General features: G+C 43.7%; 1 protein-coding gene across 3 annotated transcripts; it reads right to left on the bottom strand.

Moving 5' to 3' along the window:
- Nucleotides 1-10,830: 10,830 nt before the first annotated feature.
- Nucleotides 10,831-89,556, bottom strand: meis2a (Meis homeobox 2a). 3 transcript variants are annotated; one of them, XM_070842081.1, is made up of 13 exons: nt 88,853-89,556; nt 88,141-88,367; nt 86,423-86,564; nt 86,080-86,130; nt 85,592-85,642; nt 84,943-85,092; nt 76,114-76,228; nt 55,459-55,604; nt 34,255-34,331; nt 16,636-16,694; nt 14,737-14,847; nt 14,151-14,249; nt 10,831-10,921 (listed from the first exon to the last, which is right to left on the bottom strand). In XM_070842081.1, the coding sequence occupies exons 1-12, from the start codon at nt 88,862-88,864 to the stop codon at nt 14,191-14,193; spliced, it is 1,200 nt and encodes a 399-aa protein (XP_070698182.1). In that variant the 5' UTR covers nt 88,865-89,556; the 3' UTR covers nt 10,831-10,921; nt 14,151-14,190. The 3 variants fall into 3 exon arrangements, with proteins under 3 accessions (XP_070698182.1, XP_070698183.1, XP_070698184.1); XM_070842082.1 differs by having other exon boundaries at nt 55,459-55,601; XM_070842083.1 differs by having other exon boundaries at nt 14,737-14,826; nt 88,853-89,555.
- Between the last annotated feature and the right edge of the window lie 31,772 nt (nt 89,557-121,328).

Here is a 121,328-nt window from a genome sequence, read left to right as displayed (position 1 = left end):
GGCTACTGTACACGGGTGGCGGCGACCATGGAGACGAGCGTAGCTATTATGGGATGCATCGACCACAGGCTTTGATTGGTGCTGAGAGCAAAGCTCGAGTCCAGGGCATAATCAGAGCCACTAATCCGGTTGATAACAGTGGGTCTGGCCCTGCGCGCTGTGCCGGCCCCGCGTTCAATCAGAAGCACCCTTGCATTTGTCAAAACAAGCCTTATGATCATTTATCACTCCGCAATAAATCTTGGCTTGAAATCCTAATGCACAGATGAGACGAGTCCTCTTTTATGTACAGACTCAGCTTAATTTTAGAAATATTTGAAACACCAGATGTGATTGGTTATTTTATTGAATTGTTGCCCCTGGCAACATAATATTTTTGTGCTGGGGAAATTGTGAAGGGCAGGGATGAAAGCAGCCGTTTAGCAGGAGGAGTCGAGAAAAGGAGGAAGCATAGAGGGAGAGGAGAGGAAGAGGTTGACTGGAGTAAACTTCTTCTTGTGATGCTTTATGAGTATTTTGTTGGGCCTTCACAGTGCTGAGCAATTAACTGTTTGGCTGAAAGCAGGGTGCCAGCTCCACTGCTCCTGAGCTAGAGAAATGTGGGCCATTTATCACTTTTACAACTCATTTTCACCCCAAAACACTCCACTCCTGGGCTGGATACAACCCTGCCGCTGCCATGTCCTTGAGTTCCCAGTGACAGGTAAATATACACTTCCATCCCAACACATGTCCCAAATCGTCTACATGTGACTTATGGGAGGTCAGCCTGCAAGGGATCGATGTTGCAGTTCATTTATTAGAGACATGATGATGTCACGTTGCAGTGCGCCATGGGTAACGGGTCCAGCAACTAACCTGTTGCTGCAAGAAAGGCAACAGCCACCCACAACCGTCTTGACTGAGTGAGCGACGAGCGGAGGGGGCGACACGTGTGAATTTTTACGCTCACTTTGAGGAAAAACTTGAATGAGCTGAATCTTGCAGCCTCTCTACTGTAACTCCAGCACATCACTCCACTGACAACATCCCAGTCCCACAGGGATCATCGTCAGGTCACACAAGAGGGAAGAATGAATGGAGCGATGTGATGTTGTCATTCAAATGCAATGGATCACTTGAACTCCATTGCCCTGTTGTAATGACCCTGTGTAAGGACCTGTAATGTGGTTTTCCCATTGGGTTTGAGAGAAACCCTATGCCAGGCCATTCAGGTGCGCAATAAAGTGCTTTTCACTTTCTGAGGACTTCCTGTCTCCAGTGGCGTTCTCCATTAACTCCTCACAGACAGACAAGAGCCTTTCTATTGGCCCAGACGCTCTTTATCGCAGCAGTTATTCCCCCCAGGTACGGCGCTACCTGGCCCACAGATAAGATAGGAAGCCGGCTGCCTGTCATTATTGGCAGATGAAGGCTATCTGAATATTGACAACAGTTTACACTCCTTGTTGAGAAACAAAGTTGGACTTGTGAGACAGTCGCACACAGAGCTTTTATTGTGTCCAGGAGATATGAAAACCCTGGTTCCCTGTGGTCACACACCCAAATAGCCTTATGTCACAGCCCACCTCCCTCCTCTTCCTCCTCCCCCTGCTCCTCTTCAGTTGGCTACTATTTATTCCCACCAGCTGTAGTGATGTGCTAAAAAAGTTCTTGACACCAGCTATTGCTTTTCATCACTGCAGCTTCCGTTTGCTAACAGGGGCCGTGCTTGTTTTGTTTTTTTTTTCCCCCTGCCTCTCTCAAATACTGGAGGAAACACTCTCATATCAAATAGGAACACAAGAGTTATCACAGAGAAATTATAGGATGGCAGGTATAACATGCGTTCCTTACGGATCCTCACAGCACCAGTTATTGAGGCGCAGACTGACCTGTGTGGACCAGTTTCTTTTCCTTTAAAACAGTTTACATTCTTTGATACAGTTTGTTTGGAAACGTGATCCGATGGGAAATTCACCTCCACAATTCCCAGTCGTTTCGCGTCTTCTTGAACGTTTCATCTAAATTTATTTTTGCCCCTTTGATATCACCACGTTTATGTCTGCAAAATGACACGACATCAGCTTCTGCCTGCAACAATGAGGAGAAATGCGTTTTTTTTGTTGTTTTTTTTTTTTTTAAGACTAATTTTAGATGACTACTTTCTGCTTTCGGGTCAATACATTTAAAGTAATAACCCCCCCCCCCGAAGTTCCTACATGCAAATATTGACAGAGCCGTTTCTACTTTCAGATGAACAGAGGCACAGATATTTTCTTTATTTCTCCTCTTTTAATTCAAATCGAGACGTCGACAGCCTTTTTGTGTTTATACTTTAATGCCAAGAAAAAACGCGTTTAATTTCGTCTTCAAACGAAATGATTGTAATTCGTTTTTTTAAAATATTTTAGCAGAATTTTTGCAATGTAAACACGTTATAAAAAAAATAAACAAATAGGGATGATCAGTCTGGAGAATCAGAATGAAATAATGAACAATAACGGTGTATTATTATTATTATTATTATTATCTTTATTATAAGTGTTATTCAGTGACATGGTCGCCGATTGTTGTTTGTTTTCTAGAATAATTCGCCTATTATTGTTACTGTAATCATTATTAAAGCAGTCTAGGCTTCCTAATGAAGTGGGCCACCTCTGTGTCTCCTTCATGGTACCTCCAGAGGACACGCCAGTCTGTAACTCCATCCCAGTGACACCACTCTCCCCCCCCCCCCCCCCCCCCTGTCTGTGCCCCCTTCTCTCTCTCTTTTCTCCTTCTCCTTCTTCTTCTTTGCATGGACCTCTACGCCATTACATTGTTTTGAAAAATAAGGAGAGGTTTTAACTGCCATCCGAGACGATAATGGTTACCGATTCTATACTTTCAGTCATAATCTTCAAGTGGGTCGTGATTAATGATGTCAGTGATCGGCGGGTCCTTCAGGCCTCTGGCTGGATGACTTCAGCCCCGCTGTCCTGCTCTTCAAGCTTTAAACACACACACGCTCTCCGCCGTGCGCAGCTCTTACAGAGATGTTGCGGTCGCATATTATGAATTGCTCATTGCGCTCTCTCTCTCTCTCTCTCTCTCTCTCTCTCTCTCTCTCTCTCTCTCTCTCTCTCTCTCTCTCTCTCTCTCTCTCTCTCTCTCTCTCTCTCTCACACACACACACACACTCACTCACTCACACTCACACATGCATACACACACTCAGGAAGGGGAGCCGGGCAACAAGTCCCCAGGTGCGAGGCATAATATTGACCCTACAATCCATCTTTATTGATTTTACCATCAACGTGGCCGCCTAATACATGCATAAGGAGCTTTGTACCTGTGAGTAAATATGAGATGAGAGTCTTTGGAGGTCACATTTACTGCAGCAGGTCAGGGGCTCGTCGTCCTGAAAGACGAAGGAGGATGAAAACGGCGGGAGGCCTTGTTTTTTTGTGCGCGCATGATTTCATGGGGTGGTGGAGGAGGGAGGAGGAGGGAGGGGGGAGACATGTGCAGGCAGAGCTGATCAGTGTTCTCGATATTTAAATCCAGAAATGTGAATGAAGGCTTCTCGAGAGCTGGTGTCACAACAGAGGCGGACAGGCTGTTGCTTCTTCTTCTCTTTCTATAAACACATTTACTTTGGCCTCCAGAAGGGGTCGCCATCATGTAATAACAGTGCGCCCAGGGGTGCGGTGGGGAGGGGGTCTCCAGTCTGTCCCTCTCTCACCAACGAACGTCTATTATAATGGAGTTAATAATTAATTGATCTGAAACGTGCACTGTGCCTATAGAAATGTGCACATTAATCAATAACCTGGAGAAATTTCATATTTTAGGAAATGCTCTCTCTCTCTCTCTCTCTCTCTCTCTCCCCTCTCTCTCTCTCTCTCTCTCTCTCTCTCTCTCTCTCAGCCCTCTTCTGTTATTTACAGTTCTTGTGAAATGTCTCACTTTGCTGCCCTCGGCTACCCGCAAGATATTTCTAACCTTTTTTTAAGCTCTCAAAATCACCAAAGGAAATTAAGAATAGAAAAAAAAAATCAACGCAGGACAACAACCCATAAATTAAGGCAATCGATATTTTCGCCGCTCACTGTTAAGACTTCCGTCTCATAATGGAATAATGCCAGATTTATTTGCGAATCTTATGGGTTTTCAAGCCATAAACTGTGGTTATTTCACTGGAAAAACCGGTCAAATGTTGACAACCTTGGGGCCATTGTAGCACAGCGCTCGAGAAGGCAACATAATGAGAAAAAAGAGACGGTCGGGCCTGAGGCTTGCCTAATTAAATCTTAACTGATTGAAATAAAGGTTTGAGTACCTCTAGGCTTGACTAAACTCCGGCTATTTCCCTTTTTATTGCGCTTTATTTATTCTGCACTCACATGCCCTCTTTTTCCAGCTTCTTCACAACTGGCCACTGCAGTTTCCACTTTGTGCTCATCCCAAACCCCTATAGCTATATTATTTGACTAATTATAATTTTCACATCATTAAGATTTCTTTTTTTTTTTTTGCGGGGTGAGTGTGTGCTAGGGGGGGGGAGAGGAGGGGTAAGGGGGCGACTGTCACTCATTTTTAAGAGGACAAGCACCGCTGAAGTGTGAAAAAAAAAAAATCGCCTCTAATTCAAGTAGTCGCGGCCAAGCGCAGAAAGTCTTGAACACCCATCTAGTTACAGATTAGTTTTCAACATTTCCCCTTAAAACACACTTTGATTTTCTCCAGTCTGTCAGGAATGGAGACTACTGAAGCACGTTTTCTCTGTTTGATTATTTTTTTCCCCCCCATGATTTGTCATTTTTTAGAATAAAAATGCATAATTAAAAAAAATCTGAAAAATAAAATAAATCGTCTTCAGGTTTCATTTTTGACCCTAATTACGCCCATTTAGATTCCAAAATGTCGAGGCTTTATTTTGAAGATAAAATCCTAATTTTGTTTATCAAAATGCCATCGGATAAATACGGAGCTGCGCGTTTGTAAAAGGGCAGCGAGGAGCCATCAGAGGGACTATCTGCAGGCGCGCTTCTTCCTCTATTGTCTGAGGAAATACTATCATAAATGATAAATAGATAATGGAGCTGTCTCCTGCAGACACGTTCATCAGCGGTAAATGGGAGCTGGCGCGGAGCACCACGGAGAATTAAGGCGAAAGAGTTTGCAACATTCCTGCAGGGGATAAGTTGTTGACAATTAAAGAACACACACACACACACACACACGGAGAGAGAGAGAGAGAGAGAGGGGTCAGAAATGCATTTCCTGGACATCTTTCTGAGCTCTTTTGTTTATTTCTGTGCAGTATTTGTTCTAGCTGACCAGAAAAACAAAACTAGACTATTTTTATTTACTCTTCATTTTACGGCTTTTTCCTTCCAGGCCAGCTTGATTTTTTTTTTTTTTTTACACTGCATCTTATGTTGCTGTGTAACAAAACCGTCGTTTTTTGCCACCAAGATGCAGACAAAATAAATGAGTAAAAGGTTATTTGTGTATGAGGAGTGTAAGCTGGCTGGCCACCTTAAGGAGCTCTACGTCTGACTTAAAAAAAAAATCAAACGAGACTAGACGACAGGAGGCTTCACGTGTCTTATTTGACTTTAAAAGCCCAGCTGTAATATTTCTATCCCGAAAAGATTATTCCCTCATGTGGTAAAGACGCATGCAAATAGTGTATTTAAAGAAAAAAAAAAGAAAAACTGTGATTCACTTCGAGCAGTAAACAAGAAGAAAACATAACCTTAAAAAACAATAACAGTCAGGCTCAGAATCAACATAAAATCTGCATCCAGATGAAGTTTTGCTTCTCACTCGATTATCTCTCCGGACTTTGGACTCAGCACATCAACCCTGCCTTTTATTTATTTTTTTAAAAAGAAAAAGCAGCCAGTCCTCTTAAAGAAAGCCTTTTCGGTGGTGCTATAATAAACCATTTTCCCTGGGCTTTATTGATCAGTCACTCTGAGCTAATGTAATTATCCTCATCAATAGGGGGACTGCAGGGAGAATCATTATGCGGTTGACATTGATAAATGATCAGCCAAATGCGGCCCTTTTCTCCCAGGGACCCCCGCCTCTGACCCGCTCCTCACACAGGCCTACATAACGTAGTCATAGAAACACCTTATGGCAAGAGGAGAGAAAACTGCTGAAATGTTTAAAAAAAGGAGGGCAACACACACACACACACACACACACACACACACACACACACAAAACTTAAAAACTGTCCCCCAGAGCAAGCCATTTTGGGGAGAGCCAGCTGCAAAGCGAAGGACACTCAGCCCCTGCGTGCGCGTCCATTTTTATGACCACTATCCAAATCAGCAATTTGAAAGAAAAACAAAGCAGAAAACTTTTTTAATGCGGTTCTCCCTCGGCTGCCAGCAGATGCACTTGTGCATCTAAAAATACACATTTGCGGTCCTCTCTCCCAGATCAGACACCCCACTTTAGTAGATGCTCTGCAGAGAAAAGCCAATAACATGCGCATTATTAACATGTTGCCTCTGTAACACACACACACACACACACACACACACACACACACACACACGTGCGCGCACGGTGTTTCTGGCAGGGAGGGACTGTGTGTGGACTTTTAATATTGTTGCACGGGCAAACTGAGTGTCTTCCACAGGACCGGGCTGCATTGTGCAGCAGTGCAGAGGGAATATATTCCTTATTTTATTCGTGCAGCAGCAGCCCGGACTGGCTTTGACAGGGAGGAGATGAAGGGGAGGAGTTGTTTAGCTCGGCTGGATCATCCATCATCCCTGTCACACCGAATCGGCAAAAGGAAAGCAGCAGAGGCAATCTACCTTCTGTCTCATCGGGGAGGAGGGGGAGGAGGAGGAGGAGGAGGAGGAGGAGGGAAGAGGAGGGAGGGATAGGGGGGGGCAGAAAAGAAAAAAAAACTATTAATATTAAAATCCTCTCCATCCACAGTAATCCTCACGTTTTCTCTCTTTTTCATCTGATAATCTCCGCACAAAACGGAGGGCTTCTTCCTTCCGTTTTATCCTCGGAATAATAGAGCACCACAAAAACAAAAGGGACTTTTAGGTTTTGAATAGTTGAGAGGAGAAGATGCATCATTAACCAGACTCTGGTGTAACACCCAGTAAATATCTACATCGTTACCCCGACCTGGTTAAGGCCCAACATCCCTCTGCGTGTGGAGAGAAGCTGTTAAACAACACTGTGCAGCTATTCGGGCCGAAAATTCAGTAAAAACAACCTGCGCAACAGTCACACCAAAAATAAACCAAAATGAAATAATGCAGTAGGCTGATCACCAGCGTGTTCAACAGATACAGTTTAGAATAAACACAAAAATAAACTGTTGATGTTAGTTTGAAGATTTAAAAAAGAGCTCTCTGTGCGGGAAACAGCACTGGAAATATTTAGGGTGAAAAGTGATTTAAACCACAAATAGGTGTCACTGTAATTTCCATCACTTTTTTTTGTTGTTTGTTTTCTTTTTCTTTTTTTAAACAGGTACATAGAAAACCTCACAGTTAAATATATACATTAAAAGGACTTCAGAGCTGCTGCAAAAACAAATAGGCCTATGTGCTTGCAATTTTTTATTTTTTTTATTTTTTAGAATTAATACTAGTTTACGACCATTAAGATCAATTGCAAATTAGTATATAATAAAATAAAGAATCAGGTCGTGTTCAAGTCAACGTTGATTTTTTTTTTAAAAACAAATTGGTGGGAAAGAAAACCCCAAAAACCTTGAGAAGGCCACATGAAATAATAGAAATAAGACTGAATTTATAAATGAAAAACCCCAGCAGGCCAGTTTGTTTTAGTGCACTAAATAGAAATAATAAACATTATATCATTGCTATTATTATTGTTATTATATTTTGTGCCACGGATTATATTTGTTGGTTCACACGTAGGACTAAGTCAGTGATAAGCAGTGGTCATAATAAAAAAGAAAAGAAAAAAAATTGTATGGCCTTGAATTTGACACAGCGGATGTTTAAACTTCTGTGTGAAGGACAGAAAAATATTTCAGCCGAAGTGATGTTGTCATCTCTGGTTTAAGGCTATGACTTGGATGGCCGCGGGCAAACACAGCCACAGAGACAGAAGAGAGAGGAGATAGCCTATCAAAGCCCATCTGTAGTCCTGAACGGCGCTGCCGCAGCAGGCCGACAGGCGGCGCTGCAAAACGGCAGAAATGAGCAAACAACAGAGAAAGAGAGAGAGAGAGAGAGAGAGAGAGAGAGAGAGAGAGAGAGAGAGAGAGAGAGAGAGAGAGAGAGGGCCAGCCATGGTTCTCAGTGCAGGAGCAATTAACACTGGGGACAACTCCTTGTTCTATTGTTTGAGCGCCAGGAAAAGAGTGAAGGGTGAATCCATCTAAAATAAATGAACTTCTTTTTTTTTCTTATCCCAAATGAAGGCTTTCCTACTTTTTAGAGATATCTCAAATATCATTTCATCTACTTTTTATTAATTTGTATGCATTTCTGTAAACTGCGAATTTCAAGACAATTAAGTATACAATAAAAGTTCTTCAGAAATTGTTTATTCTACTATTTTTGTGCTTTATGTTTAAGAACTGAAGGCCACTGTTGACCTTTTTTTTAAAAATTACATTTACCACCACATCACTGCCGACAGTTTGTCTTTTAGTCTAAAACTAAGAAGGGTTGGTGGTGAATTTGCTGTGTAATTTGCACCCTTCATTTGCATCCATCACCTATTTATAATTTCTGGGACATTCTTGTGCGCCTAAATAAATTGCCACGGCGAGATATATTTCAGCCATCATTTGTTATTGTCATTTTAAGAGAGCATTCAATAACCAAATGAGCAAACTGGTTTAAAACAAGCTCATGCAAATAGAGAGCTCGAAGTGGGAAACTGAAAGTTCTATTTAGTTTGGGGCTTTTTTTCTGTTTGTTGCAAAAATAAAATTAAAAGTGAAGACTTTGTTGACAGGCAACAATGTACCCAAATACATTTTCCTAATAACGGTAATAATAATAATCCAAAAACAAATTAATCATATTACTGTTAAAATGGAAGTGTGGATAAAGACTGTTTATAACACAGTTAATCACACAAAAATCTAACAAAAATCAAAAATGAAATATTTATTACAGCATTTGTGACTGAACACCTTTTAAACATTACGTCACAGTCCTCATACAAGTATTTAATGTATTCTTGACAAAGCTTAAGGGAGACGGCATCTTATCATCTAGTGAGGAACACGTGCTGAAAAAGGAAGGAATTCATGGACATACAATATCAATGCCACAGCAGATCTGAAACTAGCAAAAACATTCTTTTTCAATTGAGGTAAACACATAGAATATCTAACATGAAACAATTAATAGACTGAACTCTGTACGAAGTTTGTTACAATATTCTCTCAGCTTTTTTCCCCCCCAAAAGCATTGAGTTCATAATTTAAGTTTTTTTTTCTTTTTTTTTTTTTTTTAGTTATAGGTTTTTTGGTGCATCAACCATCAAATGCTTCTCCAGCGCCACAGAATCAACGTTTGTGTCAGTATTGTCCTTTATGGCAAGAATGTTGATCCGCAGATAAAGAAGCGCCGTAGGATGTTGCTTTTCCACTATTAAGCTTCCTTCAAGAGGCTCTTACCAACGAGAGTCCAGGGTACAAAAAAATAAAATAATATTAAAATAAAAATGTATAAAACCAACACAATCCAGTGCTTGGGCAATTCAAACAAAGAACTTTTTTCCTTTAAAACCTACAGGGCAACATTCATTCATGAACCAAAAAAAGAGGGGCATGACAAATGTTCAAACTGAATCTTCTGGAGAGATCCGGTGTCATTTAGCAGCCTTTTCCCATCATGCCCTGTTCTTACGGGGGACAGGACCTGATTGCCCTCTATGGTTTGGAGCCTTTTTGAGATGTTCCATCTTCTTATCGTTTTTTTTTTCTTTTATAGTGCTGTGCTGCGAGACAGTTTCTCCTCCAGGAAGGAGCACACACAGTGTGAGAGAGAAAAGGTTAACCTTTAATTCTAAAACTAGCTCAGGAAACATAAACCATGTGATCAACGAAAAATGCACAAGTTTTAACTTATTTATCTATACTTTTTATACTACAGTAGTTATAACTCTTGGAGTCTTTCTGTTGTTTCTTTTTTAAATCTTCCAGAGTGATTTTATTTTAGAAGTGTTTGAGCGCGTCACATGAAAGTGTACTGAACATGTTTATGATGGTGTGTGAGTGAGTGTGCGAAAAAGTGTGTGTTTTTCAGTGTGTGCATCTGTCCGTTCTTAGCACACGTGTACGTCAAAACATCCTCTGTTGATCTTTACCAAAAGCCCAAGACTTTACAAAGTGTTCTTGTCAGCTTGGTCCTCCGTTTGGATGAAAGTAACAAAATTGACAAGTCTTAAAAAAAAAAAAGAAGAAAAAAAAAAAAAGAATTATCACAGCTCATCTGGAATTCTGTTTCTTTAGTGTCAAATTCTGGTCAAAAGGGTTCGTTTTTTATTCTTAAAAATAGTCTCAAAATAGGATTTGTTGTGGGCTGCTGCTTTCTTTTTTTTTTTTTTAAACTGTTTTCTCGTAGTAGCTGCTGTTGTCGTGGTTGCAAAGTTCCCTTATACTATTGGGCATGGATGTCCAGGCCTTGTCCTCCAGTACTGGGGTCAATGGGAGTGAGCAAAGGGGGTCTCTGTGCAGACATGGTCATTCCTGGGTGCGACGAGGGTCCTCCATGCATCAGCATGGCGTGGTGGGGGTGGTGGTGAGGGTGGTGGGCGTGTGGGTGGTCGGGCAGGTATGCGTGGAGAGGGGGTCCGTGTCGGAGCTGGGAGGGGTGAGAGGTCATCTGATGAGGGTTGGTGTAAGTAGGCGGGGCCATGCTCATGCCCATAGGACCGCTCTGAGGTACGTACTCCCCTGGCATGCCTGGCAGACCTGAGAGACAGAGGGAAAGAGAAATGAATTCACACAGTCAATAAAACTGTTTTCTCCCTGCAGCTTTGACATGCTCCTTCTCCATTAACGGGCCTTAATTCAATTTAAACGCAACTTCAACAATAAAGGGCCTAGCAGATTTTATGACACTGCGTCTGTGACTACAGCGCTTTTAGCTCCGACAAGTAAAGGGAGACATTATTGCGCTGGGCTATTTTAGGCTATGGTGAGTGGTTTACAATGCCCAATAGCGTTGTGGTCAGGTCTCAGGTTGGAAAATGATCCTCAGTCATCCACAGACACTGTAGTCCTGGAGGATGTGAGGAAAACCAACCAGCGATATTGATGCGGAGAAGTGCTAATACTTTTACAAGTGGAACAGTCGATTCCCCAGCTGACTTTAGTGACAAACCGAACAGGCTCTCTCTCGTGGGGACGTGCCTCTGTGAACATATTTGATTTAGAATCCCTTAAAGAAGTTATTAAATAATTTAGGACTCCGTTAGCTGTATCACCGAGACAGAAAGCATTAAAGGCTCGGTTCCACCCCTGAATGAAAGCATTTTACGCAAAACAAAGTACTGCTTTTAGATGCATAGTGTTTGGGTTTTGTAGGTAAAAGAAGACTAAGAAACAGCAGCAAGACAGAGGAGAAAAGATAAAAGTACAAAGGGAAGAGAAAGGAAGAGCAGGTGGGGTATATTGATGTCCCTTCTGATGGACTCCACTTCTTATGTGTAGAGACCTCAGCATGCTGGCATCTCTCATACTGTGACAGGACCCAGGACACAGAGCTGGCTCAGCAGTGCCACTGTTTGGCTTTTCACACGGCTGTTTGTTGTAATCAGAAAGAAAAAAGTAAGATGTGGGGGGTTCTTCCTGGAGCCAGGGGCTGGAGTATGGGAACACGGCTGGCCTAGAGGCCTGGACCTTGGGGAGAGGCAAGTGAGAGCAGGGGGTCCCGCTGGAGCCAGGGGGCCTGGGTCTGGGATTGGGTCTGGGCCGACCTGCTTTGTAATGTGAACCCCTGGGGGATTAGAAGCTGTAATAGGAGGGGAGAGGTCGCTGCAAGGTCACTAGGCATGCTCACTCTCTGCATTCCTCCACCTTAGTACACTGCAATTAAGAAATTACACTGGAGGGCCCCGGTGAGGGGAAGAGGAGGAGGAGGACAGAAAGGAGAGAGGAAAAAAAAAAAAGGGACAGCAAAGGCCAAGATTAATGACCAGTCTCATTGGTTGAAAGCTGTGCCATTTTCTAATACTCCCCTTCCATGTCAGTTCATTTGAAATGCACATGTTTGTCAGAGCAGGTCTCTTAAAACCTCACTACTGGGGTCATAAAATAAATAAATCATTCAGGGTGTTGGGGTATGATGGGTGCCCTCACCTCCATATAACCTAGACCAGCTCCTGTTAAAAGGCCCAGCAGATGTTTTTGACACTGTAAGCTGGTAATCTCCAGTCTTGTAAGCTGCAGTCATTCCGTTAAGTAGATCTGAGACCCCCCTCCTTTATTAACAAGAGTGGTAAAACCATCTGAAGACAATAACTGGGGACAGACTGGGCCTCTCTCTCCATCTCTGCATGCCTGCCTCCCTTGCTGGCTGTGCTGCACTTCTGTTATGCCACAGCAGTCCTGCTCAATGACTGGCCATAATTAAGTACCAAATATACCATATTGTGTGGCTGTGTAATCAAATCACGAGAGGATAATATTCCTCTGTATTAAGCTATTAATGTAATTGGTCATGAAGCATAAAGTATGTTACGTAATTAAATAGTCTCAAAAATTATATAGCCCTATATTAAGAATTAGCCAACCTGAGCAAATGTTGTCTCTGTGTGGCTGTTTTAGGGAACATTGCTTCCTGAAATTTTTTTTCTGTAGCCATTAGCAAAGACAGGAGGGGATGAGAGACAGAGGGAAACAGAAGAGGAGAGAGAGAGAGGAAGCAAGGACTAGAGGGGTGAAATGATCTCTGTCGGCAGAACTGCCGCTGTGACCCTTTGGAAAATCCAGTCTCCATTTACATATAAAGGGTTCTTTTAATCAACGTAAGTGTTATTATATTGTGCCTCATTGGGCAAGGGAGTTTAGGTGTTAAAATAAAATCTCCTCTGCCCTGCCGCCTTTGGGATGTGATATGTCTTGATTTTTCAAATGTCAGCACTGTGGCACTGGCGGGAGGTGAAATGGCCAGCTTAATCAGGCTGCAGCCATTTAGCTGTATGGGGAGTGAGTGTGAGTGTGTGTGTGTGTGTGTGTGTGTGTGTGTGTGTGTGTGTGTGTGTGTGTGTGTGTGTGTGTGTGTGTGTGCAGATAGACAGAGACACAGAAAGACTGTATCTGTACGTGTGAAAGAGATCCCCTCCTTTAAGATGCAGTCATGCTTGTGTCTACAACCTTATAAATGCATCTCAATGTCTCCCTGCTCTTGTCTGTGAGTCTCAGGTCAGGCTAGTCACTGGCCCCCGCCCCCCCTTAAATCGTCTCCCTCCAGTAAAAAAATAATCAAAACACACAGCCTCCCCACACTCATTCCTCCCTTTACACAGCTCAAACCAAACCCCCAGTGAAGGATCGGCCATGTCACCCACGGCCCGTATATCTCGCTCGGGGACCGTAATGTACTGCGGTGTTCCCGTCTTTGCATATAAGATAATTTGGGCATCAATCCTTCCCCAGACAGATTTATGTCACTCGGAGGACAGTTTCACTTCTCCTTCTTTATCGCTTCACTGGAGCCTGCTTAATTTCTCCCCGTCAGCCCCTTCCCCAGGAGATGTTATTTTTTCCCTAAATGTCCAACATTTGCATTGGCTGTCCGGGATGGGGAGAGCGATGGTGCTGTTGTGATAAATAAATTTGTGCATGCCATGCCAGGTTGTTTCTTCCCCTCCTTTTTCTGTTGTTGTTCCTGTTGTCTGGCGCCACAAGTCGGGTCCTCTCTGTCCCAGGACGGTTCCCCTTTTTCCCAAGTCTTCAATTCATCGTCAGCAACTGGCCCCCACCCATCCCACCCCTTAAAGCATTTTGCTAAAACACCCATGCATGCTAGCTCATAGTTGTTAATGCTAGGGATTAGGGGGTCAGAGCTTACTGCAAAAATATGACCAGGGTAAGAGGGGGTGCTGCTGGTGAAGTGAAAGGGAATTGTGGGTGAAGAAAATATAACCCACAGCCCAAAAGTATTAAAAAAAAATAAAGAAAAGAGCCCAGTACTTACTTCCCCCTTTTTCTTTGCGTTTTGCTTTACAAGATGGAGGTTACATGTAGTGCCATTGCCCATCCATGCCCATATTCATCCCCATTCCACTCATAGGTCCTAGAAAGAGGAGATAAACGCCAGAAAAGTGTCAGCAGGAGTTTGAATTACAGAGAGGTCAGAAGAGACCCACTGATAGTGAAGATGAGGTTGGTTAGCTTTAGATGGAAAATGACAAGGGACAGGGAAGAGAAAGATGTAGCATACGTGTTTTTATTTTGCATTGCATCCCACAAGTCTGTTTTTTATGATCATTTGTGAGGAATTTTCCCAGATGCATTAGATTAGAGCCAAAAAAAACAAGCAAGACAGACAGCCGGCGAGGAGACTTTTAAAGAGAAGTGTTATTTTGGCTGTGCAGCACTTGTTAGTATTAGGTGTACGTAACTTTGGGACCTGCTCCGTGCTGAGGTCACTAAATCTCATGCTAAAGACAAGAGGATCAGTGTTGATCAGCTCTGTGATAACTGCAGGTGAAACTGGTGTCTGGTAAAGCGGGTATGACGGAGGGAAGCGGGGGCGAAGGAAAAGAGGTGGACGGATTTACCAGCTGGTCGGATGCCCATGTGTTGCTGACCATCCAGCACGAAGCTGCCCATTGGCTGGCCCTCTGGACTGTATGCTGCTCCTTGGCTCACTGAAGGATCAAGAAGAAAACCTGATTGTAGTCAAAACGTGGACATGAAAAAGGGAGGGGGAAGAAGAAGAGAAAACACACCAGACAATCAGCAATTGTCCCAGCTCCAGCCCAAACATACTGAAAGACATTGTGCTCATGTTTGTGGACCGCATTGACTGACGCGTGGCATGCAAACACGCATACAGTAGGTCCTCGTACATGCAAGCGCACTCACACTCTCGCACGCACACACACACACACTTCGCCAGTGTCATTCAAAACCACACTCACAGGAGATACATTGTTCTCTAACCGAGAGAAGAAAGCATGCAGTTTGACAGGATGAGAAGAATTTCTGCCAAGGCAGGCAATTCCCCCAGTCAGTGCTCAAATCAGTAGTCCTATACACAGCATATGTATTTCAACTCTTAAAACATAATACTAAACGTAATCCTAAACATGTAGATAATCCCAAAGCTGTCAAATCATTCAATATTATGAATAACATTCAGTATTATGAATGGTTTACCTGATTATCTGTCAAGATATAGAAGACAGAGTAGCAATCAATTTTGCTCAGTTGTATCTTCTTTAGCCCTAATGAACTAATGCTCATTGGAGAATGTAAAAAACAGTGTATTCCAGGACTATGACTGTATTATCTTGGATAATCTTTAATTCCTAAAGATTAGGGAGAGCTGTTAGTCATGCTGTTTTTGTAGAGGTTGTTGATTGGCACTCAGTGGTTGCATGCTGACAAATATTCCACACAGCAGCAGCACAGTTATTGCAGTAGGAGTCACCCACATTTTTAAGTGCATTTCATTTTAATCATAGCTTATGTTCGTTTGAACATTCACCACCTGGGTGTGTAGGGACTTTTTTTTAAGACAAGGAGCTTGCTAATCAACAAAAACAGCTTTTCCCTCCCTGAGACAAATTAATTGGCTTCTTTTTGGTAATGCCATAATCAATGAAGCTTAGGGTGACTGAATCATTCCACAGGATCACAGAGTGGCGTGTTTACTACTCAGTTTGTGCTATTTGTATTTTGGCCACAATAGATATGGAAAATAAACGGGTTATCAATTAACAATATGAAGCTTTCCATAATCTGTGCTAAAGAAATGGAAATCCCTCCCTGCACTGGCTTGAGATCAAAACATCAGATCTGATTTAATCAAAGCATTACATGAAGCTCATTCTCCCTCCCACGGGCAGTTTTCATGACTGAAAATACATTAATTGACACTATTAAACCAAAAATTTGCCTAAGTAGCTATGTAGCCATCTTGACATTTGAAATGTGCTGAGTGAATACTTGAGATCAAAAGTCAGAAGGGTGATTCTTGGGGGAATAAAATAAAAATACAGCAGAAAAACTGAGGGGAAGCCCCCTAACCCTGGATTGGAAAAAAAATGTAAAACAAAACCGCCTAAAAAAAGGAGATAACTCATAAAATGCTGCTAGCGCTCCTGGCGCTCCTCTTGTGTCCAATTAGTGATTCACAGAGAGAGTGCTAATATACCTCTCTCTCCACTTAGACTGGGAAATCTCCAATTAGAGTCAATCAGCAAACGGCCTGCACCACTGCTGAACACATCTCATAGAGCAAATGGAAAAGGGGATGAAGGGAGAGAGAGAGAGAGAAAGACGACGGAGAAGAGCAGATTTTAGGAGGGAGTAGATATAGGTTGCCCCTTTAAAAAAATGTGGGCTCCAGGCATGATGTGCATGCCAGTAAAGGATTTGGGAAGGGCATCTTCATGCAGGGGAAAGAAAGAGAGCGAAGTAGGACTCTGCTGTATGTCAGCTGGGTTGTTTACCTGCTCGATTTGACTGGTCAATCATGGGCTGTACTATTCTTCTCCTGGCGTTAATGAACCTGGCACAGAGAGAGAAAAAAAGAGAGAAGAGAAAAACAAACGTTAAATCACCCTGCATTCACACACAGAAAGATTCATCACAAGCCACCACAAAGACAAAACAGTTTTGCATGACTTAATGGCAACATTAGCCACCGAGTCCTTGAGAGAGACGCTCACAACAAAACAGCAACAAACAAAAGGGCAATTGTGTGCTGACTTGGGAACCCAGTGAGGGATACTGTTAATGTTCCTTATGATCTATTCCCCCCTCCTTTAATAAAGCTTTTGATTACGTTTGGTTGCTATGGGCACCAGGGAGACATTCCTCAAGTATTAAGTGCAGCTTGGGCACAGAAGAACACTCATCGTGGCACATCTTCTCCCCCTTTGTCGTTCTCAGTCACTTCTGCAGCCAGTTGCGCACAGCAACACACCAACTTTATATGTAGTGTACAGTATCCTGTCTACAGGTCCTTCTCCAAAACAACATTATTGCTGGAGTGTTATCACCCACTGGAATTTCAAAGTAAGCTTTAAGTTAGCAAAGTGCAGGATACAAATGGTTCCTTTCATTACTCCCCACCATTCCACCCCCACCTCCACCCTTTCCCTCTGTGGGACCCCCACTCTGGCTGCATTGTAGGGGGTTCTGCTCCCCTTCCAGCTGTCTAGAAATGAGGACCAGGCATGGGCCACTCCGTGCTTTCACAAGGTATTGTTATGTCAGCGAGCCCATCAATTAGGCTGTCTGAAGTTTTATCACCACCACAGCAGCGAATAAGTGCAGCTCCACAAAGCCTCCCCAGCCGGCCTTGCTCCTGTGGCTTTTCCAGTGTAGAGCCGGGGGTCATCTGGAGGTGACTGCCAGCCAGGGGCAACCTTTTTAACTTGGAGTGAGATGCCTTGGGCTGTGTCAAACGCAAGCTGGCCACTCAGGCTGAGCAAGTTCTTCACCTTTTTCTCCTTGTTCCTTTACTCCATTTTCTCTCTCCGTTTTCCTCTCATTCACTTTCACATACTGGAAAGGTAGTGTGGAGTTAGAACTACAGGTACCACCATGTGGTTGATATTAAAGAGGGGTTTCAAATCACGTTGGAGCTGTCCAGCATGAAGTTCGTTGCTAGCTCCAAAAAAACAGAGGAGAGAAAAAAAAAAGGCCCCACCGCCCTCTTCTAACGTATGGGCCACGGCACCATCAGTATGGCTAAAGAACTGGTCATTAGAAGGAAGGGAGAGCTGGAACCAATTTGGGCTCTTAATCCCCCATGAAGCCCTGATACCTGCCCTTACCTTCTCCAATGAACTTAAACGCCTGTAATCTGCCCAGCTCAAAGTGACATGGTTAAATGTACAAAATGCACGGTTGGGAAAAGAGAGACGCGGTGCTCATTTGCCAGGGGGCATCCAGAGTGCAGGTACGCAGGGGTGCTGCGGGCCCCTGAGAGAAAAAGATGAAACAGGTCCATATGAGAATAAGAGAGAGCGAAAGACGAGGAAAGAAGGTTGAGTACGCGAATGAGAGACCTGGATTGGAAATTATATGATTGTAATGCATGATTTGTGATTTAAAGGAGGAATGAGGATTAGGTTTTATTAACTGTGAAAGTATTTTTCGATAGAACAAAGGGGACAGAGCATTCTTACATAGCTATGCTGTCAGAATTGCCTGCAGTTCTTAGGAGAGAAAGACATTTCCAGCATCAAAACCAGCTGAGCAAGTAAACAGTAAGACATTCCTGGTATCGCACTCCCTCTTTAAGCTCAGAGCGCAAGGTCTGCCAAAATTTATGTCCTCCTTTCTCCCTTTCTGGACACACCAAGGGGTTCAAAATCACAACCACGTGCATTCTTACCTATTCTGGGATATAACCATAAACACATAATATTAGGAATGTTCTTCCCAGGTGCTAAATTTGCCTCTATAGTTTCCAGTGACTGCAGAGGAAATGCTCTATGTACTGGAGAATATGCTGTATGATCAAAGTGCTGTTTTCACGTTTCTTTTTTTCTCTCTGAATGTTCTTTTAAAACAGTGTACTTCCTCTAATGTTTTTTTTGACTTCTTACAGGAAATGTATGACATAAAGTACACAGGAAAATGCTTAGCTATCATCTCATTGAAATGGTAATTTCTGAGTATGAAAACAGCTCATAGCCGCGTATACAAACATATGGATATTCAAATATTTTCCCTACAAGCTGCTTCTGAGATGGACCTGCTTCCCGTCAACATTCCCTATTGGCCAACCACCACCATATCACACACGCACACACAAACGTACACACAAATGCACAAAGGCTCTGTTTTTGTACGCTAAACAAGTTGCCACAGTAACCAGGAGGCGATGCGGTGCACTAGAGGGAGTGGGGGTGACCAAGGGCCCCTCTCGTGGCCTTAGAGCACCTTTTATCAGTCTGAGTAAAGCCAATTGAGATTATCAGAGCCAGGGCTGATAACACTGTTTTCCCTCGACCCGTGAGCTCCTAATGGTGTGTGCTTAGAACAACACAACCAGGAATCCTCCGGAGATGAAGGCCAGTCAACTGGGATGGACAGATAGATGGATGGATCTGAGGACCCAAGGCCCTGAGAGAGACACAGAGGTTGACCACAGGGACTCAGAATTCCCAACCACTTGCTAAAACATACGTGTGCGCAGTAAATCCACACATCGACACCATGGACATGACCACAACCACCGCCAGTGTGTCTGTAGGCTAACCAGAACACAGGAGGCTCACAGGGGACACTAGCTAAAAACCTCCAACCCAAAGCCCATGTTTTATTATCTACATCTGGTGGTCTAGCTTATTATGGCCTGCCTCTGCTCAATGTTAGAGCACAGAAACACCAACACACAGTACCTCTCAGCATGGGAACTCCATGCTGTCTTCAAACAAATAATTAAAGGCAAGGTTAGTGGGTCATGTGGAGGTCATTCCTCGGGATACAGCTCAGAATGTGTACATTACCCCAGGAGAAAGCGAGCTGGTGGGGGCAACGGTCCACTGCTGTTAAATGCAGACAACTGGTTTCTCCTATCCAATAAGCCTTAAACACATTTTCAAGTTGCATATCAAAAACTCCTCTTGCAGTGCTAAGAATGCTTTGGAGCGTGCATGTGAATATGTAGGCATGTGTCAGTCAATACGTGTGTATGTGCATGTCAGCGCATTCTTCACACACTACTGCCAATTGGCCCACAGTAGCACTTCCCGCTGACATACCCTGAAATGGCGTGAGTGACACGTGTGTACAAACACACATGTGTACGTGCAGATGCAATATGCATCGCCACTGGAAGACTGAGAACCCTGCTCCATGTCAATATAGAGTGCTGAGTTCACTAGTGCTCTGAGTGTTGTGGCTGTGCAGGTCGCAAAGGAAAATACCAGGCAGATATGAATGATGGAGCCAGGGCAGCAGGAGTCCACTTGACACAGGGTCTCCGCTAGGCTGGATCAAAACAGCATCCCTGGTTACTAATACTTGTTCACACACACAGGGAGGGAGCTTCAGAGAGCATGTGCTTAGGTGTTAAATACCCTTGCTAGCATACAATGTTATGCTATACCCAGTGTGTGCATGAGAGTGGGGGGGACTGAGGGTAATCAGTGGTCAGAGGCAGAAGAAGAGACTTGGGCCTATTAGCAAACTTACATTATCCTAAAACATACCATGTGCTTCTATTTTATGAAGTAGAGTCCAACTCTATGAGACATTCCTTTAATGAAACAAACCAACAGCATCATCATCGTCGAAGAAAGGGCCTTATAGGTTGATAACTACTATAGAAGGTTACTGCAATTTTAAAGATGAAATCACACCGCCTGACTTAGCCCTCGTATACTTTTTTATTTTCTTGCTTCCCTTAATCTCAATCTGTCAGAAAGGCCTTGTTTCTGGTTAACTGACTTGCAGCCACACCTGGTAACTCGCTCCTGTTGTCAGCATTCCTTCTCTGAGAAATCGTCATGCCAAACCACCCTACCCTGGAGCACAGCCAACAGAGAGAGAGCGCGAGGGAGGGAGACGAGAGCGAGGGAGCCTTGCTGCTTGGCTGGCCAATTGCTGTGGAGATCGGAGGGAATGCAGCCAATCAGGAGTAGGGTCACTCGTTTGACGAGTTTGTGATGAAAGAAAGAAACCGAGCCAGAGCCAGAGTGAGACAGAAGAGAGAAATGGAGAAATACTAAACATGTCTTCTGCAAAAAATGAGCGCCAGACTGTTCCAAATGTAGCCCTGAAGTGCGTGCAAAGAGGGGAGGCAGCTTTGAAATTGTGACACAGAAATCGTTGACAGTTTATTGCCTTCATGGCTGACCTGCACAGGTTCATTTTTAGAGCTCATATGCCAGCGACAGTGGGGCAAGTTTCCGTTTGTCAGTCAAATTCCTGGGCCCCTGTCTGTCTTTGCAGGAAGATTAGATGCAACACAATCTGAACAAGAACGTGCTGAACTCAATCCCTGATCACTGCTTGCAAACATGACTGTCCTCTGGTTCCTATTAAAGCTCATTGCTTCCATACTTCTGCCTCAGACAGAAATAAAGATTCCAAACCCCCAGCGATTGAGTCACAACTCACTTGAATCAAAGGAGGAAGGCTTTAGTTTGATCCCCCCCCCCCCCCCCCCCACACTCCTCAAAAAAAAGACAGGCAGAAAAGGAGTAAAACATTCAGTGTCCTTTGACCAGGAAGTGCATGCAAATTAACCCCATGAGCAGGGTGTGTTTAGTATAAGCAAACACTAATTATGGTCCGGTCAGACAGTGAGGCAGTCTGGGGCTACTGAACTTCCAACACTGATCTACTGTAGTGTCAACAACACTGATTGAATCAGCTCACATGGTCCTAACAGGCCCCCTGTAACAGTTTATACAGTCTGCCATCAGACTGAACCTACACTATCTGCGGATTTATCATAAACTATAACAAAGGACCTTTTCACAGGCTCCACTCCTCCGGGATGCAGATAAAGGACAAAGAGATAGGGCAAGAACAAGGAAGCATCCTCAAGTTCATCCTATCAGAGACAGTTTTCCTTTTTCTATCCCTTCTTCCCGTCTTTAAGTTAAAACAGGAGTCAAGAGACATAAGCTGGGCGAACATTACCTCACCCCTGTGTTTGATTTAGTGCAGATGTGAAGCGGAGCGAGGCAGGATCGTTTTTTAGGAACGTCAGAGAGGGCCCACGTTTAGGGCAGCCACTGTGTTTACATAGTTTTACTTCTGTCTCTCTCTCCCTCTCTCCCTATTTCTCTCATCCACAGTGCCTCCATGCCCCCCTCCACACTCTTTTGTCTGCCTCTCAAAGGGGGACTGTTTCACCTCTCCTCCATGGACTTTCACTGACCTGTTTTTCTTTCCCTTTTTATTACTCCACTCATTGCCCTTTTGTGGCATCCCCCCTCAGCCCTATATGAGTAACATTTGCACTGCTCTGTCAGTCTAGCTGCAGAAGTCATTCCTCTCTGAAACCCGGGGAGTACAAGTCATTAAGACTCGAGTGGAAAATCAGACAAAGAATTATATATTTGTGTTGCAAACTGACACGATTTAACGAGCAGCTAATTAAAATAAATCAATAGCACTGCGGCATGCTCGCTCTCTGTCTGTCTCTCTTTTCTCGCTCTGATTTTCTGTCAGTACCAAAGCGGTGGAATACTGCAGTGTAGAGCGCAATGGTATTCTAGTGATGTTTTACCCTTAAAATCGGGCTTCAACTACCAACTTTGCATTATGATGAATAAGTGAGAACTCACTGGCTCATTACGAAACAAAAAATATCTTACAGTCCAATACAATTGAATTTGAATGATAGAGATACTGTACAGAGTAATAATCCCAGAAGTAACTCTCTAAACTACAACAGCAAGACAAACAACAAAGGAAACAAACATAGACATCTCTCCCTCTCTTTACCCTTCCATCTAACACCTTCTCCCCTCTTCCCCCTGTCCAGTTAGAGCATGTCACCCCTGGGCTTTGCAGTCCAGCAGCCTGACCCCTACATGGCGGGCTGTGCGGCCCCAGCTGCTGACTGTCCGTCAAACACCTCCAGAGCAGCGTTGGGCCAGGAAGACCACGCTTGTTGCCCCTTTGATCCGGCAAGCAGCAGCTGCTGCTCCACACAGCAGCACTTTGTTCCTCTGTCTCCTCACTACACTCTGTCCTACGGCACAAAAACCCTGAATCCAGCGCAAAAGTGGAAGGAGAGAAAGCAGAAGAGGAAAAAATCGGGGGTTATGAAGGGGTGGGGCGGGTGGGGGGTTTTTGAAAAAAACTAGCCAGTTTCTTCCTCACTACAACATCAACAAGCTCTGACAACGGCAGCGGGGGTTTTTCTTGGCCCCGACACAGCTCTCAGGCATCTCCTTCTTGACGCTTCACCCTCCCTTCTCTTTTAAGAGATATGATAGTTATTGTTCAAATCAGCCAGGGTGAATGGAATGGGCCGAGGCCAAGCCTGCCCCAGGCGTCAACACACCTGTATGAAAGAGACCTTATTGTAGCAACCCAGCATGGCTAACCTGCCCTAGCTCTACCAGTTTTCTGATGTTGGGAGGGAGGGTGGAATCAACTCTTCTTTCTCTTTCTCCCAGACAGTCCCCTAATATTTCCTGTCATTAACCTCCCTTTCCTCAGAGGCTCGCACCTCTGCCCTGGAATGTTTTTACTAACACTGTTATTTTTGAATATCACCACTAGACAGGGGGATTAAGGAAAGAGCTGATCCACATCTCCCTTGTTAGCAAGGCCCCTCTTCTCTTACTCTAGCAGTCCCTCCCTTAAGACAACACCTTATTAACGTGCATAGGTGCACAAAAGGTATTGTCTGCCTGCCCAGGAGCAGAGGGACCAACAGCTGTGTTTTCCGTTGTTTGAAGAGCATCTGAAAACATCCCCCATATGTCAATATTAGCCCCCGTCAAAGGTTCCAGCACATAGCGCATGACAGAGGTCGTCAGTGCTGGAAGGTAACACTCATACCTCATAAGCCAGCTTCTCACCTTTTGGGTGGGTGAGGGCTTCCTGCTTTCATGCAGGGCCAGCAAGAAATAGAACAGAGACATGCTGGCAGGCTGGCACACACACACACACAGATACTCAGACACACACAGAGTAGAGAGGGGGGAGAATAGAAAGAAAAGAATGAATCCAGCACTATCATTACCCCAGCCTACCTATCAGCCCTCCTGAGATGAGTGGGTGTGCTTACAAGCTCGCCCCATTTTCTCAGTTGTGAAGAGTGCCACCCCTCTTGCCCAGATTTCTCTTTTTCCCACAATGCCAGGCCTGTTGGACTGCTTTGTATGTCTCTGCAGGGAGGGCAGGTATATCCTCCCTTTCCATTCACTTCTCGCTGCTATCATACAAATGTGTGACTTTTTTAGCCTGTCTTCCTCCTGCACTGTCTTTCCATCTCTATTTCTTTCACCCTCTCTTTGTCTCATTCTCTCTCTTCTGCTTCCCTTTAATTCTAAACCCTTTTTTCCCTCTCTGCCTGGTAATCGAGTGAGAGATTCCACGACTCTGTGACTCCCCCTTATTGTCAGATATCAAACAGGGCGGCTTTGTGGATTACCAGGGGAAGCTGATAATGACATGATAGAGGCGTGATATTTCAAACAAAATTGAGTGTCAATTGCCTGCATCGTCTAGGCAACACAAGTGTCTGCGTTGCAGCAGCCAGGAAGAAAATAAGGCCAATCTATTTCCTTTGCTTCATATCAAACGTCTCTTCTTCTCTCTCCTTTATAAGACTATAATGGGTTCAGCTCAAAGGGAAGAAGAGGGGGCTGCCAAGTGGGGCTTCAACTGTTATGTCCTTATGCAACACACATACATGCTTGGGCACACTTGTGAGCATGCATGTGCTGTACATGTGCATACACATCGCTTACAGACATGAACTTATGCTCCTGAATCTCAAATGTATTAGCAGAAGCCAGAAAGCAGAGCAAATGGGAGGTTGTAGAGGGAAGGTGCCCCCATTTTACCACCCCACCCCCAAACATATATACACATGCACATGCTCTCTCTCCTCTTGCTCCTTACTTTTTTTCCCTCCTCACACTGCTGCACTAGTAACCATGAATTTAGGGCAGAGAAAATGAACAGCAGTTTGAGCAATTAAAAAGTGACACCTAAACCTGGTGGATAGACTGTCAAGATTCTCTAATGCCTGGGTTTAGGTGCCGTTGCACTTGGAGTCTTCAAGAGCCAGACTACTGGGGGAGTACAGGACACTTTATGTGTGTGTGTGTGTGCATGTGTTTGGAGAGGGATTCTCCCTCCCACTGGGATGTCATCATCTTCTCATCATCGTGTGAGTGAGTGTTTCCACCAAGCACGTTTCCATGATGTGTCTGAGTGAGTGTGTTTGCGTCTAGCACATATTAGTGACCACGAGAGTCATCGGTCAAATGTTGTCAGCTTGCCTCTGACTTCCCTATTGAATAATTAATCTGAGTTTCAATTGCACATAATCGCTTTGACATACATAAGCGTCAACACAGGCACACAAACACACATGTGCAGGCACGGTCAGAAGCAGAGTTTAGGGCTAAAAAGCCGAGCAGCAGGCTAGTGATATAAATAACTGTTGTTTGTGGAGGGTACTGCTGGCACAAGCAGCACTGACACTGGAGCGGACCACAGGGACTCTGATGTGCCTGGTGGCCTGAAGCGAGCCCTCTGCGAGCTCAGATCAGCTCTACCACTGACTGCGCACAGCTTTGACTGGCCTCCTTCATATGTGACAGCCTGAAACAAACAAAATCTCTGTGTCTCACAAAAGCTACATTCACTTCAGCCTACACTACAGAATATGATCCTTGAAAAATGAAGTCTTTGAGCTGTTGTGAATGATTCTTCCTATATTTGCAAAATGCAGATGACCCCATTCTGAAAGATGATTTCATTTTGTAGGTTAAGATTAAAATATCCCCAACAGAGACAAGTTTTAGATTGATATCCGCTATTATTACAGGATGGTGTAACTTTTTATTAAATGGCAGATGTCATTCTACCATTTCTTCACCTCATACCTGTGAGAAAGCATAAAAAAGTCCCCCATACAGTATAACAAGAAGATGATAAAGCAGATATGTCTTGGGGGGGGCTACAAGCAGACACCCTCTACCCCCGCTAGGGAAAAAGACCTTCCCACCGCCCTCCCTCCTTGCCGCACATGCTCACAGAGTCTCCCAATTGAAACATCATTGTCGGTAATGGGAGGAATAAATATTCATAAGGCTGGGAAGAGAGAAACCCTAGATTAGGATAATATGCTGCTCATTGTTCTCCCCCTTCCTTTCTCCAGCTCTTCCTCTGTATCTCTGCATCTTGTTATGCATGTAATAGTGTTGGCTAATAGTGGCTAATTCCTCCAGCTACCTCTGATAACTTCATCAAAGTGCATGCATATGTGTGTGTTGGTATGTGCATGGAGAGAATGTGTCAGCAAGCTACACCATTTATTTCTCACCTCTCCCAAATTGCAAATTACCAGGTTTGATATCTCCAAGATTTTGGGCCATATTCCAATTAAGATTGGATTGTTTTTGTGGAGAGGCCCTATGACTCCCTCCCTCGCGCCTCTCCCTCACATTTTCTGCTTGGCACAGACTCCACTGATATCTCATCCATAACAGGCCTGAACTGGGGCAGAGCATGGCTTAAACAAACAAAAGGCTATATTGATTTATAGGGTCTTCCATGATGGGCTTATTGGCCTGCACCTCAAAGCCACAGAGGGGCACCGGGCCATGAATCACAGCTTCAGAAAACACACACAAACACACACGCATGCACAACAGGTAAGAATAATACACTGGAGCATTGTTAAGGATGTGATTACAACCTTCTCTCCGTTTCATTTCCAAAAAACATTCACTTTCATTGTGTCTTAAAGGATAGAGGGGGGTGTCAGTAGAGGTTATTTTGAATGTGACACCGCACAAACAAAGCAAAGCTAAAAGAGCATGCTTATTTGCATGCTGTTACTATATATCCAAACACGGGGATAGAGGGAATGAAATGTGTGAAAGAGGAAGGTGAGGAGAAACAGAGGGAAAGGGTGAAAGAACGAGCATGCCTGGACAAAGAGAAAATACCTTGTAGAGGTTCACAGAGTTTAAAGAGCTCAGCCAAAGAAGGAGCTTCTGGCCTCTCTGGCTCCAACACACACACCCTCAAGGCCATTCTGTTACACCTGGTCACCTTTATCCTTTTTAGCCCCCCACACCCTCACCCCTCCCAAACACATTCACCACGCACCCAAAACACATACACAACATTCAGCTGCCCGAAACACATCACCAGTAGGATACACACAGCAGCACCCTGTGGCTAACACACTGCTCCTCTGGCTATCTCCCTCAGCAGATAAAACTAATTATTCCAAATCTACTCTGTCAGGTTGTCTGATCCTCTGGGGCCTCAGTTTAAATCTCTCTCTCTCTCTGTCTCGCTGCTTCTCTCTCTGTCATAAGCCACAAAAAGACAAGAATCTGTGTCAACTGACCTCCAGAGTAAAAACATAAACAGAGTGACTAGCCATAAAGACACATATAGCACCATAGCAGCTGAAGCACATGTCTCTCTCTGTGAAAACAGACTATTCCAAACAGCAACCAGGCTGACCTGAAGTCAGATTTTGTTTTAAATGCGTGACTATAACACTAAGTAAATCCATTTTAAAAAAGGAGTGATCGAGCCTGGTACTCTAAACAACTTTGAAAAATCACACATGCATGACATCATCTAGCATACAATCCAGAGGATTTATGCACCTATTCAGATGCCTAGTCCCACTGTTGGCACTTGCCGTTGGCACCCATGTTAGGCTTTAGAGCTAAATAACAGGCCAACATCCCAGGCTTTCCAGCTGCACGCCCTGAAAGCCCATGGAGAAACCATTCGTCCCAATGAGCTCTAAAGGCAAATGGAAGCTCATAAACAGAGACTTGACTGTATAGACTTTGCATTTTATCTTTCAGCAGTTTCCTCTTTTATGAGCCAGGGACCCCTATAACAGGGGGAGGACGGGAGGGATGAGCAAGATGGGAGGATGGCAGGGAGAGTAAGGATGACAGTAAGGATGTTAAGGAAGGAGACGATGGCAGAAAGAGCAGAAGAATAAGAATGAGGTACAGGTTGCCAGAATGAGACAGAGGAGAACTGGGGTCACAAATCTTGCTGCTATTCTAGTACGTGACATCTTCGCTCGTTTGCGGCTGCTCATTAACAAACAATACTGCTGTGAAATTGGTTTAATGACAAAGTAATAAAATTGCTATTCTGCTCACAGATGGCCTCAGGCACAGGGAGATTCTGGCAGGCTTACTGTGGCTGCCCGTGTGCATTAAGCTGCTTGTTCATGAAAACAGCACCCTACACTTTCTTTCTCACTATCACCAACCTTTTTTCTCCTTTTTAAGTTCTTTCTCTTCCTGCAAATGAAATAAATTAACCCACTTTCCTCCCTTGTATTCTCCTTGAATTCTCCCTCTCCCACACTCTCACCCTCTTGCTCTCCCTCTGAGTCTCTAGCTCTCTTTCTCCTCTCTCTCTCTCTCTCGTGTATTCTGTATCTTGTTCTCTCTCTCTATCTCATTCCAGTTCTCACCCCTAGTAAAGAAATTACCATCTTAAAATAAAAAAAAAATAAAAAAATCAGGCTCGCCCACGCAAACGCAGCTCGACTTCATTTCAGACGCAGAGCCCTTGTTATTAAACGACCCACCAATAAAACCAAGCCGTTGAGGAATAAAAGAGCCAAAAGGAGCAGAGAAGTACAAAGACCTCCCTCCTCCCATCTCTCTCCATCTCTCTCTAATGCTTTCACTGTAATGCCTCTTTTAGCTCTTTGCCGCTGTATCTTGCCTCGTCTGGCTTCGTTCTCCTTGCATGCCGTCTTTGCTGGGAGAATTCCACAGCCTTGGAGAGTCTTGAGCTTGTAATGGGAAAACAAGTAAAAAAAAAAAAGCATTCATTTTTGTGCATGATTGCCCGACAGTGCCAGTTTTATTAAAGCACCACCTGTTTTTCATAACTCTAGCCTCACACAGAGGTGGGCACTGGGCTGTTCCACGGCCACGGTGGGTGTCCATGCCACGCTATGACCCAATGTGCCCCCAGTGTCTGATAAAGTAGGAGTGGGCCCTGTTACTCACACTGCGCATTTCGACAGTGGCATGTGCTCATGCACTCACACACGGCACATATACTGTGAGTGCACACATAAACACAGTTGCGCACATTAGCATCAGCTATTCAACACTCCCATGGCTGAACCTGTGAGTACAGCATGTGTCTAGATTGCACCGCAAACAGATATTTGGAACGGTAACAACTGCTGAACAAAATGAAAAACAAAATGAAACCTACTACAGGGATTCTGCTCTATTTCACTCTGCCAATAATGAAAATATGTTTTTCCAAATGTGTTCCTCCCTCCAAAACAGATAAAATGGGATTATTATTACAGCATCAAGAAAGCAGCCAGATCAAATGAACTTAGCGAGTAGGGGGTGTTGGTAGGGGGGCTGGCACTTGGGATCTGACAACAGAGTCAATTCTGCTAATTAACTGCCAATTAGCGGTCCCTAAATGAGAGGGATCATGATGCCGGTGTTGGCAGCGCCCTGATAGTCTCTCTCTCTCTCTCAGTCGGACTCACATATACACTCATGCTCGCGCACACACACACAAACACAACCTTCTCCACACTCCAGCTGTATATTTAGAAAGCCAGGGGCATAAGATGGCCACTGCCGGGAGTCCCTGGTTGCAGCCAAAAAAAGGCCTGACATTTCCATCTGGGTCAAAGTTAGACAGATAACCAGCAACTTCAGTCAACTAGCCCACCAATGTAGCAGAGATGAAGAGACAGAAAAGTAAAGAGTAAGCTATGATATAGAGAAGATTTTAGAAAAGAGGGGAAAAGGACCTCAAAAGCCTCTGTATGAGATTCATAAGTCTTAAATACTTATAAAGAATGTGGAAAAAACACAGGCAGCTGGGCAAGTTTCATAGCTTTATGTTACATTTGGAAAATATTAGTTATTATTTTGCATTTCATAATGGGCTCGCTCGCCAAACCAGAGGATCATAAAAAATCATAAAAAAATCATAAAAGCCAGTGTTCCTAAGTGTCTCGTTGGACCAAAGAAGGGGGGTGGAAAATGCTTTGCTAAGTGGAGGAACAAATTTGGCTTTGATTTCTCTCTTTCTTGTTCTCAGATACTGCAAACAATATGTGCTTGACCGTTTCTAACACTCTGCATGTGAACCTGCAGTACAACTTCTATGCGTCTCTGCTGGGGGACCTGAACCGTGGAAGGGAGAGAGAGAGAACGAGAGGAAAATGAGGAACTGGTTGGGGGACATGCTGTGAAGAGAGCTCCAGAGGAGCAGTCAGTTTAGAGCTAGCTAAACTAGGTTTATTTGCATCCTGTGCTACAGCGGGATGCAGTCTGGGAGGAGAATCTGGATTCTACATAGATAGTTAAAAAAAGTTGTGAAGACATTTGAGTGTAGCAATTTTTGGACGTCTTTTTTTAACTGTGGTATCCTTTTGACTTCTCCTTTTAGCTCTTCTTTCGTTTATTTCGCCTGCACACCTGTCTGACACGACCGTTTACTGGACACAGACATACCACTGGTTGCATATAGTACAGTTTTGGTGATCAAGGTTTTTGAGCTTATTCTTACTCAGTCTTAAATCAATAGAATGAAATATCTAAATCTTAATGTAAACATACAGTACATTTGTATTGAGGGATATGATGACAAGTCATCATAGAGTTTGTCCTCCTAGTGAGTATGGATTCTCAGAAAAAAAAAACAAAAGTGCTGCATGTCCTATGCTGAATGGCTGGAGAGACTGAGCCTATTTCATCTCCTCAGTGGGCACAGGCCACTTGGCGCCGTTGTCTGGCGGATATCCTTCCCTTATCATGTGACCTGTGCTCCGACAGGGGGCAAAGGTTGGCTGCAATCCGCCCCTGTGTCTTAATAACTCACTCATTGTATTCTTTTCTGCCGCTAATTAGAGCCTGTGTGTGCCTGTGTGTGTCTCTGTCTGTGTGTGCCTGTGTGTGTATGTGTCTATGCATGTATTCCCCCCTGGGCTGTAGAGAGGAGGCAGAGAAGTAAAAATAGAGTGTGGCTTAGTGCCCTCTTTATTGTTATTAGTGCTCCAGTGGCACAGCAGTCAGTCATCATAGATGCCAAGAACTGACATATTCCCTCTCTGACTTGCTCTGCCTCACTCCCCTCTCTCTCTATGCTATGGAAATGACCAACCGGCTGCCTGTGAGATGAGGGAATAATGAGGGGACAATTTCCTTCCTTTTTTTACATGCTGTTTCTCTCAGTCATCTGTCATCGGCGTCATCTCTCAGGCCCATGTAATAATCCTGCGTATGTCGTATGTGTGTGTGTGTGTCTGTGTGTGTGTGTGTGTGTGTGTGTGTGTGTGTGTGCATTGCCGCAGTGGTAAATAACGGCAGGATAGTTGGTATGTGTGTTTATGGCAGTGAGTGAGGGCACGTCGTGCTGGGTCTGACGCTGAGACATGAAAGGATTCGGTCAGGCCCCATTTAGCCCAGACTGATAGCAGGACACCAGGAGCTGCTGAGGCAGGCAAATATACCGCTAGATACTGTAAACTGTAAACGCTTCTCTGGCGAATAGACACCTGAGTCTGCCGTTTCACCCACTTCATTATCCCAGAATGCCTTGTGTGACATGGCCCTCACCTTTTCCCACAATCTTAAACAAATGCAATTACACATCAGACCACTCCCAGTTCTGTTAGGACGACGCCAGTTGTCTCAAATGTAAGCAGAGCAAACACACTACCTAATGGTCAACTAATGGTGTCCTGGCACACTGTACACACATAACATCTCTGTCCATACTGAGAGGGCTTAGTGTTTGTAATAATGTGCATTATGTGCACACACACACACACGGGATACTATTAACAGAATAATCAAGTCATCCTCCTCATCTGCTTAACACCAGCACGGTGAAATTGTGGACTTTAACCTTTTCCTTTGTTCCTTATTAACACCAGACAGCTAATGGGGTGTGGGCTACAAACAGGTGAGGCTGCCAGCTAATGATATAGACTAACTATAGAACCAGGTGTCTCCTGTGGTACTCAGACAAAAGGTTTCAAACTAGCTGGAAGTATTCTTCCAGGGGTTTTATTTTCTGCATGTAAGAGTGGGCTGCAGGTAAACGTAAAGGGAGGTGTCAGTTGGAGGGTATGATTCAGGGAGGTTTGATGGGGTAAGCTGGGAGAGAGCGAGATACACTGTCTATTGACTATCACACAGAGCACCCTTGTGCCCTCGCTGGGCTACGATTGTGCCGGTGGACAAAGCCCTGATTCAGCACATCCTTTCCCCGAGGGAGAGCTCTGGAAACCGAAGACGGCGGCCATCCCCTCCTTTTCCCCCCACTCATCCTCTGCTTCTGTCTCTCCCTCCCTCTGTCTCTATCTCTCTATCCCTCTCTTTGGCCAGTAACGTGGCAGCCGCTATGCATCAAAGGCAACGACAGAACAATGCAAGGGGGCCAGCCAGGAATTTGAAGAGCTTTTTTTTTTTTTTTAAACAGGAATTTCGTATGGCAGAGTTTTGTCATATCCTGGGTGGACCGACTTAATATCCAAAAGATAAAGCAAGGGCACAGCTCAAACAAAGCGATATTTCACTGTAACTCACTGTCCTGTCTGGTTAAGTGTTACGAGAGGAAAGAAAACTTAAGCATCCTCTCTCTCCTCTCATCTCTCCCTTACTGTAAAATAGCCAAGAAGACAGCATCCACCAGGCGTGTTCACATCTCCCAGAATGTACCAGAGATAGACCAGCAGAGTCTAAGCCTCTCTAATGACTTTATTTGTGAAAATTGATTCCTAGTGTGTTTTTGTTAACACGGCTGGTGTAACATTAATACACAGCTCCACGACTACTATGTGCATGTGTACATGCCTGTATGTGAGTCCAGAGACAAGGTTCATGAGGATGTTACCCAGCACGGGATTCTTTCAGACCCCTTTATAAATGGATCTGAGGCATTTCAGCGCCAGGCTTGGATTTCATGGCCTCTGAGAAGGCAGGGACTCTTCCTACATCTATCTCTGTCTATGTCTATTTCTTTCTCTCTCTCTCTCTCCTCGCAGGTTTGCAGACTATTTCTGCATTAATCACCATGACACAGGCAAGGCAACTCAATTTTCTGCTCCTGTAGGTAAGGTGCGTGGCGTCCCGAAACGGTGGCACGAGGCATGAAACAGGCAAGCGGGGGCTAATCTTTGGTTACTGGTGTAATTGAAATGCTATCCACACTGTAGGGTGCATTAAAGTCTGATAACAGCGGTTCCTGTGGCCAATTTAAGTAGCTTGACTTCCTTTGGCTAGAAGGGAATAAAGAAAAGGGTGAGAAAGAGAGAGAGGGAGAGAGAAATAGAGAGAGACAGAAAGAGAGAGAGAGAGTATCTCAGGATGGAGGGGGGAGGATGAGGGAGGGGGCTGATAGATAAGGCAGACAAACCAGGCTAATTCTCCAGGCATGTTTCTCATTGTGATCCAGGAAAAATGAGAAAAAAATGTATCACAGAACCAAAAAATCAATTGACCCTCGGGTGGCTTGTCAGGCTGCGAGTCTGATAAACCTAAAAGCTTCGTTAATGTCGGCCTGCCTGTACCCAACAGATAGAGCACTTTGTAAATGAACCCGCTTTGATAAATATATTAAGGAAAGCTGTGAATAAAAGGCACAGACTTGTCATTTGTAAATAGAACCCCCGCTACATGGAATTAGAATGATAAAATGGGGTTCCATATAATTAAGTTTGTGTAAGACCTGAAATCCGTGCAAATACCTTGCCGGAAATTTGAAAGGAAGCTGTCAGTTCAATTAATCTGAACATCACCCTGAGAATGTACTGAACAAAATTAAGCCGCAGATAAAACCTGGGCTAGTATTTTGATAAGTAATTCCTGTATCATTTCTTTGCTTCTGTGATCATTTTATTTAATCCACCACCCCCAGTTATGTGCTAAGCCATCTACAAAGGCCCTGCTGGCCAGGCCACCAAAACCTTAATCCACCATATAGCTTGTGTAAAACGGGGAGGGGGTGGAAGGCAGTTTTGCCTTTTGTGGGGGCACCAGTGGCGGTACTAGGTATGGTTTTGGATGAAGGGGTGGGGTGGGTGTGGGGGCTGTAGGGGTAGCTTATGATCTCTGTCTTTCTCCCTTAAATATATCCCACTGAATACATGTGCATCAAACCACAAAGACCACTGACTTAGCCGCAGAACACTTTGCCGATAACACCGGAACATCCTGGTAGCTTACATATAATAATGTTACAAAGGTTGTCAGTGTGTATATCTACGCGTGCACCTCTGATCGTGTCTATATGTGATGGGGAGGGCTGTACATAAACGGTTTTCACACTTTGTGGAGAGAGGGAGGCGAAGGCTTTTGAAAATGAAAGGCAGAGCGATGCTGGTGGTGGAGATAGGGCGAGCGGAAATCTTGACTCACCAGTTGTTTACTTGTAAGATGGTGAGGCCTGTGTCTTGGGCTAGCTGCTTCTTCTGCTCTTCAGATGGGTATGGGTGCTGCAGGAGCAAACAGGGAGAGAAACACACACATGAGCCTCTTTGACATACAGATTAACATAAGTATTCACGCATGTAATCACTCATAAAGAGAAGCTCTGGGAGGGAACACGCGCTTCGAGTCAAGTTCCTGGCTGTTGCCTATTACTGTATGTATCCAATGCGTTCCCGTGTTTGTTGTATTGTGTAACCCAAGACGACTGCACCTTCTTGTGACCTCCAACCAACCCTTCCCCTCCCTTGCACGGTATAGACATTCGCAGCATACACGTGTCCACCCACACATGATTCTGTGCTAGACCTGTCAGAGCTGGCCGAACAAGTTTGTCAAAACTGTCAACTGTGATAACCCCCCCTCCCTATCCCCACCCCAAGCACACGCAAACAACATATAGTGTGCAGAAGGAACATACAAAGAACACACAAGAAAACACTAACAAGCACACACACAATGACAAACAAGACTTTCCAGCAGGCCTAATACAGATACTGTGGTGTCTAAGAATCCTTTTATAATACCAAGCAACAGAATGAGTGGGTGCAGATTTACAGTGAATACGTTTATCTTTCCTTGAATGTCTGACATGTATTCTGGTGGTGGCTCTTTCATAGAGAGCAGCTGAATACAGGCTAATGCTAAGAGAGCAGAATGCTGTGAAATCTCCTCCACAGCTTTGCCAAGATTTTTACCTGAAAATGTAATTCTGCGACCAGGGCTGCAATGATACTATTTGTGTCAGGTCCAATCTAGAGAACATGGGCTGATATAAATGGCAGACCTTGGGCTGCCTTGCTCCCCCTGGGCCTGCTATGAAGCATGACAAAACAACAGTGATCGCTGGTGACAGATGTCTTTAAGGGCCAGATTAGGAGTCGGGGCGCACGCAAACGAAACAAATGAGACACAATGTGTTTCATTCAGCCACTGTAGACAGAGAGCATGCATGTACACAGTTACACATTTGCACGCACACAAGCATGTGCAAACAGAAATGCACATAGACATAAACAAATATTCACTGACATGACACCTGCAAATCACAACACAAAAATTTGCTTTTTAAAAAGTGACACTTAAACCCCCCCCCCTCTCTATTTTTGGGTGCTTTCAAGCTCCATTAACACACATTTTTACGCTTCAAGGAAAACACCTTTAGCCTCACGACTTGTGCCCATTTTTTCAGCTCCTTTCCTCCTCCACACTCATTGAGGAAGCAAATTTCATAAAGCCGGTAATGTCTCCCTGGTTTGTTAATTGCATTCAGTTTTAACATGAAATGATAACAGTTGCTCAAGAACTATTTTCTCATTTACTGCTGAAATAATTGATGTAAGTGAGGTTTCATATCAGCAGTGAGGAGGATTTCTCCTTTCAGCTAGTACTGCCTGTCTAAATGTAGTCTGTTTTAATTAAAGGAGAGATGAAAAAATGGTTTGAGGAATGTGCTCAATTAATAACAAACAAGGCTGAGATTGGACAAATAATGAGTCCCGGCTGCAGAGAGGGATTAATCTGATTTGTACTTGTGTATGCAGTTCCTTTTAATATGCTAAAATCATTAACAAAGGAAAGATGATAATGCTTGCATAGAAATACATTTTTTGATTGCCAGGTGCTGACATTTCCTTGGCTAGGGGATACAGAGCAATTTCTATTGGTTACTGTGTGTGTATGTCCATCCACATACAGTATGTATGTATGTATGTGTGTGTGTGTGTGTGTGTGTGTGTGTGTGTGTGTAAACATGCTTAAGAAAATGCACACTGCATGCACTGTCCAATGAACAGATATACATATCTACTTCCTCATGTCCGTGTGTGTTTGTGTGTGTCTGCTCTGGACAACAACGTGTAATAAGAGCACAGCCTCTGCTTCCCTCCCCCTTACACTCCTGGGCTTCCTTGGCGTTTTCACATTAGCTATGACCTCGGTCACGATCAAAACACGCTCCCAAATATAACAGAACACACACTCCCTCCCACTCTTTTTTTATGTACTCATACTACACAAACATATAGACACATGCACAGACGCACACAAATTGAGACATAGCTAAAGATGATACGGTATGGAGGTGTGGGGAGAGGAGCAGCCTAAATTGGAAATGAGAGTGGGTCATCTACATTGTATTAAGGCTTCCTCAGCCTCTCAGGCCCATACCCGGTCATCAATCGCCTACTGTCAGCCAGAGCGCGCTTTAGCTCGGTGATAAATACACCAGCTAGCGGCATAGCTCGTCCAGCAGCCACCACGTAATGAATGGTTTGAACAAACAAGAAAGATGTCTCATCAAGGAGAGTGGGGACGTTAAAGCCCCCCTCTCACACAAAACCCCTGAGTAAGGAGATTTACTCTGACCACATAGACACGACACTAAAAAAAAATCCTATTTCGTTTAGCTCATACCCCTCCCAGCCTTTGCTCATTCCCCACTCCTTGCCTCCTTGTGTCAGACAAGATCGCTCCCCTGTAACCTCAAGACTTCAATGCGCTGGCATATATTCACTGCTAAGTCTACACACACACGAGCAAATTTACACACATTCTAATGCAAACATGCATACAGTATGCATGCATATAACCTTTCTTCATCATTTCCTTCATCTGTCCTCAACTCTCTCTTGCCTTTCTCGCTGAACACCCCTCCCAGACACACACACACACACGTTTTATGGCTGCAGGCCACCCACACTTTACGTTGTGGCAGCTTTGCTTTAAGCATGAAGCTCTGAAATCTCAGCTACAGAAAATGGTGTGTGGTGGCAATGGCAACACACACACACACACACAGACATGGACATGGAGAAGTAAGCCGGCATGGTGGGCCTTGTGGTTACAAGGCTGCAGCAGCCGTGAAATTGGAGAACTGCTATTCAGACCTCTGCGTAACCTCTTAATGTTAATTGCTTCAGTAAAAAAAATTACATGTTTGTAAATTATCCAATGAGCCCGAAAAAAATCTGATATGAAAAGTGACCATGAGATGAAAGAGTGAATTAAGATTTATTCACTAACAAAACTGTGCTAAATGTGTTCTAATGTGTTTCTTCCTGGACATGTCCTTCTGTACCCTCAGGAGACAGTATGACATGGTTATTTAATGGATGAAAAACAAACACAGAGCAAGATCAAAGATGGTATTGATAATCTCCCCACTAGCTTTGGATCCACTCAATATGTTCAGTTACAAACACCAAGGCCAATATCCTTAAAAGAGGATTGACCGCAAAATGTAAAACAGCCAATCTATAAGTAAGCCAGAAATTAGTGGCTTCAATTTGTTGTCCAGGCAGCGCCGGTTTCCAATCGAAACAACTTTGTTAATTATGCTTAAGCCTGTTAATGGGCACAAGCATGCACTATCCTAATGCACACATGTCCTATTCCTACAATCTGACCTGAAAAAGCACCGCCAAACATCAACACAAACACATGAACACAAACACAGGTGCATAAGCAGGTAAGCTGCCAGTCATTGGGAATCGTGGTGTAAGTGTGTGTGTGTGTGTGTGTGTGCGTGACCGACTGCTGGCTAAATTACAGGGTGTGATGTGTTCTGTGCTCTCTGATAGTGCTGGATGTAATGGCCCCTGTGGTTGCTGAGCATTACAAGCTGAGGTAGCTCCATCATCCGCTGTGCATGGTCTTGAACTCACCATATACAACAACCACATCTACTGCTGGGCCGCTCTTACTTCACACCACACCTTTCACCCACACCGACTCCTGTCTGCTCATTCAACATCCAGCTCGCTATATATCAGTTTCATACTCTCCTGACACCTATTTGCTGCCGTCGTCAAATCCCACAGCCCGATCATTATCCCAGCCGTTCCATTCAACCCCCACCGCTTTTCCCGCTCTGCCCCTTCCCCTCCACACACCGAACCTGCAGCCCCTTGCCTGAGAGGCTGGTGGACCCCATTGATGAATGACATCATCAGTGTGTGACATGAGTTATAGAGCCAGGTCGCAAGGTTGCAGTGGCTTGCAAACCTATTCCATGCTAATGACTCCCAGGAAATCGCAGGCCATTGGCTGTTTACTCCAGTGCCATGGCAACACAAAGGATTTGCTGATGATGATTGGTGTAATTTAGCTCCAGCTCTTTTGTCATTTGGATAGGATTATTAGATAATCTGCATATCTATTTTTCACTCTGTACGTGTTTGTTTATTTGTTCTAAAGTATTGGACTTAGCAGAAAATTGTCAATGACTAAACAGACATTATTCTACATAGCGTTTTCCATTGCAATACTTTCATGTGTCGGTAGCATTTGTTGGGCTTTATTGTGAGTTTGTGTCTAGATTTACAGCAATATTGTATTCCAGTATTTCGTTTCATATATGCCTTCCTCAAATTGATTGGAATCTTATTTGTTTTTAATCACAGTGACTGGAGGATGATAATAATATTCACTGTCAGAAATAAATGCAATCAAATATAGGAATGACATTTTAATATGGTTTCTGCATTGAGTTGGAGTAAGATTGGCACATTTTAAATATCAAGTTGCCATTGTTAATAATGTTACAACTGGCGTCTTTGACAAATGACAATGAGATTGAATGCATATCGGCATTACTGGGAGATCAAACAGATATGACAAATAAATCCAGTTGGAGTTTTTGAATCCATCATGAGTGTTTACTATGCACAGAGCAATATCTGGCATTTTAGCTCCAGTTTTCTGACAGATTTTGTGGTTTAAATTGAAAGATACAGTTAATTATGTCCATCTGTAAACATCAAATAGATTGACAATTTAAAAAGACCTTCATATTTCCATGACTATGACAGAATTGATTTTTCAAATGTATCAGTAAAGACTGCAAAACATTATCATTAATTATTATTATTGAGAAATGCAGTTTTGTTATTTCAAAGATCAGCTATGAACTGATTGATTCAAATTCTCCAAACGCAAATGGATTAAACTGGTTGAGTTAAAGCTCTGTCTGCAAACTAAAGTTACATTTAAAAAATGTTGCTCTCTTCCATCTCAATTTTATTCTCAGAGCTCAACTTCTCTGTCTCTCTTTGTCACCATCCATCTCTCACTCCTCTCTCATTGTGTGTTTTTGGGTGGGGGGGGACGTGGGAGGGAGGAGAGGGTTTTTTGGGTGTTTGTTTTATTTAACTGGGAACTACACTGCTTCCTGACAACAGCCTGAAAACAGGCAAGAATGCCACATGACTCAATGATTCAACCCTGCTGCTCTCCCTTTCTCTCCGTCTCCTGACTGCACACATACACACACAGGCAACTTATAAACAGAACTCACATGATGCCAACCTACAAACCACACGCACTGCATGCCAACCTCTGATAACAGCAAATGAAAGTACATCCATATCTACACTTCACACGATCTGCATTCAGAACATACCACTACACTTCTGCCTCACTCCAGACTCCAGAGCTTCCACAATAAGTGTAAAGGCTCTCAGCGGAGACAGTAAAACAGTGATGATTGCAAATACAAGACGGACTGGCGAGGCCCGCGGCATCTATTATAGAGCAAAAGGGCCCCCAGTCTGTCTGTCTGTCTCCCTGACTGGCTGGCTGGCTGGCTGGTTGGTTGGTTGGCAGTGCATCAGTACTACTACTGCTGTTGCTGCCATGGCCCGCCACAACAATCGCTGGCTGGGCTCCTAAAGCCAGCTCCTGGCCCCCAGCCAGCAGCCTGTTTGCTCTACACCATTAATTTATGTTCACTGGAGATGGTGCAAGGTTGTAGAGAAGCTCTACGGCATAACTGCCCTGCTTGCCTGCCAAACTACAGTAACAGTAAAGTGGGTGAGGGGAGTCGGAAGGAGAGAGGAATGAATGGAGGGAGAGGGTGAGGAAGGAGCCCTGGAGGATATGCGAGATATAGGCATCTGATTGTACCAAGCACTATGAGGCTAAATAGCAATCACTCCCACACAATCCCAATGCACCTCCAGACTTTGCGAATCGACCAACGAAAAGAGAGAGATGTTTTAGGGGAACATTTCCAAATGATATCATGAATAATGATAATAAGGTATCACTTTTATCCAATAAAGAAAATAAAACTGGAAAATAACTGTGCTTTATCTATGCACAATCTGCAAGACTCCCAAACGAGGATCAACTCAACTCAACCCATAAATCTATTGATGTTTGCCAACAGTTATGTACACAAACTGTGTGTGTGCTGTATTGTGGACCTGGTCTCGTTTGTGGCCTGCAGCCATAGAGATGTGCCTATTTAATCGTCAGATCGAGTTCATGGCTTCTTTTTCCACCACACGGCTGCCCCTCCGCTTTCAAGAGGAGGAATATGATCCCTCCATCCTTACAGTGGGGGCCTGGTCTCTCAGTCTCTCCCTCTCTCTCTCATTTCCGTCGATCTCTCCTTCTCCTGCCTTACTCCATAGGCCCCAGCAGCTATCCCTTTCTCGCTGCACGCTAACCCGTCTGGCCTCCTCTCGTATCCTCTTCACTCCACCTCTTCTCGTCTCTTCTCCTCTCATCTCGTCCCCCTCTTTCAAAGTTTTCGCTCAAGCTTTAAGCCAGGTCCTAGAGGGCAGGAATTTGGCCTGGTTTTTCAGACCAGTCTGTTGGCTTTGTTGTGGTAACTGCCTGCTCGGGGCACCCAGCTCTGTTCTGCTCTGCGTTCCTGCTCGCCTGATGTCAACACACAGCCACGCTCACTACTTGCTCTCAAGAAATCTTTAAAACATCTTGTTGCAATGAATACAGCTGAGCCAAAGGATCATCCTCTTACAAGGGCTTTTGCTCCTATTAGATTTCAATACATTTAAATCTAAGTCTTTGGCAGCTTTTTTTCCGAATAATACCCTTAAAATGAATCTCCAGTTCTTTTATTCTTTATGATGTTACTAGTGGGGAGTATGAGGTAACTGGTCTTTGCGAGGGACTTTTAGGGCCTATAAGCAGATCATTAGAGGCTTGGTGGGGCCTGTCAAAGCAGAAGACCCACCCACTTTGCTTGCATTGGACAACCTCATATCCACACCACTTGTCACCGTTACCAGTCATAAAGTCACTGGGAACACATGGTGTACGTAAAGAGTAGTGAACAGACTAAGCCTCTGAATAAACATCAGCACTGGTTTAATGACGTATGTACACATTGTAAAAAAAAACAATGATTTTCTAAACTGACTAACTGAGAGACTTGGCCTAAGAAAACCTCTAGCATGGGTTTTGAGGATTATTGCCATATAATTTTCCAAAAAATATTACCTACCTTTTTCAATTCCTGTTATTTCCAAAGAGGAATAAAAGTCTGTTTCTGTGATTCTAAAATGAATGACAAATGTTTTTCCTTAGTCTTCATAGTCTACGTAAATAATTACAAATGTTCTCCTTCAAATGGGTGTGGGTTATTAGACACTATTTAGGAATAATGCTGTGAAAGCAGGGGGGTTGGCGAAGACAAGACAGTAAAGCACTTACAATCTAGAGCCTGTTGGGAAAAGGACTTAATATTAACATACAGAGTCTCTTTAAGATTATCCTCTTTCGCTATTGTATTCTTTAGACTTTGTTTAACTTCCTAAGTCAAAGTAAAGTGGGGCTGATCTCCAATTGAAACAGAAACAGATTAATTTGTGAAGAGATGGACAGACCGAGGGAGAGAAAAGCGGGTGTGTTCGCTCTTCAAATAGAAGCTTCTGAGAGTTTCCACTTGACGGTTCTCCCTTTCATTGTGCATTAACTTAATGAGCATAAGTATTCAAATACACAACCAGGACCTCTTTTAGCTCTCTCCCTCTCTCTTTCTAGTCTCTCTCTCTGTCTCTTTAAGACTTCACATTCTCAAGAGAAAGGCCAGTACATTCTAATAGCGAGCCTCGGGACACAACAACAAGAGCACAACCACTTACAGAGGACAAACAAGAAACCCCCGGGGCCAGCTATGGAATGTCAAGCCAATTTGGAAGATATCATAGGACATTTGTAATGTCAATTTTTGTTTTCAGGTCAAAAATCAAAGGCAAACATGGTGTGCAACATTTGTCCATTACAGTGCGGGCAAGAACACCCCCTCCCCCACCAAAAAACAGCTGCAGGGGACACTTCCTGTTTGCTAATGATGCTAAATGTGTTCAAGTCAACCATGTCAAATTTTCTCTCCCTCTGAATGGACAGCTGGGGAGGAAAGAAAGATTTTCTCTCCTGTCCTCCACTGTCTCCCTTTTCCTATCCTCTGCCAGTGAGAGAAGCTCTTGGGCCCATGACAGACAGACACTTCAGATCATGTCCCTGTCAGTGAGACAGAGGAGCATAGCTGATGGTAACCATAGGTGCATTCATCTGAGATCACAAGTACTTCCATGGAACAAAGCCAGCCAAGCACTGATCAGTCACCACCCCGTCCCTACCTGTTGTGTCTGTTCTCTTTTACTGAATACCGTTTTTGCCTTTCAGAAATGCACGTCTTCTGAGCTCTCCTTTCATCTAGGAGTGTATGAGTCAAGGAGATATCTCCTGTCATTGCTCAACACCCAGGGGCGGCTGGCTGCATGGGGCTGTGTGGACTGACAAATGCCCTCAGGATCTTTCACTTTCTTAATGTTCCTCAAAGCAGAGTCGACATGTGACGGGAGTTAAAATGCCTTTGTGAAGTGCCGCTGAGAGAAGAGAAGAGAAGAGAAGAGAAGAGAAGAGAAGAGAAGAGAAGAGAAGAGAAGAGAAGAGAAGAGAAGAGAAGAGAAGAGAAGAGAAGAGAAGAGAAGGAGTGGTGAGGCAGGGATATAGCTTTTAGGCCTGGTTAATAGCAGCCAATCTTTAAGTGCATTCTTCCATCATCTCCCTCTCTCTCCTTGTAGTGCTCTTAGGCTCAATCCTGCCCGGGGGCCAAGGTGACCTTTGACCTGGCTGGCCTGCCTAGCTACAGCCCTCTCGTTTGTTAGGGGCTTTATCCACTGACAAAGCAGGCAGGAAGTTGGCAGCCACCCAGCAGCCCCATGGGAGGATGACCATCAGCTAGCTCAGCTTACCGCTTATTACAGGATGGTGGGGAGCATGTGTGTTTGTGTGTGTGCGTGTGTGTGTGTGTGTGTGTCTGTCTGTCTGTGCACTGGCATGTGTGTGTCATTGTGCTTGCATGCGTGCTTGCATATACTGTATATGCGCATGCATATTTGTTTGTAAATGTACTTGTGCATGTGAAACTACACGCATGTTCGAGTGTAGACAGGCGTGTTCGACTTGTGTCTGAGTGCACATGTGTAGAAGACAAAGTCAGAAATGTGGCTGACCTTTTTTTTTTGCGCCAGCAATTTTTACTATGCTAGCTAATGACACGCAAAGAATAAGCCTGGAAGCTACGAACGTCCCTGTCTCCAAGCTAACCCGATCAGCTACGCATGTTAGCAACAATCAGGCAACCTTCCAGCCACTGGACTCAGGGGACCCCAGCACACTCCGGTCTCTCCCTCTCCACTCTCTTTCTCCTTCTGCTCTCTGCAGCCTGCTCATCAGAGCGCTCAGAACAGCTCACTAAAACATTATATCATAAGACACTCCAGTTTCACTCTCGCCACTCCATAAAAGTCAGGTAATTCATACTTCATTTATATACCTTCCCATTAATAAAGCTGATGAACTTTTACTCCTTAAATCTAATGGGCCATTTTGCCATGACTGCCAGCGCTTGCCTTTTTCTCCGTCTCTCTCTGTCTGCCTCTCCTCTTCCTTCTACTCCACTAGTCCTTTGGAGGAAGCTAATCCACAGTGAATTAGCCACTGCTCACGTACAGTGTTTTATGGGTGAACAGAGAAAGAGAAGGATTTAGAGATTTTGGAGGCTTTTGACTGACCTCTGCCACAGACAAGCTGTGGCACGTACCGTGTGGTGATTTGCTTTAGCTTTTGGTGGCTCTCTTTCTGTCTCTCTCTGTTTTCCTCTACCTCTCTCTATCTGGGTGCAACTGAGGGTCATTGACCTCCGGGCCTAAAGCAAGGCATGATGGCTCCCCAGCTCGGTGGCTGTTGACAAGCGTCTGTGTTCTTTTCAACAACTCGTTGAACCACCCCCCTACCCCTTCCCTTCTCAGGAATGTAACACAACCGCTCGCTGAGGTAACCCAAGCCCCTCCCCTCTCCCATCCTTCATTTACAGAGAGAGAAAGAGATAGAGAGAGAGAGAAAGAGAGTGAAAGCAAGACCAACTAGGGGTGTTAGACAGCTGTCCCCCATCTCCCCATCTAACTCTTGCTCCCTCTCTATTTCTCTTCCTGTCTTTAGATTTGCTTCTAGCCCACTGCCTGCGGAATAATTAATGATGCAATTGAGCCGAGGAAAGGACTCTGACCAGCAGGGGCCGTTCCTGAATGCCTGGGTAGCCGTTTTATGGAGACTGGAAAATAGAAAGAGAGAAAGACAGGGAGAGACAGATAGGCAGAGGAAGCAAAAGACATAAAACAGTCAGGCAGTGAGAAAAAGAGATTGTTAATAGTCTGTTCCCCAACAAGCCTTAACCCAGTCTTCCTTTCTGTTTTCGTCCCCTCTAGTCTAATCCTCCTTCCCCATCCCCCTCTCCTCTCCTCCATCCTGATGGCGGGATCGGGGGGCCTGACCTGTCTGGTGATTGATGGTAATGTCTCAGGAAGTCATTTTCCCCGACAGCACCCCGCCGCCTTTCACCAGGCCTGGTGCAGAGGTGAGCCCATCACATGGATGCTTTTAACTCTTTGCTCACTCGCCACCCTGGTCTCTGACCCATCTATCTCACACATCCTCATCCCACCAACTTCTCCCTCCTCACTGCAGCCTATGCCAACCACAACCCTTGAGCCCCATACCTCTGACACCATGGCATGGGTGAGAAAGATGGTGATGCCACAGAACAATTCTGTCAGAAAAAGCAAGCTTAAGAAAGTTTAGAGAGAAAACAAGGGTATCTTGACAAAATAACACAGGCCATCTTGAAGTGGATCTGCCAAGTGGCCCCTAATTCAGGTTGCTGGGGATGGATCCCCACGACTCCATTACTGTCAGCGCTTACCACCTCCATTATGGCAATTAGAACGTGGTTCCAACACTAGGAATGCTTTGCTATGCTGTGGAATTGTTAACATCTGCCGTGTCTCCGCTCCATGTGTCAGAGTAGAGTTGTCTTTTCTTAAACACACATCTTTTTACAGTCACACTCTCGACTCTCTCCTCTTTTTCTTCCTGTTTCTTCAACACTGCTCTCCACATTTATTTTCTTAATTCGACTCAAACTGTGCCTTAAAGAGATCCCTCTCTGTTTGAGTCCAAATAACTTAAAATGATCCGTGAAGAGCCTCGTGGTTCCCGTTTTCAATAGGCTTCATTAGTTTTTAATATCTAGCCAAGGAAAGGAGGGGAAAATGGCATAGAGATAATCAATGGAAAGGGGCTGGTAGCCTATTAATCTCCCCCAAAGGATTGTGGGTTAATACACGCTCTTGCATAGGCAAACATGGCTGTGTGTTGAACACATCTGTCTGCCTGGATGGGCTACTTAATGAAACAGCCAGCGTTTGGCTGCTGAGATGGATGTCGTTCCCTTAGTGAAAAATGAGTTCTCTCTCCCACTACGCTGAGCCACACATGATAGGGCTCCATTCAATTCACTGGAGACCTGACTGTGTCCCGTGTGAGAGCAGCTTAAACAATGAGGGTGCCGGGCAGGACAGGCAACGCATGGCCACCAGAGCAAGTCTTCATGGAGATCATATCAGGGAATCCTAATGTGAACAAGAGTCTGACTGATCTGGGAATGAGAGAAGACAGAGAAAGACTAGAAGAGGAGTAGTACAGTAGAAAGATAAAGAAGAACAAGGGAGGAGAGAGATGAAGGCTGAGCCACCTGGGATAGATAAGCAGGCTCAATGTGTTTGAGTGACAATGTTTGTGTGTGAAAACTTTGGTGTGTGTTAGTGTATGTGCATGCATGTGCAAGCATTCTCGCCTATCTGGGAGGACTTGTGTGTATGTGTATGTGTGTGTGTATTCTGACAGTGTCGGAGGTGACCCCTGGTCAGGGAGTACTGTAACAGGAGCTCACCTCCGGTTCTGCGAGCTCTCCTCTCAGTGTGCTAAACAGCCACCTGAAGACAGGATTAGCCATTGTGACCTGGCCCCAGAGGTAACCGAGATACACCTCCGGGGACAGACATGAAACACACACTGTCACGTGTTGCTTAGACACGGCCAGGTGGGAGGAGACAGACACAGAGGAAGATAGAGGTTAAAAAAAGCTGTAAAATGGAGACAGGAAGGGACAGGTGGCGGCGGGGATTGTAAGAGCAAACAGGACACCTATAAGAGGATGAATGCAAGTAGGATACTGTATAATGTCGCGCAAGCTAAGGTGAATGGTTCAGTGGTGTTTGCTGTTATCTAGTGAAAACAAAGCATCAGAGCATAAGAGGATTGGCCGACCTAACTCAGTGCCTTGGGGTAACTGAGATTTGTGCCTGTATGGAAATTGATGCCTGTCAGCCTGTCTATGACTCAACTCTGACAGAATGCATGCATGTTTGTTACTGTGCTCACATACAAGCGTGCGTGCTGTGCTGTGACAAATGAGCTGTGCTTAATTTGCGACTGATTATGCGGGCTGCTGGTGCCCTAAACCCCTTTGAACTTGTAATTGCCCCTGGTTTCAGTAATGAACATTAAGGAGGATTCAGAAATGTGTGGCTAATTACACATTTGCTCCCCTTTTTTAATTTCTTCATCTTTATGCAGGATGAGAAAGAGGAAAAGGAGGAGCAGGAGTAGTAGTAGGAGGATGACAGTCAAGGAGGAGGTTCAGGGTTAGGAGGCATATACTGCTGTTGTTGCCCTCTTTATCTAAATAATTGTACAGGCTGGTTTATGGGCTTTAGAGAGGTGCTTTGTGTGTCAGACGCTGCAGCCCTGGGGATACGGGGGACTAGCTTTCCCTATGATCAATATTCAGAGAGATTCACATCTGGAGCCAAGGCCTGCTCTGCTCAGATTTGGATATATATATATATATATATATATATATATATATATATATATATATATATATATATATATATATATATATATATATATATATATATATATATATATATATATATATATATATATATATATATATATATATATATATATATATATATATATATATATATATAAAAACATATATTTGGTTCTCTTCTTTCTCTGTCCATCTGCTTTTTCTTATCAGTGTGTGGTACAGCTATTTCTTGATTCAGGGTTGCTATCTATCACACATGTTCATTTGTATAGCCTTACATGATCTTAGGGGGATGTGGCTGCACAGAAATTCAGCGGTCTGAAGTGAACGAGGTCTGCTCTATGTGGATAACAGACACTAACAACACATGGCTCAATATATATGCTAGACAGAACTGCTTGAGCAATGGAGCATTCTGGGTAAATGGCTGCGGTGCAGGGAGGGTCCACTGAGGGTAGTGGAGGGGGAAGAGTAGGGGAGGGGAGCAACAAATTGACCCGCTCAGCCTCAGTCTTTGATGTGGACTGGGTTCTCTCTTAAAAACCAGTCCATATGTTCAGAGAGGGAAAGAGAGAGGATATCAATGGGGAAAAAATGAAAAGGTGAGGAAGTGGGGGGAAGAGGTGAGAACAAGAGACATGGCTCCCAGTTATAAGGACCCCACTGTGCAGGAATCCCATTGCCTGCCCCTGGACTGAGCGCTGGGCAAAACAAAAGCATGCATTTGAGAGGAGTAGGAAGGGAGGGGAGAAAAATCACACAAAATGGCAGGAGTGGGATTTGGTGCAGCCAGGGTCCCATGACAAACCAAACAGTGAAACACAAGGTCTGTTTTTGATTTCTACACAGTGCCTCCATCCCTCAACCTTTTCTCTTTCCTTTCCTCCCTCCCTTCTTTAGCCTGGTTTGCTGTTTCCACGCTTGTGCTGCTCCTTTTCCCTTTTGCATTTTCTTCTCTTGGTGTGAGATGAATATCAAAGCACTGCTGGGGCAGCTTGGAGGCCTGCAGCAGAATCTCATTGGCCTCCATGGTCCCCAGCATGCAGCAGCCACCGTTCTAGCAGCTCTTGCCACAACCCCGCAATCAACTGTGGGGGGATGAGGCTAGCCTGCAGGGCGGTACCCCTGGAAGGGTAAGGGGTAATTTAAGGAAACTAGCTCTAAGATGTGAAACCAAAATCCTCTTATACATTTTGTTATGAGTAAGATAACCCCAAAAGTGTAGAAAAAGGAAAACAGCATGGAATCACCTACCACCATCTTAACAACCCTGGTTTTCCACCAGGGGCATGTACGGTATGCTATCACAGACTACCTCGCAGGGTCCCTTATTACGCATGACGTCATTCAGCCCTATTTCTTATAGAGTCAGCTCAGCCAGGTCCTAGCCAACAGATCAGTGTTATGACTACAGCAGCAGTGGATCGCGCTGCTGTGCTGAAGGCAGGGAAACGTTCCCGGGCTGGGGCCTATTCTCAGAGGAGCATAGGGCTTTTAAGAAGTCTCCTCAGCTTTGTGCATGTGTGTTCTTGGAGGAGTCTCTCACTGTTCAGAACTGTGAGTTTATAAATCTGACTGCCCTCCGCAGACTTAGCACCGTTTGTATTCTGCCACGGTCAGGGCATGTGCAGTCACCTCTGCAGGGGCCGGTCAAACTCATGCTGTGCTTCTGGTCTTCCATGAGAGCACCCCTGTTGTAAAAGCTCATCTAAAGAAATGCACGTTGCATCACATTTCAGGGAACATTCTCCTCCTTTGTTTTCCCCTTGCTGTTGTCTTACTGGAGGATATGTTGCGGGTTGCTCTTTTTTTTCATTGGCAAACACTGTGCAGTTTCACACATCTTAATCACCTCCATGCAGTGGCAACGTGTCGTAAACAGTCCCTTAGCGAAAGCACTCATTTCTGCTACTTCATTAAACAACCTGCATTAAGATGCAAACAGCGGGAATGAAAATTAACAGGAAGGGAGGGAAAAAGGAGAAAACATGAGGTAGAGGGAGGAGAAGTGTTGGGATGCACATGCACAATAACATGACGCTCATCTTATGGAAAAGCAAGCCTATTTGCATGAAAAGTTGAAAAAAAACCCCAAAAAAACATGTACACTCTTTTCACAAGCACACACACCACGTAGTGTAAGCAAGCTTAATGTGCCATGCTTTATATGTCAGTGGATTCCACGTGGGGTTTGTTGGCTTTGAAGTGGAACTATGACAGATCTGGATTAGGGGGCAAAGTGTAAAGGTCTGATGTCGGAGCATGAAACGAATTAGGTCTTATTACATTCTAATGCAGCATTAAACCTCTGGAACGGCTACCAACTATGCCAAAGCATAGTGTAAACAAGCCTTTTTGTCAGTCACAGAGCTGTGACACACTAACACTGGGAAATTACGGCAAAGCCACTCTGCAATGAGATAGCAAAGTTGATGCGGCCAGTCATATAATTATACAGCCTGTGAAAATGGGAAGTCACTGGATCTCCCTTCTAAACTTTCATTTCGTGCTCTGCTCTCTGCTTCTACAAAAAAGCATCTTGCTGACATGTAGAGGTAATTTGTTGATGAGTTCTTACAAGGAACATGAGATTCTTGTGTGGAATAAATGTTTTGAGCATCTTTTCACTGTAGTGTCAGAGTGTCTGCGTTTTAAGTGTCCCGTCCCTGTGAGGTCTGTCCATGCTGTGGTAGCCCCTCTGTAGTGGCCCGGCTGGGGAAGAACAGATGGCAGACTGAGGTGGCTTGTGTCTCTATTTTCTAGGGTCGCCAAGCCACCAACATTAGAACACAGCGACTAGACAATAGCTAAGCATTAAACCTCAACCCCCCCCAAAGATCCCCTCCACCGTCATTATCACTGACTTTCAATGACTCCCATAGTAAACATGACCAAACTATCTTGTCATATTGTCACTAATGTCTGTTTAGTAAACACACACATGAAGCAATGGGCATTGTCACAAAAGTAATGTGATGACTCTTTTTCCTGCATCTCACGCTGATAGTCACACATTTGGGCAGTGGCAGTGAACCAAACTGTCGCCAGGGTTGCTACGGGTGACTGGAGAGCTGACTTTTGGGCTGCGAAGCAAACAAGCACATGACAGATTAGTGTGTGGGCCTCCTCCAGGCTTCCACCTCTGTGACCCTTAGGAGCCCCCTCTTTACCCCCTCCTCACCCTTGCTCTTACCCCTAACTCCCCTCCCTCCTTCTCCTTTGTCTCTGCCTTCTCTTGATCCAACCTCACGCAACAACCTAAGGAGTTGAAAAGCAAACAGATTTGAACTGTGTATCTCTGGTTTGTAGCCTAAAGTTGCTCGTTTATGATGCTTCTGGCTTTAAAAAGTTAATTTCTGCTACATCTAATGTTATTAGTTATTACTAAATAGGTGTAAAATTCAAACAAATCAATAATGTAATTGCACTAAATGACAAGTAATTGAACTCACTGAGTAAATTAGATACTTATTATGCCATTTATACTACAAAGATAAAGCAGGTACCAGCAAATATGGAATAAACTGCTCTCAACAGTTCAATGTAAAAGGAGAAAGGGCTTAGGTATTTCAAACTGTTTGCAGATGTGTGTCTCCACCAGTTAAATGCTGCTTGCACTGGAACAACACACACGGATTAGAAGGACTAGGGGAGCTTAAACAAAACTGGGGATACTACAGAGCTGACTGTTTAGTCTACTCAAACAACATGCCCTCTCTTTTTGAGGGATGGACTTGTACACTTGTTTATCGTATGTGACAAACATCCGTTGCCAGGGTTTGGCCTTGCCTGGGCCCATGTCTCATGAATGACCCTAGCTGGCTCTTTTATGTGCATCTATAAAGGGCGGTCGAGAGAGCAGCTAGGAGGGCTCGACCTGACGATGACACCCTGTTGTCATGGAGACTAATGCTATGTTGGGCTGGGATTGGGAGTGGAGGGGGGGGGGGGGGGTGACCACTGTCACTAGCATCTAATGATATTTGCAGCACAGTGTACTCATCTCCTCACAAAGTGCCATGTATGGAGTGCCATGTAGCGTATGTATGGTTAACGGCTGTATTAACACAGCATCTTTCGGTTCAGTTAAAAAACAGATTATGAGTCAATACTCACACTGGTGTTACACTTATGATGATGTGTTACTAATCACTATATTTAAAAACCATCTTAACATACATAAGCATTTCTCGTCTGAACACACAGTTCTATTGCTCACACTCCAAGGACTTTCCAAATGACCAAGGGATATATCACTTCCCTTTCAAGGAGCCCAGGGGACCAATACACCTGGCTTAGCAGCTTAACAGAATTTCCCCCAAACACCCAGGCCAAAGGGTGGCCCGACACAAAACCTGAGACGCTTGATGCTTGAGAGGGCTACCTACTTACTCATCTGACTGACCACTCTCCCCCTCTCACTTCATCCCTCCCTCCCTTCTTCTAGCCAACACATACACACGTGTGCAAACTCTCAACTTGCCTGGTTTGCTCCTGAGGTCCCCTATTTATTTTCATAGGTGTTTGAGGGTTTACACTAGTCAAAAGACAAGGGCAGAGCCCAGAGTGGTATCTTTGGATTTGAGTGCTTCCTGTTTTCATTGCAAGACCGACCCTTGTCTTTACAAGGGTGAGTAGGGGCTAGCAGGGGGCAAGAGAGGGAAGGAAAGCCAGGGGCGCCAAGGGGCTAATTGTAGGTTTTAGAGTTTGCTTTTGCCAAACAAAAGGGCATCACCTTGTGCAACAACAAGAAAAATCCCCATAACTGCCTCTCTATTTCTCTGTCTGCCACTTGTCTTTCCACCTCCCTTCTTGTATCTAACATCTCTAGCCTCTATCTACCTATCCTTCTGCACCACCCCCTCTTTCTCTCTTGGATTTTGTAGTCCATGCTTTTGAAGTGCAGTAGAACATTTTACCCCTAACAGTGAAGTTTACCTTTCTGATAACATAATCTCCCTGTAGTATTGAAAAGCTTATACCAACAGTCTGGGATTTTCCTTCCTCTAATGTGGCTGGAAGACATCCAGAAACTCATGGGGAGGGGGGGGGGGGGGGGCATTATGGAGAGAGAGAGAGAGAAAGCGTGGGAGGGAGGATAGAAGGAGCGAGTGGAGACACGGTCTGACCCTCTTCTGCCAGCTAACACCAGCTGATCTGTCCAGCCGTTTGCCAATTACATATGGGGCATTTAAGGTTGCCAGCTCACGTGCTCTCTAGTGCATGTGAATATGGGCTCAACATAAAAGAGGTCAGGGTTATCACAGCTTCTCCATAGGCTAATTGTAGATTTTTATAACGCCAAAAACTGTATTTTCCCTGTAGCTGGAATATTGGCATGGTATGACTGATGGTAAATGTGACTTGAAATGTTCTATATGTGACTGTCGTGAAAAAATATCTTGTGATTTTCTCCCAAGAGAGTGTGAGGTCAGAGCGAAATCAAGGGAAGGTGGGAGGGGAGAGGGAGAGGGCAATTTTGTTATACTGAATCCAAAAGCCAACAGTTGTTACTATTGGCCTGTGTTGTTTTTCTGTGTGTGTGAAGGGGGGTCCTGTCCTTTTGAGCTTTTCAGAAGATCTGACAATGGCTGGATGTTGAGAACATATGTAGAGAGACCCCTGTGGCTCATGGAAGAGGAGCTCCATGCTGGCCCCGCAGTTTGAGAAAATACAAGGCCGCTCCTTTCACTCGTCACCCCTCAGTTAATGAATGCATGAATAGCAGAATGCCGCTATAGGCCATTCAGGGGCCAAAGTCCCCAAGAATTCACCCTTGCACAAACGCATCCAGCAATAGAAAATACATTTGCTTAACAAATTAAAAGAAAGGAGAATGGCTAATGGGTGTGAGTGTGTATGTGTGTGTGTGTGTGTGTGTGTGTGAGTGAGAGAGAGAGAGAGACAGGGAGAGAGAGTTTATGGGTGGGAGAATTGGATGGTGAGAAGAGAAGGGGGATAATTCAATTAGTCCTCTTCCTCAGTGGAGAAATGAAGGCAGGTTAAAAGGGAGGGATTATTATTTGTACAAGACTGGCCAGAATTTTACACAAAAGACACAAATAAAGATTGGAGAGAACATCTACAAGCAGGGGATGTGATAAAGGAGAGAGGGACAGAGAAAAAGAGGGCCTTGAAAGCTCTACTCTGTCTGAATTAACCAGCTCACTGAGAAATGTGCCTGTGCCCAACATTAGGCTTTCGCCCCTCCTTTCCTTTCCACTCTTTCAATTCAATTTTAAAACAATTCTAAAGAAAATTGTTGGCAACTCTTCCAATAGCTCTGTATGCGTCATTCTGTCTTTATCTCTGCGTCTTTCGCAGAGTGGACCACTGAAGCTGTGCGAGGCTTTCACCGGGAAAGATGCCAAATAATGAGAAAATACTCTAAACTCACATAAGGTGTGTTCATGTATTTTGTGCACGCGTATAAGAACATGCAGTAAATTCCACTTCAATTTATTTGTCCCCTTTATACACAAAGAAGACATTCCACTCCAAGCTTACAGGAGGAAAAAGACATCAAGCAGAAAAAGAATTTCTCCCAAATAATTAAAAAAAAAGTTTCGCCTCCCTCCCGCCCTCAGCCTCTGAATGAAGCCCGGTTTGTACGGTTTGGCGAGAGGTCTCCAGTCATGGAGCGATGGAGCTGTGAACAGCTGTGAAGTCATTTTGATAATGATGAGAATAATAAGCATGCAGACTGGCGTGGTGGAGCCGCTAAGGCCTGCGAGGCTCAGGGCTTTGCTGTTGCAGCTTCACTGCTCCTGAATAGATAAAAGTGATTAAAGCACTCCTGATTATCCCTGACCAATATGTAATGGATTTACAGCCCTTTCAATTAGGCCGTATTTGCTGGCCACACATTACTTGGGCTTTTGGTTAGGTAATCAGGGTACAGGCGCTTTGAGCAGGGAGTGGGCATTGGTAATGGGGGGTTGCAGGGTGCACAGGGGGCACCTGACCCTCTTAAATGTGTGGATGATCCAGAAGGCTAAAGCTCTAAACTAAGTCTCCTCTACTTTCTCTCTCTCTCTCCCTTCTATACTTCTCCCTTCCCCCTACATTGTCCTTCCATCTCTGGGACAGAGTCACATGCTCAGAGAGCAGCTTATATGTCCTGGCGTGGCCACCTCCCTCTGAAATGTGACCTGCGTTGCAAAATCAATACAGCCTGATGTTCTGATAATGTCCTGACATTAGTGAGGGGGGGGGGGACATGTGGTCCATCCCTTTACACTTGACAAACACAGGCAGAGGGACAGACAGACAGACTGACACATGCAGTAAACAGCTAAGCGAAGAGTACTTCATTATTTTACCAATTATGTGTAAATTACTCTGGCATTTGAATGTTTAATCCAAGCCGTGTAGCCTCATTGTGCTTAACGAAGTGAGTTGTCTGACTTAACTGTCAGGCAAACAAACAACTTCCTCTCAGCTATGGAGGAGAAATACATTAGCATGTAGCACCCCAGCCTCAAACGTAAGCTGTAAAATCAACAAGTCAACTGGACTTAAAATGTGAAACCGACCAAGAGTATAGAATAGATTGAAGTCATGGCATACATGTAGGTCTACATATTTGTACCTATAACCATATATACACAGACACAGGAGTAAAAGCACAAATAACAATAGCATGTGTGATTTAATGTGATCAGGTATAGATTTTTCAAAATTCTGTGTACTCAACCTCAATCTTTACCTAAAATAAATCTAACACCTTCACACTCACAATCATTCTCTAGCAACTACGATGCTTTTCTTAGTTTGCCCCAGAAAAAGTCTTCCTCAGGCCAAACAATCAGTGCATCTCGCATTGGAGTAAATGTTATGGAATGTCGGGCCGCCTCCGCCTTACTCAGAGTGTGCTGAGCAGAGTAAACAGTCCAAACTGATTAGATTGACCTGGTCACTGTGTCCTTCTGACAGGTGGCTGACAGGTGAGCATCACAGCACTGCTGTCACTCACTCACTCAATAACGACTATGTGACAGGTGTGTGGGTGTGTGTGTGTATGTGTGTGTGCTTGAGCATGCTTTTTTGAGTGTGTGTGTGTGTGTGTGTGTGTGTGTGTGTTGTTCTACCTGGGCTGTTTTCATACACGTGTATCTCCACAAAGTAACGGCTGTGCTTACCGTGAGATGCTGGAACAGCCACGCCCTCATGATGTTAGTGGCCACCTTGGGGAAAATGCCACGCTTTTTCTGCCTCTTCTTATCCTTGTCTGGATCATCGTCATCCCCCGTGCCAGGCGATGCAACGCTGTTGTCTAAGCCATCTCCTGGACAGAAACCAAACCCTGGGTTAAATAACATCCCAGACCACATCACTGACTCAGAATACAATAAAAAGATCCCGCTATAAAACATCTCAAAGCTGCAGCAGAGGCACAGACAGTAAAAGCTAAGTTAAAGGCTCACAAAAGATGGATAAATGGACAAATACCACAGATACCTATGAAGGAATTCAAAAGCACTGCGCTGAGGACTAGAGAATTACTGCAGCAAAGCCAGTGGTGTGTAGTGGAGATATGGAGGTGGGGGGATTTACGTGGCCTTAGACGAAGGCCTGTACAGAGAGTGAGGGGTTTACTCAGAGGCCTAGCAGAGTTGCTCTATACCCCAGAGCACGAGAAAGGGGAATAGGGGTTAATGACTCTAATGTTATGGTTGGACGCTGAAACACTAGGCTCCTCTTTCCAGTTCTACAGTAGGAGGAGGAGGAGGAAAGAAAAAAATGGAGCAAGATGACAAAAAAAAAGGACAAGGAGCCTTCACGTACAGGCTTGGACTCATGTCATTAATTCAATTAAATTTGCATGCTTGACATAATGTAGAGCATTTTTTTTCATCTTTTGAGCAGAGCCAAAGGGGACAGGAAGGAGTTATGCAGACATGTACAGTAACACGCAGACATTCGTGCATTCATGTTGCGTGCACAGTCACACACTCACACACAAACAGAACTCAAAGGCGTTGATAATTCACGGCATCCAGTTAAGAAGCATGAGTATGAAAGTAGGGATGTGATTTGGGGTGGTTCATTGTTGCACTTCAATGCACATAATGGACTCGTCTGCCTCCCCCACCCCACCCCAACCCCAACTCTCTTAGTCCTCCTCTCCCACTCCCTTCCCTCCCAGCAACCCCTCCCTATTCTGCCACAAGATTAGCATGACAGGCCAGCGGCGGCTTCGCCTGCATTAATGTCCGTCAGTGTTTGATTTCAAGAGGAAAACATGCACATACTCAGGCACGATTTCTCCTTTAAATCGAAGTTTCCATCTTTGTCCCGTGCCTTTTTCTTGTTCCTCTTCCCCGGCATTAATTGTGCATTAGCAAAAATGATTTACTTTTAACAGTCATAGTTATTTTTTCTTGCCCCCGGGCACAAATGCCTTGAAAGCCTTCCTTGAGGGCATCTAAATTATGTATCTGAAAAACTCCTCCACTAAGGCAGAGAAGGACCCTGACGTTCTCAAAATTCAGACTCGCATGTCCTCCTGTTTTTGGGGAGGCATCAATCACAACCACCTATACAAGCCTTAATCTCGCATAAATATTTGAACTAATAACATTAAAAAGGGGGAAAGAAAAAGGATCCGACTGGTGGCGTAATCAAATGCAAAATAAATGAAGAATACAAGGACAGCAGGGGCCCTCACTTCTAACTACTTTCCCCACTTTCTTTTTCCTCCCCCTTGTTTTTCCCTCTTTTTTGTTCTCTCTGTCTTTCTCTTCTTTCTGTGCAGTGTTTTCCTTCCACATCATTAGTGCAGAGCCACACGAAAGAGGAAAACAGAGAAGTGCCGACTTTGCGCTCCCTGTGTGAAGTTGGAGAAGCAACAGCCCCTCTGAAGGACATATGGGAATGGGGACACAGACTAGGGGTGTTGTAATTGTAGAATGGGCATTCATTAGTGGCAAATGCCGTAAATCCCAGGCTAAGTACGAATCCTTGTTCAGGAAAGCCTAAAACAATAAACTTTGGTCTGGCCATAGCCCTACCCTGACTGTGTGGGGCTTCCTGAGAAATGCGACCCAGACGGAAGTCAAGTCTAACTCCCTCCAAACTTCAATAACAACACAACTAGTGAGCTGTGAATTTTAACCACCCTCCTCTTGTTTCTTTGCTTTTGAGCTTCACTGAATAATGTTGATACACAGTTTGGTTGTTTGTTTGTGTGCCGCTAGGTTTTGTGTTGATTTTCGAGCAAGTCTCCAAATCCCTCTCCTGCTGTGAGCAGTCAGGCCCATCCAATGGAACCACACAGTGGCCAAAAGGCTGGCAGATTAATTTTATTGACGTTTCCATTTTCACTGCAATGCGATAGCCTCCCCCCTGGCCAGGGCCAGAGCGACCCATGCGTATTTACAGACTGACCTGTCACTTCATTACCCAGCATGCTCGCTGCCTCCTGCCCTCGCCCGCAAGGGTGAAACCAGACTCCAAGGCTTTCAGCTACTCTCTCCCTCTTTCCTCTCTCTCTCGCATGCGCATGTATACTGTCATGTGTGCACAGATGATACATATGGCATTTGAGAATGAATTTTGTGTAAAGTATTGACAGACTGTATATAACCAGACGTGTGTACTTAAAATAAAGAGTGAAGTAAAAACTAATGTGGACATAAGGTAAAAAGAAAGAAAGAACAAAGACAGAAAGAAGAACAAGAAGAGGCAGGAGGAAGAAAAGAAGGAGTACAAAAAGAATAAAGAAGAGCCAACTTGCACAACCTCATTACATCTAAAGGAGAGCTGGTGCTTTGCATCCACCCCCACTCCTTTCTTATGAGCGAGAGAAGGAACGCTGCAGGGCAAATTGTCCCAAACGCTAATGGCTTCTGACTGTTCCCTGGCAACTCTGCCATTCTAACCTGTGTGGATGTGCACTCTGAAAAAAAATGGGGAAAAGAAAAAAAAAGTGCAAGGCAGAGCACGGGGGAAGCGTCCCATCATCTGGCCATGTGACACAGATGGGGGTTGGCTATTAGGAGGCAGCCGAAAGGCCTAAGGGAGCCGAGGTGCTGGAGTTTAGCCTCAGGCACTTTTGGAAAAGCAGCGCCCTTGGAGACAGAAAAAAGACAGCCCCCCCCCCCTCTCTCTCCCACTCTCTTTCTGTCTTCCCTCACTCTTTCCTCCTCTCGCCTTCTCCCTCACCCACTCTATCAATATCTTGACTTAAAGTGCTTGCAATGAAAGTTTGTGCATATTTTCATATACACAGAAATCGAGGCAGTGTAATCAGCCAAGATGGAAGACAATGACCAGATGCAATGAGGGTGGGAGAGTGAATGAACACACAAGCAAACAAACAAGCACAAGTCCAAGAGCACATTACGCTCACATACATTCCCCCTCTCATCACCAGTGGGTGGTTATTAAAAATGCATTCAGATATATCTCCATGTGAGTAAATTGGTCTCAGGGCTGAGCTCATTAACGGGTTGGGAAAGGACTGTAAACACACTGCAACTCGGCTTATCTAATGTTGGCACATTCAGGGTCGCTTCAGGATTTCTTGCACAAAGAAATGGCTTAGCACAAAGTGTCCTACAGTCTCTGCCGAGATTAAGGGGGAATTCAGCAGAGTCCTAATGACTCTAGAGATACTGCTTTATGTCTAGGAGGCACCCTGACCCTCAGGGAGCCGCAAAGGTCTAGTCGGCCCTGGAAGCATTACTGATACGACCACAAGTAACACATATTGCGGCTCTACCAGTACATCAAGAATGCCCTCCCATTGCCGCTCTCCCATTCCAATATACCCATGCATGAATGAATAATGACTTGTCAATAGTTGGAAAACATTCAAACTCAGTCATGGTTAGTTATCAAACACTCCAGACTTATTGGTCCCAATATACTATTATTACACCTACTGAAAAGCCTGTAGACGAGCTTTAGAAGTTGTGTGTGTATTATTCTAAAGGCGGTGCAGTGATTTTGTACTGGGAGGCCCCAGCATTTGTCTCAGGGTAATGTAGTAAGAGTGTAGAGGCAGTGGCTTATGGAAGCTATGGTTAAAGTGACTAATTACAACAGACCCCCCCCATGCCCCCTGTCAGCCCAAACTAGTCAGGCCTGTTCACCCAAGCTCACCCAAAGACAGGGACATGAGGAGAGTTAGACAGACAGAGGAGCAGACAGAGAACAGAAGCTAAGAGGTTTTTTGTAGCGGGAGATCCTTTGGCCTTCTCTACCTTTGCACACCATAGTCGACCGGGCCCTCCAACCCTCCCTCCGACACCCTCCTATTACACCACCTCTAGCCCTGCAGGCTTGGCCACAGAGAATGAAGAGAAAAGAAGAGGGGGATTTAGAGCCTCCCTTTTCCCTCTTTTTCTCCTCAACTTTTCAGCCAACATAAGCGGCGTTTAGCACATTCAGTCCCCCAAATGGCAGCGAATGAGAGAAGCAGTGGGGGCTCCTCTTTTGTCCGTCTGGTTACCCCTTTTATTTACTCTGGATTTACGAAGGGGTCTTTGCCGGCTCTGAGACCACATGCTCTTGACGCACACACAGTTTCTCTCACATACACACATACACAAACACGTACAGGCTCTATTCACACTAGTGGAATGGCCGGCCCTCTGTTGCTCTGTGCTGACTGGGGATTACAGGTCTTCTGGCTATAACCGTATGCTAGCAATATGCTTTGCGCTTACCTAACATACAACACAGACGAGTGCTAACGAGTAGTACATAATCCCTTTAATGATAAAACACACACTTGAGCATCCAATTTCTAACGCTAAGTAACCCATCAGTGTGTTTGTGTGACTTTGTGTGACCACACCATATGGTTTACTGCACTCATTCAGATCCATACAGTAGATGAGGGCTCTAAACGGAACTGTTTTAGTGTGGCTGCACCACTGCAGCCAGTGTTTTACGCTGATTATTTCCTGATCTGTGCTTAAACAAGCAGCAGCCCCTTGCACTGGACCATAAAACAACAGCTTAGTAAACAGCAAGCATGCTGACAAATTGGTAGCGCTCAGGCCGGAGTCATTAACAGCCCTAAAACCTGTCAGAGCAATTACAACAAACTCTCTCCTTCAGCAAGTCTGCCTGCCAAACTCAGATGTCACTATCCGCCTCCCCTTAACCGCCCCCTCTAACCACCAGCACACTGGCTCAAGGTAAAGGAGAGTGGACTACCACACTTTCCTCTCTTCTCCAATAGCCATGACACCCCAGAGAAATGAGGACATACCTCCATCTCAAACAAAGCTGTATCTGCATCCTGAGTGCTACGACTGAGTGGTTCCTTTTGCATGAGAAGTAATGTGTAGTTGTCTCCCCCCAAAAACACATCATTAAGTGTTCCCTTAAATGAAGTGGAATAAGAGCTTCTAATTAGATGGTTTTTTTCTACGTGTGGAGAAGCGAGGCAGTCAGGCAGTAAGAGAGGCAGGGAGGGAAGGAAGGAGGGAGGTGTGGGGTTGATGGTGGTGGTGGTGGTGGTGGTGGTCGGGGGGAGGGGGGGGGGCAGTTGCTCAACAACTCCTGTACCTCCTCTCCTCCCTCCCTTCTCCGCCCCTTCTCTAAGCCCTCTAACCCTGCCATCAGGCAGATATCTCTCTGTCATCCCTGGAATGCTGGAGATAACTATCGCCTCTCCACCGATACAAGGCCTCTCTCCTCTCACAGGCACAGTGTTGACCCCACTGTGCACATCCCTACCATAGAGGGCGAGGTCGAAGTGGAGAGAGCTGAGAGAAAGAGAGGGGAGGGGTGAGGGTAGAGGGTTGGAGGTAAAACTTGTTTTTAACAGCCAGTTAGGCTATTTTACCTTTTAACCCAAAATAAGGGCTGGAGCAAAGCCACCCTCCCCTTTCAGCTTCTCCCCTGGAGCCAAAGAAGAGTGGTTCGTCCAGAAGGGAGAGGGAGGAAGGGGGTAGATTGCCTGGTTACTGCCTTTTCTCCAGAGTCAGTGCCTAAAACTCTCTTGATCTTTTCATAAGATTATCATCTGCCAAGAACCTAAAATTTAGCACTGGGTGCACAAAGTATACACATTATCCAAGGCTTTAAAATGAACTAACTATTGGTGCAATTAACCTTCTACCTGCAACAACAATTTTCTTATTACATCATATATTAGTACTGTAAGGATTGCATAATGACTGCTTATGCCTCCTAGGATCTTGATTGTTCTAATATTTTCCTCCATTTCCTCCATATGTGTGTATGAACACAGAAAAGTGCTCCTTTTACACAGATGTGGAATATGTATAAAAGGATGTATGTCAGCTAGGACTCCGCCATCGAAGGGGGGCTTTATTTGAGAGGGAAAAAGACCCAAAGAAAAGAGATGGAATAAAGATGTATAAAAGAAAGGAGGCAGGCTGTTGCAGATGTCAGGACCCAATTTGCATGAATGGCAAAGGGCTAAATTGCAGGGGATGGGGGAGCTACCCTCCACCCCCTCACCCCGCTCTTTTTGGGGGAACTAAAAGGGAGCTGTGATGCCCATGACTGCTCCTCACTCAACAGACAGGGATCAGTGGCTAATGAAGGGCTTTGGGTCTCCACCAGACATTTCACACTCTCTGCCTCCCTGACAACTCCACCCGCTCCCACTGCACTCCAACTCTGCCGCTGCTCTTCCCTTAGATTCCAAATCGAATAGGGCTAATTGGTCTCACAGGTAATTTCAGTCCAACCCTTGTTTCTTAATAAACAAATTTACAAACCTGCCAACACACCTGTCGGAACCTTGCTTCTGTCTACCCAGACTTTGTCCTTATTTCTTCCCTTACAAAGTGCGGTACAAAGGAGCTTTTTTTGACCTTAGAATTGCATATATTGATGATACCCCCTCTATAATTCATAATTGTTACAGTACAAAACAGGGCTAGGTGCACACAGAGAAGCATACCTAAATCCTCAGGTTTGATGATGCATTAAATATTAAAGAATAGGTATTTCCCAAAAGCAAGTGGGGCTATGTTGTATTGAAACAAGCACGATCATTAGTAAAACAAGCTGCTTCCACAAAATGGGTTGCTCTACTTTGGAATGATATAGAGCGAAAGCTGGGAATAAACAGACGAGACAGAGAAAAAGAAAACAAAGAGATGGAGAGCACGCAAATGCATCATATGGATCCATCTGCTAGCGAAGAAATGGCTTTGCAATCCCCGCTAGGAACTATTGTATATCAAAGTCTTTTAGCTAAACCACCAGAAAGAGCAGCTGTATGCACGTCGCCAGTTTTAACAGAGTGTGGTTTTGCGATTCGGAACAGCCTCCACTGTATGAAAACAGCAGTGATTCTCTACCCTCAATTACAATGAAAACCAAACAAACAAAGTCCTTGTTTTTATACTGAAAGGAGGACGACTTAGATTTATTGAAGACATCTTTGCCACACCTGATGGACAGTGGCATCAAAGTGAGAGTTTAACAGAGATGGGGCTTTCTACATAGAGCTGGGGGGGTTGGTAGAGTAAATGGATTAAAAGGTTTATAAATCAACAAGTCAACCATCAGATTGTAGCCTCTGCTCAGCAGCCCTCTCATCAGCCAAATGCCATGAAGTTTTTTTCCTCCTCGCTCTCTTTTTTTTTCACACAAATGTCCTGGAGGCAGGGAACAAAGCGAGCAGAACTGATTACTGCGCTGCTGCCCCGCTCCGCCAGTCTAAACTCTGTTTGGCTTCCTAATGAGCTCACTAAAAACCCAATTCATCACCCATAACCCCTTCTCAACCTGCCTTGAAATCCCCCATTATGGGGAGTCAAGGACAGTCCGTTTACGGGCTTCGGGCTGGGGTCAAGGGCTGTGAGGGGTGGATGGCACTGGTCGTGGCAACAGTGCGACAAGGTTATTTTGACACAAGGGATGCTTCCTATGTCACTTGTCTGTCCTCCAGTATCGAAATGTGCTCACCATACACCATTCATTTCCTTTCAACCAATTTTCTCCTTTGATTATCACATTCCATTGATTTTATACACAAAAATATATTTGTTTTTACTACTTGACTATGGTGGGTTGTTTTTTTACACCCTACACCAACCTCCCCCATCTCTTGTGCCCCCCTCTTTCGCAACACCAGCAGTGTCCCAGCCTGAGCGGAGGAATGTCCGGCTTGATGGCTGCAGCAGTGGGAATGTCCCGTTCCAGTCAGCATTCACACCAGAGATTTCAAGTTTAATACCCCTTCGTCCCATCCCCGCAAAGACAGGAATTTGGTGGGAAGGGAATGTAGCGGGATGGGGGGTGAGAGAGTGGAATAAAGTCAATGTATTAAGGATGGCACAAGAGGCAAGGGGAGAGGGAAAGTATAAAAAACACAGAATATCGTATGTGGATGACAAACAGCTGAGAGGGTAGGAAATGGGATGAAAAATAAGGATAGGGGAAGGAAAATATCTTGATGAGGAGGTGCATGATAGGAACTGGGTGTTGGTTGGAAGTGGGGGGGGGGTCAGAAACAGAGAAGCGGAGGAGGAGGACGGCAAAGGGTAAACTCCCACAGTTCCTCATTACATGGAGTTGAAATGATCCTCCTGACACCTGAGCTGTAACCAAGAGATTACAGAATTGATGAATCCTTGGTTTAAAATGCAGCTGTTTTATTCTGCTTTAGTAATTAATTCTTTTTCCGATAGTGTATTGATTAAGCGTAGCCCCTGATAAAGTTCAAACTGAGAGAAATCCCTCCAGGGCTTTGGCTTGGCCTGCTCTGGAGAGTCAATGAAAACTTCCTCCCTCCACCTGCATCTCTCTCTGTCAGCGCAGTTTACCCTCATAAATTAGTCAGATCTGTGAGGAGTGAGGCGCTTGTTTAGTTGATACTTGCTTTGTCCTCTTGCTGATACAATTCTCTGTTATTTCACACCTACATAAATGTAGATGCTCTTATTGATAGCCTTTGTTACACAACTCACCAAATCATTCAGTTTTTTTTTTTGTTTTTTTTTCTGGCATAACTGAGATACTACATGCAGCTCTTTCACCTAGCAGCTGATTCCTTCGCTCCCCTCTCCCTCACACTCACTCTCACCCTAACAGGGAATCATGGCATATAGAACAAGAGCGTCTCCTTTCACAAAACTACTCTTTCATTCTTTTTATTGCTGCGTTTTTCCATACAGCTGTGAGTGAGAGTCTGATCAACAGAGGGTAAAGCAGGTATCTCCAGGGAGCCAACTAGCAGAGAAATCAGATACAGCTTTACAAGAGAGTCAGCCGCTCATGTCTTGTCAAGACCCCTCACCTACCGGCTCCTTTACAAGTCAATAACCAGGCCCCAGTGTCCTCCACTGGGCCTTGGCACACATTCCCCTCTTTCTATAGGAAGCAGAGGCGGGGGGGAGCCCACAGTTTGGGATTCCATGGGGTAACCCTTAATGCTTCATTATTCTGTATGATACTATGGAAATAATGTTTTATTTGTGAGATAAAAGTGCCTCTAACACACAAGGAAATCTATTTCCGCAGTGCCAGCAGCTACATTTATCCACAAGATACAACATGGACTCCTCTGACATTCCTGTAATATATAGTGACAAATAATTGGTGACCCCATGTGGCCAGAAGAGACAGATAAAAGCCTTCTCCAATATTAAGAACTAATGAAAGAGTGAATGAATTATGAAGGGAGAAGCGAAAAACATAATTAGAAAGTGGAAGCAGTGCTTAATACATTTACTTGAGACTATTTCCTTTCGTTAATGGGACTGCAGCATGCAGAGAGAGGTTTTGACGTGGCTAGTATTGACTGTCCGCCCTGCTCCTTAAGGTAACTCCAGCAGGTCATTTCATTAACGCCCAATTCCATAGCACTAATTTTGATTTTAAGGGCTTGACAGCTGTTGGCGGTGGAAATTGCTATGGCAGGGACAGTGAGAGAAGAGCCTATTACTACTGTGAAACATACAAATTGCAAAGCCTTGGTTCAAATTACTGCCACTCTGCCCGCTGACACACCAAAATTTCTTATTTCAAGGACCATCCCTTACCTTAGCTGTATGAAAGGGGGAGTAAGAACACACAGCAATCTTTTTTGGAATAAGAGTACAATCTGACAAATGGAGAGAAACAATTGCCCACATGCCTACTGACAATAACATATACTAATTCTACAGTGATTGACCGAAATATACCAATAGACCAAAAGAAGGAGCACCTCTATAATGTAATGAAATGCAATGCAAATAGTTTACACTTAAAATGGTTCTGTTTTTTACTAAATAGTTGACTTATTTGTCAAGTTTTCAGTTTTCAGTGGACTTTGTAAAGCACTTTGTAAAGCACTATGAGACACTCTGTTGTGATATTGGGCTATACAAATAAAATTGAATTGAATTGAATTGAATTTGAGCGCTAATTCTGTTCTTTAGTGTACTGAGGCTCTACTTTGTGCCAGCGTTGCATTGAATTGCAGAGGTGTTCCATCTATCTAATTTACATATAGAACAGGAATAGAAACAGCTTAAAAAATAATGTAGCTTCATTTACATCATGAACAGCCTGAAAAATTAGCAGACTCAAATACCTCTATAGCACATTGATTGATGATTCAGTAGTTTGACAAAGGGAGGGTTGTATTACAATAGTGCTTTCTATTTTCCAATGTAATTTTTTGTTTGTTTTTTCGTTTTCTGAGTGAGACATTGCAAATCTTCTGTCATACAACATGGCCACTGTAGGTTGGTCTGGCAGTGAAATGGACCTGACTCACGACGTGAGCTCTTAATCGCCTTGCAAGTTAATATGCAGCATTAAAGTTCCAGAAGGAAAAAAAAAAAGGTCTTCCTCTGATGCTATTAATTAGCAGCGCTCTATAGCTCTCAGCTTTTTGAAGCTCTCCATCTCCTTTTGTTTCTCCCTCTCTTTTCTTTTTTTTGTACGGCCCTCGTTATTGACTTTTCAATTTTCCCCTCGCATCCACCCCCTGCACTAGCACTAGCACCAGTGTTTCTGCAGCGGTGCCCAGCCTAACAATACCCCCAAGCCCACTCTGCGAGACGCTGGCTGGGGAGCCCTGAGAGCTGGGCCAGACCTACAGCTCCCACCAGCCCACCACTCACTCCCCACGAGACCAAAATCAAAGAGAGAGGCCCTTAAAATATAACCATGGGTATAATGAGGGTGCTCCAAAGAACAATAAGCATATACACCAAAGGAGAAAGGAGAGTAGGAGTACAAAAGAAAGAGAGCGAAAACTATAGGAATGTTGGCCTGAAAGTGTTCTTGAGAAGTGAACAACGGCGGGATGAGAAAGAAACAGAATGATACTGTGATGTGGGAGGGAGGGCAAAGGGCCACAGCCAGTGGTGATGGTAGCCGGGGCCACGCATCTATCCAACCACGTATCTGAACCCAAAACAACAAGGGGGTCTGCCACATGCCTCTGGAGCCGAAGGGAGCCAAAGGGAGCACGACTAATTTCTGCACAACAATAGGCCTGGATGGGCGCCCACACAATGGCAGGTGCTTTGAATAGCAGCAGGGCCCTTGCAGCAGGGATCTTCTCCTCTCTCACTCCGAGGGCTTGGGCTCTGGCTTGTGTAACCTTTCATTTTCAACAGGGCTTCCTTTTGACTCATAAAGGATGAAAATGATCTCATGGGGGGCGCCAAAGGAGTAAGAGACAGCCAGGCCTGTGAGGCACAATTCAGATCAAGTCCAACTGTATTTCTTTGCATCTGCCTTCCTCTCCCACTTTTTCTCTATCTCAATTGCTTTTCCTTATCAATCTTTTTCTCTCTCTCATTACATTAGCAGTATCTCTCCTGCTTGTCTCACTCTAACTCCACATATTTTTTCACCTCATTCTAATTTTTTCCATCGACTGTTGGTCTGTTGTGTTGTTATTTTCTGTAGTGGTTGTATTTGTTGTGCGGCTGCTGGGCTATCCTGTAGGCCATGATGCAGTGGTAAAGGCAGTTTTCCCCCCACCTTAAGAGCATTCTTTCCGGGGTCACAAGGTCAGGCTTCACAGATGTCTCCTGCAGACACTCAGTTGTCTAAGGACTGCATCCCTGGGAGTAAGCATTCGTACTAAACAATGCAGCTTTCCACCTCACTGGAAAATGTTAAATGTTTTTTCTTTGTTTTGTCTCGCTTTTTTTTTCTACATCTCTGTTTTCATTGTTTTATGTTTGAATGAAACTATAGTGTGAGTGCAATTTTTCCAAGGTGGAGGTTTTTCTGTTTAGATAATGAAAGAAAGTCCTGGTTATCAAAAGATAGTGGTGTTTTCTGCCTGCATTCATTCTTTTAAACACTCCCCGTCTCCCTAAGTTTCCTCCAATTGTTCTAATGGGGCCTTAGTCATCCTTGCCTGATGGCAGAGGGAGAGATGCTTTTAAAGGTCTTTTTCTTCTCTTGATATGTGTTGCCAGGAGAGAAAAATGAAAACATGTAGTAACTGTCCTGAAATCCACACTGAGAGACAGATACAAGAAACCCTTGAGTAAGCAGGGTAGAAGCCAAACAAAGAACGGTCCTAAATGAACAGAAAGACAATATTTGAACTAGTACATCTATGTGTAGCCTCATTCTCAACAAAAATTGTGTAGAAGAGAATTCCTGGGCCAAGTGGCTTTCATTAAAGGGAAATCATCTTCTGCTTTTTTAGGGGGCGGAGCGTGACACTGGTAAAAGAGAAGAGATTGCAGCATTTAACATGCAAGTTCTGCCTCAGAACATGGAAAAGTGTGTAATTGGAACAACATTTTAAAAATCCAAGCACTGAGCTATCCTTGAATATCTTACTCCTTTTCATCTTGCTTTCCCTTGTTCCATTTTCTCTTCGTTTGTTTGATATGGTGTTCCTGCTTCCCCCTCCAAACATCTTCTCTGTATTCTGCAAATTGATAACCCTCTAAATGAATTATGGTAAATGCATAATGAAGGTTTTCTCAGCTTCAGCCCTGCAGCCAGCCAGGATGGAGCATCTCGTTTGGCATGTTTGATTCGTTTTGTTGCGCATTTAGCCCCAGTGTTCCTTCAGAGTGTTCACTGCTTGGGGCATGTAAATAAGAAATTATCCTTGCTGACTAACATGGCTAATACCTCCTCTGGGGTAATCAAAAATTATTAGACGCTTGCTTCCAATAAACATTAGGGCTCATGGCACTAACCACTGTCAAATTGCTCACCTCCGCCTGCTCCCCAATAGCCATAAAATGGGTGAACAAAAGTGATCAGGTGTGGAAAAAGCACTCTGGCTACGTGGAAACGGAGAGACCGCGGGACTGCTATTATGCCTAAAAAAGCAGCCCTTGGCTTTAAGAGTCATTAAAGCATGTACTAGAGTGGGAATCAGACTAGAAAATGAGCTTATCTTGCATAATGCCCTCAAAAGCTTTGCATAAACGTGAAAGATGTACGCGTGAAAATCAGCAGCAGAGAGGAAGAACTCGGATTGTAACACACTTCCTTTATCATCCACCCACTCTCTTGGACGATAGCAGCATGGTTAAAGCACTACCTGTAGGGTATAGCTGCTCTGCTCAGTTCCAAATATGCTTCAGTATATAAACCCTGGTTTACGCAAGAGAAAACCACACAGCAAGTGAACAAGCAATAGCTGGCCTTGCTAAACCACTCTACTCAACCGCTTGCTGTCTTTTGGGAGGGACCTTTGCTGTGATATGGGGTTCAGATATTAGGGGGAGGAGAATTGGGAGGGTGGGGGTGGTGGAAGAGATTAAAGAGCCAAGAGAGGCAGCAGAAAGGAAAGAAAGTAAAAGAGCACAAGGCCCATTGGTCAAACACAAAGGGGGAGAGAGGGAAAGGACATTTGAAGTCAGGGTTAAACTCCAAATAAGCACACCTTAAACGGGCCTGTGTAAGCTGGCAGTCAGGGTTTTTGGAGTTTCCCTGCAGGTGTGCCTTTGACAGACTTGGCCTCCATAACCTCTCTCTGATCTAGAGTGGGGCCCGGGGTTGGACACAGAAGAAACCGGTGGCATCTTGCTGCCTCTGCCTCCCATTCTATGTCTATTAGATTCACACACGCATGCTTACACTCTCTGTAAACACACACACAAACACACTGCCAGACAAGGGGAAAACAAATCTGGTGAGGACTAGAGCAATTGGATTATCACCTCTTAAGGGTGACTTCTTGGCTGACCCCCTTCAGGCTAGCCTGCTGAAACAAGACAGAAAATTTCCTGGGAAAACACTCTCCCTTTAAAGAACCAAAGCACTGTCATCCTTGTGAAAATACAGCGGCAGCAGCAGTAATGGACGTGGAAATGCCCTTTGGGGCATGCGCTCAAATCCCTTTTAGCCATATTACATCAGACCCCTGTGCACTCCTCATCATCACCGCATGAACTGGAGTAATCAGCAATAGAATATGGGTGTGTAAACCCACTGTATAATGAACTGATACAACACTGCACTATGTCTTTGAAAAAGACACTCCTCTCCTTATGTTATAGTTCAATCATGACTACTTGCCAGTAACATGCTGGTTTTCATCTACTACTAGAAAGAAAGAAAGAAAGAAAGATTTCCCCCAAGTTTTCCCTTAATGGAGCAAAGCAGACATTCTCCTGAGCTGCTGTCAGAATAATCTGTGTAATTTTTTCCCTATGTTCTGCAAACATTAGTTTGCACATTAGACTGACCCAGTTAATGTGCCTTTCCTCTCTGTGTAGGACCCAGTTCCTGGCCAAGCTAGGTCAGGCGGGGTTGGGCCAGGTGGTGCCGGGGGCCTGCTCATGATTACGGACCAGAGGGACCAGGCCCCAGCCAGAGGTGAGGCAGCGGGGAGAGGGAGAGTGGACAGAAGGAGATGATAAGAGGTACAGGGGGAAAAGGGAGGATGTAGGGTAGTGGTGGTGTTGTGGGTAGAGGACTATGTTACTGGAAGTGGAGTTGACTCTTCTGGCAGTCTTCATCCTTTAACAGTTCCTCTGCTTTCCCTGTTTTCATGTGTTTTTTTTTCCTCTCATGAACTCTAGAGTGTAAGAACGTAACACAGGGTCAGAAGAAAGACAGAGAGACATAAAAAAGGAAGAGAGAGAGCGGAAGGGAGGAAGGAAGGAGGGAGCTGAGGGAGCTGATCATTCTCTTTAATCACATTTTGGATGAGGGCCAGGTAGTCTGCGGTACCGAGAGCGAGACATAGAGGGGTGAGTGAGGAGGGGAGTGTGAGGGAGACGGTGAGAGAGGGAGGGGGTGGGAGAAACAGAGGTAGCGAGGGAGAGAGACGGAGGAATAAATGGAAAGAGAAGGAGAGGGAGGATGAGAGAGGGACTTATGGAGAGAGGGGAGAGAGGGGATGAGCCTGAGAGCAGAGCCCCTTGAAACAGCTTGAAGTGCAGGAGCGCTTAGGAAAGAGTGCACATATGCCCACACATACTATGTCTATGTGTGTGTATGAGACGGAGAGTGACAGCAGTTCCCGTAAATGCCCGCGAATGCTGAATCCAGCAAGATTCTGGTGTTAGAGCAGAGGCAGGGAGAGATCCATTTTAAAACTATGTGCATTAACTATACTTTTCCCCATAGATTAAGCACTGCACATGAATAATTTAGCCTCTCTTATGCTAATGGGATCATGAAAGTATCCCCTCCGTACCGTGTTTTCTCCCCCTCCGCAGCAACTCTTCTCAGCTTTCAACAATGGTCCTGCCCCTTCCCAACAAACCATCAGACAGACATACTACACTGTTTTCACGACAGACACCTGACTAACATGGGGTTGACATGTAGTGACAAGGCTAAAATTACACACAGTTGCTTATTATTATAGTGGAGAAGCACTGTGGCATTGTTGTTCTCAATGAGCATCTTTAGCTTGTTTTCTGTTTGTGTGCAGTTCTCTTCTACTTGCTGCCACTGATATTGCAAGTTATAGGTTGAATGCATATCATGGCTGCACTTGCTTTAATGTTATGTGATTGTTGTTGCCATTTAAGGTTTTTTTTGAAGGGGCTTCTGAGGTAGGTGACTCCTCTTGCACGTTGTGATTCACTGTGTTTTCTTTCAAGAAAGGGAAGTGGACATATCCTGTGTATTTATGTTTGGCCTTTTTTGTTCAGCCTCTGCCATCCCGCACTAAAATGTACCCAAGCACACATTTACAACACATACGCACCCTTGTTGCTTCAGCAGCATTGTGTTGTGGTAAGGTGGGGGCACTGTGTAAAAATTATCAGTGCACCAACAGCTGGGAGTGAGAGCCATGAAACAGCAGGGCTTGGATCTGCTTTATTGTTTATCTGTTGTTTATGGGCCAGTGTTCAGCTTTAATTACTACACTAAATTAAACTCTAACAGGCACTTAGAGAGAACCAGCTAACACACGCACATGCATGCCCACAAACACACACACACTGTATATTTTATATACACAGACACACCTCACTGATCACTCCAGAGCTGGGGTATAGGCTACTAAAACGCAACAAGGCTTCCATCTTGCGTTTAGCACAGACTGTGCTGTTCTTTCTGTTGAGGGTATATATATTTTTTCTTTCTTTCTCCTCCCTCGCTTTTGGGTCTTCTTGAGCCCTAAGTGTAGCTGTAAAAAAAAACAAAAAAAAACAAAGCCAAAGGTCTGGAAAATGCCAGATTCAACAGGCCTTGTTCATGCTGGGACTGTCTGGGCGGACACAGGGAATCGTGTCCCCACCAGAAATGACCCCCCTCTAGTGAGCTCAACCACAAAGACCTTGCTGAGTGGGGCCCCTGGCCAGGGCCAAGGGAGCTCACCATACTCCCCATGCACACACACACAGACACACACAAATGTACCACAATACCATCAAGCGCAGCATGCTCCCTTGGAGCCGAACACTCAAGCTCTCCCTCTCTTCCTCCCTTTCTCTCCATCTCTGCCTCTCTCAGTCTCTCTGGGGAGTCTGTCTATCCGCAGAGCGTGGGGATTGTTCAATTGCTGAGAAAATGTACAAAATGCTTTCTCCTCTCTTCTGTTGAGCCTTTTCCATCTACCGTAGAATCGGGGAATTGTACAGAAAGCCCCTTTGCTCACCACTCAAGATGTCAACGTGGATTTGGTCTTCATGCATAGCTAATAATTACAAGTGTGGACTGGAGCTGAGGCTTGCACACACACGCACACACACACACACTCACACATGTACATATACAGCAAGAGGGGAAAAAACGTTACCTACCAGGCTGAATCAGTGTTGAGGATTTACAGTTCATGACTGAGTGCATTCGGTTCTACTGTGTTTGGAATGGGCAAATGTGCAGCATATTTCATCACACTGCTCCATCTCACCTTGGGTGTTTAACATATTACGGACACCGGCTTGGAAACAAGTGCTATCTTAAGGCAGGCACATTCATCAACTTTAACTCCCTGCAACTGATGTCTCTGATGTTTCTAGATAAGCTTGGAGGACTTCCAAACGACTGTTAATCAAAATGATGTGCAAGCAGAGGCAATGAAGTTATTGTGCGTTACCTTCTGAACCATCTCCTGTTAACCGCTGATATTTGTTTATATTGCCAGAACATAGGGAGTCATTCTCTAAGAATCAGTAAGTGAGAGTGCAGAATTTGCCCTAAGGGTGATAATTCATATTTTCTTTTTTGGAGGGAAACTCTGAGAAAAAATTCTGTTAGGAGCACAGGGTGGGGAGAGGTTGCAGATCTGAGTATTGTACTGAAGCCTTTTTCATATGTGTCAGAACCTTAACTGGCAATCTTTATTGACAGCTATGAGCATGCTTCACCTTTACAGCTTGACAGTAAATTATTCCACAAGAGGGGCAATACATATTTGCCCACTTGTTAAATTGTTTTTTGGCACAGGTTCAGAGCAATGCTCAATGCTGAGATACAAGCCGGAGATTGAGGAAGTGAATTCTGCTCACAGTAAAACATCAGGACCTCAGTATAGTGTACACTATGTACACTGTACATACAGTACTTTTGGGGGGAAAAAAAGTATATGAGTGATGCCGAGCTTTATTGTACTGTGCATCCCCTAACATCAGCTGAAGGAAAAGGTAAAAACTTTTCACCCATCAAAGCAGTTGGACTTGAAATGGAGTGGAGTCACATAGACAACACAGGGATGCCTCTTGATTAATTTTTGAGGTAAATGTTTTTCAAGCCACAGGCACACATACAACACACCTTTCAAGATGGAATATGGTGGACGAAAGTTGATGTTTTTCTTGGTAGCTGAGACCGTAAAGCAGCGTGGGTCTTACGCACACTCACTCCCTTTCCTCCCCTCTCTCACTCTCACCCACCTATTCTGTCTTCCTCAACTGATCCACATCGTCACCCCTTTTAACAGGGGCCAAGCTGTTAAAGACCCCATTACTGAAGTGAAGCACACATTTCACATTTTCTCTGTGGACTTGAGAGTGTGGACTACAAATTTTATGTGGAAATGTATTGAGATAGGAGGCGAGTTCATGCGCGGAGTGGGGTGGAGTGGAGGAGAGGAGGGAAAGGTGGAGAGGTTGGGGAGGGAAGGCTCTGTCAGAATGGAAGGGCCAGAGTCGGGAGTCAGCGAGCGCTTCAAGCGTTAACGTAATTGCAAGAATGTGAAAAATGAGGCGGCGGGGCTCCCGAGCGGAGCGAAAGGTCAGAGCATGCCTCACACAAAACAACTGGCTGGAGGACGGCCTCATTAGACCATTAAATCAGCTGCCCTCTCTCGCTTTCTTTTTTTTCCTTTTTCTCACTCTCCCTACTTTTTCACCTTCTCTTTCACCTCTGTACTTCAATGGCTCTTCATTCACCTTCTTTTATATCTCTGCCTTTATATGCTATGCTGCTTACTTTTTTTGTTTTACTAAGAATGGCTGTAAGCTGGTGGATCTAGCATTTAGCACTCTTCAGTGCAGGTCAGGCTCTGGCCCTGATCTAGTCCAGGCCTATCTTGGCCCAGAGCACGGTGCTGTACCGTAACTGTCTTTGGCCCGTATTGATCCGCTGTTACTGGATACGGTGGGGAGAGGAGTCGATAAGTGCTCTGCGGATTACAGGTCACTTGTACTTATGTGTGTAAGATAATCAATAGGCAGTGCATTTCTTTCTCTCCTCCCCCCCTCCTCCCTCTGTTGTTCCTGCAGTCTTCATCTCCCATGCTAGTTGCAATTGCAAAGATGAGCACAAAAACTCTATACACTGTCTGACCCACAATCATTCAGTGTTTAGAACTAATATTATTACTTAAATGCCAACAATCTAAATCTAATTCACTTTAATTTCTCTCTTGTCTCTCTTTATTTTTTGTTAAAAGGTGAGATGCTTGTTTGCTCTAAAAGCCCATCTACTGATGAGAACGTGCCGTATACAGATTATATGAGAGTAAGCCCAGTGTGAGTGGGCATTTGCCCTGCTGAGTGTCCTTGAGCTGGAGACTGTTCTCACCATGGAGGGAGCAAGCAAAAGGAGAATTATCCATATCAGGATCAATTTAGTGTCATATTATTGTAACCTATTCCTTCATTATGCTTATACTGTCCATCAGACATATCCTGTTTCTTAGCCAAGGCTTAGCTATCATCAACTAGCCTATCAACAGTTTGTGATCCAACTAGTCCTGACACAGCCAACCATAGAGGTCTGCTTCGGCCCTCAGTTTGTGGTCAGTAATGGTTCAGAGGCTGCAACTGCCACTTCTATCTGACGAGGAGATGATTTAAACAGCCCCACCACAGACACATAACCCATCGATACATTTGATCGCTTATTGGCAAAACGATAGCCTTGAACGGACACAACAAGCGGCTTCACTCTGTGAGTGAGCTGTTCTAAGTGTGTATCTGAGTGTCTGAGTGTGTTTGTGTGTAGATGGTGTGATGAAATTTCATGCAAAACCATGGATACTGCCAGAGGGCACACACGGATACAGAAAGAGATCCACAACACACACACTCTGCCGCCAGTGAAAGGAGATCTTGGTAAATTCAAAACAAGGGGAAGACAAGAAAGGAAAGGCCAAGAGCTCATCATCTGTTCTCTTAGTGCAGGCAGCAGTTACATTTAATAAACAATTTTAAGCTCACAATTTATTGATGCTTGGCCTCACCTCTAAATTTAACTAGTAGCATATGCTTTTGATAATTTACATGTCAGAATTGATACAAACCGTGACATAAATACAAGACAGATAACTGTGACTTGCACACGCTGTCTGTAATAAATTCAAATACATTTGTTTTGAAATGCATTATGACTGTTTGGCAGGTCACGTACTAGATAACACAAGGCTCACTGAGACATAATTAGGGGCTGTTGTGCGAGCAAAGTTAATATGGTTTAAATGCAAGCAAGAACTGGCAGAAATACACTATTAATCACCAGCTTTTGTTCAGCTCTCTAAATAGCAACATGTTGGAAAGCCCTTTACTAGGTTGGTGTATTACAGTGGCTGCTGCTTGTATTTGCGTGTGAGTGTAACAGTGGATAAGCGTGTTCATTTTTAGGTGTGACTATGTGTTTACATGGACGCCAGTCAAAATGCAGGATAATCCAGTGTGCAAAAGGAAGGACGGGGATGTATGTGTATAGAGAGATGTGCCATCTATTCACTGTAGATCTCACATTAGACAGGGTTAAAGTGAAGTGTTGGCAACTCTATCCATGCATGATGATTAATATGTCCCGCATGGATCTGTGCCTGTATCTGTGTATGTTTATGTGTTGGTGCTTGAGTGCACAAGTGCATGCATATATGCAAGTGTGTGTGTGTGTGTGTGTGTGTGTGTGTGTGTGTGTGTGTGTGTGTGTGTGTGTGTGTGTGTGTGTGTGTGTGTGTGTGTGTGTGTGCGCGTGCGTGCGTGTGCATGCCCATTTCTGTGCTGGCTCACCTTGTTCGCTGCTGTTGTCACCGCTCTGTGAAGCGTGTCCCCCGCTGGAGGGCCCCGGTGTGCCGGCTGAGTGTGTGGAGGTGGCGTCATCATGGTCTCTCCAGGAAGCTGGGTTCTGAGGTTTGAAAAGAGAGAAAGCGAGCGTGGGATCCATCCATCCATCCGTGCATCCATCCACATTCCCCGTCCAAACCGCAAACCAGGAGCAGAGAGAGCAGGAGGGGGGAGAATGGGAGGAGGGGAAGGGAGAGAGGGAGAGACAGAGAAGGAGAGAGAGAGAGAGACCACATGAGCATGCTGGAATAGTGAGAGTGACATCTGTAAGAGTCTACAGGCACTGTGAGGGTCCTTGGCCTGCTTACATTCTGTTGGCAAGCCGGAGAGCCCCACTGCCTGTTTCCCAGCTAGCAGACAATCAGAGATGCCACGAAATCATAGATGAATAGAAAGAAACAAATGCACTAAAGCATCTGGCAATAAGTCAAAACACTGTAATCAAAGTGTTTCATTAATGCATGAGAGCAAAACGCAGCACTGTTAATGTGGCGTTTGATTTTGAACATTGCAAGTGGAGCACTTGTGAGTAATTGTCTAAACACATATGGCAGAGCCCAGTGGAGTTCGTTTATACCATAACCAATTGAGACTTCCGTGTCAAGTGAGAAATATAGAGGTAAAAAGTCCAAACACACCACAGCCGCCATTAATCATTACCACTGTCAGAAATGAAAATAAGATATGACAGTGATTCTCCAGCTAATCTGCCAAAAATGTGTACACACCCACATTGACATATACACACGCCCACAGAGGCTTGCAGAAATACACTTATGCACACATGCTAATGACATAATAGAGCAAGAAGTATAAACACACATGTACACACACTCACTTTTGTATACACAAACACATGCTAAAAAAAGTGTTAAATCTTTGCTGGCTAACTTCAAAGAAATGTCCATAAACAAATTCATGGCTTTAAGGGTGACTTTCTTTTCTCCTTCACTCCCTCTGCAGCTCTTTTCTTTTTCCTCCTACTCCTCCTGCTCTCCTTCCTGGTCATTCCCAGTGCCCTGTCAGTGCACACAGGGAAACAGGATTTTCTACTGTACAGGAAAGGCTTTATCAGTGCCACATGAAGGCAGGCTGGAGGTGGAATTTCCTCTGCCATTCAGGCAATAGAGGGACAGGCTGATCACGTCATTTACTACACTGGCGTCCACAAACACACAGGCTCAATCAAATCCACACACCAAACAGCCTCTCACGCAGAGTTGATACAGCTTCATAGCTCACAAAACCCTGGCTAGTCTTTCCCAATTTAACCTGTCACCTGAGCACGATGACAAAATGTTGGCGAACGTAAGCCCAACGTTGTCTGGGGCCGGAGAGAAGCAGCCCCTTGAGCAGAGCCCAAGCCAAACAAACACAGGCCTGCACCAAGGCTTCCCACAAACCTCAGCCCACTTCTCAGTTCCCGCTATGGGTTTTTTTTCTCCCTCAAACACACATAAACACATATACATACATAGGAAAGCAGAAGGAAAATGTACACGCCACAGTATATTCCAAGAAAGAGACCGTTTTTACCATTTTGTCTAATTTCAGTACAGTTCCTGATGAGCTTCTTTTCCCTCAGCTCCTGCCAGAGAGGAGCCTGCCTGCCTGCTTTGGTGCCCCAGTCAGAGTGAGCTGTACTGGTGGAGGACAGACAGGACAGAGCCTGGAGACTAGTGGAGGTTTGCAGGGAAACAGAGGCTATAAGACAAGCGGCTGCCGAGTTCCCCTGGGTGCACAGTCCTGATGTGCTGCTGCTTGTTCTGCTGCGGAGGCGAGGCTGATGCTATGCCTGTGAGCGAGGCCCTTTTATCTGCTAAGTTTTTTGGGGAAGGAGGGCTGTTTTCTCAAACAGCTCGAAGCTGAAAACAGCAGACAGAAACACACAAGGCCCTTCAGACCCTCCGCTCCACTCAAGGCCCTTTCAGCGTCAGCTGTTCACCGGATGGCAATCAGATAAAGAGCTCGGAGAATTGCTCAGAAGAGGGGTAAGAAGACAGGGGGAACAATAGCCTATGCGTGGGTTTTAGCCCTTCAGAGGAAGCGGGGGGAAAAGTGTCCCTGCTCTGAGAGGGATGCATGATTGTAACGTGTTCACTCTCTGGGCCACTGATCGACACATAGCGTACGTCATGGGAACAAGGTCTGTTGTTGTTGTCATTTTCTGTTATTCTCAACACAACATACAGCGAGTAAGATCATTAATGTGGGAACAGCCCGTCAGCCCTCTGAAAACAGCCTAATTTTGCCTTTGTGATACGGTACAAGGAGGGAAGGAGGCAAGAGAGGTAAAAGTCCCAGACTCCCAGAGTGTATAATGTATTTAGGCTGAGCTGGGCTCAGTGCTCTCCGAACGGGCTGTTGTTGTTCCAAGAGAAGAAAATGACTGGGTTCTACTTCCTCACAATGAGACACCCACTGCCGGCAAGATGTGAGGCAGACCTGAAAAACTATGCTCGCTGCTCTCACACACTCTCGCTCTCTTGTTCTCTCTCTCTCCACCACTTGCCAGCTATGGCCACAGCATGGTTTTAATGCAACAGCCGAATCGATAGGACTTAATTTAGCTATCATTGCAGAGTAATGTGTCATTTTTAATGGTGCTGGCACTAAATTAAATTCAAAGACACCTCAGCTAATGGTGTTAAAGGGAATGATATTTTGCTGTGATTTGCTACCCTGTGGGTTTAATGGGCCTGTATGCAGGGATGTAGATAAAGCTGGTTAGTTTGTTTCTTGCAGGGCAAAAAGCCGACCGCAGCACTTTATATGACCTAATAATAATAATACAGTGGATACTAGGCCCAGTGAATATGCTGTAGATATTCTTGATAAAGCACACACTCCTCCTTTAATACCTGTGAGTCACCTCTCATTCATAACCCCGTCTGCAAAACAAGACAACAAATACCACAACAAAAGCGTTAACTTTCCACACTCAACAAGGCGACAAAAGCAACAGCCTTTCCTCCCCATGAATAATTTAGTGGGCCTCTCTGAGCTATGGAGGGTGCATCAACAGACACCACACCGTGCAACACAAACACACACAACCATTTTGTCACAACCCTCATGGGTCTGATAAAGTTCAAACAAGTTGGGGAAAAAAAATCATGTCACCCAAACAGTCGTCTTCAACCTACACAAGAAGTGCTCGGATTAAAAAAAGAGGAAGAAGCAAAAGAGAAAAAAAGGCCTCGAGCCCATGTGACTATTCCCTAAAGCTGGGCATAATTAGGAGTCAAACATGGTTCACTCCATGCTCTTCACTAATTGTGTTAAAGAGCAGTGTTACCAGGAGGAGAAGGAGAACGCCAACAAGCAAACACACATACATGTGCAGGCGGGAATGCACACACACACACGCACACACAAACACAAACACAATAGGACTAGATCGAGAATAAGATACAAAAGAAGCGTGGTCTCTAGGGGCAGCCTTTTCTATTTGCTGGGGTTAGCAACTGGCAGCTGATAATACAAGTTGTAATTAATATAAAAGCAGGAGACAATATGGGGAGGAAGGCTTGTAGTAGAGCCAGGCCACAGGAGAGCAGGAGAATGCTGCCGTCTCCTCTGCTCCCGTCCCCTGTTTCTCATTTACAAACACCTGCCTGGCGCAATCTCACTTCCCTCACTGCACTCTGCCTACATCCCTAGGAATTTCAAATAAAATTGATTTAGCGGCATCATTGAATTTCCCTCAAATTCCCCTGGAACCCGGGGGAAAGGGAAGAAATCTGTTGGTGTAGTGGCAGTGTGAGGTAGGCTGAGAACGACTAGCCCTCTGTGTGTGTGTGTGTGTGTGTGTGTGTGTGTGTGCGCGCGTGCGTGTGCTGCACCGCAACAGCGAAGAGCAGCTTCAGGGATCCTGTGCTGAACATGTACAGAATTGCTGACACACCAGAAACACACAGGACCGTAAATCATAAAGCGAGCCGACATTTCAAGACACATCTTGCCACATGGCATAAACAGAGAAAAACTCCTCGCACATTTTTGTTGGGTTGAGCACGTAATTATATACAGCCACTTTAGAAAAGTGTAGGTGCACCTCTATTGAACAACTGAGTATTTACAACACCTTCAATTATCCAGAATATAAAGAGTCCTTAATTTAGCAGCTAATAATTCACTGCAGCATGTTTTAACAGACACAGGGGATTGACTGATTGTATCTATTCTTCAAAACTTTCTCTGAGGCAAAACAACCTTTTTTACTGTAGTAAATGACACATTACATGTAAAAATATGTCTTCAGAAAGAAGAAATTAAAATAAAAATGTGATTATTATAGTGATTCATGGGTTTGGCAAACAGCAAATTGACAGGGCTATTCTAAATGGCACGAATATAAAACACACATCAAGTCATTATAGATCATTCTACTTTCGGTTATTTCTTGCAATAGCCCTAACATGTGTTCTTTCAAATGAGTATTAAATATACACCAAGTGCCCACTTTACTCATACACCTTATGCAATCCAATATAACTGTTCTGCTTTTTGTTGACACCGTCATAGAGGCATTAATTAAATTATATGTTTTAGCAGTGAAGTCAAATTAGTGGTGATGTAGTACTTGACTGCGTTATATTGAGAGGTGTTTTGAATATTCCTCCCTGTATGTCAACAGGGAGGAAAGAAAGGAGGAGGAGGAGGTCAACCCCACCTTTAACTATGTCCCCTGTAATGACAATGTCTGAGCATTAGAAACTTTGTAAAGGCAGAATTTATGACAGAGATGAGATTGATGTATTTATGTACTGAGATGCAATAGATTGTATAGATGTACCTAATAAAGTGGCAACTCAGTGTATATCTGTATAAGCATTAACTGTATGTTGGGTTTCAGTACAAGTCAACATACGTGCATCTCATAATACTAAAATAACAGCTCAGTAACTGCTTTTCAGTGCAGCCATTTGGAGCATACGTGCAGTTAAAGAAAGGGGATTGAGGGCGATGCAACAAGTGAGTCTAGGCTCTCTCCAGCCACGGCAGCGATGATTAGATATGCCTGCCAACAGCGCCCTGCCTCTGAACACTAATCAAATAGGAAATGTTAGGCCAGACATCCCACCATCACAAAACAATTGTGTGGAACAGACAGAGCGGTCCAAGTCAACGATGCACTGTTTTCATGAGAGGGTGGGTGGGTGGGGGGGGGGTCCAAACGTAGTCGGTCCCCGAGGAGAACAAAGCTAGTTGAATTAGAACACCTCCAAAACTGAGAAATTCCACGGTTCAGCAGGCTGGCTCGGCCCGAGGGCTCGCTGTCCACAGGCAGAAGGCTGTGTGTGTCGCTGCACCACGCATAGTCACATGCAGGAACGGGACATTACTGAGGACCCATCTCCACTGAGACATACAGTAAATCACTGCATGGGCACAGGATGAACAATTGCAGTACTTGACTGAACCTGTGACATCACCATGTCTGACCAATGGTCTACGGCGCTCAGAGCCTGTACCAGAGAATCAAATGTAAACAGAGAAAGCTTTTTTCCCTTTTTCCCTTTCCAGCCATGCAGAGTCAAGATAAGCTACAGCCATAACCTCTATGGGAACTACTATCACTCCCTGAGGAAAGCTCTCCAAAACAAAGCCCTGGGACCTGCAAGTCCTGCAGACTCTCTGTATAACAAACCTGAAACTATGCAGAAATTCAAAGACAGTTTCCAAAGCGTAATGCATATGCATGGAGGAAATGAAAAGCTTTCTGCTAATATGTAAGCTTGACTGAAGACGCGGCACAATAGCACAAGAAGACACAAAGGCTAATTCATTAGAACAGATAATATTCAGACACTGTTAATTCTATTTGCCTCCCTAATTGGATGTAGCACAGAAGAGACAGAAATTTTATTCATTAATTAAAAGACAAGAGAGGAAACCATTGACAAGCGCGCACACACACTGTACCAACCGTTTACAAATCTACACCGCTGTGTTTTTTTTCCTTTTCCTCATCACCCTTCATGTGTAATACAACATCTTTTTTGTCTTTCTTTTAATTGGGATGGGGTTGATCTGAGGAGGGGCGATGAGTTAGGAAGCCTTGGGTGGGCTACATGGTTGAGATAGTCACCGCAAGCGAATAAGGGATATCAACAGTGTCAGGAAGGACTCATCCCGCTCTCACTATACCATAATCCAATCATCTCTAAGACAATGCTGCATTCAAGTGTAAATAAACTGTGCTTATTATGCTCCGCTGTCAGGTACGAAGAGGGGAGAGGAGGGAAAGAGAAAAGAGGTGGAAAGAGGAAGGAAGTACACACATGCACATACACACACATACACACATGAAAACAAGCTCAACGGGCCGCCTCCTTCACAGTGAAGAGCCTCATCATCTCCAGAAAAACCAACTTTCACCAAATGAGATGTAGCCCAGGGCTATATATTAAAAATGCATATCAAAGCAAAGAAAAATGGACGTGAGAGATTCTAACTAAATAAATTAGCATATCTAACTATCAAACTGCCTTCCTCTCCTCAATGAGAAGCGAGGACAGAAATGAATAATAAAATAGAGCCAAATACAAATGAATAAATAAAATAAATAAATCAAGACAAGTAGGACAGAAATTGCTTTCCATCAGGCGGCGCAGCTTTGCAGCCAAATGCATTGTTTTGTGCATTGTTTCCAATATTCAAGGCACATTTTAGGCATAAAAAGCTAGACTCCTTTCAATTACATGTGGAAATTACCGCTGAGGAAGTTAACTATTTACCACAGGCTTTTAGATCCTGACTGCACTGTAGACTTTCAGCAAATATTATTTCCACTAAAGCATCACAGGGCGCATGCATGCTCTCACACGCTGTACAAAAATAAAGCTTTTAAGATTTTTATTCATCAAAAAATAACTATAAGCCGGAGTGTGTATATTTCCATAACATGTAACTCAGTCATTATTAAAATCACCTCTCAGCTCAGACAGAGCTCTAAAAGCAAACAAGAAAAAAAAAAATGCTTTCCTCTGCTTTTGTCAAATTCAGCCCAGCAGTTAGCTATAATAAAAAGTTCATTGGTGCCACAAAAGTGAAATAAATCCCTCAAAACTTAAAATATCTAATGAGGTGGTCAGTCCAAACGACTCCAAGATAAATGGCTTGTCATGCAACCCTCTTTGTTTATTGCTGCTCCTGATTTGCTTTATTGGCATATCTAATTTTCTAATTATTAAAATATTTCTCACAAGTGGACTGCTGACAAAGCTGGTGTCTGAGCACTGGAGGCACCATTGGAAATTGGCTTGTGTATCAACCATCTGCCATGAAACTAAACAGGCTAGTTTATCTAATCTCTACAATATAAACAACAGCATGCCTCATTTCTGCACTTGTGTTGGAGGACTACAATATTGCCGTTTTGACCGTTTCTCAAACCAACGTGGACATCTCCGGTCCAGTGACGTTTTTAATTCACCTTGTGCGGTGAGCTGCGTGGCTCTGCAAACCCGACGGGCTTTCAGAGGGAATCCACTGCTATTAGGCCTATAGCCAGACCCAACAGATGCAGCGCAGTGACTTTGCATAACACTTAAATCTGCTTTAATTCCTAATAGGCTTGGCCTTGTGCTGCACACATACTATTAACTAGTCACTTTGTTTCAATAGCCGCCCATTTTTTCCTCCACCAAAACATTAGCTTTATCACAGGCATGCAAGACGTAATAATTCACAGATATCAACTCAATAATACACTGTCAGCTGAGCTCAATCCATATTGCTGGGGGTTGGACGGGGGGGGGGGTGTTTATTACACCGAAAATGCACGATTTAAACCAGGGAATCGATCTTCAAATTTAAAGCTACTGTACTTCAGGTGCATATAATTGAATTCAGCATTATGGAGCCTCCAGCCATAAAGTGGGGAGCAGAGGAGAAGCCCACTGTAGAGCAAACCACACGGCAATCAATACGAAACAATTAAACACATTAACATCAACAGCAATGGAAGGCCTCCAGACGAACCATCATATGCCTTGTGAACTTGACATTGATGGTAAGTCTGTAGCTCAGAGATCTATTTCAATAGGCTACCACTTTCTCCACCTCTGCAGCAAAATCCACAGCTTTACGCACAGGCCATATCCAGCTCCCACAGCCCCAAATATAAAGCCCTTTTCTTTTTAAATATTGGCCTAAAGCTAAAGCTTACCGCTGATACCCTGCTTTAACGTTAAACCTGCGTAACAGATAATTGCCTCACGTTTTTTTTTTTTTTCCAGCCTGCAACTCTCCATAACGCACGGCAGCGAGTTACACACGCGCACGCGCAGCCTCTAATACTCACGCTCCCACACACACACACACACACACACACACACACACACACACACACACACACACACACACACACACACACACAAATCTCGAGCAAGCACGGGCGCATTATGCACACATGACTGCCCGTAATCAAAAGACTAAAACAATAACTGAGTCTATTGTATCACATCTAGCTTTTGACCTTAGAACATCGATCGGCAGATTTTCCTTGCAGAACAACAGAGCATGCTCTATTTACTGATGGCACAGCAGGGTCACACACTGAGCGGAGGCTAAGCAGCACAAAAGTTGGCATTATGAGGACCAACAAACGCATCTGATTATTTAAAAACAGCCGATTATCCATAATGCAATGTATTTTTTTAAATGATGAGTGCTCGGGTGCTCTCTTGGAGCTGCAGAGAGTCACGCAGACGCGCACAAAAAACAGCACCTCCTTATAATGAATGTAATAAAGCCTCTGTTACTCACGTGATCTGCAAGGTTGGTCGATGATCCCGAGAGTTCTTCGTGGTCTGATTTTGAGCTGCCATCCCGTTCGTCAATAACTAGATCTATTGGCATTTTTCCTTTCAAACAACTGATGTACCGGTGGCAAAAATTGTCGCAGAGCTCGTGCACCTAGAAAAGGGGAAGAAAACACCTTTTCTTCAGGATGGGGAAACGCTTCAGCCAGTCCAAGAATAACTCCAATTAAGGGGGCATTATCGGCGGCGAGGAAACAATAGTGAAACTGTTGCAGTGCTTATTATTCTCCTGAGACCGGAGCAACAAGTTGACCGACAAAAAATAAACAGCACGCCGTAAACTGGAGGAATAATGAGCAGGGGAAACTAAATCTGCGGATCGATAACAATGTGCAACGTGAGCAAAGAGGCTCCAGCATATTTTATCAACAGTCACAGAAATAGTTGGCCAAATAAAATAGCATATTCTATCAAAATGAAACACCTGAAACTTTCTCCCAATGCATGCCGGTTATTGTTTGTATATCTAGCACCGCACTGAATATTGGAGCAACTTAAATATTAGTTATATTAAAATACAGAGTGTTAGTGAAGGTGACGACATGCGTTTGCCACAGAGAGAAGTCTAAAACACACTGGTTTATGATATTTACCTTTTCTAATTCCAAGAGGTGAAACCGTAATACTTGTATGGCTTGTATCATCTGAAAAAAGAGCAAAATAAACAATTTACATCACAAAATATGCAGGATTTTTTTTTTTTTTTTTTACACTTTTTTAATCTATTAATCCGCCCGTTATAACACAACGGGGTGTACTACAGCCAGAAAGTGCTACATCTATGTGAATTTTTTTTTTACATTTATTTTGAAAGGAAGCAGCATTTAACAGTCTAATTGGCCATCACACACTGGTCAGCTGGGTCACTCAGATGGGAAGACTGAACAATGACAGCGGCAAATGTGGTCACACAAGCCTCACTTCAAAACTGATCTGACATCAGTGCGGAAGTTTAAATCATATGTTCCCATATTTGCTGTGTGGGGCTGCGGACACTCCAGGGTGTCCCAAAGCAAGACAGAGTGTAACCGCACCGAAGCGGCGATCATTAAGAGACAGAGAGCTCAAAGTGTGCGCTTACCAAATTGTCCAACTCTGGATTTGATGAAAATAAAGGTTTTTCTGCTCGGACCTAAAATAATACAACAAATGTCAAAGTTAGTTTGGCATGAAATGTGCGGAATGTGCGTCTGTTTCTATCCTGAAATGTAAAGCTGATGATTCAAATCTCATGAATGAGACAACTTTTGCGTTTAAAAAAAAAAAGTGGAAATTCTCCACAGAACAAACTCTATTCTTTAATCATATCAAGAGAAAGTTTTATTGCAATAAAAAAAAAAAAAAGATGCAGGCAGAAAACTATGTGTCCTAACGCAGCCACAAAATCCAATATATATATTTTTTGGTAATATTTCTAAATTGACCTGTTTGGCAAAGACTGCAATGTCCTCATTGAAGGAGTCTGAGGAGCAGACATCGCCGCCTGCTACGCCGGGCTCCCTCGGAGTACACGTCGCCAACTCGCACTTCTCAAAAACCAGTGCGAGCAGTGGGAATAAAGGGTGACTGCAAGAGGGGAAACACAGGCTGAGAACAAGCAGCACACCGGCTCCACAATGCCCACTGCAAAAAATGTCCAATCAACCTGCATGTCTGTCGGCTCCCTGCTCCTAAAACTCTTCCTGATTTACCAGAGCAACTGGAAAATATAACACAGTCAGATGAGATAATTTGACTTATTTGTCCCCCCTTTCGCTGTAGATGTTTTACACACTTCTCTTCAAATAAGTGACCGCATACTAGAATAAGACAGAGAGCAAATAAAACACTGATTCAAGATCGTTGTTATTAGAAGACTGTTTTGAGTTGGAGGCATCTGTAATATTTTACTCGTCCTTTTTGGGAAATTTGGGAAGGATTTTACACTCGTGTGATAGTAATCGACTTGTTGAGACTGACATTTCTTGCAGTGCAAAGTAAAAACGGCTGAGAAGTCGACAAAACTACACAAAACAGGACTGACACACACACTGCAGTGGTCGCTGGGATTTTAAAGAAATTACACAGTCCGCAAAAAAAAAAAAAAAACTTGAAGTGAAATAATTTTGCAGTTAGAGTGCAGACGTACTGAGGCACCGAGGACTTCACTATTTCCTCCTTATTGCAACTATAAAAGTGAGTCAGAGGTGAATAAAAATGGATATAAAACTTCAACCCTATCAGCATCAGGAGACAGTCACCAAAATTATTTTTAAAAACTAAACTATAATTTCAGGGTAAAAATTTTGACAACAAACGTTAACTTTAGAAAACTGGCATCAGTTTCCTAATTTAAGTCATTTAGATGTGTGTCAGTATTTTTTTTTTTAAAAAGAAGGTAAAGTCTGTTCGGTGCCTGAAAACGTGAGTAAAAGAGATGAAGAGGATTTCCTCTGCACTCCATCCCAGATTATAATGATACACTGTGGATTATGGCACTTTCTGCGTACGCGTGCTGGTGAGCAATATCTGGGAACATTTTTGGGAAGTTTTGCAACCATCAGCAAGAGCGTCTGAAGACATTCATTTTCCTTATTTGAGAATAACCTAATAAAAGTATAATTGTAGAGACACGCTGTGCGTCGTGACGCTCTCTGTAACTACAAGTAATATTTGAAAACATGCGAGAAGTTTTTTCTTGCAGGCAGCAACGAGAAGGTTTAAATCAGTCGAGGCTATTTCAGAGGTGGATAAATAATAGTGGGGCGTTATGTTGAAGCACACTTTGCGACTTGGGACTATTGTTGTGATGTTACAAATAGTTTTTGTTTTTTTTAATTCTATTTCCATGCAGCCTGTGACTTTCTAGCTTCGGTCTACGCAGAGAGAGTTCCCATATTATTTTATAGCTTGTATTTCAAGCTCTAGGCTTACTCTTACTTACTGCAGGCTTGACGATGCCTCATACAATGCGTATAAAATTACACTTCAACCAAACTCCCCTGGCCAACAAAGGGGCTCCGAAATTGCGGTCGGTCCTGCACAAAACACTCTCTAAATTTAGTGGTGGGAGCGAAACTCCGGTGAAACAAACTTCTAGAAAAGCAGAAAACTTAAAGGAAAAAAAGGATTGTGGGGCGTATTTGGTTCATGCAAACCTTACCCATAAATTTGATCTTTATCCCTCTTTAAAACGTCGTTGACAGCAGAGCCCATGCTGGTGGGCATAACGTTTGGATGGGGAGCGTGGGCTCCGTAGTGCTGGCTGGCGTGCAGCGGCGGTCCGTGGTTCAGGTGGTGGACCTGGGGAAGCGGCCGGGGAGCATGCGGGTCCCCGTACATCGACGCCGTGACTCCGTCCATCCCACCGTAATGGGCCAGCTCATCGTACTGGGAATAAAATCAGAGCAAAAGTCAGCCGGCTGCCCGGTTACTCTTTAAAACAAACGTGAAAAGTACAAAAAGCATGCCGTCTCATGGTGAGGATACGCAAAGGAGAAACTAATAAGCTGTTGCTTTGAAAACGCGCAGCAGCCAGGGCGGAAAAATGTCAAATATCGTAAAACCTGCTAAAGGATTTAGTCATTACCAGAAACATTCTAAGTTAGGTGCTCCCCGAGACAGAGTTTGGTGGCTGAGAAGAGCGAATTAGTTTGGAGTCTCCTGTGAAACTGCTCCACGACTGTCGTGGAGGCTGTCGGTGAGAGCAGAGGCTGTCACTTTGCTTGAAGAGTAAGGGCGCTGCGAAAATGTCACATATAGCGGCTTTGATATGAATACTTTGTAAATTTGCCACCACCCGACAAGAGGTTATCGATACCAGGGCCTCCCTACTGTGGATTTGAACAGGTAAGTGTAGGAGATTTAAAACCTACCCTTTGCGCCATCAGGCTGCGCTCCAATAAACTCCTGAATCTGTCGTATATTTAATATCCCAGTCCCGGTTAGAAAGTGATTTAGTGGCAAGATTCCTTTTTCAACCAACTTTGCGACTTCTCCTATTCGCCAGTGTGGTTCAGTTGAAATCGTAGCATCGGGGAGTTTTGCAATTTTTCTTGTTTTCCCTCTTTCCTCGGAAAAAAAGAAAAAAAATGCGCCAAAGTGAAGGTTACAATCGGCCCATCAACAACCTGCATGTAACTAAACTGTCGTGTCTCATGGCTTTTTGCCACTCCAGCTGTCAATCAAAGCCAGAGGTTGTCAAGGTAATGAATGAATGACGGTTGGTGATGATGTTCAAGAGAAGGACGAATCTTTTTAGTCCGTTTTCATCCCGCAAGTCCGCGTCTCCTTTAATGCCTCCAGATCGCTATCTTGTTTTATTATCACTGTAGAAAAAGGGGAAAAAAGCAGTAGAAATTAAGAGATTGCGATTCGGATCTTTCCTTTCTTTCCCCCGTAGGTATTTCGTCTATCTGGCGAAACTGAGATGAGTGAGTGTCAGCGAGTGTTGGCAGGTTGGCTGCTAGCTTGCTTATAGAAACAGAGTCAGTTCGCAGCGCTGAGCGGTGGGCGAATGAAATGACGGATCCCGGAAGTAGTGGTGGCCATAGCCAGTCCTACAGCAGCTCCAGAAAAGAGAGAGGAGAGACCAAATCTTGTGATATACAGAGTATATGCGAGGCACAGGGACGGCTTCAACTCCACACTGGGGGTAAAAAGCCAAACCAACACAGCACCAACTTCCACCCAATTCCTTGTCGCCGAGAAGAGTCCTAAAGGAAAAGCAGAATGAGAGCTGAATGAGGGAGGTTTAGCAGCGCGGATACTTCGGCTGCAACTCCTCTGAGTTGAATTAAACACAACACTGACTGAATTAAACTGCATGAATCATGATTTACAGTTAAAAAAAAAAAAAAAAAGGGATCACTTTAATGCAGAATTGCGCATGACGCACCCAAAGTTTTACGCACAGGTAAACAAAGAAACGTTGTATCCCCTTTAAGTCAGTGATAGAAGTTAAACAAAAGACAATAAATTATCAGGACATCTTGTGAATGCTGACTTTAATATATGAGCATGACGCTCACTTGTTATGTGTTTTGTGGTTATAAGCCGGTGTGCCTGATACCTCAGCACTTCCTAATCTCACAGCTAATTATTCCTCTGGTCTTTTTTAGCAAATTAAACGATACGCATCACCCCTCTGAGTCCACAATGAACTTTTCCAAGAGGTAAAAAAAAAGAAAAAAGGTTTTGTGGAGAAAGTAATTTTGTATGTTTCTTTCGTCCAATCCCCTCTCTTGATAGAAATCCGTGCCTTACCTCAGAGTAGTCAATTATCAAAGCTCCCCAAGATCATCAATCATGTGAGGAGATTGAAGTTTAGAGGAGGAGCAACGCTCCGGCCATCGATTGCAGTAAAGCCCTTTTTGGAGCCTGGGCACTTTTACGCACAAAACAGAAGCAGGCCATCTATTCCCTTTAATATTTAGCTCCATCAATGCTAATATGGCATCATGGCTGTATTGATAGGTTCTCACATAAAGGCTCCATTTATGGCTCCGTGACATTTTTGATGGTGGAAATTAATTATTCACAGGTTAGGATTAAGGTAGACACACGCTCAGGGAGATGGGCTGTGGCTACCGCTGGAGGGTCAATAAACTCTCCCAACAAACAAAATACCGAGCAGAGTTGCTCCGGGTCGATTATAGAAATAGCAGTGGGGTTTTTTTTAAAAAAAAAAAAAAAGAAAGGGAAAGGGTTTAATAAATGAAACCGTGACAACAGTTATGTTTGTTGGCATAAAGGGGGGGTGGGAAGTGTAGGACGGCAGGGTTTGACAAACGGCTGTGTGGACATTTCAACGTGCAATACCCCGGGAAGGAGCTGCAGAGCGGTGCGCAGAGAGCCAAGGCATTCACCGTCTCCAAGTCTCTCTTACACTCTGTAAACACAACCAGTCCGGCAGACTCTGCTGTTGAAGACTGATATTTTCATAAGCTAAATAATATCGTTCACATTGATTTGTGCACTAACGCTTGACTTTTTTTTCATCCTCCTCCTTTGGACAACCACGGTGAGTAGCACAAACCTTATACTGTATCTACCGCTTTGTTGTGAACGCGCGTCCTTTCCGCGGTGCAGTGAAGGGAAAGTTTTTGAGGCTCGACAATGAAAAAAAAAAAAAAATGCATTTGAATATGTCTTCATATACATGTTTAATCTGCCGTTAAGGCGCACACCGTACCGTAATCCAATCCAGACGCTGGAGCGAGTTTTTAAATATACATCTAGATCTCGCAATTCTACCTCATTTTTCCACATTTTTTTTTGAGGAAATATGTGATTTGCCCCCGAGGAGAGTGATGTAAACACCCGAAGAGCGTGTGAAAATAGCAGAGGCTAATTATGCGTGTCCAATGTACGGCTCCACACAAACACATCCTTCCCTATAAAACTTCCAGCAACGACGTGAAATGTGAAAGTCCTTCTTTTGTGAACTATTTATTTGACTAATTAATGGAAGCTATAAACACAAGGCATCATCATCAGCAATATTTAGGCTGCGAAATAGGTTAATTTCGCCTAATAGCCAGCTTTTGGTGCGACATTACACGAGTCGGTGTTTAATTTACTAATTTCGCTTTAATCGTCATTCACTCAATATGTAATTAAAATTAATTTTCCTCATAAACAAGACCTGTGCCAACTTAAACTCCCCTGCTTATAACCTGACCGCGTTTACAAGCCAGATAATTCCAGGACACCCATCACAGACAATTACACTTTTTGAAGTAGTTTTATATTTCTTACAAGTGGCTTTCACGTTGCGACCCTTTTCAGGTGCGCACACATCTCTTACGCGTATGAAAAAAAATCAGTGGATGGCATTAACAGGCGGTAAAATTTCATCTGGTGGTGTCAAATTGAGGTCAGTTTAGGGTTAAAGCTCTCGGTGTCCGTGTGGGACATGGCCAGCTGCGTTTGGATTCATTGAGGGAGGGGGGGGAGAGGATCCATTTCAAGGAAAACACTACTGGGACAATCACCAGGCTAAAGATCCACTGCATGTCACATCCTAAAGGTGCACCAGGACCGCCTGCATGAGACCGGAGCACCAGCACTGAACTTCCAATTCCTCTGTTTACTCTTTGCAGGACTTACAATCCCTCTCCCCCCTTCTCCTGCCCTGCAGGGCTCGGTTGTTCACACACACGTAAGCTTGTTGCTAAATATGGAGAGAAATGCATTGTTGATTTAATTCCCTCAAAAAGATCACTGATATGAAACGAGCTTCAAATCCTCTTAGTGACCTTAAACACTCATGGAGAAACAATTGGCGCTCAACCGCAGGAACAAATAAAATCGCCCTAATCTTGTTTGTAACTTTGTTCTTCTTTGGCCCTCTTCAGTGTTTGAGATTATGTAAATGAGCTGAGCAAATGTATAGAGGCGCCGAGATAAGACTGGATCATAGACTGACTACTGGAAAGGCTCGGAAAGTAAAATCCGTGCAGCTTGTCCATTTCTTGTCCCCCCCCCTCCTCCAAAAAGAAAAAAAAAATTAAAAGAAATGCAGCGGCTGATGCATAATTCAACTTAAAAGTTTAATTTTTGCACTGAATAAAAGTAGCCTGATGCAGTTTTGCGTCGCCTCGTGGTTCACAACTGTAAGAAGGCAGCTGATTAAATCCAGTTAATCATCCCCACAAACTGCATTTGATTTTTCCTCATTTGCAGACACATTTTTAGATGATTTTATTCATGATGTGTTTATAATATTTTGGCTCCTCGGTGTTTTCCTCCTGCAGAAAGGATTACCTCAGTCGTCTGGACCTGAACTCTTTCTGACCCCGGAGTGAAATGTGACTATAGGGTTTCAGAAAGTGGAGTGAGCAACTCAAATACTTGTAAAAGTTTCGCGACTAACTGTAAATTCTTCAGCTCCAAAGCCTCATTTTCCCCTCCAACGATTCTCAGAGTCTGGTGTCAGAGGGTTAGTAAAGGGAGGAGGGGGAGAGAGAGGGAGAAGGAGAGAGAGAGAGAGAGAGAGAGAGAGAGAGAGAGAGAGAGAGAGAGAGAGGGGAGGCCAGCACAAAATGTAACTGTGGCTTTTCCCTTCATAGACTCACTAGAAAATGTGCGGCCATGTAGCGACACCTGGCGGCCACAGCTGATACCGAGCTGTCGAGAGCAACGCAACAAACGTGAGGAGGCCCTCAAAATAAAACCAAAAAAAGAATGGACTCAAAATACACCAAATCAATCCAGAAATATCAACAGATTCGTGTTTTAGAATCGATATATTAAGGATTGCAATCAAATTCTGACTACACAGAAACGCCAATGTAAAATACAGTTATTATAAAATGCGGATTTTGATGGAGTGAGTTTGTCTAAATCGAGTGTCCACTGCATTTGTGTCTTAGATTTTTGTATTTATTTGCTATCAATGCTTTGAGCATAAATTTGGCTGAACTGTTTACACCTTTTACAGCTGATGCTGTTTCAAGATTGTGACATGTGTGGCACAAACTAGAAAAACGTGGCCTTTGTTAATTGTAGTTTGTCTTGAAGTACGTGAGGAAGAATTATTTTGAAGTTGTGAATTCATGTCATTTTTAAAAATAGTTTTGAATGGAAGTCGGCATTCATATGAATCCAAATCAATATATATATATAAGAACAATTTAACATGTAGCCTTATATGTAACCCAGAAACACACTGTTTTTTTATCTGATTATTTTAATACTAATATTAACTGGACGACTTTTATTATCTGCTCTTATACGCGATGTTTGTATGTTAAAATATTTAAAAACCACCATCACTGAAGAAGACAAACAAAAACAAAACAACAAGAAAAAAAACAACAACATTAAGCCAAAATCAATTCATATTGTGATCTGGAAAACAGCGCGTCAAAGTAATAAACATTATTATAGTTAAATATAAAAGTTGGAAAATATCTTTAAAATTCTTCTTTATGTGGATTATTTTTTTCCCCCAATCTAAAACAATATTGTGATTTTTTTCCCCCCCTAAACGAAGTACAAAGCTAAGTGCATTTTTCTAACCTGTAAAGCTAAATATGTTCAACTGAAAACTGTGTGTGTGTGTGTGTGTGTGTGTGTGTGTGTGTGTGTGTGTGTCATGCCTGCAGAGTCTCGGCTGTGACACAGTTTGATCAGGTCACCGCCGAGATTAGAGCCCGTCGTTAACGCCTGTGCGGACACACCAAATGCTGATTTAATGAGCTTGCATTGGGTGTTTGTCCAAGAATACCTGGTGTGCATGTGTTAGTAACGCCACAGACTATAATCCCCGTGTTTCCCCTTAACACGTGGCTTTAGGGACGGCCTATACCCACATTCCCAAAGGCGCATGTGGAGATCTGAGTATGATGATTTCCCCCCTTTTTTTTTTTTTTATTTATTTAAGTTAGATTGAACAGGTCGAAGCCTATAAGGCCCGTATCCAGCCACATTACCAGATGTAATTGAGAGAAGTTTAAGTGGAGGCCGGGAAACCGAGGAGTTAATAGCGGTGACCCTCTTGCTGTGCCTCTGTCGCTCATCATTTATCAGGCTTAAGGGGCTTAAACAGGCAGCACAGACCCACCTTTTATTACATATCAAACCCTCTCTCCCTTATCTACATTATAGGAAATACATGCATCGTTGCCTGTTATGCGGATTTGGAAATAGAAACATGTCCAATAAAGTCGCCCTCCTCCGCTGATCAGAGGAAATATGGCTTTAGGCGCTGCAGAGACAACCCCGGCGGTTTAAGCCTTTATTAAATTGTCTTAATTCCTCTCTCCACTTTGAAATGAATACAAATTTCACCCTTGTGTTGTTTGTCCAGTGCGGAAGAAGGGGGAACGTAAGTGCGGATGTTTTCACGGTTCCAATGTGATTAGAGAGTGAGTAAAATTGCGCAGAGTTTTAAGGCACGCTGCCTCTGAGTGTCTGCAAACTGGTGTCTGATCTGGGATAATGCACGGAGGGTTTAAGCTGGGGAGCATCGGGGACGTTCAGCAGTGCTGTGGAGAGGAAGCCTGCAGAAATGATGCCGCTTTATTCATGCAATCAATTAAAAAGGTGAGAAAGTGAGACTACTTCTTTGTGAAAAGTTGGACGTATTTAGCCTGCCGTGTGTGACTTCTGCCATTCACCTTTATTTATAGCCTTAATGAATTTACATGGCCTCCACAGGGAGACCATTAACTCTATGCAAATATAACCTAAAAGTTTATTTTTGTGGTTTAAAAAAAAGGTTTTTATAGCTTCTTCTTTTCCAGTGCATTTTTATTTATCATTTGGTACAGGGGTACAGCTTGTTTTCTTTCTTGAAAAATAAATGCCAGCCCAGTGTTTCAGTTAAACTTCAGGGCCAAGCCTAAGTTGTCTGCTGGTTTCCTCCAAGGAGAGCTCAGTCAGTCAGCCCGAACGCAGCTGCATTCACATGGAGTGACGGATTTTGATATTCTAGTCACACAACAGAGTAAACACTGCTCTCCTATTCAATAAACATCATTGACAAGGTTCCATATCCAGCTATCTGAAATACTGAGCTCAACCCCGCTGAGTATCAACATTTTTTTCCCCCATTTGTAAATGAAAGTTTACAGTAATTTTTTCCTTTATCTTTGAGTTTGGATCATGTACATATTGTAGGTTTGCTCTCTGAAAATGTATTTCAAAGTTTGTAATTCCCGTGATTTCCTGATTCACTGCAACGGCATTAAAACGTTTTTTAAACTATCTCTCGGTTTGCTCCTCTCTTTACTGTTTACTGAAAATATGTGTTTCTGGTTCAGCCCATGTGAAATACACACAAGCTCATAAGCAAAAGGTTCACACTTCATCTTCTCTCTCTCTCTTACTCACACACTCACACACACACACACACACACACACACACACCAGGCACTAATCAAATAACTAAACCCAAGAGGCCCAAACTATTCATCTGAGTTATAATAAACTTGCACTTAATGTATCTTCTCTCTCAGTGTCTGACCTCATGCTTACCCTGGTCTCAGCATGGGACAGTCCCAGTAGAAATCCCACAGCTGAAGGTTTAAAAAAACACACACGACTCGCTTAACACAACGCAGCACAGTACGTGTCTCACTCTTGACTCCACTTGTCTGAAATACTTGCAGAAAACAATGCAGGTAAACAAATGCAGATGGTCTGTTTGCGTGTTTTGTTTTTCGTCCCCCCTCCGTTTTTTTTTTTTTTTTTTTTTCCTGTTTATGTGCTTCCATTTCCATCTCCTTTCCCATACCCACAGCCCGGCTCGCCCCTCTCCCTCCTCCCTCCCCTCCTCCTCCTTCGCCCCCTCCCTCGACTCTGGTTCTGCAGGAGTTCACATGATCAAGCAAGGTACCCAGGTAATTACCTGGCATTGTCAAATAAAGCGACCACTGATTCAAATGAGGAGTGAAATATCAAAGACCAGCATTGCCTTTGCAGCCACTACTTATCCACACAGGAGACAGAGAGGAGATCTGAGAGCTCGGGGACCTGCAGAGAGGCAACAACAACACTCAGCCTTCCCTTCCTAGATAAATATCACCAATGAAAGCAACAGAGCCAAACATGCCCAGGTTCACTAGTAACAGCATATTTATTTGTATTACAAATCCAACATGTCCATTATTAGCTCATGGTATCCTTTATAGTGGCCGCAGTGCAGCTTTAACAAGAGGGATTTTGCTATATCCCTGGATCTTCCTGATGTGCGTCCTGCTGAGTCTCGCTCATAGGTCAGAGGTCGAAAATTCATGACTGCTCCAATGCTGTCGCAAGCAGAGCGGCCACGCAACGTTTCCGATCTTCTGTTTAGAGCGTTTATTCAACATTTTTTTGGATCAGATACAGAGAGAAGAATAAAGAGAGGCTAGTCGCTGGGATTAAAATTGAACAGCACACTAATGTCTGACATTTCGAGAGTCCAAAGTCCTCAACCTAATTAGCTCAGATAACCACGGCAATCATTTATAATTTGCAGTTTGTATTTTTTTATTTTTTTCTCTCTGTGAAAGTTACACGGGCTCAAATAAACTTTTTAAATCAGCATGCATCGCTTTCCTCCCACTGCACTGCGTGACTCAGCTTACACAACATAATCTAATATACTATGTAATTTCTTCTGCTGCGTAACGACGCCTTGATTCGAGCAGGGCTGACAACGAGACCTTTGACACTTTGACACAGTAAGTGGAAGGTGATCTCAATGAACAATGTCATTGCTCTGGAAACAACACCCAAGAAACCTCATTTCTGCTCCCTTCACGTTCGAACTAGACAAGCGGCGTCCTGGGATTTCAGTCGAGCACAGAGAGAGTACCTGTAATTTGACTTGCCACGTCTAAATGGAAGTTGAATAGGTTACATTTTGCAACAACAAATAAAATGCTTGCAATGCTTTAGTGACTGTTTTTCATGGTTGGAGGCGAAATAGGGTTGGTGACGATGTTTGAGTGTTTAATGCTATAAACACACAGACTTCTCTCCCTCTGGCATATGGAAGGTTCCCTGGGACACTTTGCATGTAAATATTCATAGGGTGATGGGATGGGCTATTAATTATTAAGCACAGTAAAGAAGTGTAATACTTCAGCATTTAGCACATGAATCTTATTTTTTATTTGCTGCACCTGAGGATGAACATTTCCAAGTGAAACGAGACATTTTTCAGAGAACGGTTCTCGTCGCGAGGCTGAAAAAATAAGGATGTGCTTAATAAACATGACTTTCAAGAGCAATAATTCTGAAACAGAACATGAGCAAAGAGCAGGAATATACATAATTAACATCTGAGCTAAAAGGCAAAGTAAGTTTAACATCACAGAAGAGCACAAACACATTTGTCTTTCCTGTATAGTTTTCTGCTAGCCTTACATCAAAGTGGCATGACAACTGTAAAATTTGAATTTTACTTTCCTTTCATATTTCACATATACAGGCGAAGTTTGAGCACTTTCTGTGTAACTTTCCAGGTGAACTACATCAGCACTCATTCCTGCAGCTCTTTCCCTCTGCACAGCCTGGCTGCCTGTGCCTCATGACAGACTGTCACAGTGTGATGGAGCTGAAGTGGGGCCACCAGTGAGAGGTGGTTAGAGGTCCATACCTGAGCTTCACACTCCAGACATTTGACAACCGAGGAGAGAAGTGGTCCTACTGTATACGTCTGTAAAGTTATATATGGGGAGGAATAAGTGTAATTCTGTACTCGGTGGTATGATATGGACACCGACAGTGCTGTGCTGAAGCGGTATCGTGTTTAAAGACACCACATTTGGCTCTGAGGAAAACACTTATTTGAACGCATGTTCATTTTCCTCCAAATTCACTGTATCTCTCACTCCATACATCTCTGGACGTTGCAGATATGAAACAGAAAGGGCTTTTCAATTACGAGCAGAAGCAAAAATGGCCTAGATACGATCAGGTCTTTGAGGGTTCACATCCTATTGTGCCACTGACAGAAATGAACCTGTGATCTGCATCATTCGTGTTGACATGAGTCGAAATCAAAAAGGACACTGTCATTCTGTAAGATCCCTGCATGCCTGCAATTCAATTCAATTCATTTGTGCCCTGAAAAACTCAGTGTCATCTGAGTGGAATTGAATTAACAATTTCCCTTGCTGATTTGGTCTTTTAAAACCCTCATTACACTGAAGCATTGTATATATTATGGAATCCCTTAGAGGAACATGGAACGAGGAGTCTACGTTCATCCTATCATCACCAAGTTGTAATATTGTAATCAATTAGCATGGATGAACTAATTGTCCAATCTCTCACTTGCTAATTAAGCCTGGAAATATAAATGGGACAAACTAATGCACCATATTTTAAAGGGGATGCACAAATTGAGCTCATGCTTTAGTTAACGTGGTTGGTTTCTTCAGTGGGTCGTCAATATGTATGAGCTACATCAAAGCGTAGAGATAGAAATGAGGCCTGCACAAAAGCGGAACACATTTCAGATCCACCAATATGCAAATGTATTGGTTTTTGTTGAACTCTGGTGTTTGCATAACTTCGGCTGACACAGTCTATGAGAGCTTTTCTGTGCCACTTGTGTACAGACTACAAAACACACTGTCCTTTGGGATATTTTATTTTAAAAGGAACACTTGGAGCTCTGCATAAATACACTGAATTTCAATGCATTTAGCAACACAGTTCTTATTTTGAAACTGCCGCAGCCTAAATGTGTCTGAAATTAGATCATTTTATGTAAAGTAGGGTGTGTTTAATGAGAGCTGATCATTATCACTCAGTCCTATGAATGTCATACATGAAGATGATGTGCATGTCTCACTGCAGACAAAAGGGTGCTAACATTTGACCAGTGTTGGTGCTCTCACAACAACGACTGCAGCAGAACAAAAGTTAACAATAACTCCTGACAACACAACCGCGCAACTACCCGCTTGCATTTCCAGGGAGTTGCCCCTCAACTGACTTGCCGTATGATTCATTGACAACAACCAAGAAACAATCGGCTTTCTGTAAAAGCAGCCAGTGACTGTAAACATAATACATGACAAACACTAATATTCAACCAGCTTTTACAGTCAAGTGACATTAAGATTATGTTTTTGTTATTGCAAAGACACTATCAAAAGTTGAAAATAAATATCTCACTCATACAAGACCGCTTTTTGTTAAATGCATGGGCCCAAGATAAGAAATTGGCCCAAAATGGCAGCCAACTTTTTGTTTTCGTTCTTCGGTCCTTTGTTCTGTGTTGTTGTCAAATTTGAAATTTAATACTATTTTTCACCTGACTCCATCTGTAGAGAAGATATCCTGCACTCTCCTTTAATATTCACTGGTTGTTAATTATTAAAGGTATGTATTTGAATTATAAATATACTAGTTATACAGAAGTAGGCAAAGCAGGCATATAGCCTGAGGCTAAATTCCTCCATTACCCATTATTTTCCAGTCTGCCGTCTCCATATGCCTGCCTCCTATTCCTATGTCATCTCAAAAAACACTGAGGCATTCCTTTGTACTTACCTACCCCTCCCCACTTTGGCCACCCGAAAAATCTCCCCCTCCATACATATGTGCGCTGCTTCCTTGAAGTAGGATGTCACACTTGTCTTAAATATAATGAATCACTATCTTCAAGGCATCCCTGGATCCCAAACACTCCCCACAGAAACCAGCCTAGTCCTCCCCTGTTTCAAGCCTTCCTACATGTCACAAATCATCCGTTGTGGAGGGCTCTCCACTAAATCATTAACATTGTCAGAAATGACTGGGCCAAGAATGGGAAGAGCCCAGAGATGCGGCAGAGGCGTATGTGCGTATGATGGGAATATGGAATGGTAAACAAAGAGACGCAGCCTTACACCCGCTCTCTCCTTTTCCTCATCGTTCCCCTTTGCCTCCCCTTTGTTTTTTTTTTTGTATTTCTCTCCTCTTCCATGGGATTTCTGAACAACAAGAAAGAAGTACAGTGTGAGGAAAAGTAAAGAAACTGTCAAAGAAGTTTAACAATTCTCGTGAAATTCTTAACCTCTATTCTCTTAACTGCGATGGAGTTTTTCTTTTCTGAGTTTTTCCTAAAAGCTCTTTGTTGTAAACACACTATAAGGAGCTGTGCTGTGCAATATATGAGATTATGTCTCTGGGCCATTTCGATAACAGGTATCCATGAATCCACTGTTGAGAGGATAATCAAAAATGTGACTTCTTTTCCTCAGTCAGGTCGTCTAAAACTGTGGTGGCTTTGTTGTCACAGACTGATAACTCTCCTGTCATACAGCATTATAGTTTGTTCCATATATGTGGCATGTCTTAAAATACAAGCGCCTCATGTGATGCTACTTATCACGCGATTTCCATTTCATGCTATAGCCACACATATCTTACGCATACACTCCTACCTATGCTATCATCCATCAAAAGGATTACTAATTTTCCTTCAATTTCCGTTGCTCTCCTAAGAATCTAAAGGATGATTGATATTAGATGAAGGAAAAGCACAGTGGTACTGTTTTTAACCTTGCTCAAGTCATTAATCCGCTTTATACCCATGAAGGTAGTAAAGGAGACAATGAATTAGTCATTAAAGCACAGGTCAGTTTATTAGAATTCCTGATTGAACTGTAAAACGACTTCTCCCGGGCTGCCCGGGCGGACGGAGGAATCTGCTAAACCAGGGAGAAAAAAGGAGCTGAGGGAAGCAGACAGAGGAATTCCTGCACGAGTGCGTTTTCTCTTGAAGAAAATGACAGAGGGGTGTATCGGTAGCCATCGTTCACCTGACAAAATAACAGCTAATTAGCGCACACTGTGTATCTGCGTATAGTCAGAGAGGAATCACATGCCAAGGATCATTCGAAAATGATCAAAGTAACGAAATGATGCAGGCATGACAGATGAAGAGAGTGCACACGCATACACATACATATAAACGCGCCAATCCTTTAGTGACCATTTATTTGGTTGAACTTGCTCCATGTCTATGTTATGTTGTAATGTTGCTGATGTGAGTGCTGGCTTATGTTTGTCACCATTTATTAAGTCATGTGGTTCTTGGCTCCACTCCACAGGGAAAGTTCAGACGGCCTCGGATGTTTGCTGCTCCCTAAAACGGAGTAATGATCTAATGATTGGTAGGGGGGGTCGCGCAGGGACCCGGCTGAGAGGATGTAATGGGTAGGATCAAACCAAAACACGGCACAAAGTTGGCACTGTTAAACAATGGACTCAGTCTGTTGTGGAGGACGTCTGTTCACAAAGTTCGGCAACTGCAGGAGCACAACGGCTTGGATTTCACGTCAGGAAGTGTGAAGATAAATTGAACTAAAATGGAAAATAGAGATCAAAAAACTGTTTTTCAAATCTATTTCTATTACGGTCGGATGATTATCACAGGAGCACCTTTCACATTAATATTCTGAAATTACTTAGCATACACAAGTGTTACTCCAATAACCTGCATAAACACATATTTTAGTTATGAGAAACCAGAGTACGACAGCTGAGATATGCCATTATTAGCCAGCATTCTCAGGCATGTAAACATCCTACTCCATTAAATGGTGATTTTGTGGCCTGTGTAAACTCTGTTTCCATGGCAGCAAACAGAATATTGTTTATTTATGTAAACAAGTGTGTTTGTGAATGGGATATAAGGATCAATATAAACAGCTTATCCTAAATATGACCCAGGGATGGGCTATTATGGAATATTCTGTTATCACCATGCATCATTTGAGGCATGTAAGATGGGGTTTAAATTCTGTTAACAAAACAAAAAAAATATTTATTTTATGCTCCGCTTCAATTGTGAACTGTGAGATTGTTTTGAAACCAATCACAGCCCGAGGGCTTTCAAGAGCTGATTGCAAGATGTCATGCTAACCAGGAAGGCCACTTATCACAGTGGCGGACTTCAGAGGAGCTGGCAGGGCAGTGGGGCTTAATGTTTTGTCTATGCCAAAAGAATTGGACTGAGTCTGTAAAGAATGCTGGAAACAGCCACACCAGGTGCTTTGCGCATGTGGGCGCACGGCCTTGACTTACACTGTGGTGATTGCTTGTTTACAGTCATGTCTGCAGACTGTCATCCCAGTCTGTCTTACTCCCCAACTAAATGGAACTTTCATTTCCTGGTTTGTAAATGATTCTCTCCCTCGGCTTTTTCTTTGATATTTATTTATTCAGTTTATGTGACAGGAACAATGCACATTAATCAACATCTCAGCTTTCACGTCACTGTAAATGTGTCAGACCCTCTCTCTCCCCCTCTCCCCGCTCCTTCCCTCCTCTCACTCTTGCTCTCCTCTGTTTCCCCTCACAGTGTAGTAGCCTCAGCGTAACTCCAATCAGCAAATCAGCACCGTAACTCTAATGAGTGAAATTGCTTATGAGGGGAATCTGTTTCCGATGGTGGGCCCGATGATTAATGCGCACTGACAACATGTCTTTCCTCGAGGAGCTTTGCTGGGCTATGGCAGCTGTGTGACGCCACCTCCTCAAAGATGCCCCCTCTTCCTCTGAGAGGCTGACATCCCACAGGGAGAGGGATAAACTAGAAATGCTGCTGAGGATACGCTGAGGACATTATACACCCCAACTCACCACTGAATGCAGTCATAATAGCCAGCACAAGCCACGCTGAAGTCGCTGCTGTGCTCTTGTTACGAGGTAAAACTATTGTACCTGCAGCCTGATGTTCGTAAAGTTTGTGTCATTTTTCAAATCCAATCATACCTACATGTAAAGCATCATTTTTAGGTACACTATAGTATAGATGAATGAATACTTTTAAAAATAGAAATCTAATATGAAAGTTTAAGTATACTTGGGTATGATTTAACAGACCTGAAGTTTAATAAAAGTGAACTTATCAAATAAATTTCAGTAAAAAAAACCAAAACATAAACTACATAGTCCTTATAGGTGACTGGTGGTGTTATATATAGGTGACTACTTCCATGGCTTGGGTGGCCATGATTAAAACCAGCCCAAAAGATTAACAGCTCCACTAGAAAATATCTGATTCTTTGATAAGTATTGGAGGGAACAAGCCTGTGTGCAATAAAACACAAGGTGTGAAGTTAACTACGACTCCCAAGGTGCTTTTCAGCAGGAAACATCCAATGGCAAAGAATAAAATTCAATTATGTGTGCCACAAATGGCAGAGCGGCTCCTCCCACTCTAGATAAGTACCCCAGTGGAAGAGGTCATGTGACATGGTGTGGCATGGCAGTGGTTTGAACTCAATGCAATTAAGTTGCAATTAAGAGACTTTGTCATACCACCATATACTGAAAACGATTCCTTTAACATCTCTGAGTGTAGTGGGCCGTTATGTGCAATAAAATATTAGGATAATATTGTATTCTGAGAGTAGTTTCAGAACTACTACTACTTCAACAGTCGCTACCATGCAACATACAAATGTCACGATAAAGCACGATATAGGATTCCATTCATATTGGTCACCACAATTCTGGACTTACATTGCATTATATACAGTGTCACATTTTCATGTGTGATGGTGTCTAATGGGATCAATGAGAAAGTGTCTCACCACATATTGTTTCACATGAGGGGAACCTGGTGGCTGCAGGTCACCTCTCTGGCCTAACCTAACGCTTTTATCACGGCTGTACATTTCATCAGGCAAAACTAGCAGGCATTTAGGAATGTCTTATAAACGCTACATGAAATTAGCTGTTGTTTGGACAATTGTTTTAAACAAGTAAGATGATAGCTCTAACAATCAAAACTGCGCCGGGTCTGAAGTTTGAAAAGACACATTTAGCCATATATCATCTGCAATAAAAGTGTCTCGGATATGTGTGAATCTATTCGCGTTCTAACTAGTGTGTTTTGACCGTATAGCATGGAATGAGTCTAGATTAATAAGAAACTATTAATCTCCATACTTCACACCTCAAGAGAATTTCTTATCTACCATAACCATTCTGTGAATGACATTACACAGACTCTGAAACGCGTATCCTTGGTTTGTAAGGCTCTAATGTAACATGCACCATTATCAAAGAATTTCGACCTAACGACCCAACTAACCCGAACACTCCTTTCCCCATTTCAAGCAGATGAGATGAGACCCCACTGAGCCAATGAGCTTCAACAAAACTGACTTGATTGCCAGGGCTTTAGCGTCAATGATCCTAGAATAACAAGGAGCATATTGTGCCATCAGCACAGGGCTGCACAGCCAGGCCTGTTCCAGGTTAACAGGCTCTCAGATGCCTGAGCTCAATGATGGAGGTAATGACATTCTCATGATCCAGCAATACAGGTGAATAGGTAACCATATGGACAGAGGGAGACTACAGCCAGATAGAAAACCGTGGAGCAGAACAGCTGGACATTTTATACTGTACATTTAAATAATGTGTAAAATGACTTTGTGATTAGAAATAAAGGCGGTATGTAATATGATCCTAAATTACAGTAATGTTGAAAGATTTTACATCATATTCTCTACCTGTTTAATGTTTTTAAAAAGGTCATGGAGGTATGCCCAGAAATACGCTAACTATAAAGTTTAACAAAAAATAAACCAGACATAAAATTTAGATCATGAGTGACTGAAAGATTAACAACCATAAATGTGCTTTGGCATCTTGTCTATGAGGCACATGTACAGTATCAGCTTGCAAGCAAGTGATTATCACAGTGAGACCACTGACGCTGCTACACATCCCTGTCAATATTTTGAGTGGCGCTGCAGTACTTTGCACAACTCTATATGAAGCAGTTTGACACTCCCACTAATTGTGTGTGACTTTTATCAAGCATGAAAAATCCATTTCTTGCAATTTCCGCTGTAAAGACACCTCGTCAGTCTGTCCCTGCCAGATGCCACAGTAGTGGCGAATGAGTGAAAGCAAAAATAACAATCGTCTTGATTATTAAGATATGATTGACACCAAAACAAAGAGCAGTCATAGTGCATTGTGCATTTGTTTTTAATTTTCCGCAAGTTTTTAATCACAACATGTGACATCTGTCACAGGGAGGCCTCTGATGTGAATGAGATGGAAAAAACACATGGGTCTATTTTTGGTTTATGGTTAACAGTATGTTTATATACACGGCTTCATGCATGAGTGCATACATGACTGTTTGCACATGTATAATGTATGTGTAGGCCTACATAAATGCTTGTATAGATCCATATGTTTAATTTTTTTTTGGGTCCACAGAGCATAGACACATGCACAGGCTTGTGTTGAAACTGTTTTAGAAAAGTGTTGATTCAACAGCGTGGCTATTTTTGAGGATGCAATTTGTGTTGTGCTGACGGGCATTTATATTATTTTGTCCACCCTATTTATTTCAGTGTGGGTAGGCTAAATAACAGCTAAATAAGAAACGCCTGTTAGTATAATATAATACAATTCAGCAGCACCACAAAATACTTCCTTTCGAGCCGACACCTCTCTAAAACAGTCAACAAAACTTATAATGGTAGGATTTATTGCAGGACACTTGTATTCGAGTGCATTAGTTTTACCTAGGGTGTACCTAATAAACTGACGACTAAGTGTACGTGTACCTGGGTTGACACTGATTGTGATAGTACAAAAGTGAGGTAGCATCATCATTGCTTTACATATCTGCCTGTCTGCTACCAGCACTTATAAGCTCAGTCCGTGTCGCTAACCGCCTTGGGAGTTCAGATAATGTTCCTTGGCTGGCAGAAGACAGGTTGATAGCTGTCAGGGACAGAAACAGAATAAATGACAGGGTTTCATTGGGGCGCCTCTAAGGCGCATTAGGGACTTCAGGATCCCAATCCCCAAACACGGGATGAAGAATCATTTTGTCACAAAGGCACAGGGTCGCCCATCACTGTCTAATGCATGCCTTGATTAATCGTAGGGATGGATCAACATTATGTCCTATTCAGGGTGATGCTTAATTGCCTCCGCCATCCAACTCATCCATTGCCCTAATGATTGTGTGTCTGCCTCCTTGGACACATGGTTAGTCTGGTGGACTGTAGCTTTGCAAGACAGGACCCCCTTAAACATCATCACCAGCTGAGAGCTTACCCTCTCCAGACACCTTTACCTCCCCCTAACTGCGAATATGTGGATAAATGGAGCTGGCTTCATCGCCCGTAGCCCTGTGTTTATATTCTCAGCAGAATGTCTGTGAGTGTTAATGTATGTAGATTTCATTTCTGATGAGTGATTATTTGACTGCTCATTTTGCCTGAGATTTATGGCACTCTCTCTATCTCCTGACTGCAGTGCCACTCTTATCTTTAATAAAAGAGATGAGGACATTAATCAGGTTTTGTTGGCGGCCCTTACTAAGACATTAAATGTATTGTATGGGGTAAGTAAACACGCTTCACATCCTTCTCTTTCACAGTCGGCAGAGAGAGTGAGGGAAGGAGGGTGAGGGACAGAAAGAGGCAAGCGAGGAGGAAAAAAAAAAAACCCTCATTATATTTATCATAATTTCACATCTGCTGTTTTTGAAGCAATGTACCATGAGCCCATAAAGTGTATTACAACTGTGCATAAATTCAACTGATTTGTGGCTGGAGTAGCTAATTCCTTGAGTACATTTTAGAAAAACAAGCACTGAGCCCTGAAATTGCAATTCCATAAAGGCTTTAAATTACTGAGTACAGAATCAAGAACTTGCCTGATGGGCCGCGCATGGCGACCGTGTTATAGGGAAAAGCAGCGCTCCCCGAGATAGAGACAATAAAACCTGAGATGACTGAGCCATACACTCAAACAAAATAAAGGAAGAGAAGATGGGCTGGTTGCATGATGAGGGGGAGTGACTATCGCACCCCTGCATCTCATTTTACCCTTTTAACCATGAGGATGGATTTGAGAGGACACATTTGGTTTTTTTTCCCCTCATAATATCCATCTCTCTCTGTTTCATATCTGTGGTAGAGTTAGTGGATGGATGCCAGCACTGCACGCAAAGCCTCCTCATTCAGAAGCAGTTAAAATGAAATGAATCTCATCATTAGCAGTGAGGGGAGGATGTGTACTGTGGGATGCTCCTTGACAGTAGTCAAGAACACACACATAACAACATAGAAAAGGGCAACACACATTCGCTCCTACTATATAAGCCTCCGTTCATTGATTCATTTTCCAGAATGACAAATGCATTCAAACCTACAGGAAAACCACTTCAACTGTATGTCTCAGCAGTAGTTTCTTCGCAAATCAATGCAAATCCCCGATCCATACTTGATACAAAGCCTTATTCGGTTATCATGCAAACTTTAGGTGTCGCTTTGGCTCAGATCATATTAATATTTCATGTCAGTCTTTCCAGCCACTCTCTTACCCTTCCCTCATGCACTTCCACCCAATCACCTCCTCCATCCCTCCTTCGCCGTCTCTCACCACCCCACTGTCTTCCTCCTCTATCTGGAGTCATTTGGGATCGGCATGAACAAGATTTTCATATCAGGTAAATGAATATCTTTATCACTGAGGCAGGAGGCAGGATGCTCGGGGAGCTGGAGAGAATAATCACACAGAGCAAACAGTCTTGGGGAAACAGAGAGGCACTCAGTAATAACAGCCTCTCTCAGTCTCCCACACTGCTCTCTGTGTACATCTAAATAGCCTGCTTACTGCGGTGGAGGCTGCGGGATCAATGGCCTTGCTGTGGCTTAGCGCTGACCTTTGACCTCTGATGAGCCCACAGGAAAAAAAAAAGAAAGGATATGATGGAGTTACAGCAAGGTCCTGACACCATTTTTGATCAGCAAATAGGACATGCGTGTAAATGTTTTTGTTAGAATTAAGACATATTGGCCATATTAATCATGGATCTGGGGATGGCAATGTTGGTCGGTCTGTCCCACAGAGTGAAATATCACAATAACTATTGGATGGATTGCTGTGAAATTTTGTACACAGACTTATTTTCCCCAGAGGATAAATCTACTGGCTTTGGAAAAAGATTAGGATCCTCTTACTTTCTCTCCTCCAGTTTAGAGTTGATATTAAAAATTATAAAGTTGACATAAATGTGGTTGTCATGGATACGCATGGCACCCAGAAAACTGCAACTAGCAAACGAGGAAAGTTTTCTGATTCTCTAAAATATCCCGGCATCAACATCTACCAGATGGATTGGCCAAATTAGTTTTAATGATATTATATTAATATGGAAACATATTAATAATCTTTTAAACAATATTTAAATGATAATCATGGTTCCCATCGGTAGAAGCCTAATGACCTAAACGATCCCCGTGCTTTTTCTCCACCACGAGGTTGACATTTTTGGTTCAGAGTGAAATTTCTCGAGAGCTACTGGATGGAAGGCCATGAAATTCGGGCCACGCATTCACGTCCCCTTCAGGATCAATTATAATTATTTTGGCTTTCCTCTCTCCTCTGATTTTTCATCTACTGCCAGTGAATTTTAATAAAACAAAAGTTTTAGTCAGAGAGTAAAATATTTTATCACCATTGTGTGTAATGTTAGAAAGTATCATGGTGGTTTTAATAAACATGCTTTATCAATTTGTTTCTGTTTTACTGGCTGGTTGACATCATTTACCTGTGTGAAAAAATTGGGTGTTACTAATTATTTTCTAATGTGGAGCACAGAGCAAAAAGCAGCCATCTCTCTTTATTACAATGCCCAATAATAGTTGATTTAATAGCTATAAAATGTGTTCATTAGAAGGTTACAGTTAAGAAATATTGAAAGTATACCTAAAAGTGTCACTTTTATAGTGAATGAACAGCATAATATAATCTAAGAAGGGTGTGATTATATTCAAGTCTTGTCCTCCAGCATTATCTTGGAGCTCATAAAGGGATGAAATTTAATATGATGCTTTCAGTCAGTCTAATTGAATTTTAATTGCCACTTTGGACAGAGGGTTTAGATCTAATCAATAAAATATTAAACTTTTGGGGCTTTGACTTGAAATCGTCTCTCTGTCACACCCGGTGCAATGCATCCTGGGACCATTGGGTATAAAATGCCTGTTTATACGCTGAGATAGCAAAGCCAACACCTTGCTGTTTTCCATAGCGTCTCAACAGAATGCAGTGGATAAATAACACAAGGCGAACAGAGAAGGTATTCCATTAATTACACTGGTGTGGAAGAGCGGTCGGTCACCTTCAAAAGAAGGCCTTTAATGTGCCAGAGCTATAAATATTTTGAAATGTCACACCTTGGGAAGACAGCATCAGGCCAGAGCCGGGGCAATAAATCAGAGCCTGAGAAGAACCAGGAAAGAAAAGATGGCTCTTTGGTATTTTAGAAATAATTACTGATACAAAAGGGGTAATGAATGAAGCCATAAATTACGCTAAAACAGACCATTAGGAGAGGATTAGTTTATAAAACTCGTTGCTGCTCCTTAAAATTACCCCCTCAGAATATCTCCTATTTTACCCCATCCATAACTCATGGAAATAAAAAACATGTATGCATAATATCACATTCTGCTGATTAATGCTAAATTAATTGATTTTGTTCTTCTGCTTTTAAATGAGAATATTGTTCGTCTAAAGACGCCACACATGACGTCACCATAATAGTTCTTTCTTTCTAATATAGTGCCAATGTAATAATGTCCATGGTCAACTTTTATAGTAACTACTAAAATCTGTAATGAACCTGAGCGTCTTTTACTTTTATCCATGTTCGAGCAAGTACAGCGGAGGTTTTTCTCTAAGTTAGAGCAGGTCTGAACCGGACAAAGATCCATGTGCTACGTCCTGTGTGTGAGCAAGTCATCGCCCACCACCAGCATCACCACTATCACATACAGTTATAAATCTGAGGGAGCCTTGGTTAGGCTTCTGCACGGATGGAAGGAATTTATCCTCAATCCCTATAGAGAGAGCCTGGGAGAGAAAAATGACATGGCCCATCCTCTAAGGCTCATAAAAGTCTAAATTAAATATCAAATGGAACCACTGATGGATAGCGTCCCCTCCATGGATCCCCAGCACCGCCTCTGCCTCCACTCTCTGACACGACAGGTGTTGCTCACATGACTGGAGAGCCAGACAACTTTGTTAGCAGGATTGTTCTCGGTTCAGTGTAAAGCTGCTGCGCACAAAATGAGGGAGTCATGTAAGTGAACGCAACAAGGCGCCATTATTCCTCGCTGGTTTCTGCCATAGCTGGATCCTCCTTTCCTTTCAAAGGATTCTTAAATATTGTGCATGTATGACTGAACGAGCATGTTTCTTCAGACAACTTAAAAAGTGCAATTTGTCACATATCTGAATTACAGAATATATGATTCTCTGTATCCATATTTATAAACCTATGATTCTCCCATCCTCAGCAGAAGAACACTTCGAGAGATTGCTGTCAGGCTGGAACACCTCATTGGTAGATCCTGTAATACTAATGCCAACACCGCCACAATAGCTGCTGCTATCGCCAGGCTAAAACTGTACATTATGAATCATCAATTGTCGCCCTGCTTTGTATTATCCCCAGAGAAAATCCCAATCTGAGCTTGAGCCCACGGCTGATGGACACCCCATTATTCACTCGCGCTTCTTCAGCTCTGAGACAGGAGTGGGGATAGGCAGTAAAACGACGGCCTTAAGATTAATCCTCCGCTCTTTCTCCCTGCTTCCCGAATCAGAATGAAACAGAACATTCCCTTCCCTTAATCAAAAAGTTTTTATCATCTCCCTCCTCTCCAACTCAGGAAGTGGGGATAATGCTTGTTCCGTTGCTCGTCCTGCGAATTGACATTGGGGAGGGTGATGAGAGGGATCTGCTCTTGCTGCCTTTTGTGCTGCAACAAGGGAGCACAATTTAGATGAGCCGGTGGTCGTCGATCAATACATGTATTATCTCCCATACGATAAACCATACAAGCCTTAATAATGGAGTTAGCAATCCCTACAAACCTCTACAGCGCCCACATCAGTGAAAAGCCTTGAAAATTAAGATAATAACAAGGTAGGGGTTTATGATGCTGCTGTATATTGAGGGAGAATGCAATGATGGAGTTTAGAGAAAAAGTATTTTCTATCTAAGATTACATAAGAAGTGTGTGCATAAGCAATTCTATCAACTAAATAGGAACTTAGCACTTCTTTTTCCTCTTGGTCATAATGTGGAGAATGTGCAGCATGAAGTGAGATGTGATTTGGTTCTCAGTGTGGTCACAAGCATCAGGTGAGCTGTGAAGTTGTGGTTGTAGTCACCTGAGTCTCGCCTCACACAGCCAGCCTCCCCGAAGCCTTGATGATATCACGCCTCGGCCTGCATCACTTAGCAGAGGGGTGTGAATTTGTTTTCACCCAGGCGTTAATGAACTGTGGGCTTTGTGGGCTTAATGAGAGCGTGCTTCTATTGAGCAAAGGTACCTGGGAGGATAGAAAGAGTTCACAATTCAGAAACTTCTCCCTTTTCCACAGTTTGGGAGGTGTTTTTAACAAAAGTGCTGTTGATGGCTACTGCTGCACTTCATCTCTGACCTGCCAAATCAGCTGCATGAGGAAACAAGACTCCGGGAGTACTCGTCATCCATCAAGAATATACAGTTTTGTGCCACAGCTCCTGGCTTCCAGCCAAGTCTAAAGCGACTCATTGTACAGCAGCCAAAAGACAAAGGCAGCTCCCCCTCTGCTCTGTGAGAGCAGTGTGCGGAGGTGTGGGTGGTTATGCAGATCACTAATTGTACAGGCCACCGGAGGAAGAGAGAACGGAATGGCAGCCCTCTGCAAGGCATGCCGAGGGGAGGGACGGACTGGTGTGAGCCTCCCTCCCTTCGCTGTTTCTCTCTCTCTCTCTCTCTTTCTCATTTTTTACTCTCTCTACCCTAAATTGGCAGCTGGCAGGCAAATGAATGCGGTGTGAAGTGAGCCCACTGAAGTGCAGGGTCCTGCTGTTCAGGCAACAAAGGAGCTCCATGCGAGACATCTGCTGTTCAGTTATCAGAATACATTTAGTCACGTGCCTCCCTTCCCTCACTCTTTCTCCATTCCTCCTCTACCGCGGCCCCGCAACATCCATTCTGTCAACTGGGAGCTGAGCCTTTCTTTCTCTCCACTTCTCTTCAACAAGCTTTCTTCTTCAGATCACTCCTCCGCTGACACTCCCCCCCTCCATCCCTTTCTCATTCTCTCATTTGCCACCGTAATCCCTCTCTCCACCTCTTCTTTTGCTGCCTTTATTTAAACAGTTTAGGTCTGGCAGATAACCCCGGAGTGCTTCCTATCTGGTCCAAAATGCGTTAACCCTGTGTGAATGATCACAAGACGGCCTGAGGAAACGGCAGACTGAATCTTAATGAGCCACGCTCACACAAGCAAAAGTAAATTGAGCTTACCACCATGATAAATTAACCTAATGAATGCAATTGTTTTGTGGCACGCTAGCTTGGGCTGGAGCCAGATGGTCAATACTTAGCGCAGAGTTTTGTGGCTCCTGTCTGTCTTCTTAACCTTCTTTCTTTCCTGCTTTTACACATAAAAAGGCATAAAGAAGTAAAGAGACAGTCTAAAAACAGAATCATATTCCAGTTGATTTATTTATGTATTGCTTTATTGTTTTACTTAGTTTTGATCTTTTTTGCTCAATTCTCCCTTCAATGTATTTAATGCCTGTGAATCGGTTGGCAGTGGACGGGGCCCTTGTTGGTACGCATCCATCCAGCACTACGGATCAGAGCCCTGCAGCTGAGTTAAACAAGCAACTGTGGTGACATGATAGGGGTCTGCAGGGGAGACGGTGGTGTGTATTTCTCTCCACTTCCTGTCCTAGCTCACGATATCCGTGTTTACTTTAACACTTAATCCCTGTAAAGTGTGTCATTTGGTTTGCACGCTCTTCACTCTCCACTTCGTCCTCCATCCTCTCCCAGTGGTGCAGGCTAGCATGAAGGTTGCACATCCAGGAAGGGACAAACCCCCTCCTGTACTGCGTGTAAACTAGATGACTTCCTCTAGGCAGGTGGCACATATCCAGATGTTCTCTCAATTTCCTCTGTGTGTGTCTACTTATGTGTATGCGTGCATGTATTGCTTGACACACCCCGAGCTGGTGACCTCTGTGCTCTCCCTACAACATCACCACTGGAGCAGTTTACACCATAATGACTTGTATTGCCCGAGGCCCCGCCACATCTGTGGCTCCCTTCCTCCATCTTTGTCTCTCAGTCTTTGCCTTTTTCTGTCTCTTTGTCTTTCTGCATCTCTCACACACAACCTGTCCATACTTCTCCTGCTTATGTTTTATTCCATCCAGTTTTGTTTTTTTTTCATTTTGTTTAATCTGTCATAGACTTTTCCCCATCACTCCGTCCTCAACCAAGTGCTTCCCCTGCTTTGGTCCACAGTACTATTACTGTAGGAAAAAAATTTGCACAACTCACTTTGCAAGGATTTAATGTATGTCTAACATGACACCTATCAGCCATAATAAACAAACACATCATTCAATGTCAGCCGTCTGGAGAGGGTAGCTGCTGCCCCTCATTGGAAGGACCTAGTGTCCAAGATAAAGCACAGGGTAAGCTCTGGCAGCACTGAGTGAGTCTAATGTCACATGGAGTGACGTGTGCTTCACCAACAACAACTCAGCTCATTACCCACTCAGGAGGGGAGGGAGGGAGGGAAAAATGATGCGTCCAAAATGTGACCATGTGCTGACCAGGCGTTCTGTCCCGTCCCCCCACCCCCCGGCTGTATATGGAGAGCAATGACCTCTCACTCAGACAGTGCGGCGTTCGATCGATCATACATGACATTTGTGACATTGCATGCATCTCAGATATGCATCTCCGTGGTGTCAACTTATCACTCAAACCATCTCGCAGGCAGGACATACATATCACATTACATGTTCAGCAGTTCTTGTGTTCCAGCGGGAGAGAGCGTGTGCGGTTTGACTCGGATTCTTGCACTTTCACACAAGTTAAACTGTGAGTCTGTGAATGTGGCGAGGTGCCAATGCCTGTTTCACCTTTATAGCTGACATACTCCATGAAATCCTAAACACACAGACAAATAATTGACTTCATCATCGAAACAGTGTATTTCTCACCAGAGATGCACTGTGTTTTTTAAAATATGCCACTGCCAGCTCTAAGGTACTGCACAGTACCCATCTGGATTCACACACACACACACACACACGCACACTCCCTTCACCACACACAGTGTCTTGTTTTCAGGTTCATTAAGCCCCAGTGTTACCCAGAGTGGCTGACAGGATGAGGAACAGTGCAGAAATCTCCCCCTGCAGGTATCCATTCACATTATCATTGGGAAAAAGCCTCTCTCGTCAGTGCCCTTGTTACGGCTCGAGGGGGGACCACTAATTAGAGAGACAAGAACTGCTTGAGAATAACTCCATTACACCCATGTGGACCCAAAAGCTTAAAATACCTGGAATATCAGCAAACTCCCAGCATCCCCTCCAATCACTCCCCTTCTGCCGAGGGCATCTTTTTAAAACGTGGAAAAATATGGTGAAAGAGTTGTAGAGATGGACAGAAATGGACGACAGAAGCTGTCAGCTATTTGAAAGGCTTTATGAAAATTATCTTCCAATTAAAAGTGATGATCAAATCAAGCATGAACCCCACTCTTGAGCTCCTGATGATTTCTCCCTGTCTCTCTCTCTCTCTCTCTCTCTCTCTCTCTCTCTCTCTGTTTCTCTCTTTTTTCTCTCTGCCTCTCACTTTGCGTGTGTGTGTGTGTGTGACTGCAGCTCAGATGAACTCACGAAAGGAAATTTGGTTCTTTTTCTCATCACCAGTAATTATCCTAATACGTCGACAATGCCTCCTTCAAAGTGCATGAGCCATGTGGGGCCCATCATTATAGTAATATAGTTTTGGCTGAAATATAAACTTGCTTATCACCACTCGTATATTCTCAAATGCACAGCCACAGAAATAGCAGAATAGATGCAATGATAAATAGATGCAACAAACACATTTTTAACAAATTCTGATATTAAGAGCAGCATCAGTGCAACGACAGTATCGCTCAGCTTGCAGAGGTGGCAAGTACATTTACTTAAGCACTATAAAAGTACAATTTCCAGGCACTTGTACTTTACTTGAGTATTTCTTTTTTATGCTACGTAATACTTCTACTGCTCTAAATATCAAATGAAATATTGTGCATTTTACTATTACTACAGTTAATTAACACCTAAACTAGTTCCATTTCTTGTAATGGAGTATTTGCACATTGTAGTATTGTTGCTTTTGTTGATTACAGCACACATAATCACAACACTACATGAGAATCTGTGCAGATTTGGAAAGCAGCACACAAAGTTGTCAATTTCGACTTAACTTCAATCTTTTGCCTTTTGATGATCCATTAGTTTGGATGCAAGCTCTGAGTCGGCAGGTGAATTCAGTCTGCTGTTGGCAGTATTTATGTAAGTTGATTTAACAGCCGGATAGGGTCCTCTTGTGAAACATGAGTCAGTTCCAGCATTTAACCTCACCACACTAATTTATGCACCATGGCATAGGGTACTTTATCATCTGCTCTTTGGGGAGAGACAGTCATCTCATTAGGCAGGATTTAATGAAATGCAAGGATAGACTTCTTAATTCCATAGATGGCTGAAACAAAAATCCAGCGTAAATCCTGCACTCCTCTGTGGCTGTCTAAATTGTAGCAGCCACAGGAGGGAACATGAGGAAGGGAGCGTGCCAGCTGAGTCTTTTGGTGAGCGAGAAAAGAGATGGAGGTTGATTTGTGCTTAGGTGGACCTGAGTCCAAAAATTTGTTTTGTAACTGGGACATTCCTTGCTTAAAAGTCATACTAAACAATGCCTTGAAAACATGAAACGTGAAATTAAGATATACTGCTTTGTATTATAATGCATCATATCTAATATGTATTGTCTAATAACATACACAATATGATGGATGATGCTCGGCTGTAAGCCCCTACCCAACCATTCCTCTTGGCCAAAAAATTCCCAAAAGTAGATATATCTATGCTGACAGCAATAGGCCTGTGCCTCTTCACCACCCTCTCCACCATTCTTACAAAGTCCCACTACTGTTCTAGCCTCAAGCCAACTAAGATATTTTAAATCCTTTTGAATGTACAGACAGTAGGGAGGAAAAATTAGGGCAGACTGTCGACTGTTCTTGGCAAATGTACATGTTCATTTCCAGCCGGTGACTGCCGGGCCCGCAGACAAGAGCCACCAGAGGAGGAACACACCAGCCCATCATCAACAGCACGACGCAGAACATTAACACCATAATTTACATAAAATTACTTACATACTGGTGTAGTAATTTAATTTGTTTGACCAATGCAGTGCAACTGGCGGGAATAGATTCATGCAGGCAACACAAGGGAGCTCTGCTTACTCTTCCACATGGCTAATTCTTTCGCACAATATTATTGAAAAAAATAGAGACACTATAGAAACCCTGATTTCATTTGCAAGCCCTGTTTCCCCAACCAAGACACATTAGGACAAGGATGTACACGCACACATGCATGTGCACATGCATGCAAATGTATTCATACATAAGCACGTGCTAATACGAAGATAATATTCTGTGCGTTTGTCATGTGTTAATAAAACAACGAACATATTGAGCTACTTCAGTAGATAATAGAAAATTACAATGTTAGAAGTTCTCATTTTCCCTTTGTTTGGCTTTCATATTTTAGAAATCCGTCATTGGTTGAGTAGTTTCACATCTGCAACCTGAGCTTCAAGCTCACTCTCCGTCAGGGAGTGGACAAAAAAATGGCTCCAAATGTAAATGTGTGGCTTGTCGCAGCTTGGTGGCAAGACATCAGCAACACATGGGTGTCCAGCGTTCTCTGTTAACTCTTGAGGATGTATGACAATCATCACTTTGATATACAAGTTTTCATAACGACACGAGACTGAAAACGGTCGATTAAACGGTCATTAAAACCGGAAAATGATTATGACTCAACAATAATTTGAAAATGATACTACACAGAAATGGCTTGAAACAACCTGCACCTGAAGCCAATTGCCAGTTTATTAAATGCATTATCAATATGGCTTGATCATGAGTCATCTTCCACTTTGCTTAAAATCAAATGGGTTCAGGCTAAGTTCACAATGTCTGTTGTCGCGTGTTAAACAAGGTGTAGGGCTGGAACCATATCGTCAGCCAACTTTTCAGAGTCATTAGTTCCAGTGATCACTCTGCAGGGTACCATAACTCCAAAGGAATTTGAAGCCATTTTAGAGGACTAGAGGGACCACTGGGTGCCAACACGGTTCTCTTATTGTTTCCAAAATTGATAGGGCCCTCAGACACGTGGCTAAATAGGTTCAACGGTGGTTTCATGAACAACATGATGGAAAACATAATTCATTCATTAATGGAATGTTCTAGAGCCAGAAACATTGGATGGTATTTTATATTTTAGGTTAGGTTTGGGGAATGGTTTGGAGATCAAATGTGAGATTAAAGTCAGATTATTAAAACATGGATTTTACTTTTGTGGTTTCCTATCAGACTAGTTTCAAAAATACATTTTCTAGGCCCTAACCATACTCTGTCCACGTATTTGACCTCACTCAGAAATACATCACTTTACAGAAGCTAAAGACATTAACTGCCATTTGACTGTGACCTTAAACAAACCCTGAGAATGACAAAACAAAGGCAACCACTAAAATTATTCCACAAATCATCTGTTGTGAACATCCATCACGGTTTAGTCACCAACTTACTGGCTCAACTTTTCTGTACAGGTGTGCTCATTTAAACTTTTATGTGGTTAAACCTTTAGCGATACTTGAGAGAAATGATGGTCAAAAGTATAAAAGAATTATTAAAGTTGTAATACACCACTACTGTCCTGATCTTGTATAGCGTTTGCCAATACCAAATACTGTTCTTTTGTTTATTCAGAAAATCTGTTTGCACCTGGCACTCAACATCCAAAACAGATAAATTCAGCCCTTCTATTTTTCTATTTCACCAGCCCATCTAAAATCATCCACAGCATGTCGGACTTTCCTCGTATAACAAGGAAAAGTATGAGAGAACATAATACAATGAATTCCCAGCCTGTTTTCTGAATGGATTCTTTGAACTTAATTACAGTAGCTTATTCAAAATCTGACACGGCTGACCTGACAGGAGAGCCGTCACTTTCCTGTTGCTGCTGTTAGCTTTAACGCAAAACCCTGTCAATTTGACAGGAATAAAAAAAAAACAGAAAAAAGAACTTAATGTCCTATTCACCCCTCCGCCCTGCACCATTTCAAAAATTGCTCAATCTTTTCTTTTTCCTTGTCCCTGTGACATATTATTATACATTGTTTCTGAGGAAAAGCATTTTATATTATTACCATTAGAAATATGAAAGTTTAGGGAAGAAAGAGTATGTAGAATGTAAAAGAACATTTGGGGGAGAGAGGTGAGGGTAAAAAGCAATTGAAAGGCTGTAATTATTTGAAATAGTCTGCTAATGTGTATTATCATGTCATTAAATGTAAATGAGATAGAGCTAAAAGACCCAACGCAGAGGACTTGTGGCTTGCTGTAGAGAAAGAAAAGGGAGGGGAAAACAGAAAATCTGAGATAAAAAAAAGAGAAATGTCAAGGCTATCAAGCTTATGTTCATTTGTGGGAACATAAACATTTAATAAGCTGACCAACCTATGACAATGAACTATTATATCGTCACATGGCGGTGTCGTACATTTACAAGCAGCCACTGCAACTTACCAAACCTCTGAGGCTGCTACTGACACACAGATAAAGAGAGGGCGGATGGTGGGAGCGATTTAGTGGGAAGATCCTGATGCTGTCTGAAGTCCCGAAGACAATTGTCTTGACTGTGAGTGGGTGTGTGCAAGTGTGTGCGTGCATATGTGTTTACTCTTGCATTTGATCCCTGACGTGAGCGAGCATCATTCCACTTCAGCTGCTTAATAAGGCTGTCTGGGCCAGCGGCTCTTCATGGCCCCCCAGCCCTGTTATCAGAAACATTAAGCTGAATATTAATGGCCTGGCCCGAGACGCATGCCATTAAGCTCGGTTGGCCATTTCTCTCTGTCCTTTCCTTACCACTGTACAGGAATTAATGAATCGTGGGTAAAACAGGGAACACAAAAGAACGAGGGAGATAGAGAAAGTGAGAGAGAAATGGGGGGCTTGGTTGGTGGCTATTTCTCAAAAGCAAAAGATAAATACGAGCAGAAACATAGCGTGTCATGTGTGGACAAAGGAGAAAGAGGAGAAAACAGTAAGGTGGCAACATATCTAAAAATATAAACTCCTGGTCGCATTTTTCTTTCTCTCGCCACATTAATAACACACCCGTGACAGTACTTTGTGTCTTGCTCAAAGAAAGAAACAACGAAAAATTACCCGCTAATGATTTGTTCGTCTCTATTTCCTCTGGCTGAGCAGACGTGGAGGTTTACATTTGAAATGGAACGGAGAGAGGGGAAAGCACTTATTACCCCCTAAGTGCTGTGCTGGTGCAGCCTAAGCAAAGTGAGCTGTTAACGGATATAATTTGTGTAGAATAGCCAGAGGAGAGCTTTTGATATGCAGAAGAGCTGACCTCTGGACTGCCACTTTAATTGGGTTTTTAATTTTCCAGGCCATCTGACAGTATCAAACATGATCCCTGAGCTTTGCCCCACTGATTGGAACCACCGTGACAAGAGGAGCCTGACGTTCTCTCCGCTTTTCACAAGAGGGAGGACAGCAGAAAGAAATAAGTGAAAAGGAGCAAGAAGAGGGAAATAAAAGCATGCAGGCCAAAGGAGATTGGAGGGCTTGGGATGGAAATTTGCCTTAATAGTGAGGATCTGAGTGCAGTATTGTATGGGGCTGAGGCTGAGGCTGTGCTGTTGATGGGATACCACCCTCAGAGACGGGGAGGAAAAGTGCAAGCTGCTAAAATAAAGGCTGTCACTTCTGACTAGCAATAGCACACAGAGGACCAAACCAGACTTCACCACTTGGAGAGGTGCAGCGGTTGCATACAGTACACTAAAGAGAGTTAATAGCGACAGAATGAGGCCCTGTGAGAACTCCAGGGTCTTGACAAATTTAACTATACAATCATTTCACCGGTGTTGCTTAAAAAAAATCAAAGTCGTAAAGTGTAATGTGTATGTGTTCATGAGCAGAGTGGTCCTTTTCTTCGCTTTGCAGGAAAACATCAGCTCTCATATCTGTAGACGTAATATCAGGAAGCAGAATGGCTTTCAAATGAGGCTACATCGTCAACTCCTAACGTGGCCCATCAACACGCCAACCAACACAATTATCACCTGCACCAGTCCATCTGGCTCGCTATCGTCGCACAGACAAGAGACTGTCTTGTGGTTTTTGGACAGGGGTTCCTACTGGTGCCTGTTTGTTCAATCTGCAAGACCACACAAAGAGTTTCAGCCCTCTAATCTCCTAACCAAACAAGACAGCAATTACACAGGCAGATAACTAGGGGACATTTTCATCCGCAGTGACAGTACTGGCACAGAAGTGTGTCTGCTGTAGACAGAGGAAGAGAGAAAGACGGACAGAGAAGGGGGGAGAGAAGGAGACTGTTGTCCTGTTTGAAGAAAAGAGAGGTTCACCTGCCAGTCAGAATACACAGAGACAACTGTGACACACACTGTAGTCATTACAAATGGGTAGGGTTATCTCAAAGACCACTGGAGGAGGCTGAGCAGGTCCCAAACCTGCCAACAGCGTGTGACAGCTACTGACTGTCTGACATATTTAGCCATCTTATTAATGTAATGGAATTTATTTGTTGGCAGTGTGAAACTCTGAGAGAAGATTTCGATTGGATTCTCCGAACAGAGCCTAAAAATCAGCATTAAACTCTTTGTACAGGTAACCATGAATATAAAATAACTATCGAAGTTGAAA

Source organism: Pempheris klunzingeri, chromosome 13 (assembly GCF_042242105.1).
Source record: "Pempheris klunzingeri isolate RE-2024b chromosome 13, fPemKlu1.hap1, whole genome shotgun sequence".
In the NCBI taxonomy this organism is placed as follows: Eukaryota; Metazoa; Chordata; class Actinopteri; order Acropomatiformes; family Pempheridae; genus Pempheris; species Pempheris klunzingeri.
This window is presented reverse-complemented; position numbering and strand designations above follow the sequence as displayed.

What these genes read in the sequence shown, in the direction of transcription:
- meis2a (XM_070842081.1), bottom strand. An exon ending in ATCCAGAGTTGGACAATTTG is followed by an intron (nt 85,643 to 86,079) that starts GTAAGCGCACAC and finishes CTCTTTTTTCAG; the next exon opens with ATGATACAAGCCATACAAGT. An exon ending in TGACCAGTCAAATCGAGCAG is followed by an intron (nt 14,848 to 16,635) that starts GTAAACAACCCA and finishes GACTACAATCAG; the next exon opens with GTTTTCTTCTTGATCCTTCA.